At 43.1% G+C, this 144,179-nt stretch overlaps 3 protein-coding genes and 1 pseudogene across 4 annotated transcripts; 3 read left to right on the forward strand and 1 right to left on the reverse strand.

The window, feature by feature from the left end:
• The first annotated feature begins 18,422 nt into the window (after positions 1 to 18,422).
• On the forward strand, positions 18,423 to 44,891 carry LOC133442142 (zinc finger protein OZF-like). Of its 2 annotated transcripts, XM_061720096.1 has the most exons (5): positions 18,423 to 18,515; positions 30,014 to 30,067; positions 31,753 to 31,798; positions 41,390 to 41,462; positions 43,011 to 44,891. In XM_061720096.1, exons 1-5 carry the CDS (start codon positions 18,460 to 18,462, stop codon positions 43,118 to 43,120), a joined length of 339 nt encoding a protein of 112 aa, XP_061576080.1. In that variant the 5' UTR covers positions 18,423 to 18,459; the 3' UTR covers positions 43,121 to 44,891. The 2 variants fall into 2 exon arrangements, with proteins under 2 accessions (XP_061576080.1, XP_061576079.1); XM_061720095.1 differs by having other exon boundaries at positions 41,390 to 44,891.
• Positions 44,892 to 55,590: 10,699 nt separating this feature from the next.
• LOC133442682 (U2 spliceosomal RNA) lies at positions 55,591 to 55,708 on the forward strand (annotated as a pseudogene).
• Positions 55,709 to 60,103: 4,395 nt separating this feature from the next.
• On the reverse strand, positions 60,104 to 74,796 carry LOC133442139 (gastrula zinc finger protein XlCGF26.1-like). The gene is made up of 3 exons (XM_061720091.1): positions 74,653 to 74,796; positions 72,389 to 72,434; positions 60,104 to 62,038 (listed from the first exon to the last, which is right to left on the reverse strand). The coding sequence occupies exons 1-3, from the start codon at positions 74,706 to 74,708 to the stop codon at positions 60,824 to 60,826; spliced, it is 1,317 nt and encodes a 438-aa protein (XP_061576075.1). The 5' UTR covers positions 74,709 to 74,796; the 3' UTR covers positions 60,104 to 60,823.
• Positions 74,797 to 77,829: 3,033 nt separating this feature from the next.
• On the forward strand, positions 77,830 to 90,779 carry LOC133442157 (zinc finger protein 239-like). The gene is made up of 2 exons (XM_061720112.1): positions 77,830 to 77,896; positions 90,036 to 90,779. Exons 1-2 carry the CDS (start codon positions 77,837 to 77,839, stop codon positions 90,738 to 90,740), a joined length of 765 nt encoding a protein of 254 aa, XP_061576096.1. The 5' UTR covers positions 77,830 to 77,836; the 3' UTR covers positions 90,741 to 90,779.
• The last annotated feature ends 53,400 nt before the right edge of the window (positions 90,780 to 144,179 follow it).

Consider the following 144,179-nt stretch of genomic DNA (forward strand, 5'->3'; position numbering starts at 1 on the left):
TTCACTTCATGGTAAAAGCACCAAATCTGGTACAAATGATGTCGAGGACATACCTTCTAATAAAAGTACGTTGCCCAGCTGAAAATTCAAGAGGGCCGCCAGTTTTCAAGATGGCCGCCTCGTCAAACGCCAAAAAAAGGTTTTCGAGGTAGAACTTGAATTAACAGAAGAATGTTAATGATCCAAGCATCAAAATGAATGTATTATGACTGGAATAACTCGATGGTATCAATTGAATTCCAATATGGCCACCAATTTTCAAGATAATGGCTATTTTTTCTTCAGTTTTCTGCAATGATCTCAAGTGAAAATCTGCAGAATTCTGAGGGATGTTTTTTTGTGTGAATCATTTGTGAAAATGTGTCCAAACTTTTGACTGTCACTCACCACACACACACACACACACACACACACACACACACACACACACACACACACACACACACACACACACACACACACACACACACACACAGTTAGTTAGTTGTAGTATTGTAGTTAGATAGCCGCACCTGAATTGACAGGATGTGCCAGCGCGGGATAGCCGAGCCAAGGGTAACGGGGCTTTAGTTACCTGGATGGTGTACAGATCGCACGGGATTTATGGCACTGGATGAACGATCGGCTTAAGTCTCTCCCTGGGAGAGACTTAAGCAGTTTGGGACAGACCTACCTGATGTGAATGCGACCCGACTGAAAGAAAGGCTTTTGGCAGAGATACCTGGACTTGTAGCCTACAAGAAAGGGCGAGATATACTTCTGGCATTGAAAAAGATGTAGTTCCAAAGATCCAGGCATACTCATTAAAGTATGAGCGAACAGACATAATTTTTGATGTCTACTGTCAAACAGAGGTAAGGGAGGTCGACGTAGAGTGACCGACAAAACCAAACTACCGCCCAACTGGAAAAGCTTCTTGCGAGACAATGAAAACAAGACTGAACTCTTTGGGTTCCTTGCAGAGAAGATAGTGACCTTGTGTCCTGACAATATCGTAGTTGTGACCAAAGGAGAGCAGGCTCTTTCAAACAAACCCATCAACCTTGAAGGTTTAAGTCCTTGCAACCACGAAGAAGCTGACTCCAGAATCTTCACACATGCTCTTTATGCAGCCAAGCAACAGATAAAGTCTGTGTTGATTAAGGCATGCGACACAGATATTCTTGTGGTTGCAGTCAATGTTTTTGCGACTCTTCAGGATGCAGGCTTGGAAAAGATCTGGATAGAATTTGGCCAGGGTCAGTCCATTAGGTGGTTGCCAATTCATGATATGGTGGTGCATCTTGGCCCAGAGAAATCCAGTGGCATGCTGTTCTTCCATGCCTTCACTGGCTGCAATGTTGTGTCAGCTTTCCGTGGTAAAAGCAAGAAAAGTGCATGGCAAGCATGGGAGGTTTGCCCTGAAGTTAGTCCTGTCTTCAAAAAGCTCAGACAATACCCACCTATCATAGAAGATGCAGACCTCAACATCCTTGAGAAGTTTGTCATCACCATGTATGACAAGCAAAGTACTACATGCAAGGTTGATGAGGCAAGACTGGACTTGTTTGCTCGGAAGCAAAGGTCTTATGATGCCATTCCACCAACAAGCGCATCCCTCGTTCAGCATGTGAAACGGTCTGCTTTCCAAGCTGCCTGCATATGGGGCCAAGCAACAGTGTGAAAAATGCAAACTGAAAGTCCTGCCAACTGGGGCTGGCAAAAAGATGGTCAGATCTGGCAAGTTCTCTGGACAACCCTTCCACCCATTGCTCAGACTTGTGAGCAGTTGACAAAATGTGGCTGCAAGACTGAATGCCAAGGACGATGCAAATGCTATCGCTTCGGCCTGAAGTGCACACAGTTGTGTGCCTGTGCATGTGAGGGCTAAGAAAATAGAACAACCAAGTTTAAGTTGAATGTTTGAGTTGGATATTTGTATTATTATTTTTTAAGTTATGTTGATTCAAGTTCTGGATCGTAAAACATGCAGCCTATGCTTTGACACCTTTTCTGTGTTTTTATACCGTTATCTATCCATCCATCCATTATCTATACCCGCTTTATCCCTTGCGGGGTCACGGGGGTCTGCTGGAGCCTATCCCAGCTCATTTCAGGTGAGAGGCAGGGGTTACACCCTGGACAGGTCACCAGTCCATCACAGGGCCACATATAAACACACAAACCATGCTCACAACCACACTCACGCTCACACCTACGGGCAATTTTAGAATCATCAATTAACCTAATGTTGCATGTTTTTGGGCTGTTTTTTTTTTTTTTTTTTTTTTTTTTACCGTTATCTAAAAATTTAAAAAAAAATTGCCTATACAAAAAAAAAAAAAGAAAAAAAAGGGGAGACAAAGACAGCCTACATGGCCTCCCCTACAAGTAGCTTACAGGTCCAAAAGCTTTAAGTGAAACTAATGTCTTTGTGAGTGTTTTTTTCATTTAATTCGCATTGTAGCATCATAATATTCAATAATTTTGATTTTCTAAATGCAGAGTTGTATTTCTCATGTGCAAAAACACATATTTCAATGTATAAACCATCAGAATAGGACTATTCAATCAAAATATAGTTCAAACGCTGTTTCAAACAACTTCGAATGGCGGCCATCTTGAAAAATGGTGGCCACTTTGTTTGTTCAAGTGGGCAACGTACTTTTATGAGATAGTACATGTAGGTCCAAAAGCACTTGTGTACCAAATTTGGCACTTGTACCACAAAGTGAACGATTTTTCATTAATGTGCTCCACTATAATCATAGGATAAAAGTTTGAACTCAGATTTTTGAGAAGTATTTTCACGATCGTTATTTTAATAGCGGGACTATTTCCAGCGGCGCCGGTGTCGAGGAGCGCTTCGGGACGCGTCACGTGATCGCGCTGGACCAATAGCAGCGGCCCCTGATGTAAACAAACCTGACGTCATACAATGTGGACGCAACCTCGGCTTCCCAAATATGTAGAAAAATACAATATAATGAGCCGAAAAGTGCACAAAAATGACTAAAAACAGTGTTATATGAGGCCACAATGAAGATGAATTATAAACTAAAGTGAAATAATAAAAATTGCCCATAATGTGATTTTGTTTTTATCATTGTGTTTTATCATCATCTTTATCACTAGACATGTCTATGCAACACTATCCCATTAATGTCATGACCATGATAATATACCTAACCTCAAGTTAATATAAAACCATTATGTTTAACACATGCAAAGTATATTTATTTGGGGCTATTTCAGCATATCTTGATTTAATTTAAATGAATAACAATCATGGCCCTGTCAGTGAAATGGATTTGATCTACTTAACTACACCTACAGGACTGTGTCAGAAAATTAGAATATTGTGATAAAGTTCTTTATTTTCTCTAATGCAATTACAAAAACTAAAAAACATCCATTCTGGATTCAATACAAATCAACTGAAATATCGCAAGCCTTTTATTATTTTAATATTGCTGATCATGGCTTACAGTTTAAGAAAACTCAAATATCCTATCGCAAAAAATTAGAATATTCTGGGAATCTTAATCTTAAACTGTAAGCCTTGATCAGCAATATTAAAATAATAAAAGGCTTCAACATGGACCAGTCTACTTTTGCAGTTCTTTGCAGATATGTGTGCCACCTGTATGACCAGTCAGCAACAGCAAATGTGGATGAGGCAGGATACAGAGCATTTTCTATGGCATCTTCAGCCTTGCCAGAAATGAGCATCCCCGCCCACAACAGATGCTCTCTATCAACACAGCCAAAGGGCTAATTACCAGGCAGCAATTATGAAGTCTTCCCTCAAAGCCCAGATGTGTGCTCCTTCACCTGCTGGTAAGGGATGGCACCTTGAGATTGGAGACTTAACAGTGACCTGGATGACCAGGAATCCTGCTCCTGAGAGTACTGCAGGTAATCCACTGCAGTTGCAAGAAAAAACAAATGTGTAACAGAAAGATGTTCCTGTAAATCTGCACGGCTTTCTTGTACAGATTTATGTCGATGCCAAAACTGTGAGAATGTTTACAAAGAAAGAGAGGAAACAATAACATGTGATGACAGCTTTACAGATAGTGATATTGATAACTAAAATACATGTGTAGTCCAAGTCTGGAAAGCTGTCATTATGTGTTATGGTGAACAATAAAATGTTACCATTGTGCTTTTGATTAAAGTATACTGTATGTTATATCTTTATATGTTGCATCCATAAAAATAAAACATCTAAAAAACATCACCCAGGGTCTTCCGGTTGAGTGAACGCTGGCACGTCTGGCTGCCGCTGCTCTCCGGTTGTTTTTAAAAGTTTTATGATTCCACGCATCGTCTACAGCAGACCATCTACTTCAACCGGAACCTGGTACTGTTGTTGCATTCCACGGGACTATCACAGAAACATACTGTATCACCAGTTTTGTATTCTCCCGGGCAAGCTCGTAGCGTGCTGGGGTTCCCTACCTTGAATACCCGGCTACTGCTGCTGCTGCTCGGCTCACCATCCCGTGGACCATGGCGCTGATCCACAAGCTCGCTGTGAGTCTTGTGCTCCTGTGGACAGTTTTGTCCCTTTTAATTCATCCGGCGTCTACATTGATCCAGTACATGAGCGCGGAGCTCCTCCAACTCCGGTTCCTCCGCCCCAGCCTAGCCAGGTCGGCTAGCGTTAGCTTCACCAACCAACACTCCGACGTCAACTTTGGTCTCCTCAACACCCGCTCTCTTACCGGCAAAGGACAGCTACTCCAGGACCTCCTCACCGACCGTAAGCTCGACTGTCTCTGTGAGACTTGGCAAACCCCTGACGACTATTCACAACTCAACGAATGCATTCCATCTGGCTTTGTTTACACCAGCAAACCACGTCTCTCCGGAAGAGGAGGCGGTCTCGCGATCTTGCATCGCGAGACTTGGAAAGCTACTGTCGTTGCCATGCCAACTGAGTCACAATCCTTTGAGGCCGTGGCTCTGCAACTGAATGGACCCACTCCTACCATTTTAGTTAATATTTACCGTCCCCCCCAAACCAAACAAGGATTTTATTAATGATTTCACCACACTTCTCACGTCACATCTGTGCACTTTCACCCAATATAATTCTGCTTGGCGACATAAATATTCACTTGGACAATAATAATCTTGCTCTCACCAAGGACTTCATTTCATGCCTGGACAGTTTTGGACTCAAACAATTTATCAATTTCCCCACACACTGTAAAGGACACTCATTGGACACCGTTTGCTGCTCTGGTCTCACTCCCCTCAACTTCTCTGCTGCTGACCTCCCCTTCTCCGACCACAAACTCATCTCATTTAACCTCAGTCTAACCCTGTCCAAAACCAAGCAATCCCGTGTCATAACCCTCCGTAACACCAAAAACATAAACCCAGATGACCTCACAACAGGTCTTGAAAATCTCTCCATCATTACCCCCCCATACACCGCAGACCAGCTAGTAAGTCATTACAATGATGGCCTCCATTCCCTGCTCAACTCACTTGCCCCCCTCAAAAACCCGGAACATCACATTTTGCCACTCTGCCCCCTGGTTCTCCCCCCCACCTGCGCCAGCTGAAGGCCAAAGGCCGTCAGCTGGAGCGGCTTCACCATAAAACTGGTCTCACCATCCACCAACAAATGTATCATGCCCACATCCTACAGTATAAAAAACGCCATCTCCTCAGCCAAAAACATATACTTTGCAGCCAAAATCAATGCCGGTGCCGGAACACCCAAGCTTTGTTTTCTGTCATTAATAACTCCCTCCGCCCCCCTGACTCCCTCCCCCCACACTTCTACTCCACAGACTACTGCAACTCCATTATGTCATTTTTCAACGCTAAAATATCCACCATTCACCAGCAACTAGCCCCCCCCTCACACCCGGTTGTCCTCCTCCCTATGTTCCAAACCCCCCCAGTCTCTGTACCTCTCTCCTGTTTCCAACTCCCCCTCTTCCACAGACCCTCTCCAAACTCATCCGGACTTCCAAACCAACAACATGTCAACTCGACCCCCCTGCCATCCCCCCCTTGTCATAGCTTCCCTTCCCTCTATACTTCCCCCTGATAACAGCCATTATTCACTCATCTCTCACATCTGGTTCTGTCCCACCCCCACTCAAAAATTCCTCTATCACACCGTTACTAAAGAAACCCTGGTTCAGGACCCCCAACAATTTCAATAATCTCCGCCCCATCTCCAATCTACCATTCCTCTCAAAAATCCTGGAAAAAGTTGTCGCCTCTCAATTACAGGCCCACCTCTCCACCAACAACCTCTACGAACAGTTTCAATCCGGTTTCCGCCCCCGCCACAGCACAGAAACAGCACTCATTAAAATCACAAACGACCTCCTGTTGGTATCTGACTCTGGACATTTATCCATCCTCATACTCCTCGACATGACCGCAGCATTTGACACCATCTCACACTCCATCCTCCTCGACCCGCCCTAGCATCCCATTGGCGTATCTGACACACCCCCTACACTGGTTCCACTCCTACCTCACCAACCGCACCCAGTTTATACAGTTAAAATAATTCTCATCCCATTCCTCTCCCCTCTCCTCTGGTGTTCCCCAGGGCTCTGTCCTCGGCCCCATTCTATTCATCATCATACCTCCTCCCACTTGGCTCAATATTCCGTAAACATAACATCAACTTTCATTGCTACGCGGACGACACCCAGCTCTATATCTCCTCCAAACCCACCCCCCACCCTCCCACCTCCCTCCCCTCTGTGACTGTCTCCATGACATCAAAGACTGGTTCACCTCATCCCTCCTCAAATTAAACTGCAATAAAACCGAGTTAGCCCTCATTGGCACCAAAACTACACTCACCAAACAGCCCAGCCTCACACTCACCATAGACAACTCCTCGGTTTCCCCCTCCCCTCAGGTCAAGAGCCTGGGTGTCGTCCTCGACAGTACCCTCTCATTCCACACACAAATCAATAACACCATCCGGTCCGCCTACTTCCACCTCCGCAACATAAACCGCCTCCGCCCCTCACTCACCCCCAACAGCACTGCCATCCTGGTTCACTCTCTGGTCACCTCCCGTCTCGATTACCGTAACTCCCTCCTATTCGGTCTCCCCCACAAACTCCTCCATAAAATCCAGCTGGTCCAGAATGCTTCAGCCCGCATCGTTACCAAAACCCCTGCCATCTCCCACATCACCCCCGTTCTCCACCAACTCCACTGGCTTCCCATCAAATACCGCATAGATTACAAAATCCTCATCAACACTTTCAATGCCATCCATAATCTTGCCCCCCCTTACCTGTCAGACCTCATCCATATCAACAATCCCACCCGGTCACTCAGGTCTGCCTCCTCCACCAACCTCACTGTTCCCCCAGCCCGCCTGTCCACCATGGGGGGTAGAGCTTTCAGCCGCTCTGCCCCTCGCCTCTGGAACAGCCCCCCCCCCCCCCCCCCCCCCCCGACATCAGGAACATAGACACTCTTCCCACCTTTAAATCTCACCTCAAGACCCATCTATTTAGGCAGGCTTATGATTAGGATTAGACTCTGCTGTCGACAATGTGTTAATTTTTTTTATACTTGTTTTTTACTGTTGTAATTTTTATTTCTATTGTTGTATTTCTTGCTCTGTCAGGCGACCTTGAGTGTCTTGAAAGGCGCCATACAAATAAAATGTATTATTATCTTGTGATATTGATTCATTGTCTATTGATTATTGTAAATGACACATTACCAACATTTACTCATTGCTTTTAAGTTCTTGTGATAAAATAAAGCTACAGTTCTCATACTGCCATGTATAGTGATCTAATGCATGCCATGTAATGATGGTGAATTAATGCATAGTGAAAGGGAAGTTACCTGATGTCATTCTGGCTGCAATCCCAGTGACCCTGTCATGACTATTACCTGTAGTAATAGTCTTTCTCTGTTTAACATTGTTCCAACTGCCTGAACACAAACAGGACTGTCTCAAACAATTAGAATATTGTGATTATCTGTAATGCAATTACAAAAACAAAAATGTCATACATTATGGATTCATTACAAATCAACTGAAATATTGCAAGCCTTTTATTATTTTAATATTGCTGATTATGGCTTACAGTTTAAGATTAAGATTCCCAGAATATTCAAATTTTTTGAGATAGGATATTTTAGTTTTCTTAAGCTGTAAACCATGATCAGCAATATTAAAATAATAAAAAGGCTTGCAATATTTCAGTTGATTTGTAATGAATCCAGAATGTATGACATTTTTTTTTTTTTTTTTTTTTGTTTTTTTTAAATTGCATTACAGAAAATAAAGAACTTTATCACAATATTCTAATTTTCTGACACAGTCCTGTAGGTGTAGTTAAGTAGATCAAATCCATTTCACTGACAGAGCCATGATTGTTATTAATTTAAATTCAATCAAGATATGCTGAAATAGCCCCAAATAAATAAACTTTGTATGTGTTATACATAATGGTTTTATATTAACTGGAGGTTAGGTATATTATCATGGTCGTGACATTAATGGGATAGTGTTGCATAGACATGTCTAGTGATAAAGATGATGATAAAACACGATGATAAAAACGAAATCACATTATGGGAAATGTTTATTATTTCACTTTAGTTTATAATTCATCTTCATTGTGGCCTCATATAACACTGTTTTTAGTCATGTTTGTGCACTTTTCGGCTCATTATATTGTATTTTTCTACATATTTGGGAAGCCGAGGTTGCGTCCACATTGTATGACGTCAGGTGTGTTTACATCAGGGGCCGCTGCTATTGGTCCAGCGCGATCACGTGACGCGTCCGAAGCGCTCCTCGACACCGGCGCCGCTGGAAATAGTCCCGCTATTAAAATAACGATCGTGAAAATACTTCTCAAAAATCTGAGTTCAAACTTTTATCCTATGCTTAACATAAATAGTTCTTTTTTTTAAAGTGAAAAGAATTTACACCGAGGAGGTGGGAGCGAGATCCTCTTTCTGAAGACATTTACGTGGTTGACCTGGCGGACTAATTCAGACGGAAACACGTTTAAAACACATTTAAAACACGTTTAAAACACGTTTGTGACCTGCAGAACCTGCAGAACCTGGACCTGAACACTGACCTGCAGACCAGAGGAAGATCCCGCTCTGGTCCTGATGCTGGACTCCTGGTCCCGGTCCATCTCCGAGTCCTAGTCCTGGTTCTGATCCTGCAGATCTTCAATCGTCTGCAAAACCTCCACTGTGAGGACGGAACCGGAACCACGTGACCTCTTTTTAAAAAAAATAAAAACTTTATTATCCAAACTTGCTGAACAAACAGCAACCAGGTTTAAATAGATGGAACAGAAATACAATGATGGAGTAAATGATACAAATATCTCTGAATCAAATGTAAAGTGATTCCATGTGATGAAACTATGAAGTGATTCCTCTGTTTCCGGTCTGGGCTCCGCCGGCAGCTGCAGGAGAGCCGGCACAGCGACATCAAGTGGAGGAAAGAGACATTACACCAACAACTACAAACTCTTCCTTTTTATTTACCTTTAAGACAGAAGAGAATCAAAGCAGAACAATCATTTCTCCAGCAACGCTATCACTCACATGAACTTAATGTAAATACCGAGGCTTAAGCAGAACTAAAGAACCCAGAGCGGTGATTCGGGGAAATATCGCCATCTGCTGGACGAATACATGAACTGCAACACCAAACGGAGGAGGAAGGAGGAAAACTCATTCTAGAATTCTTTAGAAAACCAGAATGAGGTTTATACCTTAATATGGTTGATATTAAATGTCTTTCTCTTTCAGATACGTGGACCTGGAGAACAACTAGACGACGTACCTGCCAAGAGTCTGTTCTGGAAACTTAAAGCAGCTCCACCTTCCACTGATCATTCTGCTCATTTGGTTTTGTCGTCTTCGAATTTTGAAAGAAACCAGAAAAAAATGAAAAAACGTGAAAAAACTTGAAAAAATCTGAAAAAACCTGGAAAAAAATGGAAAAAAACTGAAAAAACTTGAAAAAACTTGAAAAAAAACCTGAAAAAGATGGGAAAAAATGAAAAAACCTGAAAAAACTTGAAAAAATCTGAAAAAACCTGAAAAAACCTGAAAAAAACCTGAAAAAAAATGAAAAAACCTGAAAAAACTTGAAAAAATCTGAAAAAACCTGAAAAAAACCTGAAAAAACTTGAAGAAACTTGAATAAAACCTGAAAAAAACTTGAAAAAACTTGAAAAAGACCTGAAAAAATTTGAAAAAACCTGAAAAAAAACTGAAAAAACTTGAAAAAACCTGAAATAAAATGAAAAACCCTGAAAAAACTTTTAAAAAAACTGAAAAAAACTTGAAAAAAAATATAAAAATAATTGATATTATATAAATGTCTTTCTCTTTCAGATACGTGGACCTGGAGAACAACTAGACGACGTACCTGCCAAGAGTCTGTTCTGGAAACTTAAAGCAGCTCCACCTTCCACTGATCATTCTGCTCATGTGGTTTTGTCTCTTCCTAACCTTTGTGTTTTAGCTACTTACTCCAGTTATTGTTGCTATTTATTTATAATTAAAGGTTTTCCCTGAGGGTTTTTTCAATGTGATCTTATCTGTTCCAGTCATATAATTAACAATCATTTCAAGTGGATAATCAAACTAAACATGTATAATTGAACAAGGAACGAGACAAAGCTTCAAGGCTGAAAGAGAAATAAGCCACATTTATTAATACAAAAAGAACAATACACACATGATAAACATCTGATAAATAAATTTGTTTCTGAATTTTATGGAAAACTCTATAACTCTAACTTCAATGTAAAGATTGTGCAGACTTTCTTGAGAAAATCCAACCTAATATTCCCTCAATTGATGAAAATGTTAAATCCACTTGTGACTCTGACTTCTCTATTATTGAAATCAAAAATAACTTGTTTTTAATGAAGAAGGAAAATCACCAGGTATCGACGGATTATCTGTTTAATTTCATACTCACTTTTGGGAACTTGTTCAAAATCCTTTAATGTGTTTGTATAAAGATGCATCAGTCAAGGGGAGATGAAACCACAATGAAACCGGATTATTTCTCTTATTCCCAAACCTGACAAAGACCCACACAATAGAAAATATGAGCCCTATAACTCTCTTAACAATTGATTACAAATATTGGCATTAGTCAATGCTAACAGATTAAAAGATTGGCTAGATACCATCATTGTGGAAACTCAAACAGGCTTTATGAAAAATGGACATATTAGCTGTAACATTAGATCCTTTTAGATTTACTGGATTCTGCACCGAAGTACACGCTGAAGCTTTATCTTGTTCTTACACTTTTATAAAGCCTTTCTTTCTTTTACAATCTCTTAATGCATTAATGCATGCTCTTAATGCATCTCTAAATGCATTTGGTTTTAGTCACAACTTTATTAAAGTTTATTAAGTTTATTAAAGTTATTAACATGTTTTATAGAGATATCAACAGCTCTGTAATGATTAACAGGAACACCTCTAAAAGATTCCAAAGTAACAGAGTTACGTCAAGGTTGCCCTTTACCACCTTTTTGTTTCTGTCACTGAACTGTTGTCAATTCATACAATATAATATAATATAATATAATATATATATATATATATATATATATATATAATATAATATAATATAATACAGTAAACCGTCAAAATCTGGAAGGTATATCTATTCCTGGTAGAGAATTAAACATTTCCCAGCTAGCAGATGACACAAAACTCCTCTTAAAAGATAAACTCACATTATCTCATTCTATTAACTTGATTAATCAATTCTCTAATGCTTCAGGATTAAGACTAAATATGAATAAATGTGAAAGTTTATCCTTGCACAAAAATAAAAACTTATCCAGATCCAGGTCTTTAACTGATCCAGATCCAGGTCTTTAACTGATCCAGATCCAGGTCTTTAACTGATCCAGATCCAGGTCTTTAACTGATCCAGATCCAGGTCTTTAAGGCTACGTTCACACTGCAGTTCCCAAGTGACCCAAATCTGATTTTTTGCTCATATGTGACTCAGATCCGATTTGTTTATGACAGTGTGAACAGCACAAGTCACATGGAATATGATCTTTTCAAATCAGATTCAGGTCGCTTCCATATGTGGTTCTAAATCGGATACAGGTCTGATGTTTTGCAATGCGACCTCAGTGTGAACAGCCAGGTCGGAATTAATGCGACTTTGACGTCACACGCAGAGCCCCGAGCCGCGGGGGAGACACGGGAGACGGCGGGGGGGAGACACGGGAGACGGCGGGGGAGAGACACGGGAGACGGCGGGGGTCGCTCCGGGCCGCCTCCGCCTCTCCTCCTCCCCTCCTCCTCTCCTCCTCTCCTCCGCCTCTCCTCCTCTCCTCCTCCTCTCCTCCGCCTCTCCTCCTCTCCTCCTCCTCTCCTCCGCCTCTCCTCCGCGCTCACCTTTTTCACCTGACCTCAGATCAGACGAGACAACCCGCTGAATTTAAGCATTACTAAATAAAGAAGCTAAGGATTCAAATCAGGAAGCGGTCGTGGTCGCATAACCTGCCCGTTTTACAGCGAGCTGGACCGTGTGTTAGGTGATAAACCCAGCTGAACGCCGGAGAGCAGAGCTGACACTCCGGGGAGCGGAGCTAGAGCCCTGCTATAGCGGGACTGTTTTCTTCATCCCGCTCCCGCTGCATTTGCGCCCGCAGTGTTTACATCCACTCCCGCCCGCTCCCGCAAAACTCTGAGAATTCATGCCCGCACAATGATAAAGATGCAAGAGAAACGTCCTTGACAAATCTATCTGATTTAATGTTAACATGATAATTGTGGAGCTTGATGGATAATTGGTAGTTCACAGGCACCTGTTCATTGTCATCATCACACGCCTCTGCGCATGCGGGTCAGTTCAAGGCCGCGATGCGTTCACACTCGAGTCGGATATAGGACACATTTTAAAAGATAATGTGAACAGCCACACAAAAAAATCGGATATGGGAAAAAATCGGAATTGAGCATTAAGGACTGCAGTGTGAACGTAGCCTAACTGATCCAGATCCAGGTCTTTAACTGATCCAGATCCAGGTCTTTAACTGATCCAGATCCAGGTCTTTAACTGATCCAGATCCAGGTTTTCTTGCTTGTAACCGGAAGTTCTTCGTCGGGACCGGAAGCGGGAGTTTATCCCCGTCTAAAAAGAGATAATTGTTCCGTGTTTTCTGCAGGGAACCGAACCACGTGGTCCGGATAGGAGAGGCGGCTGCTAGGTTGCAGACACGTTGGTCGGACTTGATACACTTGAGTACCAGAGTTTTCGGAATTATTAGAACACGATATTTAATTTAGCTTTGCAACCGCGGGCTAGCCGAGGGGGTAGGTGGGAGCGACCGGCCGACGGCCTGTATAGGTCCGGTATACGGTTCGCTTTCGTATACTCTCTTTGCTGGCTATGGCGGGGGCTCAGGGGGAAAGTAGTTGGAGTATGGAGGAGTTTGAGGAAGAGGAGGAAGGGAGTGGTAGTTGGGAGGTAAGGACAGTGAACAGGGGAACTAAGAGGCTTAGAGGAGTAGAGGCAGAGCAGGCGATGGAGGAAAAATGGAAAGTTGTGGTGAGGTTTGATGGGGAGGGGGTGAAGAATATAGATCCAATAAAACTAACGAAGGTTATTAAAAATCAGGTAGGGGATGTGAAGTTTGCTAGAGTCTTTAGTGATGGTAATTTATTAATAGGATGTGTGTCGGAAGAACAGGTTGCAAGGGCTCAAAAGCTGCAAAGTATGGGAAAAGTGGTGGTGACGAAGGTGGTGAGAGTGGGGGAGCAGGGAAGTAGGGGAGTCATCTATGGGATTCCCTTGTCTGTTGATATGAAGGAGCTGGTGAAAAACTTAAAGGAGAAGTGTGATGAAGTTCAGAGTGCAAAGCGGTTGACTAAGGGAGTGGAGAAAAAGGAATCTGAGTCTGTTTTGGTACAATTTAGTGTTAAGGACCCGCCTAGTGAGCTGTATTTTGGATTCATGAGATATAGGGTAAGAGAGTTTGTGCCAAAACCTATGAGATGTTTCAAATGCCAGAAATTTGGCCATGTGGCAAAGTTCTGTAGAGGGGACAAACGGTGTGCAAAATGTGGAGGAAACCATGATTATGGGGAGTGTGGAGAGGGAGTAAGGCCAAGATGCTGTAATTGTGGGGGAGCCCATAGTGCAGCGTATTGGGGCTGTGAAGTAATGAGGAAGGAGGCTGAGGTGCAGAATATTAAAGTGAAGGAGAAAGTCTCACATGCAGAAGCAGTTAAAAGGATGGAAGTAACAGTGATGGATAAAGGAGGAAATGGCCGTGGGGAAGTAGTGTCTGGAAATGTGTGGAATCAGAGACAAAAAACATTCAGAGAGAAGGAGGAGAAGGCATGGAGAAAGAAGAGGGATCTCGTAATCTTTATTGCAGGGGTAATCAATGCTACAACAGAGGTTAAGTCTAAGACGGAAAGGATCCAAATTATTGCAAAAGCAGCAATCCAGCACTTGGATATGGTGGGATTAAAGTGGGAGATGATACGGGATGGGTTAAGTGCAGGGGCACTACCCAGCCAGGAAGGATGTAGTGCAGGATGTTCCTCCTGATCATGCTGTTACTACAGTGGAATGCAAGAAGCCTGTTAGTGAATGGCCAAGATTTTAAACAGTTTATTGATAGCAGAAGGGTGAAACCTGATGTAATTTGTATCCAGGAAACATGGCTAAAACCTCATTTGGATTTTGTTTTGTTAAACTACATTTGTGTTAGACGAGATAGAGATCAGGGGAATGGAGGGGGGTGTGCTACTTTTGTAAAGAGGGGAGTGCCATATAGAGTGGTGGGTACAGGGGAGGGACAAGAGTATATAGTAGTGGAAATATGGGCAGACAGAAAGAAGGTGGTGGTAATAAATTATTATAATCCGTGTAAAGAGCTGAGATTAGATGACCTGGAGAAAGTAGAAGGCCAAGATGCAGACAATGTTATATGGTGCGGGGATTTTAATGCACACAGCACATTATGGGGAGGAGAGAAGACAGATAATAATGGGCAGGTAATGGAAGAGATGCTGAATGATAGGAATTTAGTGTGTGTGAATGATGGGAGAAAGACGAGGATAGATGTAAGAACTGGAAAAGAGTCGGTGTTAGATCTTACATTGGTGTCCAGTAGATTGGCGCCAAGGTGTGAATGGGAGGTATATGGAAGAGGGACTATAGGGAGTGATCACTATCCTGTTATGTGTAAAATGGGTATTGAGGTGGTTTTGCAAATGGAGAATGGTTGTGGAGGATGGATTTTTAAGAAAGCAAATTGGGAAATATTTAGGAGACTGAGTGATGAGCATCTCAGGGAAATCCAAGAAGGAAATGGTATTGATGAATATGAAGTGAAAGTACGACAGAGTATATGCATGGCTGCAGAGGTTGCAATACCTAAAAGTTCAGGAAAAAATAAGAGGAAGGCGGTTCCATGGTGGAATGACAAATGTAAAAAGGCAGTCAAAAACAGAAATAGAGCCTTTAGGATACTAAAGAGGACCCATAACTTTCAACAATTGGTTGAGTACAAGAAGCTGCAAGCAGTAGCTAGAAGAACTATAAGGCAAGCAAAAAGAACATACTGGAGGGACTACTGCAGCTCCATAGGGAATACAACCACTATAACTGAAGTATGGGGAATGATAAGGAAAATGGAAGGAAATAGAAGAGAATGGAGTTACCCAATCCTGTCAGATGGGGAACAGGTGGCCATATCAAATGAGGAGAAGGCAGAAATGATGGTGAACACGCTGAGTAGAATACACAGTTTCGATAATTTATCAGAAGAGGAGAAAAGAAGTAGAGAAGAAACCAAAAGGGCACATGCAGAAGCAATCCAGAAGAAAGGAAGGATAAATGATAAATATAATGTATCATTTACAATGAGGGAGCTAAAGAGTGCACTGGCTAATTGTAGGAATTCAGCCCCAGGGAAAGACAGTGTCTGCTATGTTATGTTGAGACACTTAAGTGACGAAGGATTGGAGAAACTTTTGAGGCTGTATAATAAAGTCTGGGAAGAAGGAGTAATTCCCTTAGGGTGGAAGGAGGCAGTTATTATTCCCATTAGGAAACCGGGGAAGGATGCAAGCAAGCCAGGAAACTACAGACCAATAGCTCTAACATCGCATATGGGAAAACTAATGGAAAGGTTGGTTAATGGAAGGTTGATGCATTTTATAGAAGAGAGAGGACTGATGGTTAATTGTCAGAGTGGTTTTAGGAAAGGGAGAAGTACGACGGACTCAATAATATGCTTAGAGGATGAAATAAGGAAAGCTCAAATGGGAAAGGAAACGGTGGTGGCAGTTTTTCTGGATGTGGAAAAAGCGTATGATATGTTATGGGTGGAGGGTCTCTTAATTAAACTACACATGCTAGGAGTGGGAGGAAGTATGTTTAACTGGATAATGAACTTTCTGAACAATAGAAGTATCCAAGTTAAAATAGGCCGGGACATATCTAGAAGATGTGTGGTGGAGAATGGGACCCCCCAGGGGAGCGTGATAAGCCCGCTGCTATTTAACATAATGATAAATGACGTTTTTCTGAATGTCCAGCAGGGGATTGGCAGGTCGTTATTTGCCGACGATGGGAGTTTATGGAAGAGGGGAAAGAATGTGACATTTATAGTGAGGAAAATGCAGGAAGCTGTGGCACAAGTGGAGGAGTGGGGAAGGAAGTGGGGCTTCAGATTCTCTGTGGAGAAAACAAAAGCTATGTTCTTCACTAGAAAGAAAATTGATGAGAATGTGAAGCTGTTGCTGTATGGTAATAGCTTGGAGAGGGTTAAGAGCTTTAAATTTCTGGGTGTGTTTTTTGACACGAGGCTCACATGGAGGGACCATACACGCAAAGTCATAGACAAGTGCAAAAAAGTGCTGAATATGATGAGGTGCTTAGCTGGATTAGAGTGGGGAGCAGATAAAGCATCACTAAGACAGATCTATGTGTACCTGATAAGATCAAGGATGGAGTATGGAAGCTTGGTGTATGGGTCTGCCTCCAAGTCTGTGCTGGCTGGGCTGGATGTAATCCAAGCTAAAGCGCTGAGGATATGCACAGGAGCAATAAAATCATCTCCGGTGTGCTCCTTGCAAGTTGAGATGGGGGAAATGCCTTTGTACCTGCGGAGAAAACAACTTCAGGCTAATTACTGGGTGAACCTGATGGGTCAAAGGGAAGATCATCCGGTCAGAGTGGCTATGCAGGCAACATGGGAGAGAGGAATGAGGGGGGGGTCTAGTTTTGGATGGACGGGGGAGAGGGTGGCTCGGGAAGTTTTAATTCATGATAAAGAGTTCTGTCCTGTGGTGTTGTGGCCTGTGGTACCTGTATGGGAGCTTCAGGTCCCAATGACTGACCTGAGACTACTGGAAATGAGAGAACAGAATAAGGGAGCAGAATTGGTCAGTGAGTTTCACTGTCATGTAGCCGAGAGGTACAATAGTCATGTATTGGTTTTCACAGATGGGTCTAAAAACCAAGAGACAGGTACTACGGGTGCAGCCTTTACCGTGCTCAGGCAGAATGTTGACTCTTATGTGAGAACTTCTGATTTTTTAAATGTACATACTGTTGAGTTGTATGCAATTTTAATGGCAGTGAGATGGGCAGAACAGCTGATGAACTGTGGAGTGCTGATTTGTTGTGACTCCGTGTCTGCGGTGAAGAGTGTTGGGATGGGGATGTCCAAGGGGCGGAACGACCTGGTATATGAGATACTGATGGCAAACCAGATGGTGAGAAGGAGGGGTGTTGAAGTGGTGCTGATGTGGGTTCCAGCACACTCAGGCATTCGGGGCAATGAAGAAGCAGACGTGTTGGCTAAGAGAGCAGTGGAAAAGGAGAGGGTGGATGCCAACTTAAGCCTGTCTAAGGGTGAAGGGAAGAGCATAGTGTGGAAACAAATCATCGTGGAGTGGCAGAAGGAGTGGGAGGAAGGAAATAAAGGAAGGCATTTGTTTTCAGTAATGGGGAAAGTGACAGATTCAGTGAACACCGGAGGAAGAGGGAGGAGAAAGGAAGAGGTCATTTTCTCCAGGTTAAGGATTGGGCATACTGCTCTTAATAGCACGCTGCACGTCATGGGAAAACATCAAAATGGACTATGCTCCGAGTGTCAAGCACCTGAGACAGTACAACATGTGCTTATTTGCTGCAGGAGATACCACAGGGAAAGAGCTGAGCTAGTGGCAGAGCTGCAAGAAGTGGGTGTGAAAGAAGTTACAGTTAGAAGTATTTTGGAAGGGGGATCAAGTGGAAGAGGGAGGCGGAGTTTGTTTAAATTTTTAAATAATACTGGTCTGATGAGGAGAATATGAGTTCCTGAAAGATCCAGAAGATGGCAGCAATGCAACTAACTGGATGCAAGCTGCCGTTAAACCCCAAAGAAGAAGTGTTTTCTGCAGATTAATCGGAAGGTTCGAGGGTTTTCCAGGATGTCCAGCCCGGCGAGGAGCGGGGACATCACCCACCTGAACGTGGGGGGGAAGAGGTGAGGCCCCGGTTAGCCCCGGTTAGCAGCGGCTAGCAGCGGCTAGCAGCGGCTAGCAGCGGCTAGCAGCGGCTAGCAGCGGCTAGCAGCGGCTAGCAGCGGCTAGCAGCGGCTAGCAGCGGCTAGCAGCGGCTAGCAGCGGCTAGCAGCGGCTAGCAGCGGCTAGCAGCGGCTAGCAGCGGCTAGCAGCGGCTAGCAGCGGCTAGCAGCGGCTAGCAGCGGCTAGCAGCGGCTAGCAGCGGCTAGCAGCGGCTAGCAGCGGCTAACGCGCATGCGCCGATTATCGGACACTTCGAATCATCTTTTCTCCTTTAACTGGGTTTCTCACCTCTTTGTGTCTAAACTTCATTCCCCACAAACCAACAAATTGTTATTTTTGATTATTATTCAACTAGAATGTGGTGTAAAAGTTAATTTATTTCAATAATTCAACTAGAATATGGTGTAAAAGTTAATTTATTTCAATAATTCAACTAGAATATGGTGTAAAAGTTAATTTATTTCAATAATTCAACTAGAATATGGTGTAAAAGTTAATTTATTTCAATAATTCTACTAGAATATGGTGTAAAAGTTAATTTATTTCAATAATTCAACTAGAATATGGTGTAAAAGTTAATTTATTTCAATAATTCAACTAGAATATGGTGTAAAAGTAAACTTATTTCAATAATTCAACTTAAAAGGTGAAACTAATATATTACACAGTCTCATTACATGCAAAGCAAGATATGTTAAACCTTTATTTGTTATTATTTTGATGATTGAATTGTTTATTGATTTCATAGAGATTTTTTAATTTGGGGTTTTCATAAACTGAGCCATAATCACCAAAATTATAACAAATAAAGGCTTGAAATATCTCACTTTCAATGTAGTGGGAAAATAATATATTTGTTTCACCTTTAGTTGAATTTACTACCAATTAAGTTTTGCAATATATTCAAATTTTCTGACCTTCACCTGTTTATTATGACATAAATAAATAAGAGCATAATATTTGTCTGTATTTGGTTCAATACGGAACGCAACTTTTAATTCCCAATTACGGAACAATTCCGTATTTCAAGGGACGGATGGCAAGCCCACCTTTAACTGGGTTTCTCACCTCTTTGTGTCTAAACTTCATTCCCCACAAACCAACAAATTGGTATTTTTGAACTAAAACTCCAGAAATATGAAAGAAAGTTACATATTTGTACCAGAATTTAAAAGAAAAAGGGAAAAAAAAGCAAAGTTATGGGCGGTGTTTGCCTCATGTCCAACAATGGAATCAAGTTTATTTGTTCAATAATTCAACACAAGGTAATTCAAAGTGCTTTACATCAACATTAAAAGAGGCAAGAGATAATTAAACAGTAAATAACAAATACAATGAAATAAAATTATGAGAAAAGAAGGTAAAATAATAAAAAGCACAAGTTGCTGAAAACTAAGGAAATCAGGAAAACTGAGTTCAATATTAACGCTGCTACTTAAAACAAGCTGTAATAAACAGTCCGCGCGGCTAAATAGTGTATGTTTATACATGTTTTAATACATTTAATTAAAGGTTTATTTAATCTTAAATATGTTTCCATTTACGTGAGCGCCCGGTCAAGACTCCAAGCCAAGACTCGCTTTTTTTTTTATTATTAACCTTTATTTTACCAGGAAAATCCCTTGAGACTGAATCTCTTTTGCGAGGGAGACCTGGCCAAGAGGCTTTCTTAGCTTAGTTTAGTTTATTGTTTTGCACAGTTTTAAAGGTATACAAGAAAATATCAAAGATAAATACTATACGGTGCAGGAAGAGGCAAAAAACCCAATGGGCTTATTTGAAGCCACTGAAGTTATTAAAATTTCATGTGTTATAAAGAACACAAGATTAACATACAAAAACAAAAAGTATAACTACAAAAGTGATGGCAAACTAATAATGCAATATATAAATAATAAAGAATAAAGACAAAAAAATAAGTGTGTGAGTGTGCATTCATGGGATATTGCTTTTACAACTTATATTACTTATATTGACTCCTGAGCAAATAAGACTAACGGTAGAAATGATCATGTCTCTATGAGTGAAACACAAAAAACAAAAACAAAAAGAACATGGAAACATGAACAACAATACGTTAGGAAAACAGTTACAAAACAGCAGTCAAGTTCCTTCAAACATCTTTATTAACATTTCAAAGAGGAAGAGTCTTTGCCAGGTGGGAAAAATCATTCCACAATTTAGTCCCTAAATCTCACCGAACATTGACGTCTGAAGTGATAAATTTAGGAGGATGAAGATCTGATGAAGATTTAATTTAAAGTAAGTCTGGAACTATCCAGGAATATTCCCTTCACTTCAGTTTATCTTATAAATAAAAATGCATATCTGAAAAATCTTGCTATCATAAATAGTAAGAATGTGGAGTTTGTGAAATAAAGGAGTAGATGAAGCGAGTGACTCTGATCCAGTTGAAATCCTAACAAAACGTTTCTGTAGGACCAGAATTCAGACCATCTTCTCAATTTCCTTCGTTTTTCTCAAAAACACCTGATATAAAGTTGTTTTTTTATTTTAATTTTTTATTAACACACGGTATAAACAACAACAAAAGACGACATGGAGTTACAATGATGTGTGTGTGAGTGATTATAATATAAAGTAATATATGTAATACTATAATAGCATATACTAATATCCTAATATAACAATCATTTTTATAATATTATAACAAAATTATATCACCATACTATAATATACAACAATATAATAATACTATAGTTTAACATCCCATGAGATCTCATAATATAATAATACATTATTAAATAGTATATCATGATAATGCCAAGAATAATTATTAGAATTAGAATTGGTCATATATACCAGTGTTTCCCCTAGAATTTTTTTCAGGCCCGGTGGTACCACCGAAAAAACCCTAAACAGACGAGGCGCGTGGGGCGGCATATTGGACATGTGACATGCAGCAATATAACAAAGTTTTACATTAAAAATCATTGTGGGCCTATATTGCTGAATGATATCACTTCAATGAAATCATTAGGTAAACCCTCCAGAAAAACGCGGGCAAAAATCCTTGATTCTGCGGGCTAAAATCCTTGATTCTGCGGGCTAAAATCCTTGATTCTGCGGGCTAAAATCCTTGATTCTGCGGGCTAAAATCCTTGATTCTGCGGGCTAAAATCCTTGATTCTACGGGCTAAAATCCTTGATTCTGCGGGCTAAAATCCTTGATTCTGCGGGCTAAAATCCTTGATTCTACGGGCTAAAATCATTGATTCTGCGGGCTAAAATCATTGATTATGCGATTAAATGTGTTTTTATGTGCTTTTATGCGGTGAAATTGCGGAATATGCTGGAAGTTGCGGGAAGTCGTGGAATATGCGGAAAGTTGCAAAATATGCGAAATATGCAGGAAGTTGCGGATTCGGCGCTGAGCTCCAATTCCCTCTTAAATTCAGCGGGCTGTCTCGTCTGATCTGAGGTCGTAGGAGAAAAAAAAAGGAGAGCGCGGGTGGAGAGGAGAGGGGCGGTGGCAGCCCGGAGGCCGGCCGTCTCTCTCCCTCCAGCCCGCGGCTCAGTGCTCGGGTGATTGCCGGGCGCACCCGGCGCGGCGAGGGGGACGAGACAGAGCTCCGTCACCCCATACGTCCGCCGCCAAGATCCCCCAGTGGATGGGAGCTCCGCCTCCGCCGGCCCTCGCAGGCGCAGTGGTGCGCGCTCAGCGCGGATCCTGAGTCCACCGGCAGCCGCGCCCACCGCGCAAGCGGGGGGCTGGACGGAGACGGCACTCCCTTTTTCCTCTCACCCCGCGGGTGAGAGCTGCTGTTTGGGGGGTGGCGGTTTCTGCGAGGGGTGCGGAGGTCCCCGGACGGGTCCCGCACGTCGCGACCGGGCGTCCCGACATGTCACTCACAACACTCCCCCCTTTTTCCAAACTTTATGCGAAAATGTGCGGCGATGATGCGGTGAAATCAAGCGAGCCCCGCATAATTCTAGGGCTGAAACGATTCCTCGAATGATTCGAGTAATTCGATTACAAAAAATGATAGGGGAATTTTCTCTGCCCCGAGGAATCGTTTAATTTATTTATTTATTATTTTTTTTCGTTCAATTTCACCAGCTCAAAGCCTCGTATTACGCCCGGACCACATTTAATGCGACACAACGCGCTGACGCTGCGCCATACATCCATGCGCTGCGCACGTTAAAGGGGGGAGAAAGAGGCGGCGGATATGTTTGTTTAGTAACATGCCGTGTTCAGGCAGTCTGCAATGGCCCAGACGGGAGACACATGTAGTTCAGTGCTTAACTTTTATTTTTAATCCACGCTATATTCTTCTGGTCCGTTCCCCTATGTTCCCCCTCTAAAGCCAAAATTATTGTTCCGCGTTAAACCATAAATCAGCCGGTATATAAACCTCTGTTCCCGCTACAGTTTTAACTAAAAGAAAAGGCAGAAAATGTCAGAAAAATAAAAAGGTAATAAAGCTAACTGGGTAGTTTTCATTTCATTTTATCTCTGTAGTCATTCATGGATAAAACAAGCAGCACTGGTGCCTAATGTGCTCCAATACAGCAGGAATCATAATTTTATTTTGAACACTGCCAAAACTCTAACTTAAAACTTAACTACAACTTAAAATTTGCTTGACACAAATGAAAGTTCAATTGAAACACGTGGGAAAAACACTATATGTCTGATATCAGGTGTATTGGCATTTTTAGGTTAGAAATAAGAACATTTCTTGGTAAAATCCTTAGTTTTTTGAGTGAAGGCAGTGAATTTGGTCAACTGGTGTAAGTTCAGGGTTTTTAAATGCACAGCCATGAACCTACTGTATTATATAATTTAGTCTTGATGTCAATTAACTATGGAGGATTTTTTGTGCCAAAATTAAATAAATAAATACATCATTAATTAATTAAATTGGGAATGAAATATATCATTAATTAATTAAATGTGTCATTAATTAATTAAAATTAGAATGAAATATGTCATTAATTAATTAAAATACAATTCATTTTAAGTAAAAATATATATTTATTGTTTCAGCATTTAATTAATTAATGACACATTTAATTAATGATTTCGTGTTGCGTGTGAATCATGAAATGTAAAACTGCATTTAATTAATTAATGACACATTTAATTAATTAATGACACATTTAATTAATGATTTCGTGTTGCTGAATCATGAAATGTAAATGTAAAACTGTCAGTTTCACTCGTCAAACTCAGTGGGCGGATTCCAAACACCTGATTGGTTCCCCTGCACATCAAGTCAAGGCAAATCAAATCCACATAATGGATTGTTGCAGGGCTCCGGGACACATTCCGATAAACTAGGGCCGCGTTCAGACTGCAGGCAAATCTGATTCATATCTGATTCCTTCTCATATCCGATTTTCAGGGCTGACTGTCCACACTGTTTTTAGCAATTGGCTCTGTTCAGACTGGGCCATATCATTGACTGATCTGACGGGTTGCCGTAGCAACGACGTCGGAGCGGAGGCGTCACCCAGCGCGTGTATTGTGTGAAGTCATGTATTTCTTTTATAAAAAAATCCCAAAATATCTGTACCGTTTCTGATTGGGTCGGCACTGCGCATCATTTTTAGACATAACAATGAACGCATACCGCCGTGTCTCGGCGGAGGAACCGACGTCCCAGCAAAATGAGAAACAGAGAAAAGTGTTCAGAACAAAACCACAGGCAAACTAACAAACCAACCAACAAAGCTCAGAGTTAACAAAACGAACCAGAAATATTACAACTATAATAATATATAATAATTATATAATATATATATATATATATATATATATATATATATATATATATATAATTATAATACAACTCTATTAAAATAGAAAACATGTTATTATTGCAGGTTTAACATAGGTTTTGAGCATATGGGTATTATATTTCCATCATTAGGCAGAACCCCTATGACAGAATCATCACTGTCTTGTTCTATCTAATGACAGAATTATCACTGTTTCAGCAGGTCTCTTAGGTTTATAATTCAGATTAATTTTCGTTTACATATAACATTGTTTGTAGTCATTTTAGTGCAATTTAAAGCTTATTTCTACAAATAAAATCAGCACTGTAGGCAGCGATCTTGGACCAGCGGCCACTCTGATTGGTCCAGCACGCTCACGTGACAATGTCGAAGCACTTTGTGTCAACTCCGCCTCTGGAAATAGTTCCACTTTTAAAACGTCGTTTGTGAAGCCAGTTTCCCGAGATCGGACTTCGACGACTAGATAAATGCTTGGCATCAATAGCTGTATATGTTGAAGTGAATGGCATGAGATAATATGTCGTGCGCACGAGATACAGTAAGTCGCATGCGCGAGATAAAAAGTCGTGCGCACGAGATAACAATAATAATTTCCAAGTCACCTCCAGGGCTCCGTACAGACTAGAGCAGGGGTTCCCAACCTTTTTTGAGCCAAGGACCAGCAGAAGTATAAACAAAAAGCTCAGGGACCGGTTGACAATTTATGTCAATTTTAATAAACATTTTAGAAAAAAACTATGCATTTTAAAATGCAGGCTATCATCAGCGACGTTAGCTGATGTTGTGGCCTTTAAAACTTGCTTCTGCAAATGTAACTCACGTTTTTTCCTTTCGAAAAAATCCACTGGTTTGTCTTTGAGAGAAGGATGTTTTGTATTTAAGTGTCTTTGAAGCTTGGATGGCTTCATTGCTTCATTGGCGAGCGTTTCTCCACATAAAATACATAGTGGGTTTGGCGCCTCCAAATCGCCCGTTGCAACAAATCCGTATTTTATATACATAATGTCGTACTTGCGATTAAAGCTTTTGCTTTTCTTTTTGGTAGGATTTTCTACTTGTTCATCACCATTTCTTTTACTGGAACAACCAGTAAAGAAACGGCTCATGGAGGTTTGCTGAGGTCCGCTCATCTCTGCAGCTGACTGAACCTAACCTGCATACAGCACCTGTGCATTGCGCTGTTCAGTCCGGTCTGGTACCAGAACTTATTGTCCGCCAAGCCATGACAGGGCTGCCACTCAAAGAAACACATTTCGATTTATACAAGTTTTGGATGAAATTATATGACAAAAAAATGCAAAAATTGTTTTCTTAAATTTAGTATGAGGTTGCTTTAATTATGTTGTAAATTATAATAAACACGAGAAAGATGGGTACTTCAATGAAAAATAGATATTTTATTCAACTTTGCTGCTGTTCATACAAAAAGTAAATAAAAAACAACAATTTTTTTTCAAAGATTTTCACTTGAAATAAGTAGAAAAATCTGAGATTTTTTTGCTTGTAATGAGAAGATAAATCTTGTTCCACTGGCAGATTTTCCTACTTATTTCAAGTGAAAATTGACTTGAAACAGGTGAAAATTGTCAAATGAGTTATTTTTCTGGTGTTATTTTTCTGGTGATGACTCCAAATGTTGAAATAGCAGTAAAACCACATTCATTGATGAAATGACATAAGGGATGGAAAGGAGGGATGGCAGTTTTACAGGGGGGATGATTTGGACCATTTTTATTTCAGGGGGGGGGATGATTCTGACCGTTTTTATTTCAGGGGGGGATGATTTGGACCGTTTTTATTTCAGGGGGGATGATTTGGACCGTTTTTATTTCAGGGGGGATGATTTGGACCGTTTTTATTTCGGGGGGGGGGGGATGATTTGGACCGTTTTTATTTCAGGGGGGGATGATTCTGACCGTTTTTATTTCAGGGGGGGATGATTTGGACCGTTTTTATTTCAGGGGGGGATGATTTGGACCGTTTTTATTTCAGGGGGGGATGATTCTGACCGTTTTTATTTCAGGGGGGGATGATTCTGACCGTTTTTATTTCAGGGGGGGATGATTTGGACCGTTTTTATTTCAGGGGGGGATGATTTGGACCGTTTTTATTTCAGGGGGGGATGATTCTGACCGTTTTTATTTCAAGGGGGGATGATTTGGACCGTTTTTATTTCAGGGGGGGATGATTTGGACCGTTTTTATTTCGGGGGGGGGGATGATTTGGACCGTTTGTATTTCAGGGGGATGCTGGCTTTAGTTCTTCTGAGGAGGAGACGAGCAGCAGCAGCAAGGAGGGTCCATGAAATCCTCATGAGAAGACTTGAGAAGATTTGGGGGAATCCAGGCTCGTTGGAGCTACAGCTCCATGATGACCAGGTCTACTTCAGATTGAACAGGGAGCAGTTTGACAGCCTGTTGGGGAGTGGGTCCTCAGCAGGATGACAACCATCTTCTCTCCTATTGGTCGCACCGGGATGCCCTCACAGCGCGGTGAAATTAAAACATGTTCAATTCAGGCGCAGGCAGGTGAAACGCCCGTGTCAGGTGGCCTCTCGCGCGCGCCGAGCTCGCCAGCAGAGCGGTCCACCTTGCGCTGCGGCAGCACATGCACAATGAATGGGAAAGCCGGCGGCGGTCCCGCTTTGCGCCCTCTATGTGAAAGGGGCTTAATACTGTTGGCCCCTGAAGGTTACATTTGGCCCCATAATGGCCCCTGTTTCAGAAAAATCCTAGAACCCCCAGTGCCAAGTTTTGTTACCCGCAACTGCGCTGACACGCAAAAAAAAGAAAAGCTGCTGAGACCCTGTCGTGCAGCGCTGCTCTCGGCAGAGATTGTATGAGGTGAAGTGAAGTGAGATGCCTCACTTCATTGGGAAAAAAACGTCTGGTGACAATTTTGATTATCGCTTTTTTGTCGACAACGTCGGCGAATCATTGCAGCCCTAATTATGATCGGAACACAAGCCATTCCACGGCCCGGTAGTAACGGCTCTACGGACCGGTACCGGTCCGGGGACCGGGGGTTGGGAATCACGGGACTAGAGTACTAGAGTAGTACTCTAGTACAGACCAAAGCAGTGGATTCCACTAGATTTGCGTTAGCTCCGCCCACTGAGTTTGACGAGTGAAACTGACAGTTTTACATTTACATTTCATGATTCAGCAACACGAAATCATCATTAATTAAATGTGTCATTAATTAATTAAATGTGTCATTAATTAATTAAATGCAGTTTTACATTTCATGATTCACACGCAACACGAAATCATTAATTAAATGTGTCATTAATTAATTAAATGCTGAAACAATAAATATATATTTTTACTTAAAATGAATTGTATTTTAATTAATTAATGACATATTTCATTCTAATTTTAATTAATTAATGACACATTTAATTAATTAATGATATATTTAATTCCCAATTTAATTAATTAATGATGTATTTATTTATTTAATTTTGGCACAAAAAATCCTCCATAATTAACATCTAACATCTTATATATATTTATAATTGCTCTTTAACTAAACAAATATATGTTTTATCCGATTACTCGATTAATCAATGGAATTTTCAGTAGAATACTCGATTACTAAAATATTCGATAGCTGCAGCCCTACATAATTCGCATATTCAGCGCGGACATATGCAATATTAACCCCAGTAAAAGTGATTTTTCTGCACCAGACATTGAAATCCACGGAAGGTCTGCAGTGTTTCCTCTAGGAATTTTTTCAGCAGTGGGGGCATGCTTCCCGGGGGGGCGGCGGCGGTGTAAATGTACGGCGTACACAAATAACCACTTGACAGCAAATGTAACTTTCAAAACCTATTTATTGGCTTTTATCCCTGAACTTTTGAAGAACAATCCCTGAACAAAAAATAAATGTTACTTCAACTTCAACTCTAACCAGTTGAAAATGTAAAAAATAAATATATAAATATATAAAATCCTTGGCTTTTTAAAGAATAGCTCTAAGGCTCTGTTGTAGGGAAATTCTCCCAGAGGTGGCCCATTGATGCTTAGCAGGTAGAGAGATGTGGCGATGGTGCATTTGCAAAAAAAAAAAAAAAAAAATTTTTTTTTTTTTTTTTTTTTTTTAATAGAATAAAATTTTCAGGCGTGGCGGCTATGATTTAGCAGTGGCGGGCCGCCACTGCTGAATGAATGTAGAGGAAACACTGGTCTGTAAATCCACGGACAGCCGTGAAATCCGCAAAAAATTCCGCGATCACGGAATCGCGGATTCCTGGAGGGTCTAATTAGGCTTAATCTAACCTTTTAACCAAAGTGTCATGGGCCTGAAAGGCTGCAGTGTGCTGGTCTGACCCCATATGAGCATTGATCTTTTCTAGATATTTCAGAGGGATCTCTATGAAAACCCTCTGGTCATCTTTTAACGGCTGCTTGTGCTGACGGCATATGCCACAAAACATCCCTATTCACAATTGAGATTATATCAGTTATAAATAATTTAAACATTGTAGAAGTTTTTTTTCCCGTTTTTGTTATAACAGAGTTGCATGCATTTGACTGGGGAAAAAATAAACCTTTAGTGGTTCTAGTGGAAAGACAATCTATTGTCTGTGTTATTTTCATCATTATTGCTTACCAAAAAAAGAAGCTCAATCAGAACAAAAATGTAAGCTAAACAACAAATTGGAAATTTACCATAGGGAGTGTGGTACAACCAAGGGCTGTATTTATGGTTATTAAGCAATTCAGGATCCCAGCCAGATGTTTAAATGCGTTGTTTTTTACTGGGTCACCAGTCGGACCGGTGTCAGCGACGGTAAAGGCTGATTTATGGTGCGCGTCACACCAACGCAGAGCCTACGCCGTAGTGTAAGCGGCGACGCACGCCGTACGGTTCGCGTCGCCGTCGATTTAACACGGAACCATAATTCAGGCTACGCTGCAGTCTGTCTGCGCTGATACTGACACACCGGGTCGGAGCGGATTTGGTCATGATGTTTAAACTGTATTTTGTGATTAATAAGCACGGTTTTTAATTATTTTGCGTTGGATCAATGTACTCTCCCTTCATTTATTTTCCGTGGCTCCGGAGTCTGGCAGAAACATTTCTTGTTGTCTGTCGCCCGCGATATTTTTTCTTTTTTTGACGGCGCCATAGTTAGATAGCTACAAACTTTATACATCCCATAATATGCCCGCGCTCTCAGGAGCGGTACTCGCATTGTTACGAGGCAACGAAGCAGGTTCACGTTGCAGAACAGTGCTGCGCAGAGGCGCTCCTAAACGTCAATGATGATTGATTTATGAATGAATGGATATGCCGCTTATTTTTGGCATATTACTTTTTTTTTAGGCCTGGCGGGGCGTCTCGTTGGCCTGGCGGCCCCGCCAGGCCTATACAATGGTAGGGGAAACACTGTATATATTGGTGTCAAAAACACCTGATGTAAAGTTGTTAAAAGTTAGAGAATGTTTCCACCTAAATGACAAAATCCCCAGAGAAATGGTTAAATCATGACTGATCCGTTCTGGATGGAAACCAAGTAAAAGTTAGACGGAAACTGCTGGTTTTTCAGAATGTGGGGTTAATTCTGACCCGGCTGGGTTTATATTGAGTTATACGATTGGTTGACGGTTCTGGGGGGGACTGGACCGGACCGGGGTCAGACCGGGACCAGATCAACCTCACCCTGTCCCGTGTATTTCAGGTTCAGCACGTCCCGCCAGACGCTCACCTGGGTTCCAGACTCCTTCTTCTCCAGGTGAGTCCAGTCTCTGCAGCTACTGAGCATGCTCACAGGGAAAGGGGCGTGGCTTGAGTCCAGCTGAGTCTCTGCAGCTACTGAGCATGCTCACAGGGAAAGGGGCGTGGCTTGAGTCCAGCTGAGTCTCTGCAGCTACTGAGCATGCTCACAGGGAAAGGGGCGTGGCTTTCTACCCAGAATAACACGGGTGTTCCTCACGTCCACCCAGAGGAAGGAAATGGTTAGGGAGGGTTAAGAAGCTCGTCTGGGGGGCGACCCGGGTGCTCCTGGTCCAGAGATACGGGGCGCTAACATCCTGGCCGGTGGGGAAGACCCGGACACTCCCAACCGGTGAGGAAGACCCGGACACTCCCAACCGGTGAGGAAGACCCGGACACTCCCAACCGGTGAGGAAGACCCGGACACTCCCAACCGGTGAGGAAGACCCGGACACTCCCAACCGGTGAGGAAGACCCGGACACTCCCAACCGGTGAGGAAGACCCGGACACTCCCAACTGGTGAGGAAGACCCGGACACTTCTAACCGGTGAGGAAGACCCGGACACTTCTAACCGGTGAGGAAGACCCGGACACTTCTAACCGGTGAGGAAGACCCGGATACTTCCAACTGGTGAGGAAGACCCGGACACTTGTAACCGGTGAGGAAGACCCGGACACTCCCAACCGGTGAGGAAGACCCGGACACTTGTAACCGGTGAGGAAGACCCGGACACTCCCAACCGGTGAGGAAGACCCGGACACTTCTAACCGGTGAGGAAGACCCGGACACTCCCAACCGGTGAGGAAGACCCGGACACTTCTAACCGGTGAGGAAGACCCGGACACTCCCAACCGGTGAGGAAGACCCGGACACTCCCAACCGGTGAGGAAGACCCGGACACTTCCAACCGGTGAGGAAGACCCGGACACTCCCAACTGGTGAGGAAGACCCGGATACTTCTAACCGGTGAGGAAGACCCGGACACTCCCAACCGGTGAGGAAGACCCGGACACTTCTAACCGGTGAGGAAGACCCGGACACTTCTAACCGGTGAGGAAGACCCGGACACTCCCAACCGGTGAGGAAGACCCGGACACTTCTAACCGGTGAGGAAGACCCGGACACTCCCAACCGGTGAGGAAGACCCGGACACTCCCAACCGGTGAGGAAGACCCGGACACTTCCAACCGGTGAGGAAGACCCGGACACTCCCAACTGGTGAGGAAGACCCGGATACTTCCAACCGGTGAGGAAGACCCGGACACTCCCAACCGGTGAGGAAGACCCGGACACTTCTAACCGGTGAGGAAGACCCGGACACTCCCAACCGGTGAGGAAGACCCGGACACTTCTAACCGGTGAGGAAGACCCGGACACTTCAGTTCCGCAGTGTGGCGGCGGTTCATCGTCCACATAAATTGATGCTTTTTATTTTTATTTTGCACATTGGCTCTTTTTGCACGTCGTTGTTTCTGTCCCCGATCTCTGAAAGTCGTATCTTCTGCTGCTGTAGTGGATTATTAAAACATTTAATCTTCTGCTGTAGTGGATTATTAAAACATTTAATCTTCCTGCTGTAGTGGATTATTAAAACATTTAATCTTCTGCTGCTGTAGTGGATTATTAAAACATTATATCTTGGGTGTATTTGTTACTAACTGGATCAGAACTGTCTAACTCCTCCTTGTCCGTTTGTCTTCAGCCTCCTGAGCGGCCGCATCTCCACCCTGAAGGACGAGACCGGAGCGGTGAGTCCACCCCGTGTTCAGGTCTGGGCCGCCCCCCCTCGGTGGGACGACCCGTGTTCAGGTCTGGGCCGCCCCACCTCGGTGGGACGACCCTTGTTCAGGTCTGGGACGACCCTTGTTCAGGTCTGGGCCGCCCCCCCTCGGTGGGACGACCCGTGTTCAGGTCTGGGCCGCCCCCCCTCGGTGGGGACGACCCGTGTTCAGGTCTGGGCCGCCCCCCCTCGGTGGGACGACCCGTGTTCAGGTCTGGGCCCCCCCCTCGGTGGGGACGACCCGTGTTCAGGTCTGGGCCGCCCCCCCTTGGTGGGACGACCCGTGTTCAGGTCTGGGCCCCCCCCTCGGTGGGGACGATTTATCGTTTTCTGATCGAAATTGCGATTTCAGACAACGCGATCATGTGATCGCCAAAGCTGCGGTTTTTTGTAGTGCTCCATGCCGTCTCCCTACCATCCTGGTTCCGCGTTAAATCGACGCAGAGCCTACGGCGTATCGTACGGAGCGACGCGTACCCTACGCCGTAGGCTCTGCGTTGGTGTAACGCAGAACCATAAATCAGCGTTCAGAAGCGGCATGCTGCACGTGGACAGGTCACGCTAATCAATCAGTATCCGATCCTGCTCCACCCGCTCCTTGATTTCTGAAATGGCTTCAGCTGGAGCAGAAGCGGAGTTAGGGGATTTAATCCCCAAGAAAAACAGCACCTCGGTCATTTGGGAGTATTTGGGGTTTGAGGCTGCAGACGTGCTCCAGAAACAGGTACTGCCCCAAACCTGCCGCGCTAAAGTTGCAACATCCAGCGTGACCAACTTATACCGGCACTTGAAAAATCACCACAAATTTTTGCATGACAAAAAAAGTCAGGTGAAAAGTCTGGCGAAGATAATACCCAGGCCCATAGTAGCAAACAGACTACAATTACCGTATTTTCGCGACCATAAGGCGCACATTTTTTTTTTTTTTTTTTTTTTTTAAATGTGCCGGGCGCCTTAAGAAACGGTGCGCCGTGTCTATTACCTGAATTACGGTAATGTGAGGCCGGCCACCATGAGAACGGTAAAGGGAGAAGGGGGCGGGTGAAGCCCCCGTGAGTTGCGACGTGAATGAGACCATCCACTGAGCTGATTAATGCGTAAACAGATGATAAAGACTTTTAAGGATTTGCTTGATGTGTAAAGTGAAATAAAATACAATCAAACTAAGTTTTGCTCCGCTCTATTTAAATAAGCACACGTTAAAGGTTAAAGCCTCGTGATGCGCGCTGCTGCAGCCGACTTCCTGGTTCCCAAAGCGGTCCGATGACCTGGTTCCCGGCAGCTTTGCGAGCAGAGATTTCTGGGGTCTGTCTCAGGTCAGATCAGCTTCACTCTCCGAGATTTGCAGCCAAATCTGTCGGTTACAAACCGACATGCGCGGGTGTGTATTCGCGGCGCGACACACACAGATTCTCATGTATGTGGTGCTGGACTGGCGCAGCTGATGGACAGAAACCTATGGGGATTTTTAAAAGAAAAACTTTGCATAAGACGTTTCCAGCCGGAGTCATTATAAGGACGAATGAAAAGGGGGGGCTGGATGAAGGGATGATGATCAAGAAGCTGAGACAGGTCTGGAAATTCGGACTGGCGCAGCTGAATCAGCGGAGCTCGTGTCGGATACAACCCGGTACCGGCTCCCCGACAGCGCGTGTGTGAGCGGGTCCAGCGCGGCGGAGCGGAGGAGGACCAGCGCGGCGGTCCCGGGACGCGGGACCCGGGACCGCCGCGGGACCAGCGCGGGGTGGGGGGGGCGGACCGGGACCGGGACCCGGTCCAGCGCGAGGGAGCAGACGAGGAGCAGACCCGGTCCAGCGCGGGGGGGGGGGGGACGGAGCGGAGCGGGACCGGGGACCCGGGACCGCCGCGGTCGGGATCCGCAGCACAACGGGGTATGAAAAGTTTATTTAGTCTTGTGCTTGCCTGCCACGCTGATGGACAGAAACTGCCGGCTATGGTGATTTTTAAAAGAAAGGCGTTGCCTAAACAGACTTTTCCAGCCAGAGTGAAATGAAAAGGGCTGGATGGATGAGGAGATGATCGGGTGGCTGAGACAGGTTTATGTGCAGCGCCCCGGTGGTTTTTTTTTTAATTCTTTAATGCAGAAACAGAATATGAACCTTTTGAAGGGTTTGATTGATGTGAAAAGTGAAATAAAATATCAAACTAAGTTTTGCTTCCGCTCTGTTTTTAGCGCGTGTGTGCAGCTCCGTCTACAGAGACGGCGCCTTTTGGGTCGGTGCGCCGTATGTGTGTTTTAAAACCAAAAATGACACACAAAACTGAGGGTGCGCCTTTCCACACAGTGCGCCATATGGTCGCGAAAATACGGTACAACATGTTTTGCCAGTGTAACGCCGTATGAGAAGAGCAGCCGAAGACTGTTAACACGGTCACCAAAGACGGATTTAAAAACCTCCTCCGCCATCAAAGCTATGGAACTTAATCAATGGACCAGACTTCAATGTTTTGGACACAGGCTGCATCTTGCAATTGGTAAGTGTAAGAGTGTGTGTGTGTTTGGTAATCTATTCATTCATACGGATTTAATATGATGATGTCTGTGTGCGTATTACTTTCAGTATAGTTTTTCTCTTAATGTTTTTCTTTGAAGCTCTTACAAATACCTAGTTTGAATAATTAATATTATAATAACAGATTTATCATCAATAGTAGATGATGAATACTGTTATGTGCTTTTTTTCATTGATTTCCTTACTGTCTATAATAAGAATTTCTTGGATTTACTTTGTTCTCTTGCTAGAAAATCTGCCTTGCAAAGTTTACCATTATTATCCTTACATTTTCAGGCTGTAATTCTCATTTGTTGTTTATGTTCTTTTTTTTTGTCCAGAAAATGCTGTTAAAGATGATGCAAGAGTTAAACGGCCAACAGGACTTTGCAAACAGGTGGTTGGTGTCTTCTCTCATAGCTGGAAAAAGAAGATGGCACTGAAAAAGGCACAGCAATAATTACATTTACCAGAGCACTCGCTGATAACAGAGTGTCCGACAAGATGGGGCTCAAGGCAAAAAATGATGGGGAGGGTGTTGGAGCAGCAGAGCCGCCTGGGAGATTTGCGAGGCCCTGTGCGAAATGGCGGGGGGGACCTCGCGCGTGAGCGCGCAAAATTTTTGGGTTTTTCGGGTTGGATCGGGTGTCTATATGCGCAATTTTCAAAATTATCAAAATACTGGATACCTTCCCCTGCCTCATCATCATCTCTTGCCTCGACGAGTTTGTTCCAACTCCACCGTCTGGATCAGAGCAGCTTGTGTCTGCGCTTGGTCTGATCAGTTGTATTGAACAACAGACACGCACATCATTGCACATATATTTATTGATATGCACAGACTAGTACACATTTAGGTCTGTAATGGAACGTGTCTGTTGATATTTATAAGGGGAAAAACAAAAACGAAAAAAAAAAAAAAAAAACGCCCCATAGCGCGAGGCCCCGTGCGGTCGCACGGTTCGCACACCCCTTGCGGCGGCCCTGGAGCAGAGCAAGGCGTTGTCTCAGGTTCTGTCTGAAGACAAGAAGACGCGTCACTTGGTCCCCACTTGGCAGGACACAGATGTCCTTGAATGGATAAACAATGCCCTTGCTCCTCTTCAGGAGTTTACAGATGCCCTGTCCGGTGAAGCCTATGTAAGTGTGTCATACCTGAAGCCAGTTCTCCATCTCCTGAGAACTGAGAACTTTCCTGGATCCTAGATTCCAGACTGACTACATAAGTGCAGAGAATGTCCCAGACATCAAAGAAAGAGTGAAGATTGAAATGGAACAGGTGGCACGAAAGGTAGCTTGTCCTGTTTCTTTGTGTCGTTTAGTAATACAAAATGCCATATCAATAAAAGTGATATTTACATATTACATTTTTAGTGTTTACATAGCATTCCCAATTGCTCTAAATCACATCAGACTGCAGAACTTTGACAGCTCTTATCTCTGTGTTTTGCAGGAAAAGAGGGCTGGTGTCAGCACCACAGATCCCCCAGGGTGCAGCAGAGGCAGCGCCATCCACCACAGGGAAGGGAAAGCTTCTTCAAGAGCAAGGCTGTCCCTCCTTCCACTATGCAGATGGAGGATGCTATTAAAGCTGAACTGGACAACTACCTGATGACTCCTACTATTGATGGAGAGGAAGATCCACTGGCCTGGTGGAGAGTGCACAATGTTAACTTTCCATGGCTGAGCAAACTGGCTGGTAAATTCCTGTGCATACCAGCTACCAGTTCCCATCAGAGAGACTGGTTAGTGCTAGTGGCAATGTTGTCACATGTCAGCGCTCATGTCTGAAAAAACCACCAAAAGTTGACATGCTGGTTTTCTGGACAAAAAATCTGTAAAGAGTGATGTAGAGATGTCAGGGAAGCAAGTATTATTGTTGATGTATTACTTTTTGAGATTTTGTTTGTTCTGCACTTCACCCTGACTTGTGGTGCCCTTTTTAAAAAAGATATTAGCTATTTTTGCTATATTGTTTACAGAATAGATGTGCAGTATTTGGGTGCTGCTGAGCCATAAATGAATAACCCACCTTTTGTGATGTCTGACATATGTTTCAGAAGGGAAGAGGTAGGGTCATTTTATTTTAGTAAGAGTTTTATAACCATTACTTTTCAATTTCACTTACTGTAAAAAGACAGTCCAGGTTTCTTAATGTAAGTACTTTAACTGCTGCTATAGATGTTGATAAGCTAGCTCCCTTGAGCCATTAAAGACTGACCTTGACCCAAACCTACTTGAATGTAAGGCTGTTGGGCAGGATCATTTGGGAATTGTTGAATTTTGTTTTTCTTATTACTTATTTAACATTGTCTTTTTTTTTTTACTTGTTTTGTATTTTATTTAACTTAAAACAATTAAGGATTTTTTTCACTAAGTTAAGACTTTATAGAATGTACATGCATGTTTCTTGTAAATAAATACATTTGAAATAAATTCTTAACTTTAGTTTTCATTCTTGCATTAGACTAATGGCATTTAATGTTTTGAAGGTACGATGTAAATTTTGTCATGTTTGTAAATTTACTGTACATGGTGAATATTGCACTGAAGCTTGATTTGAAGAAAATCGTGAATGAAATCGAAATCGCAATATCTGCCAGAAAAATCGCAATATGAACTTTTACTAAAATCGTTCAGCCCTAGCCCTGTCTGTCTTCCATTTAAAGTGGCGTGGCATGATGGTTTCTGGTCTAAAATTCAAAATGTCACATCATTTCGGTGATAAAATGTAAGAATGCAATGTACATATTACAGTAACATAATACTTTAATAATAATAATAAGTGGGTGAAGTTGAGCCACTGACTGGCTCAACATCCCCCAGGCCTTTTGGCTAAAATTACCCCACCCCTGCCATTTTAACAAACTTGTATCATCCAGCAGTTTAGAGCTAACATCATGCTAAAAGTATAGCCTCATATTATAACTTCCTAATCCACTAACACATATGTGAGATTTGTTCAAACTTGTCTTTAATTGTTCAGACGCAAGAATCACGACTCCTTGAACATGAAAAATTCACTTTGAACGGCAAAAAACTGTTTTTTGAACTTAAATATGCTTACCACTTACTCGATCAGCCTCTCTCCATCACAGGGTGAGTACAATGGATGACTCTTTTCTGCTATCAGGCACCATTACTTTGGAACCAACTTCCAATCTGGGTTAAGGAGGCTGACACCACCTCCACCTTTAAAACTAAACTTAAAACCTTTCTGTTTAGTAAAGCTTATAGTTAGTGTTAAGTAAACCTCTAGCTGGTGTTGGTAAATCTCTAGGTAGTGTAAACTCTAGTGTGATAGAGTCAGTAGTCATAGTCGCAGCTATAGAACAAAACTATAATAGTTAGTCTCAAATATAGCTTCGCGGTAGATATGCTGCTATAGGCTTATGCTGCAGGGGGCACCGACATGATCCGCTGGGCGGTGCCTCTCACCCTTCTTCTCCTCTCCTTTTCCCTGCCTCTCTTCTCCATTACCATTTTTATTTATTATAAATATCTCATAGCTATCATTTTTGTCCATTGTTCCTGTAGTTTCTTGTGCCGGCCCCCCTTTTTTCTCTTTTGTGTATGTTTGCAGGCCGGAGCCTCAGGAGCTGCGTTCTGGCCTGTGTTCCCGGCCCTCCCCCCCCTCTGGTCATCCCATTGCTTCTTCCACCTGCCTACGTGGATGTCTGCTGTTGCTGCTTCCGCCTGCCTGCACCCCCCCCCCCCCTCTGGTCATCCCGCTGCTGCTTCCACATGACTGTTGTGTGCTGCTGACGCCCCCCCCCCCTCTGGTCATCCCGCTGCTGCTTCCACATGACTGTTGTGTGCTGCTGACGCCCCCCCCCCCCCCACCTCTGGTCATCCCGCTGCTGCTTCCACCTGCCTGCTGTGTGCTGTCGACGTCCCTGACCCCCCAGTCTGGCCTTCGGCAGGAGGGTCCCCCCTTATGAGCCTGGTCCTGCTCAAGGTTTCTTCCCTCCTAAAGGGGAGTTTTTCCTTGCCACTGTTTGGCTTAAGGCTTTTCTCCCACTAAGGGAGTTTTTACCTGCCATTGTTTATATAATAATTGCTCGGGGGTTTATGTTTATGTTTATGTTTATGTTCATGTTCTGGATCTCTGGAAAGCGTCTAGAGACAACATCTGTTGTATTAGACGCTATATAAATAAAATTGAATTGAATTGAATTGAAACTCTTCAAACACACGTGGTCACGTGACCAAATTTGTCTATGGTTGTTCATAAACAAGGGGTGGCTCAACTTCCCCACATGCTCAAATCACCCCGATCTCCCCTACCCGGCCTTCTTGGAGTCCCTGGAAGGGGTACTGGATAGTGCTCCAACTGGGGACTCCATGGTTCTACTGGGAGGAGTACTGGATAGTGCTCCAACTGGAGACTCCATGGTTCTACTGGGAGGAGTACTGGATAGTGCTCCAACTGGGGACTCCATTGTTCTACTGGGAGGAGTACTGGATAGTGCCCCAACTGGGGACTCCATTGTTCTACTGGGAGGAGTACTGGATAGTGCTCCAACTGGGGACTCCATTGTTCTACTGGGAGGAGTACTGGATAGTGCTCCAACTGGGGACTCCATGGTTCTACTGGGAGGAGTACTGGATAGTGCTCCAACTGGAGACTCCATGGTTCTACTGGGAGGGGTACTGGATAGTGCTCCAACTGGAGACTCCATGGTTCTACTGGGAGGAGTACTGGATAGTGCTCCAACTGGGGACTCCATTGTTCTACTGGGGGACTTCAACGTTCACGTGGGCAATGAAAGTGATAGCTGGAGAGGCGTGATTGGGAGGAACGGCCTCCCCGATCTGAACCCGAGCTGTGTTTTGTTGTTGGACTTCTGTGCTAGTCACAGTTTGTCCATAACGAACACCATGTTCAGGCATAAGGGTGTCCATCAGTGCGCGTGGCACCAGGACACCCTAGGCCGGAGGTCAATGATCGACTTTGTTGTCGTTTCATCTGACCTTCGGTCGCATGTCTTGGACAATCGGGTGAAGAGAGGGGCTAAGCTGTCAACTGATCACCACCTGGTGGTGAGTTGGATGCGCTGGCGGAGGAGGAGGTTGGACAGACCGGGCAGACCCAAACGGATTGTGAGGGTCTGTTAGGAATGTCTGGCTGAGCCCTCTGTCAGGGACAGCTTCTCTCGGATCCCGGGGGAGGCGGGGGACATCGAGTCCGAGTGGACCATGTTCTCTGCCTCCATTGTCGCCGCGGCGGCTCGAAGTTGTGGACGCAAGGTCTCTGGTGCCTGTCGTGGCGGCAATCCTAGAACCCGGCGGTGGACACCGGAAGTACAGGATGCCGTCAGACTGAAGGAGTCCTATCGGGCTATGTTGGCCGGTGGGACTCCTGACGCAGTAGATGGGTACCGGCAGGCCAAGTGAGCCGCGGCTCGGGCAGTCCTGGAGGCAAAAACCCGGGTCTGGGAGGAGTTCGGGGAGGCCATGGAGGAAGACTTTCGGTCGGCCTCGAGAAAATTCTAGCGGACCGTTTCGGCGCCTCAGAAGGGGGAAGCAGTACTCTGCCAACGTTTATGGTGTGGGTGGGGAGATGTTGACCTTGACTGGGGACATCGTCCGACGGTGGAAGGAATACTTCGAGGATCTCCTCAACCCGACTGACATGCCATTCTGTGGGGGGTGCTCAGTGAGTATGGAGTCCGGGACCCTCTATTAAGGGCTGTAATGTACTGTCCGGTCTCTTCATTGCCTGGAACACCTCCCTAGGGAGGCGTCCAGGAGAATCAGAATCAGAAAGCCTTTATTGTCACAGTACCCCAAGTGAGCACCGCAGCCGTTTCAGCGTGGCTCTCAAACCTGTTGACTGTGTTGGGGGGGCTGACAAGAGGAGGGGCCGAGGAAGGCGTTGACTTTGGAGGGAGGTGTGGTTATCAGCAAGTGTGTGTGAGCGGTAAGTCTGTGAAACTTCGCCCCAGAGCTGCTCTCAGCCAATGTCCTTGATGTTATCAGACGGCCCGGTACAGTTCTGATCCAGGTCCACAGATCCGGTACAGTTCTGATCCAGGTCCACAGACCCGGTACATTTCTGATCAAGGTCCACAGTCCCGGTACAGTTCTGATCCAGGTCCACAGACCCGGTACAGTTCTGATCCAGGTCCACAGATGTTCCTGGGAGAGGGGAGGGTTAGTGGGGGCAGAGTCCCTTGTTTTCATTCCACCAGGGAGATTGTGACTGGAGCAGCGGGCCAAGCTGCCCTGTCAAGGTCAGATTATAGAATCAACAATTATATTGAAAAGAAACAGGCAGACTCCAGTAAATAAATTTGCCTTGCCTTTTCCGTCTGCCTTAAGTCTCTGGTTCCTCAATGGCGATTCCAAACAGACGAATTGTGATCAATTCCCGCCAAGCCGAGCTTCCAACTTCTCCAAGATCCATCTTGCCAAAGAGCTCAAAGACCGCCGCTAGCCTGCGATTCTGTTCAAGAATCACATCCAGCTTGCGGTCTTACTGCTTCCCCCTTCTGAGGCACCAAACGGTCCTCCAGAATTTCCTCGAGGCCGACCGAAAGTCTTCCTCCATGCTCTCACCGAACTCCTCCCAGACCCGGGTTTTTGCCTCCAGGACCGCCCAAACTTGGTCCACTGGGACTCGATGTCCCCTGCCTCCCCTGGGATCTGAGAGAAGCTCGATGAATCCAGAATGTATGACATTTTTAGGGCCCAAGCACTTACAGTGCGAAGGCCCTATAGTATCTGTAGGATTTTTTTCTTTCTTTACTCTTTATTCCCAAATGAGAATTTATAAGGGAATTGATAAAAACCGAATCGTTAAGCACAATGAAAAATGGTTGGAAGATCTTATCAATACCCATCCCTATTAATGAACTATTTTGATGGTTTTCGTGTTAGTAGCTTTAACCATTTACACTTTTGATTTGACGTACCGAGATGTTTCATCAGAAGGTTTCTGGATGTCAATAACAGCACTGAGACAGACAGCACTTTATAGAAACTGAAAAGCTTTTGTGAGTCGGTCAACAAGATTATTTAATTTGTCTTCTCTGTCCTTACAGAAACTTAAAGGCAAAGAGAGACCCACAAGTTTTTGTTGTGATCACTGCAAGAAAGTCTTCACCACTTCATCAGGTCTGAGAAAACATAAGATGATTCACACTGGAGATAAACCGTTCACTTGTGATCAGTGTGGAGCAGCTTTTACCCAACGAGGTCATCTAAGGACTCACCAACATATTCACACGGGAGAAAAACCATTTAGGTGTGATCAATGTGGAGCAGCTTTTACCACATCAAGTTATCTAAGGACTCACCAACGTATTCACACTGGAGAAAAACTGTTTAGGTGTGATCAGTGTGGAGCAGCTTTTACTGAGTCAGGAAAGCTAAAGATTCACCAACGTATTCACACTGGAGATAAACCGTTTAGGTGTGATCAGTGTGGAGCAGCTTTTACCACATCAAGTGATCTAAGGATTCACCAACGTGTTCACACTGGAGATAAACCATTCAGATGTGATCGGTGTGGAGCAGCTTTTACCACATCAGGTAATCTAAGGACTCACCAACGTATTCACACTGGAGATAAACCGTTTAGGTGTGATCAGTGTGGAGCAGCTTTTACCACATCAGGTAATCTAAGGACTCACCAACGTATTCACACTGGAGAAAAACCGTTTAGGTGTGATCAGTGTGGAGCAGCTTTTACCCAACGAGGTCATCTAAGGACTCACCAACATACTCACACTGGAGATAAACCGTTTCGGTGTGATCAATGTGGAGCAGCTTTTACCACATCAAGTTATCTAAGGATTCACCAACGTTTTCACACTGGAGAAAAACCGTTTAGGTGTGATCAGTGTGGAGCAGCTTTTACCACATCAAGTGATCTAAGGACTCACCAACGTATTCACACTGGAGAAAAACCGTTTAGGTGTGAACAGTGTGGAGCAGCTTTTACTGAGTCAGGAAAGCTAAAGATTCACCAACGTATTCACACTGGAGACAAACCATTCAGATGTGATCAGTGTGGAGCAGCTTTTACCAGACAAAGTGATCTAAGGACTCACCAACGTGTTCACACTGGAGATAAACCGTTCAGATGTGAACAGTGTGAGGCAGCCTTTACCACATCAAGTCAGCTAAAGAAGCACCAACGTACTCACACGAGTGATAAACTCTAAAGATGTGATCAGTATGAAGTGTGGAATTGCAAAAAACATCTCAGCACAGCAAAAAAAGCAAAATAATCAGACAACGGCATACCTAAAACTTGAAAGACCGACATATGATGCCCCCTGGACACCTCCTGGGAAGGTGTTCCTGGCATGTCCCACCAGGAGAAGATCCAGGACACACCGGAGGGAATGTCTTTTGGCTGACCTGGGAACGTCTCTGGATCCCTCCAGAAGAGCTGGAGGAAATGTGTGGGGTGAGGGAAGTCTGGACATCTCTGCTCAGACTGCTGCCCCCGCTAACCAGTCCCACATCAAGTGGATGAAGATGGATGGATGGACAAAATCCATATATCTGCAAAAAGCACAAATTTATTGTAACATCATTCTGAGATACAGAATGTAATCTAACTATAGCATTAACTATTTCACAAATACTGCATTAGCACATCTCTAACATCTCTTCCTCCTCTCCACCCCGAGCCACTGCCACCACTGGCTGAAGTTTTGCTGCTGCAGGTTCATCCTATGATGTTTCTGTCGAGACACATTGTCACGGGAAGCTCCAGCTTCCTACCTCCTGCAGGGCTTCGAACTGGACTCAACACCTTTTGAAGTAGCTTCAACTTCCTACCCAGCTTCCTACCCCCCTGCAGTGACGACACCTGGGAAGTTGCTTCAAACAGACTTGAATCACGAGAACACCCTATGGGTAATTTATAAGTTAGTGACAGTCAGGCCAAATGCCCAATGGGGACATTTGGCCACAGATCACATCCAACTGTGAATTGCTTTTCGTCTGTCACTTGGCTTGTGTATTCCCTGCCTTTTTGCGCTTTGAATTTACTGTATAAAAGTCTTGACGTCGAGCCACTCTGAGTCAGCACACCAATTCAGACCTGATCTGTGCTGGTCATGCCCACCGCCGGCTACTGAATAAAACTCACTACACCACAAGCGGACTTCTGAACTGGTTTTTGATAAATTCCTCAACATTTCATACGTTTTTCCATGAATTTCACACAGATTATTTAGTGGACAGGAAGTCATCACCATTCATTTCACCAGTTGGACATCACAGAAGGAAACCTGCTGAATTAATCTTCCACAACCATTCGTGCTCGGTTGACTTTGTGCTTAAAGACTGACTGCTGTCAGTCGTCCAGGGTCATGAAATGGTTTCAAGAGCCAGTCCTGCAAAGGATAAGTAGAGTCTCCAAGAAGGAAATACCCAGCAGTCACTGTGTATTCCTGATGTGAGCTAGGAAGTTGTTCCTCCCACTGGCTAACTCCTGTGTATGTATTATATATGTAATCAACCATTTGTCCTTGAGAGCTGAACTTTCAGGATCGATTCCTTGAATGCTTTGCTAAATTTGCCCCTTTTAACATTTCTTTATATTTTGATGTTAAATCTACTGTTTTTGGCAATTTATGTACATTTAATTAATTTCAGTACCCTTTTACCTGAAGTCTCCATTAACACCAAACTTGACACAATGAATTTCTTTGGATTGTACTTGTCAAGCCTAACACGTTTGAGGACAATTTGTCAAAAAACGTAATCGTACAGGAATATATCATTTTTATATCATATTTATTAAAAAGATCATAACCGTGTTACCAGTCTGTATGGATATTTAGTAAAAAAAAACGTCAGATGTTCAAAAAGTTATTTGAACGTAGAAAGTTTTGGTCCTTCACTCACACATTAAGGCTGGTGGACGCACTTTTCTGAGGTTTGGTCCGTTGGCGACACTCACTGGTGATGCAGTGGAGTGCAGAATATGAGGAAACGTGACGTCATCAATAAGTTCACGACCACGTGAAGGACACGACAGACCTGGACCAGGACCAGGACCAGGACCTGGACGCAGGCCAGAACGCAGCTCCCGAGGCTCCGGCCTGCAAACATGCACAAAAGAAAAAAAAGGGGGGGCGGCACAAGAAACTACAGGAACGATGGACAAAAACGATAGCTATGAGATATTTATAATAAATAAAAATGGTAATGGAGAAGAAAGGAAGGGAAAAGTAGAGGAGAAGAAGGGTGAGAGGCACCGCCCAGCGGATCATGTCGGTGCCCCCTGCAGCATAGGCCTATAGCAGCTGTAGGGCGTCGCCAATATGCCCATATTAAAAAACGCAGCCATCTTTATGCAGCCACAATATTTTAAACCGTACATGTTCGTGATATCATTTTTATTATTGCTTTGATTTCTTTTTTTTATTCCATGCATTTAACTTTCATTTCATTTTTATTGATTGTTGTTTTTCTAGTTAATTAATTGTTTTATAATAAGTAGTATGCCATCAGAATTATTTGGGGTGTTCCGTTTACCATCTTTTGACACCTATATGTAAATAAATTCTGATTGATTTTTAATGAGTGGTTGTCGTTATTTTATGCAGATTTTGGTCACAATTGATTTGTTTGACAGAGCCTAGTGTTCGGATCTCACTCCTTCAATTATATTATAGGCTACTATACTTAAACCATAATCATATGAGACTGATTTTCTGCTGTTAAAAGTTATCATTTCCCTGAATTAAGGCCCAGGGTGGTGCCCCGAGGATTTTATTTATCATATTGGTCATTCAATTTGATAAATAGTCGACTTTATTAATTATTAATAATTATTAATAATATTTATTAATAACCCTTCGATAACTGAACAGCCAAGCTACCTGAGTTGCACAACATAAATGGTCCGCCCGTGTGGGGCTCTAATAACCACATTGTGACTGAATTCGTATGAAATAACAGAACATTAAATTTGATCGGGAAAGAAAATATTTTTATTTTTCTTCCCCTCTCATTATCTGATTCCTACGGTTATTTTAAAAACCTGTTAATGGCAACCTCGCTTCACTAAGGGTTGGTCGCTTTAAGTTTATTAACTTTTATTTTTATCACTACTTTTATTAATCTGTTTGATTAATTTTCCTCTGCAACCATGCTTCACTGAAGTTAATGGTTGGTTTTGTTTCAAGTTCTTTAAATTCTATTAATAGAACTTTGTCGGGATTACCCCATGTGAGTTATTCTTTCGGATTAATTTCTATCGTGTTTTTTAAATTGAATCTTTAATTTGGGTGGCATTTCAATTTTAATCCACCTCAATTCTGTTTATGATAACCAAGAACCCAACTGCCTTCAGGCACAGATCAGAGTTGGCTCAGTCTCTCATGCTTCATTTATTGTCTCATTCCTCCTAATCTGGGTGATAACGTGAATCTACTTCATTACTGAGTGTTAATCTCTTGGCAGAGTCGCAAGCGAAACACTGGTGTCCGGTTTGTGAACTGCGTGTGGTGCACAGGGCAGGAAACTCATCGCATTTGGACGCAGAGCCAGCAGAGGTGACCAGAGGTTGACTAGAAGGACCGTCAGGCAAGTTCCGTTTGAATAGGAAGCTTTTCGCCAGGTTCCCTTCCTTCCCGGGCCCCTGGCCAGACGCGCGATGACTAGCCCAGGTAACCATGAAGGGGGGGCCGAGGCCTCCCCCAGCGTCACTTTTACCGACACTCAAGAAGTAATTGCACGTATTATGGAAATACCCAGAGATGAGCTGAGCATAATAAATAACTATGACCTCCAGACCTGCGAAGGGAGGATAGCAGAGCTCACTAGCTTCGCCAAGAAACCGTATAAAAAAGCCCGTGTAGCCAACGTTCCGGGTAAACTGGCGTTGCTATGGCAACGTAAGGCAGAACTCCATGCTGGGGAAAACAAACACAGGTGGCGACAAAAATACGAGGGGGAGTGTTGGCACACTGCGATGCGCAGGAAGAGATTGAACGCTTGAAAAGCCTGTTAAGAGAGGCTCAAGCACGAATCCAAGAAACTAGTCGATGCGCCTCAGAGGAGGTGAATAACGTCCATAATTATGAACGTAACGCTGGTGATAGGACACAGGAGTTGATCTCTTTAATTAAGAGTTCTTCCAGAGAAGCATTCTTCTCCGATGTGCTTAGTTAGAGGCTAAGTGCTTACTCCGTGAGCAAGCACTTAGCCTCCGGGAGAAGGCAGTAAGCCTCCATGAGCAGTCGCTTAGTCTCCGCCAGCAGTCGCTGGACTTTCGTCAGCAGTCACTGGACTCCTGTAACGGGTCCACTCGAAGCTCCGAGAAAATGGAGCCGCACTGGGTTGAAAACAAGCATGCGAACCGCGAGCCACGGCTCGAATCAGAAATTAAAGTAGATCAACTCTCCAGTGTCCCGATCATTAACAAGTTGCAGCAGTGTGATGAAAGGCGTGACCAATCTCACACTGACCCACGGCCAGCAGGGGGCCAGAGAAAGGATCCAGCAGTTAACCTGCTTATCCCGTCTGAGCCCAGGGGGACAGCCAGTAGCCCAAACGTTACTGACACCGTTCCAGACCTTATCACCTGGGATGAAATGAAAGTGCAGCCACCGAGGTGCAAAATGAGGAAAGGGGGGTCAGACTTAAAGCGTGCCCCCCCGTTCACCCTCAGGCCCACTGCTCCGCGTGTTCAAGATGAGGTGCTGAGCCCGAAATGCGGCCAGCCTCATAATCTGAAGGCCGTAAATCCAAATTTCCGGGAACCTTTCCCTGATGGACAAAAAGGGGTGTCAGGTGGTTTAAACCCCCACTCCGACCTACCTGTTCCACACCAGACAAGAACTAATTATTCTTCTCGGCACAGGGACCGGTTGTATCAGGAATGTTCTGGTGGACCAGACGACCCTGGCCCGCCACATAGACAAGGCTTGCGTCTCCGTGACCTTGAGTCCCTGGCCAATGACATAGAACACTTTGACCCGGATGATCCAGGGTCAAATATTGAGAATTATCTCGATGAGGTCCAGGATTGCCTCCGAGATTTACCTCATGCATCCTCTAGCGAGAAGGTAAAGCTTCTTTGGAAAACCACAGCCAGGAGCGTTCGTGTTTTCATAAGATCCCTTCCAGCTAAAACCAGAGACTGCTATGAAGCACTCCGTCAGGCTTTGCTAGAGGAGTATTTTTCTGAAACCGACTGGGCTTCAGCTACTCTGGCTGCTTCTTCAATTAAGCACCAGGAGTCAGAAACCCCCAAAGATTATTACTGGCGTCTGAGAGCTGCGTTTTTCCAGGGACGCAACACTCCAGGTTTGGATGAGGACAGTCATTTCAAGTCTCTCTTTCTCCACAACCTCCACGAAACCGTGCGATGTAAGGTAACTCTTTACTGCAGCAGGAGGCGAGATCTCAAAATGCGAGAAATCCGCGGGTACGCTGAGCTGGCGTGGGAAACACAGAGACGTCCCACTGTAGATTCTGAGAACGGTCCACAGAGTGACCGAGAGGTGCTCCACCCCGGTGCTGACGCCCAAGGGGTACAGCCAAGGGTACCGCCCAAGAGACGGCGCAGACGTCGTAGATCAGCAGGCCGGGGGGCGCCATATATACCCTGTTGGCCAGAGCACTGAACGAGCTGCATGAATCGTCTGCAGCTGACTGACAACTTCTGACCCAGAAGTGCAAATCCCCCCACCCCTAAAAAAAGGGGGGGCAGGGATCTTGGAGTGTTAGGAGTGGAGTGTCTGTTTTTGTTTTTCCGGGTTTAGCAATTAATCGCAGAATGATTAAATTGTTAGGGAATAAGACTTTCTTCTTCCGTTACCCGAGGTCGGTTCTGTTACAGGACGGACCCCCTCCGATCCGTTTCCTTCCTCAGCACCGCTCTGCCAAGGGATTAACACGTAGGGAACACCCTCTGAGCCTGGTCTGCTTTTGGCAGTTACGTATCGAGGGTCCGTGATCTAACGAACCTCCCCTTTTCTTTCCAGTTTGTCTTTTATTTTATCTTTTATCTACCTCACCTTAAGAAGTGATGTCACTGTATTATGCGATTGAACCATTTTTATTACTTGAATGTGTTTTGTTTATTTTCATACTCTTACACAGTTGCATAGGTGATACTGACCCGCCCAGGCCGGCTCACGCCTTCAATCGGATTTCATGACCACATGGACTGACCGTTTTCGAGCTGCGACAACGGACCCTTTCATTCCCTCGCTCGCAGCTAGAGGGGGGATGTAGGGCGTCGCCCATGCCCATGTGAACTCTGAACTTATAAATGTTTATGAACATTTTATGAATGTATATTCAAACTTTGAAACCCTGGTCAACCCCTCCCAGCCTGAAACGCACTTTAATGCGCCTCCTAAAATGGCCGCCGTGCCATGAACTACAATCCCAGCATGCCTTGCGGGATGGGGCGGCGCCTGAGAGCGACACGCACCCAATCCCGAGCGAGGCACTGATGACGTCACCGCAGCGCGCGGAAATACAAAACTCCGTGCTGCACCGAGACTTTCTCTCTTCTCTTCTCTTCAGCCAACGATCCGGGACGCGCGTTGCTGTCCAGCAGCTTTTAAGAGCTGTGGGGGGGGGGGGGGTTCAAGGAGCCCTCGAGGCCCGCACTGACCGGGCGCAAGGTCCGATCCCAGAGCACTGCGCTCTGGACTCTGTCTCCCTGCCTTAACTCCTTTCTTTTTCTCCGAGCCCTGTCTTCCATTTAGGACGACCGCTCCGGGAGCCAAAACCCGCCAGGAGCTCCAGCCTTTGGACCGCGAGGCCCTCGCGCAGCCCGGCGACACAACACGGGACGAGCCGACGTTCTGAAGGGAGGAACCGGCCCCCCGTGCGCAGCGAGGCGGTGTGCTGAGGACGCGGTCAGGAGCAGAGAGCCGGTGTGAGGTTTCTCCAGCCACTGTTCACTTTTTCTGTGGAGTTAGGAGAGGAGAGAGACCGAGCGGCTGCAGAAACTGAGGATCCCCGCCAGGAACCCCCCGGCAGGACTCCGCCCGCAGGCGACGGAGCCTGCAGCTTCAGGTCCGGACTCCCGAGGACGCGTGAGCTGCGGTCTGGGCGATCAGTCACTGGTGTAGACCTGAATTTATGTTTAATGAAATTACTGTGTGCATATTACGGTTATTTGTTCATTTGGTGGCGCCATTTCGCCAGTAGTCACGTTTAAAACACCGGGAGTAACATCCGGTCTAATTGCACGTGGCGTGGTTACAGTCCCGCCATCTTTAAAAAACGCAGCCATCTTTATGCAGCCACAATATTTTAAACCGTACATGTTCGTGATATCATTTTTATTATTGCTTCGATTTCTTTTTTTTATTCCATGCATTTAACTTTCATTTCATTTTTATTGATTGTTGTTTTTCTAGTTAATTAATTGTTTTATAATAAGTAGTATGCCATCAGAATTATTTGGGGTGTTCCGTTTACCATCTTTTGACACCTATATGTAAATAAATTCTGATTGATTTTTAATGAGTGGTTGTCGTTATTTCATGCAGATTTTGGTCACAATTGATTTGTTTGACAGCCTAGTGTTCGGATCTCACTCCTTCAATTATATTATAGGCTACTATACTTAAACCATAATCATATGAGACTGATTTTCTGCTGTTAAAAGTTATCATTTCCCTGAATTAAGGCCCAGGGTGGTGCCCCGAGGATTTTATTTATCATATTGGTCATTCAATTTGATAAATAGTCGACTTTATTAATTATTAATAATTATTAATAATATTTATTAATAACCCTTCGATAACTGAACAGCCAAGCTACCTGAGTTGCACAACACAGCATATCTACCACCAAGCTATATTTGAGACTAACTATTATAGTCTTGTTCTATAGCTGCAACTATGGGCCCGATTTACTAAGATCCTAAATAAAGAGTACTAAATTGCGTGTGCACTGAAAAAGTTTGCGCGTGGTTTGCGGGTGATCAACTAAGATTGCGTGCGCAATTGATAACAGGTGCAAACAGCAGTATTTAAATGAGCTGTTGCGTGTCTTACGGTTTGCGAGCGCAATCTCTGCGCCATGGAGTCTGGATGGAAAGCACAGTCACAAGCGCAAAATGAAATTTGACGAGTTGGAGTTAGAGATATTAGTGGAAGAGGCAAATAAACACATTCATGAACTACAGCAAAGACATTTAAACATTACCAAAAGAAACGCAATATCGGAGAAAACCTGCGATAGAATAAATGCAGTTGGTAACACAAAAAACGGAAAAACGTCTGGTTTTTCATATTTCAATTTTAGGCACAGATCAAAAATACGAAATAGAAAAACGGGCCACAGGACCGAATTTGATTTTAATATTGAATTGGTCGGGTTTGCGTGACCCCGCGGTGCTCGGCATGATCTGAGGAGAAAAAGACATCAGACACAGAGCTGGAGAGCGCTTTGATTCAATCTATTTATGAGTTAAGTTTTTATTCAGATGTCCACAGTATATTACAAATATTATATATTATATAGCAAACACTGACAGTAAATGTGTGACAGACGGGACCATCATATGGCCGAAAGAAGAGAAGTGTTCAGAACAGCGCACAGAGCGCACACTAAAGGCTGATTTATGGTTCCGCGTCACACCAACGCAGAACCGACGGCGTAGTAGGGTACGCGGCGACGCACACCGCACCGCGACCCTACGCGGCGGCTACGCCGTCGATTTAACGCAGAACCATAATTCAGGCGAAGCTGCAGTCTGTCTGCGCTGATCCTGACACAGCGGGTCGGAGCGGATTTGGTCATGATGTTTAACCTGTGTTTTGTGATTAATAAGCACGGGTTTTAATTAAATGTAATTTACGAAGGATGATTTCACGTTCAATAAGATAAGTAATCAATAAAATACAAAGTTTTGGCACAAAGGCTTGGCCTGCTTGTGGGCGAGTGGAGGGGGGCACAATAAGAGAAGGTGGCAAGATATAAGGCGAAGAACTAAAGAAAAAGTGGCCTTTAATAAAACTTGTGCAACCATTTTTAAAATAGCATGCAGCAGAATAAAGACTCTCTCTCTGCGTATTCTTTGATTTTGGATGTCGCCTCCTTGCCACAATAACAGCAGCAGCAGATTAGCACCTTCCTTTCAAACGTATTAAATACAGACGCAATCTCAATACGCGCAACTACTTTCAGGCTTGGTAAATATCATTGCGTGTGGTAAATGAACCTATTTGCATTTCCCCCTCCCAGTATTGAGGCTTTCTGGCGGGTACGCCCCATATTGATTATTCATCAGGGCAAAAGTACTAAATGAACAGCGTGTGCAATTTTGCGCATTTCAGAGACGCAGTCCTCTTTGCACGCTGTTAGTAGATCAGCTCGCACATTGGTTTGCGGGTGCGGTCAAGTTTGCACACGTTTTAACACACGCAAACCTTTAGTAAATCGGGCCCTTACTCAAGTACTGGGGTCGAGTACTCTGTCCACCTCTGTACGGTACTACAGTACTATAGTACTACAGTACTACAACGGGAGGTGGAGGTGTTCCAGTGTGGAGAGAGGGCAGCCGATGATCTTCTGGGCGGTGGTGATGACCCTGAGGTCTTTCCTCTGAGCTGCTGTACAGCTGCTGGACCAGATGCAGATGCAGCTGCTGGACCAGATGCAGATGCAGCTGCTGGACCAGATGCAGATGCAGCTGCTGGACCAGATGCAGATGCAGCTGCTGGACCAGATGCAGATGCAGCTGCTGGACCAGATGCAGATGCAGCTGCTGTACCAGATGCAGATGCAGCTGCTGGACCAGATGCAGATACAGCTGCTGGACCAGATGCAGATGCAGCTGCTGGACCAGATGCAGATGCAGCTGCTGGACCAGATGCAGATGCAGCTGCTGTACCAGATGCAGATGCAGCTGCTGGACCAGATGCAGATACAGTAGGTCAGAATACTCTCGATGGAGGCTCGGTAGAAGGAACCAGCAGCCTCTGTGTGATGTTCTCCCTCCTGAGGATCCTGAGGAAGTACAATCTCTGCTGGGCCTTTTTCAGCAGCTCAGAGGTTTTCACACTCCAGGTCAGGTTCCCCTACATGTGGACTCCCAGGTACCGGAAGTTGGCTACCCTCTCTACACAATCCCCGCTGATGATGAGCGGAGGAATCTCTATCTTTTTCCTCCTAAAGTCTATTACCAGCTCTTTGGTCTCGGAGCTGTTCAGGAGGAGGTTATTGTTCAGGAGGAGGTTATTTTTCAGGAGGAGGTTATTGTCTCTGCACCACCACGACAGCCGCACCCCCTGGTCTCTGTATGCAGACTCATCCCCCCCTCCCGAGATGAGCCCCACCACTGTAGTGTCGTCAGCAAACTTCACTATAGTGTTGTTATGATGGACGGGGGTGCAGTCATGCGTGTAGAGAGAGTAGAGCAGGGGACTCAGCACGCAACCCTGGGGGAGCCGGTACTGAGGCTTAGGGCCGTGGATGTGTGATGGCCCACCCTGACTCTCTGATACCTCTCTTCAGGTTGGCTCGAGCTGTGCTGTAAAGTTCACTGTCACCAGACCTGAAGGCGGTGTTTCTCTGCTGCAGCAGCTGCTGCACCTCCCGGTTCATCCAGGGTTTCTGGTTAGGGTAGATGCGGATCTGTTTGTCTACAGTGATAGTGTCTATGCAGTTTTTAATGTAACATAGTATGATATCTGTGAACAGCTCCAGGTCCTGATGTTCAAAGACTTCCCAGTTGGTCTTGTCAAAACAGTCCTGCAGCTCTGGGAGGCTCCTCCGGCCATGTGGCAACAGTCTTAGACAGGATGGGAGCAGTTTCCCTGATGGGGGGGCGTTAGAGAGGAAAAGACTGGGAAGCGGTGGTTTGAATGGCTTCTTCCGTAGCCTTACTAGCGCTCCGGCTCTGCCACCCCGCTTCTGCTTCCTCTCCCTCCGCCGCCTGCGCCCCCTCCCCGCCGGGATGATAATCCACGGAGAGCCGAGCCTCGCTACGTCCACCGGGATCGTGTGTGAGCTGAGAAACTCACGTGTTACTTTCCCTTCGGAAAATAATCCGATCCTCAGGATATCATGCCGGCTGAAAGTGATATCCGCTCGGCAAAATGTGCACAAAACAAACACATGTACACAAAACAACATCCAAAAAACGCTCCGACTGGTGGACCGCTGAGCTGCTGCAACTGTGTGCGCAGCCATCTTCCGCCATGTACAGTATAATTATGTATGTACAGGATAAAAACAAGACAGATAAAGAAATCAAATGTTGTGTTCAACAGGTTTTTTCACAGCCCCGGTGCGAGCAGTCTACCACTTTGAGTTCCGCATTCATGGACCTGGACATCCTTCAGATGCTACTGCTGCTGCGCTGGTTAAGAATGGAACTCATGTTTTTGCGGCGCATGGAAATCAGACTTCAGGGTCTGTTAATACTGCTAATGGTGTCACATTGTTATTAGAGGTTGGAGATGTTGTGTTTTTGCAACAGTGTCAAAACACAAGGATTTCTGGCGGTTATCATCACTGTACTACCTTTAGTGGCCGCCTTCTTTTCACTCTGTGAGAGTTCTTCAGTTCTCTGATACTCACGCAGTTGATTATCAGAATGTATTTTTGTATTTCAGTTTTCTAATTGATGTAAACACAGTCTCGCTATTAAAGTTTTATTTTCAGCTGCATCTGTTTCTGGATTTGCATGAATGTGGTAACTACAGGGACCTAGTTCAAGCCGACGTACCAGCTTTATGCTCACTCATCACCGGTGGATGGTTTATTCCAGTTACTCCATCTGCTTATAGGACTTGCTGCTGCTTTTAAATCTCTACCGCCTCCCCAGCTCTTCCTGTAGGCTATAATTCTAGGAAAGGAAAATCATTTTAATCACCCCCAATATAAGTATGTCTTCCTTAAAATAGTGGATTTATTTAGATCGGATTCTCTAATCTAAAGTGTTTTAGCAGTAGGAAAACTGTTGAACTCTTCATCACATGACTTGTCTGATTGAACTATACACTGTAACAGGGAGTAATGGATTTTTTTATTTTTTAATGAAAGCTGAACGTGATTGATCACATGTTTGTTCTTTTCAATTAATTGTGGTGGTGTATAAAGATAAAATCATAAATAATAAATACAATAAAACAAAACTCAGTTGTTGTCATTTTAAAATAAAATTTCATACAGCTGACTCTTCCCTTTTCCCAGAAACAGCTGCCTGCTGAGGGACAGCTGGTCCCCACTATTGGTGCTGAAGTGTATTAAAACTAATCAGGAAAAGTAAAAACACACACACACTAAACAAGCATGAAAGTGTAGCAGCATCAGCGGGTACTGACTGTCTAAAGTCTGTGTGACTGTCGAGCTACTTGCGTTTTTGCAGTTAATTCTTCCACCTCGTGGAAACAAGTTTCAGACTTACAGTTTTAGTCCAGTGTAGTACTGCCTAGTGGTCGCTAGATGACAGCAGACGACATCAGATAACAGAGTCGTTGGGTCGTTTTTCCTTGACCACTTTAAAGTTTGGCTACATGTTTGCTGTGCTGCTAATAAGAATGATCATAAACACAGGATATGAAATTACTGACATCTATGAAAAGAAGAACTTGTTTAGTTTAGACAGCCAACGAGCTTTAATGGCAGTAAACCCTGATCACTGTAAGTCATTACTTACATTAATTCATTGATTAATTTTTTTTTCAAATCCATTTTGATGTATTTAAATAAAAAAAAAATTAAAGCGAAAAGCAGTGATGAACGTCCCTCCACCCTGGTGCACGTTCAGGCTGCAGTGGAAGTTTGTATGACTTCATGTAGATTCTTCAGGCCTGGACATTTAGCGGATGAAACCACCCACGACTCTCTATATCAAACCATTCAAAAGTTATGGTAGAAAGTAGGAACTATCAGATATCGACCAATCAGAAGAAGGGGCGGGGCTAATTTGCACCAATTTTGTTCAAGGACTCAAAACCGAGTCCGATGACACCACCCACGACTCTTTATACCAAACCATTCAAAAGTTATAGCAGAAAGTAGGAACTATCAGATATGGACCATCAGATGAAGGGTGGGCGCTTTTTGGCCTCTATCGTCACCACGGTAACGCTTTTGACTGAGAAAAGTAATGCGTGGTGTCGGAGGATGGAGACGCACATTTTGGGTGCACATTACGGTTCGGGCCCTATTAACGGCCGAAGGAATGGCATAAATTTTGCCAAAATTATGCGATTAATTCAGAATGTTCAAAATGGCCGACTTCCTGTTACAGATATTTAATGATATTAAATACCCGGGGACCAGATATTAAATACCCGGGGAACAAATATTAAATAGATTTTTGGAACAGGGAGATGGAATAGGAGCTTGCTCCGTCCACTCCAGCATCGACCGGGTGTTGCAGTTTCTCCAGGAACGGTGTTAAATATAAACTTAAGGAACGGTGTTAAATATAAACTTAAGGAACGGTGTTAAATATAAACTTAAGGAACGGTGCATCCTCCTTAAAGGTTAAATATAAACTTAAGGAACGGTGCATCCTCCTTAAAGGTTAAATATAAACTTAAGGAACGGTGCATCCTCCTTAAAGGTTAAATATAAACTTAAAGGAACGGTGCATCCTCCTTAAAGGTTAAATATAAACTTAAGGAACGGTGCATCCTCCTTAAAGGTTAAATATAAACTTAAGGAACGGTGCATCCTCCTTAAAGGTTAAATATAAACTTAAGGAACGGTGCATCCTCCTTAAAGGTTAAATATAAACTTAAGGAACGGTGCATCCTCCTCTCATGTTAAATATAAACTTAATTCTGATTATAAACCATGAGTTTCTTATTTATCATCCGGGTGATATTAGGATTTATCTAGTTAGCTGCGGTTGATCTGAAACTGGTAGAAAACGAGTGGATGGAAGTTTATTCCATGTTGGTTGTTCTGCAGTTCACTCTTTTGTCCACTAGAGGCCGACAGAGCGCTAAGTGGTTTTAAAGCCTGGTAAACAGCAGACATGAATCTTCTTTACGTGTAAGAACATAAATTCAGTAAGCAGATTAATAGGTACATCTTATTTTAGCTTTGACCTGTATTAAAACCTATTAAAATTCCATTATAAATCAACCATATAAAATAAATAATCCCCAAATATAAAAGTGGAGACAAACATCAGTTCACTAACTACAGACCCATTTCCTGCTCTCACAGTTTTCTAAGACATTAGAAAAATGATATGTAACAAGGTTAGACTGCTTCATAGAAAAAAATCAGCTACTCAGTAAACATCAGTATGACTTAAGTTATTTTCCATCTAACTTCTCCAATTTTACATTTCTTTCTTAAAATTCCAAATCGCTGAAATTCCACATTTACTGTTCAAATATTGAAAAGAGGCTGCAGCCAGATGAGCCTCTAACGGCTAACTGTGCTGGCAGTGAGACGTATTGTAACTATTAAAGTCTTCAGACACTTCTGCCGTATGAACTGTTTCTACAAAGTGTATTTAATTTACATCTTTTCTCAACTGTACGTGTTTATTGTGCTGAGCAGTGGGAAAGCAGCTTTTCTAGGAAGTACTGGTTTGCTTCGCAGCATTATTTTCCATGCCAACTAGAAGTTGAGTTTGATGTGAACAGGGATAGAGGGGGGTCAGGGCTGCCAGAGTCCTGACTCCTCCCCAGATAGGTGGTCCTCCCACTTCTTGACCTTTGCATCCTGGCAGGTCGGAGGTTTGACCTCATGATCCTCTAGGGTCAGTTATCTATGTCCCTCAGATCCCCCGGATCCCCCCTCCCATCACCTTAGATTAGAAGGGGCAAAACCTGTTAAATTCTGTCTCCTATCTGAGTCAAGGACCACAGAACTCTCCTATTTCAAAATTTTCTTATTTCAACCCAAGTGGGTTATGGTTTTATTAAAGTAACAACACACGAGTTAATAACATAACGGTCCAGTAACAAAACGGATAGTCACATAACGGTCCTGGCCGTTCATGCTCGGATGTCTCACACACAAAACTGTCGGTGCAGCAACTCTCCTGCAACATAAAACAGTAGTCCTCAGTGAACTTTTATAATGTATATAAACAATAAGTCATAGTTACAAAAAGTCGGACCGAAGGGAGCATTCCATCAAATAATGCCTTATCAACTGCTGTTAAGCTCTATTGTCCTCAAAATAAAATGAAATGCCAGAATGATGCCAGAAAATTGTCTCCAGATGAATCATATAGTCTCCAGGAGATTCTTAATCTTTTTGTTTGCTGCAAAGCAAGTGTATGCTCGTCCACGGAGACAAAATAATGTGATTATTTAATTTTAACTCCAAATCTACCAAGCCAATTGCGAACTGGTCGGTATCCTGAAATGGATCTGCAAGACCATCAGCAGCTTTCACCATTTTATTTATTTATTTATTTATTTTATTTTTTTTTACCCTTCTTTTTCCATCTTCCTGTTTACTCCTCTTCCTCATTCAAAGTAATCAGAATGTATTTATAAAAGTCTTAAGAAAAACTGTAGGATAAATACCGATCCGTAAACTACACATAAAAAAAAACTCACTAAACATTAAACACAAACTTCAGATCATCTATATGTGGGTTTGTGTCAGTGCATTTGTGTAAATTATTTCTCCTCAAACTACACTAACCAAACCCAATTGGTGCATTTCAAATGAACTCCCAACCTAAATGATGGCAGCACTGATCACAAATGTACTGTACACATTTTCAGTGTGAATAGGCTAGTATGCACTCAGAGTTCTTCTTTTCTAAAAAGATTGTTCAACGGGTTTGTTTCTTCTCCATACAACCCTTTCTGTGTAAAATGTCACTGACATGCAATTGACAGTAGGCTCATGAACACGCCCTTCTACTGTATCTAAAAATACAGCGGCGCTCATTTTACGGGACGAAACCCAACCTGATGAAGCTGTCAATCATCAGTACGTAATTTTACAACAGACAAAATAAAGAAATATGATTGACATGTTTCATGCTTGTATAAAAGTAAAATCCAACCTTGCACATATCAAAACATACAGAGACCCGGTCAAATACAGTATTGCAAAGAAATCTGCAACCATTTGAAATGGTGAATTAACCCCATTTGAAAATTCTACGATTCTATGCCTCCATTCAGGGCTTAGAATGATAGGAAAAATGACTATATTTTTCCATTTCTGTTTTTTTTCCCAAGAGGAGAACTTCTCACTTCACCTCTGAAACCCCCATTTTTCCGCAGACAAAAAAGTCTCTCTCAGACACAGAGCCTGCAGCCGCTCGTAAAACGCTGCACCCAGGCTGGAGCCTTACACACACACACACAGCTGCAGCCGTCACACACAGACACAGAGCTGCAGCTGTCATGACCTTTGGCCTGCTGCAGCCCCGCAGCAGCCTTCTTCCCTCTCCAGTCTCTCATCAAATCACCTCTCTCCATTCCATTTTTACAGGTTCGCAACTTTCTGGTTTTTTCTTCTAGTCTTAAATTAGTTGATTTTCTAATCATTTAAGTTTCATTTATTATCTCGCAACATTTTGTCTCCATTTTTCTTCATCTAAAGTTTAGGGACGTCTCCCCATCAGCTCTATTTTAGCCAGTTATTTTTGCTTTCTTAAGTTTCTCTTTTTTTGACAGTTTGGTTTTAGCCTGATCTTTTAGTGAACAATTTAAATTTTGCTTCACAATTGTGGTAACCCCCAACATTGAACATAGACAGTTTCCTGTCATAAACATCAGACAAGAACATTAGACAAGACATTAAACAAGACGAACATTAAACAAACACCATTAAAAATCATTCCCAAGAAACCTCTCGTCACCTGGACTCCCGGAACAGCGCAGGATCAACTTGGCCCCGTCCCTGAAGTCGGAGCGGCTGTCGACGGGTTTAGATGGACTGTTGGATCCTACGCCGCTCCAATCGTCACAGCTTGAGATCCCGGATTTCGGCACCAAATGTTAAGGTCCTCAAAAATTAATAACTTAGGAAAGACACAAAAGACTGTTGGAATGATCTTTAAGGCCTTCTGCGCAGAAGGGAAGCAAAGTCGGAGCCCTGCAGAGCAACATGGCTCTCTTAGGCTCTCGACGAAATGCTTGCTGGCTCCTCCTTTGCATCACGCTTTTATTGAGAAACTGTGACAGGAACTTTACCATATTAGGATAGTCAGCAGTTCAATAGACAGACAATGAACAGACGTTGGGGTTACAAAGACACACATGTGACTTGGCAACAGGCATCCTTAAAAAACAAAGGTCAAGGGGTCAAATGGCTTCCTGACTAAAAACAGGAACTCTGAACAGATGCGCCAAAAGACAATGGGACAGTTGTGGGACAGCCGACCCCCCTGAAAGAACTTAGGAAGTGGCTGCCTGTGTAACTTATCTGGTGATGTGGGGACTATCGTGTCCTTCACGTGGTCGTGAACTTATTGTTGACGTCGTTTCCTCATATTCTGCACTTCACTGCATCACCAGTGAGTGTCGCCAACGGACAAAACCTCAGAAAAGTGCGTCCACCAGCCTTAATGTGTGAATGAAAGACCGCAACTTTCTACGTTTAAATAACTTTTTGAACATCTGACGGGGGTTTTTTTTGCTATTGATGAATTTTACTAAATATCCATACAGACTGTTAACACTGTTATGATCTTTTTAATAAATATGATATGAAAAATGATATATTCCTGTACGATTAAGTCTTTTGACAAATCGTCCTCAAACCTGTTAGGCTTGACAAGTACAATCCAAACAATTCATTGTGCCAAGTTTGGTGTTAATGGAGACTTCAGGTAAAAGGGTACTGAAATTTATTAAATGTACAGAAATTGCCAAAAACAGTGGATTTAACATCAAAATATAAAGAAATATTAAAAGGGGCAAATTTAGAAAAGCATTCAAGGAATCGATCCTGAAAGTTCAGCTCTCAAGGACAAATGGTTGATTACATATATAATACATACACAGGAGTTAGCCAGTGGGAGGAACATCTTCCTAGCTCACATCAGGAATATAGTGACTGCTGGGTATTTCCTTCTTGGAGACTCTACTTATCCTTTGCAGGACTGGCTCTTGAAACCATTCCATTAAACAGTCTTTAAGCACAAAGTCAACCGAGTACGAATGGTTGTGGAAGATGAATTCAGCAGGTTTCCTTCTGTGATGTCCGACTGGTGAAATGAATGGTGATGACTTCCTGTCCACTACATAATCTGTGTGAAAGTCATGGAAAGACGTATGAAATGTTGAGGAATTTATCAAAAACCAGTTCAGAAGTCCGCTTGTGGTGTAGTGAGTTGTATTCAGTAGCCGGCGGTGGGCATGACCAGCACAGATCAGGTCTGAATTGGTGTGCCGACTCAGAGTGGCTCGACGTCAAGACTTTTATACAGTAAATTCAAAGCGCAAAAAGGCAGGGAATACACAAGCCAAGTGACAGACGAAAAGCAATTCACAGTTGGATGTGATCTGTGGCCAAATGTCCCCATCGGGCATTTGGCCTGACTGTCACTAACTTCTAAATTACCCATAGGGTGTTCTCGTGATTCAAGTCTGTTTGAAGCAACTTCCCAGGTGTCGTTGGTGCTTCTTTAGCTGACTTGATGTGGTAAAAGCTGCCTCACACTGTTCACATCTGAACGGTTTATCTCCAGTGTGAATACGTTGGTGAGTCATTAGATTACCTGATGTGGTAAAAGCTGCTCCACACTGTTCACATCTGAATGGTTTATCTCCAGTGTGAATACGTTGGTGAGTCCTTAGATGGATTTGTTGGGTAAAAGCTGCTCCACACTGATCACAAGTGAACGGTTTATCTCCAGTGTGAATACGTTGGTGAGTCCTTAGATGGATTTGTTGGGTAAAAGCTGCTCCACACTGATCACATCTAAACGGTTCATCTCCAGTGTGAATACGTTGGTGAGTAATTAGATTACCTGATGTGGTAAAAGCTGCTCCACACTGATCACACCTAAACGGTTTATCTCTAGTGTGAACACGTTGGTGAGTCATTAGACTACCTCGTTGGGTAAAAGCTGCTCCACACTGATCACACCTAAACGGTTTTTCTCCAGTGTGAACACGTTGGTGAGTCCTTAGACTACCTCGTTGGGTAAAAGCTGCTCCACACTGATCACAAGTGAATGGTTTTTCTCCAGTGTGAATACGTTGGTGAATCTTTAGCGTTCCTGACTCAGTAAAAGCTGCTCCACACTGATCACACCTAAACGGTTTTTCTCCAGTGTGAACACGTTGGTGAGTCCTTAGACTACCTCGTTGGGTAAAAGCTGCTCCACACTGATCACAAGTGAATGGTTTTTCTCCAGTGTGAATACGTTGGTGAGTCCTTAGATCACTTGAAGTGGTAAAAGCTGCTCCACACTGATCACAAGTGAACGGTTTATCTCCAGTGTGAATACGTTTGTGAATCTTTAGCGTTCCTGACTCAGTAAAAGCTGCTCCACACTGATCACAACTGAACGGTTTTTCTCCAGTGTGAACACGTTGGTGAGTTCTTAGACTATCTTGTCTGGTAAAAGCTGCTCCACACTGATCACAAGTGAACGGTTTATCTCCAGTGTGAATACGTTGGTGAATCTTTAGATAACTTGATGTGGTAAAAGCTGCTCCACACTGATCACAGGTGAACGGTTTATCTCCAGTGTGAATCATCTTATGTTTTCTCAGACCTGATGAAGTGGTGAGGACTTTCTTGCAGTGATCACAACGAAAACTTGTGGGTCTCTCTTTGCCTTTATGTTTCTGTAAGGACAGAGAAGAAGAATTAAATCATCTTGTTGGCCGACTCTCAAAAGCTTTTCAGTTTCTATAAAGTGCTGTCCGTCTAAAGTGCCGTTATTGACAGCCAGAAACCTTCAGATGAAACATCTCAGTACGTCAAATCAAAAGTGTAAATGGTTAAAGCTTCTAACATGAAAACCATCAAAATAGTTCATTAATAGGGATGGGTATTGATAAGATCTTCCAACCATTTTTCATTCTGCTTAACGATTCGGTTTTTATCAATTCCCTTATCAATTCTCATTTGGGAATAAAGAGTAAAGAAAGAAAAAATTCCTACAGATACAATAGGGCCTTCGCACTGTAATTTTCAATATAATTTAAATATAATTGTTGATTCTATAATCTGACCTTGACAGGGCAGCTTGGCAGGCCGCTCCAGTCACAATCTCCCTGGTGGAATGAAAACAAGGGACTCTGCCCCCACTAACCCTCCCCTCTCCCAGGAACATCTGTGGACCCGTTTCAGAACTGTACCAGGTCTGTGGACCTGGATCAGAACTGTACCGGGTCTGTGGACCTGGATCAGAACTGTACCGGGTCTGTGGACCTGGATCAGAACTGTACCGGGTCTGTGGACCTGGATCAGAACTGTACCGGGTCTGTGGACCTGGATCAGAACTGTACCGGGTCTGTGGACCTGGATCAGAACTGTACCAGGCCGTCTGATATCATCAAGGACATTGGCTGAGAGCAGCTCTGGGGCGAAGTTTCACAGACTTACCGCTCACACACACTTGCTGATAACCACACCTCCCTCCAAAGTCAACGCCTTCCTCGGCTCCCCCTCTTATCAGTCCTGGTCAATTCAGCACACCTGATTCTAGTTAAACTACTACAAACTCATTAGCTTGTCTGATTAACATCTAAAACATGCTGGATAGGGGCTCTCAAGGACCAGGATTCGGCACCCCTGATATATATCAACTTTTAACCTTTTATAGGACGTGATTAGTTCATGAGTTTTAGGATGCGCCACCATCTGTCATGCCGCACTCCTGAAGCAACCTCTCTCGGAAGAGCCACTGCCTTTAATAGGCACAATGTGGGGGAGTTCTTCGATGTTGTGCTCGCCCATGTGAACTCTGAACTTATAAAATGTATGAACACTTTGTGAATGTGTATATTCAACTTTGAAACGGCTCAGCTGAAAATCGGCTGTAATGTGCCTCCAAAAATGGCCGACCTGGCCGCGTGTCCGGCCCGGACCGGGTGGCCGGGGATTGCCTGGGTCGCGGTCCGCCGCCGCGGGATCCCTGGCTGCTTCTTTCCGCGCCGTGGGGGCCCCGCCCGCGGGCCCCCTCGGCCGCCGGGTGGGGGGGGGGGGCCTCGCAGGCGGTGGGTTGCCTCCCTCCTACTTCTCCCCTCTGTGGGGTTGCCGGTGGCCTGGGTTCCGGGCTCTTCCTTGTCGGCCTCTGGTCTCGCAGGTGGCGGGGTTGCTCCCCCCCCTCCCCCACTATAGATACACTTCAGGTGGAGCCTTGTTTGGTTTATTACACACACACAGTCATTTAGTCACACACACACACACACACACACACACACACACACACACACACACACACACACACACACACACACACACACACACACACACACACACACACACACACACACACACACACACACACACACACACACACACACACCTGCATGCTGGCTCTCTAGTTTTTGGGTTTAGGTAGCGGTAGCGATAGCTTAGCTCAGACTGCGATCAGATCTCAAGATTTAGGTCGATTGCTGTTCGTGTTTTGGTTGGCTCCGTGCCGGTTTCGTGCCTTGTTTGTGGTTTTTTGTTGCAGATTTCCAGTGCTTGACGTGTGTCTCCGTGTGTTCCTGCTTCCTGGATTGGCAGTGGATGTCGTCACCCCCCCCCCAAAAAAAAAAAAAAAAAAAAAAAAAAAAACACTGGGTTTGTATGTGTATATTTATGTATGTGTACGCATATGTGTGCGTATATATATGTATATATTAAATATAGTAATAATGCACATATATACACTTTTGGTTTCTACCGTCATGGTATCAATCAATAATATGTGTGCAGACAAGGTAAAAAAAAAAAAAAAAAAAAAAAATGGCCGACCTGAACTACAACCCCCAGCATGCCTTGCGTGGGGCGGGTGGCGCCTACAAGCGGCGCGCATCCAATCGCAATGAGGCACCGATGACGTCACCGCAGCGCGCGTAGGATCAAAACGCAGCGCTGCGCGTTCTTCTCTCTCTTTTTTTCCTTCATCAACCAGTGGGGGTCAGTTCTTCCACCTTTGGCTCCGGGCCAAAGGGACCACGCCCCCCCAAAGGGGGGGATCTGCGGCGTGGTCTGGCCGGAGGATCAGCGAGGACCCGCGGCGCAGACAGCGCCGGCTGCATCTCTCTCTCTCTTTTTACTCTCTCGCTTCTCCGCTTCATCTCATCCGAGCTGGATCGTTTGGCTCTGGGCCAAGATCTCATCTTCCTTTCTCCCCCCGGCTGGGGGGAGGTGTAAGGCCCCCATCGGGCTGCTCCGTTGGACCTGCAGCCCGTTGAAGCCCGGGTGCGCGGAGCCGCCCCCATCAGCTCTCGGTCTCAACTTTTCATCCAGAGTCCTGCTTCACGTATCCCCGGTCCCTGGGAGCTGGAAAGGGGGGGGAAGCCGCTTCGAAGCTCGGCCCCGGCCCAGGGTGAGACCCGTTCCTCTGTTCTAACCTCTCTCTCTGCTCTTAAACTTCACCTGAAAGGACCTGTGGACAGCCTGCTCCGCGCAGAACCGAGACGCATCCCGCCGCCCCGTCCGGGGCCACGCGCTCAGGCCGACGGACACCCGCACTGGAAGAAGTGGACAGGCCCCGCGCGCCCCCGAGACGACGTGATAGCCTCCGGACCGGGGGCTGGAGCGCCGGCTGCTTCAGCTGTACCCCCGTCCTCTCGTGATTCCAGAGTCAGGAGGAGGAGCGGGAGAGGCGGGAGGACTCTCTTGGATCGGACTCCGACCAAAGACCCGGCAGGAACCCCTGATCGGCACCCGGAGACCCGAGGAGGCGTGAGGTTTTGAGACCTGGGTGTATGAGTTTAACTGGGAGTGTTACAGAGCTAAATCTGTGTTCAGAGCTGAGATTACATCAGCATCATTATCAGGACTGTTGTCATTAATTTGTAGTCACTACTTTCTGCTAGTCATTCATGTTTTAAAGCGCCGTTTCGCCAGTTGATCACGGTTTAAACACCGGGATCGCCATCCGTTCTAATTGCACGTGGCGTGGTTACAGTTCCGCCATCTTTAAAAGACACAGCCATCTTTATGCAGCCACAATATTTTAAACCGTACATGTTCGTGATATCATTTTTATTATTGCTTTGATTTCTTTTTTTTTTTTCATTCCATGCATTTAACTTTCAGGTCATATTTTTCTATTGATGTTTTTCTAGTTAATTAATTGTTTTATAATACTTAAGTTCTGCCATCAGGTTTATTGGGGGTGTTGCGTTTATCATCTTTTGACACCTGTATGTAAATAAATCCTGATTGATTTTTAATGAGTGGTTGTTGTTATTTCATGCAAGATTTGGTCACAAATTGATTTGTTTAAGCAGAGCCTAGTGTTCGGATATCACGCCTTCATTGTTATTCTGTAAGATATAGTAAGATTTGCTGTTCTGCAGGATAATTCAAATCATATTGAGACTGATTTTCTGCTGTTTAGTTATCCAATTTCCCCCGAAGTAAGGCATCGGGGGTGGTGCCCCTACGAGAATTATCATTTTGATAATACAATTTGATAAATAGTCAACTTTATTAATTATTAATAATTATTAATAATATTCATTAATAGCCTTCGATAACTGGACAGCCAAGCTACCCGAGTTGCACAACATCGATAACCTCACTTCAGTGATGGACAGGTAACATTATGATTGATAGACAAGGCCTACCACATAAACGGACTAAATCTGCAACCTCAAACTGCTTTAAGCTTCTTTGATTAACAGCACTAATTTTGAATGTTATTTCAGGTACAGTTTCCCTCCACACATGATCTATAACATGGATGAAACTGGTGTTACAACAGTGCAGACACCGAAGCAAATTGTAACAGAAATGGGGAAGAAGCCAGTGGGTTCTGTAACATCTGCTGAAAGAGGGGAGCTTGTCACTGTGGCCTGTGCAGTAAATGTCACTGGAAATGCAGCCCCACCCATGTTCATCTTTCCCCGTGTCCGTTTCAAGGACCACTTCATCAGGGGATCACCAGCAGGATCCATAGGTCAGGCAACAAAATCTGGATGGATGAATGAAGAAGCCTTTGTCATCTTTCTGGAGCACTTCATACGTCACACAAACTGCTCTATTGATCACCCAGTTCTGCTGATTCTTGATAATCATGAATCTCACATTTCACTGAAGGCTGTGAAAATTGTGTGTAGAAACCTTGGTGTTGTTTTCGATCAGGATTTGTCGTTTAAACCATATGTCAATCAGGTTTGTAAAATAGCATTTTTCCATCTCCGTAATATTACAAAGATTAGGAAAATCCTCTTGCAGAGTGATGCAGAAAAACTAGTTCATGCGTTTGTATCTTCTAGACTAGATTACTGTTGTGTGTTATTAGCAGGATGTCCAAGTAATTTGCTGAATAGGCTCCAGCTGATCCAGAATGCAGCAGCACGAGTACTGACAGGAATTAGCAGGAGAGACCACGTCTCTCCAGTGTTAGCGTCGCTCCATTGGTTACCCGTAAAATTCAGAATCCAATTTAAAATTTTATTACTTGCGTATAAATCCCAAAACGGCTTAGCTCCGCATTATTTGCAAGACCTGATAGTGCCTTATGTTCCTGGCAGAGCTCTCCGTTCTCAGGGTGCATGTTTACTCGTAGTTCCTAGAGTATCTAAATGTAGATTTGGAGGGCGGGCGTTCTGCTATCAGGCACCATTACTATGGAACCAACTTCCAATCTGGGTTAAGGAGGCTGACACCACCTCCACCTTTAAAACTAAACTTAAAACATTTCTGTTTAGTAAAGCCTATAGTTAGTGTTTAGTAAACCTCTAGCGGGTGTTGGTAAATCTCTAGGTAGTGTAAACTCTAGTGTGTTAGAGTCGCTCCTGTAGTTTCTTGTGCTGCCCCCCCCCCTTTCTCTTCTCTTTTTTCTTGGTCCAGCATCCTCTGCGGGTGGCGAAGAGCATCTCTGAATGCAAAACACCGGATCCTGCAGCGTGGGAGTGAGGGGGGCAGGGTAACGGCCCCTTTTGGGAGGGGGGGAAAGTTCGTCCCTCAAGATTCCTCTCCCTTGCCCTGCCCCTTTTCAACCTTTCCCTGACCCTGCACCCCAACATGGGACTTGCTGATTGGGCCGGAGCTTCGGGAGCTGCGTGCTGGCCTGCGGTCCCCACCCCTGGTCATCCCGTTGCTGCTTCCACCTGCCTGCTGTGCTGTTGCCGTTCCTGACCCACCAGTCTGGCCCTCGGCAGGAGGGTCCCCCCTTATGATCCAGGTCCTGCTCAAGGTTTCTTCCCTCCTAAAGGGGAGTTTTTCTTGCCACTGTTTGGCTTAAGGTTTTTCTCCCACTAGGGGAGTTTTTACCTGCTATTGTTTATGTAATAACTGCTTGGGGGTCATGTTCTGGGTATGGGTCTCTGGAAAGCGTCTAGAGACAACTTTTGTTGTATTAGACGCTATATAAATAAAATTGAATTGAATTGAAAACTGCAAAGGAAAATGGTGTTGTCATGCTCACTCTGCCACCTCACACCTCCCATCGCTTGCAACCCTTAGACAAAACAGTCTATGGACCACTGAAGACCTACTACAATAGAGCCATGGATGGTTGGATGCGTACAAACCCTGGTAAAACCGCAACAATATATGACATTCCAGGACTTGTGAAGGAAGCAGTCATGTCAGCAATGACACCGAGTAACATCATCTCAGGATTTAAAACAACAGGCATATTCCCTTTTAACAGGGATACCTTTCCAGATGAAGATTATGCCCCATCCATGGTCACAGACAGGCCAAATCCCGAGGAGCCAGCAAACAGAGCTGACCTGCCTGTAAAATCAACTCATGCCATGAGTCCTGATTGCTCAGCAGTTCCAGACCTAGAGATGCCACCTGCTACTTTATCTGAACCATTGAACAGAATCATCAGTCCTGAACACTCATCCACAAGTGATGCTACTGGTTCTCCTGACCATTTGGGGTATGTGTCCCCAGAAGACATACTTCCCTTCCCTAAAGGCACACCAACTAAACCTAGAATAAAAAGGAAGAAAGTGAAAACTAAAATCTTGACCGACACTCCAGAAACCCTGGAGCTGGAGAAGGCACACAATGACAGAGAAAATAAAAAGACTAAAAAGCAGAAGAAAAAGACTCTGAAACGGTCGAAACAAATCAGAACCAAGAAAAAAACTGTTGTCTACAGTCGCTCAGATGATGATAGTGACAAGAATCTGTCTGCTGGGGACTTCGTCATTGTGAACTTTGCAGGTTAAAAATAATCCTATTATTACATTGGAATGGTGGAGAACGTTGAGGGCACTGACATCAGTGCAAAGTTTCTGAGGCGAATTCAATTTGTATAATAGTACAACATACAGTACATGTTTTGTATTACTCTTATTTCTCTTTTCTTTTTTTTTTGACTGCTATATTATGCTGAAGAGGCTCTGAGGCGTGAGCAATATTTTTGTTTTCCTCGTGAGATTATTTTTTTCCTCTGCAGCTACAAATAGAGTTAATATCTTTTCCTCAACAAACTATGTTTTAGTGCTGGGCGGTATGACCAAAAATTTATATTACGGTATTTTTCAAAATTATATCGGTTTCACGGTATATAACGTTTTTTTTTTTTTTCATGCACAACTGGGTGTTAACCACATTTTCTAATGATTTGGAAAGGAATTGCTGCAGTAAATTGGCTCAGAATGGCCTATTTTACTGTCATGAGGAGGAAATATTGTAGAAAAACATTAATGTCCACACTAGTATAAATACAGGTTTGCATGGCCTCAATGATGCCGTTTACAATGAGGTGACAGCACTTACGATTTAACGCAGAACCATAAATCAGGCTTCACAGCGCGACTCACTGTGAGCCCGGCTCGTACTCCTCGCCGTGCGCAGCTCCTCGCCAACTCAGCGCTCATATATTTAATAAATTTATAAAGCCCATATATTTATAAAGCCTGACTTGGCCGAGCCCTAACGCTGAGGCCATGGTAGATTTAGGTTACACGCAGACACGCGGCACTGTTGACTTTTCCCTGCCGGCTCTGCTCACTGCTCGCTCGCTAAACAGTCCCCTGTAACGCCCGCCAATGTAATAATGCCCGCAAACGTAATAAAAATATGCAGCTTTTAATGTAATAATCCTGCAAATGTAATACATTTCCCAAAAACGTAATAGTCGCTGCCTACTACAAACGTAACACGCAATTTCCCACAAATGTAATAACTATTACGTTTGTAGAGATTTATTACGTTTGTGGGGAAGTGAAAATCTTCAACTTTCAATGTTGTAATAACTTCCCACAAATGTAATAATGCAATGAATAATGGTTGTTGGTATGTATATATATGTTACGGTTAATGTAGAAAAACGGCTATTTTGCAAACTAGCCGGTGAATGTGTAAATTATAATAAAACCCATCAATCACTCTCGCAGCCTGCCCTGCATAATTAATGCTGTGGATGTGTCAGACCCGACACTTTTTTGGGGAGTGTAACGTTAGGCCAACTGAACTGTAGGCTATTCTGTAGTAACTGGACTATATCTACCAAATGAATTAAGTTTGCTTAGTTTGTTTTGGTTTAATCAATTTGTGCAAATGGAGGAGGAGGAGAGACCTCATCTCATCATGCGCTTCGGGTTTGCGCGATTCGGGTTTAGGAGCGCACCTTCATGAGAGAGACGCAACAACTGTTTGTCTGTTTTGGAGGTGGCAAAGAGAAGAATAGATATTTCCTCACAAAGACTGTTACACTGGATATTTGTGAGTACATTACCCAGACCTATGGTGTGCCCAAATTCAGAGCGCACAGAGCGCACAGAGCAGAGAGCGCTTTGCCAACTCGGTGGCAAAGCTGTATTCTGGGGTGCCAATGACGTGATCTGTAGTTTGCATTATTCGTTTTGGAATACTCAATTTAGATATATACTGCATGGGATTTGGACTCAGAATAATGGCTATAATTGCCACGGCATGCCACGGTCAGCTCGAGACAATTGTCTCGAGCTGACCGGAGCATCAAGACTGGAGAGATGATTAAAAATGATGTCCGAGCTGTCATGTTAGTCTATGTCCAAAATAACACTGAAAAGCTTGTCTGATTACGCTTTTAGTTCATCCATCCATTCAATACACGTAACTGACATTGATGTATTCACAGTGATTCATTATCAGCTGTAAATACTTGTGTACAGCCATTATTCTGAGTCCAAATCCCATGCAGTATATATCTAAATTGAGTATTCCAAAACGAATAATGCAAACTACAGATCACGTCATTGGCACCCCAGAATACAGCTTTGCCACCGAGTTGGCAAAGCGCTCTCTGCTCTGTGCACTCTGTGCGCTCTGAATTTGGGCACACCATAGGTCTGGGTAATGTACTCGCAAATATCCAGTGTAACAGTCTTTGTGAGGAAATATCTATTCTACTCTTTGCCACCTCCAAAACAGACAAACAGTTGTTGCGTCTCTCTCATGAAGGTGCGCTCCTAAACCCGAATCGCGCAAACCCGAAGCGCATGATGAGATGAGGTCTCTCCTCCTCCTCCATTTGCACAAATTGATTAAACCAAAACAAACTAAGCAAACGTAATTCATTTGGTAGATATAGTCCAGTTACTACAGAATAGCCTACAGTTCAGTTGGCCTAACGTTACACTCCCCAAAAAAGTGTCGGGTCTGACACATCCACAGCATTAATTATGCAGGGCAGGCTGCGAGAGTGCGGATGGGTTTTATTATAATTTACACATTCACCGGCTAGTTTGCAAAATAGCCGTTTTTCTACATTAACTGTAACATATATATATACATACCAACAACCATTATTCATTGCATCATTACATTTGTGGGAAGTTATTACAACATTGGCAGTTGAAGATTTTCACTTCCCCACAAACGTAAAAAATCTCTACAAACGTAATAGTTATTACATTTGTGGGAAATCGCGTGTTACGTTTGTAGTAGGCAGCGACTATTACGTTTTTGGGAAATGTATTACATTTGCAGGATTATTACATTAAAAGCTGCATATTTTTATTACGTTTGTGGTTTATTACGTTTGCGGGCATTACATCCCCTCACAAACAGTGTCCAGCGGCGCTACGTTCTGCCGCGCGGCGTTCCCAACGTTGTGTACGCTACTCACCGGTATTACGGTATATGAAAAATTCATATCATAAGAAAAATAAACACCGGTATTCGGTATGAACCGGTATACCGCCCAGCACTAGCCCAGACCTGAACACGGGTCGTCCCCACCGAGGAGGGGCGGCCCAGACCTGAACACGGGTCGTCCCCCGAGGGGGGGCGGCCCAGACCTGAACACGGGTCGTCCCACCGAGGGGGGGCGGCCCAGACCTGAACACGGGTCGTCCCAGACCTGAACATGGGTCGTCCCAGACCTGAACATGGGTCGTCCCAGACCTGAACACGGGTCGTCCCCACCGAGGGGGGCGGCCCAGACCTGAACACGGGTCGTCCCACCGAGGGGGGGCGGCCCAGACCTGAACACGGGTCGTCCCAGACCTGAACATGGGTCGTCCCAGACCTGAACACGGGTCGTCCCCACCGAGGGGGGCGGCCCAGACCTGAACACGGGTCGTCCCCACCGAGGGGGGAGGCCCAGACCTGAACACGGGTCGTCCCAGACCTGAACACGGGTCGTCCCCACCGAGGGGGGCGGCCCAGACCTGAACACGGGTCGTCCCAGACCTGAACACGGGTCGTCCCAGACCTGAACATGGGTCGTCCCCCGAGGGGGGGCGGCCCAGACCTGAACACGGGTCGTCCCCACCGAGGGGGGCGGCCCAGACCTGAACACGGGTCGTCCCAGACCTGAACATGGGTCGTCCCCCGAGGGGGGCGGCCCAGACCTGAACACGGGTCGTCCCCACCGAGGGGGGCGGCCCAGACCTGAACACGGGTCGTCCCCACCGAGGGGGGGGCCCAGACCTGAACACGGGTCGTCCCACCGAGGTGGGGCGGCCCAGACCTGAACACGGGTCGTCCCCCGAGGGGGGGCGGCCCAGACCTGAACACGGGTCGTCCCACCGAGGGGGGCGGCCCAGACCTGAACACGGGGGTGGACTCACCGCTCCGGTCTCGTCCTTCAGGGTGGAGATGCGGCCGCTCAGGAGGCTGAAGACAAACGGACAAGGAGGAGTTAGACAGTTCTGATCCAGTTAGTAACAAACACACCCAAGATTAAATGTTTTAATAATCCACTACAGCAGAAGATTAAATGTTTTAATAATCCACTACAGCAGCAGAAGATTAAATGTTTTAATAATCCACTACAGCAGCAGAAGATTAAATGTTTTAATAATCCACTACAGCAGCAGAAGATTAAATGTTTTAATAATCCACTACAGCAGGAGATTCAATGTTTTAATAATCCACTACAGCAGGAGATTAAATGTTTTAGTAATCCACTACAGCAGGAGATTAAATGTTTTAATAATCCACTACAGCAGGAAGATTAAATGTTTTAATAATCCACTACAGCAGGAGATTAAATGTTTTAATAATCCACTACAGCAGGAAGATTAAATGTTTTAATAATCCTCTACAGCAGGAAGATTAAATGTTTTAATAATCCACTACAGCAGAAGAAGATACGACTTTGACAGATCGGGGACAGAAACCACGACGTGCAAAAAGTGCAAAATAAAAAAAATAAAAAAAATTGTTATATATTATAGTATGGTGATATCATTTTCTTATACGTTATAATATTATAAAAATGATTATGTTATATTAGGATATTAGTATATGCTATTATAGTATTACATATATTACTTTATATTATAATCACTCACACACACATCATTGTAACTCCATGTCGTCTTTTGTTGTTGTTTATACCGTATGTTAATAAAAAAATAAAATAAAAAAACAACTTTATATCAGGTGTTTTTGAGAAAAACGAAGGAAATTGAGAAGATGGTCTCAATTCTGGTCCTACAGAAACGTTTTGTTAGGATTTCAACTGGATCAGAGTCACTCGCTTCATCTACTCCTTTATTTCACAAACTCCACATTCTTACTATTTATGATAGCAACATTTTTCAGATATGCATTTTTATTTATAAGATAAACTGAAGTGAAGGGAATATTCCTGGATAGTTCCAGACTTACTTTAAATTAAATCTTCATCAGATCTTCATCCTCCTAAATTTATCACTTCAGACGTCAATGTTCGGTGAGATTTAGGGACTAAATTGTGGAATGATTTTTCCCACCTGGCAAAGACTCTTCCTCTTTGAAATGTTAATAAAGACGTTTGAAGGAACTTGACTGCTGTTTTGTAACTGTTTTCCCAACGTATTGTTGTTCATGTTTCCATGTTCTTTTTGTTTTTGTATGTTAATCTTGTGTTCTTTATAAAACATGACATTTTAATAACTTCAGTGGCTTCAAATGAGCCCATTGGGTTTTTTGCCTCTTCCTGCACCGTATAGTGTTTATCTTTGATATTTTCTTGTATACCTTTAAAACTGTGCAAAACTGTGTCGGACATGAGGCAAAAACCGCCCATAACTTTGCTTTTTTTTCCCTTTTTCTTTTAAATTCTGGTACAAATATGTAACTTTCTTTCATATTTCTGGAGTTTTAGTTCAAAAATACCAATTTGTTGGTTTGTGGGGAATGAAGTTTAGACACAAAGAGGTGAGAAACCCAGTTAAAGGTGGGCTCTCCATCCGTCCCTTGAAATACGGAATTGTTCCGTAATTGGGAATTAAAAGTTGCGTTCCGTATTGAACCAATACAGACACATATTATGCTCTTATTTATTTATGTCATAATAAACAGGTGAAGGTCGGAAAATTTGAATATACTGCAAAACTTAATTGGTAGTAAATTCAACTAAAGGTGAAACAAATATATTATTTTCCCACTACATTGAAAGTGAGATATTTCAAGCCTTTATTTGTTATAATTTTGGTGATTATGGCTCAGTTTATGAAAACCCCAAATTAAAAAATCTCTATATTATGAAATCAATAAACAATTCAATCATCAAAATAATAACAAATAAAGGTTTAACATATCTTGCTTTGCGTGTAATGAGACTGTGTAATATATTAGTTTCACCTTTTAAGTTGAATTATTGAAATAAATGAACTTTTACACCATATTCTAGTTGAATTATTGAAATAAATTAACTTTTACACCATATTCTAGTTGAATAATAATCAAAAAATAACAATTTGTTGGTTTGTGGGGAATGAAGTTTAGACATAAAGAGGTGAGAAACCCAGTTAAAGGAGAAAAGAGGATTCGAACTGTCCGATAATCGGCGCATGCGCGTTAGCCGCCGCTAGCCGCTGCTAGCCGCTGCTAACCGGGGCCTCACCTCTTCCCCCCCACGTTCAGGTGGATGATGTCCCCGCTCCTCGCCGGGCTGGACATCCTGGAAAACCCTCGAACCTTCCGATTAATCTGCAGAAAACACGGAACAATTATCTCATTTTAGACGGGGATAAACTCCCGCTTCCGGTCCCGATGAAGAACTTCCGGTTACAAGCGAGAAAACCTGGATCTGGATCAGTTAAAAACCTGGATCTGGATCAGTTAAAGACCTGGATCTGGATCCGTTAAAGACCTGGATCTGGATCAGTTAAAGACCTGGATCTGGATCAGTTTTTATTTTTGTGCAAGGATAAATGTCACATTTATTCATATTTAGTCTTAATCCTGAAGCATTAGAGAATTGATTAATCAAGTTAATAGAATTAGATCATTGGAGTTTATCTTTTAAGAGGAGTTTTGTGTCATCTGCTAGCTGGGAAATGTTTAATTCTCTACCAGGAATAGACATACCTTCCAGATTTTGATGGTTTACTGTATTATATTATATTATATATATATATATATATATATATATTATATTATATTATATTATATTGTATGAATTGACAACAGTTCAGTGACATAAACTAAAAGGTGATAAAGGGCAACTTTGACGTAACTCTGTTACTTTGGAATCTTTTAGAGGTGTTCATGTTAATCATTACAGAGCTGTTGATATCTCTATAAAACATGTTAATAACTTTAATAAAGTTGTGACTAAAACCAAATGCATTAAGAGATTGTAAAAGAAAGTTCTGCTCAATGGTGTCAAAGGCTTTATAAAAGTGTAAGAACAAGATAAAGCTTCAGCGTGTACTTCGGTTGCAGAATCCAGTAAATCTAAGGGTGCTTTCACACCTGTACCGTTTCAAGCAGTTGTTCCGATACAGGGAACGTTTCCCCCTAAAGATCGGATCGTTTGGTATATGTGAACACAGCAATCGCGCTCTGAAACGGTACAAAACAAGCGTTCCGAGATCGCCTAGGAGAGGTGGTCTCGGCCCGATTCCAATCGAGACCTGAAACGGTTCATTTTTTTTATTTGGAGTGAGAACATAATCCACACAGCAACCGATACAACTCCATTCATTGTGTATGTGCGACCGCGGCGCAAGGAGAGTCGGTGCAGCCTCCACCACCTTCTCTCCTATTGGACGTGCGAGATGTCTTCCCAGCACGGCACAAATTAAACTTTGTTTGAAATTAAACAATGTTCAATTCGGGCCGGGTTTGCGCAGCGCAAACCCGGCTGCAGCAGGCGGCCTCTCGTCCGCTGCCGGGCTCCGCTCTGCGCCGAGCGCACATAAATGAAAAAAAGCCTGATTTATGGTTCCGCGTTAAATCGACGCAGAGCCTACGCCGTACTCTATGCCGTAGGCTCTGCGTTGGTGTAACGCGGAACCATAAATCAGCCAAAGCCGCGGCTGCGGTCTGCGCTGCGCTGAACGGGGCGTGTGGTTTTTCCCGGGGTGCCGAAGAGGAAACTTCTTCCCCGTTCATTTGACTAATCAGAGAGCAGCTGGTTAGCGCATGGAATTTGTTAACAGCTTTGAAACGGTACAGACGTTTGCCTTGTGAACACAAACCCCACGAACGAGAAACGGAACAACTGTATCGGTTCAGCCCCTGAATCGGAACAAAACAAACGGGCCACAGGTGTGAAAGCACCCTAAAAGGATCTAATGTTACAGCTAATATGTCCATTTTTCATAAAGCCTGTTTGAGTTTCCACAATGATGGTATCTAGCCAATCTTTTAATCTGTTAGCATTGACTAATGCCAATATTTGTAATCAATTGTTAAGAGAGTTATAGGGCGTCAGTTTTCTATTGGATGGGTCTTTGTCAGGTTTGGGAATAAAAGAAATAATCCGGTTTCATTGTGGTTTCATCTCCCCTTGACTGATGCATCTTTATACAAACACATTCAAGGATTTTGAACAATTTCCCAAAAGTGAGTATGAAATGAAACAGATAATCCGTCGATACCTGGTGATTTTCTTTTCTTCATTAAGAACAAGTTATTTTTGATTTCAATAACAGAGAGGTCAGAGTCACAAGTGGATTTAACATTTTCATCAATTGAGGGAATATTAGGTTGGATTTTCTCAAGAAAGTCTGCACAATCTTTACATTGAAGTTAGAGTTATAGAGTTTTCCATAAAATTCAGAAACAAATTTATTTATCAGATGTTTATCATGTGTGTATTGTTTTTCTTTTTGTATTAATAAATGTGGCTTATTTCTCTTTCAGCTTTGAAGCTTTGTCTCGTTCCTTGTTCAATTATACATGTTTAGTTTGATTATCCACTTGAAATGATTGTTAATTACATTACTGGAACAGATAAGATCCCATTGAAAAAACCCTCAGGGAAAACCTTTAATTATAAATAAATAGCATCAATAACTGGAGTAAGTAGCTAAAACACAAAGGTTAGGAAGACGACAAAACCAAATGAGCAGAATGATCAGTGGAAGGTGGAGCTGCTTTAAGTTTCCAGAACAGACTCTTGGCAGGTACGTCGTCTAGTTGTTCTCCAGGTCCACGTGTCTGAAAGAGAAACACATTTAATATCAACCATATTAAAGTATAAACCACATTCTGGTTTTCTAAAGAATTCTAGAATGAGTTTTCCTCCTTCCTCCTCCGTTTGGTGTTGCAGTTCATTTATTCGTCCAGCAGATGGCGACATTTCCCCGAATCACCGCTCTGGGTTCTTTAGTTCTGCTTAAGCCTCGGTATTTACATTAAGTTCATGTGAGTGAAAGCGTTGCTGGAGAAATGTTTGTTCTGCTTTGATTCTCTTCTGTCTTAAAGGTAAATAAAAAGGAAGAGTTTGTAGTTGTTGGTGTAATGTCTCTTTCCTCCACTTGATGTCGCTGTGCCGGCTCTCCTGCAGCTGCCGGCGGAGCCCAGACCGGAAACAGAGGAATCACTTCATAGTTTCATCACATGGAATCACTTTACATTTGATTCAGAGATATTTGTATCATTTACTCCATCATTGTATTTCTGTTCCATCTATTTAAACCTGGTTGCTGTTTGTTCAGCAAGTTTGGATAATAAAGTTTTTATTTTTTTTAAAAAAGAGGTCACGTGGTTCCGGTTCCGTCCTCACAGTGGAGGTTTTGCAGACGAACTTTTAGATTGAAGATCTGCAGGATCAGAACCAGGACTAGGACTCGGAGATGGACCGGGACCAGGAGTCCAGCATCAGGACCAGAGCGGGATCTTCCTCTGGTCTGCAGGTCAGTGTTCAGGTCCAGGTTCTGCAGGTTCTGCAGGTCACAAACGTGTTTTAAACGTGTTTCCGTCTGAATGTGTGAATGTGGAGGAAACACGGACCAGCAGTTAAGGCTGATTTATGGTTCCGCGTCACACCAACGCGGAGCCTACGGCGTAGGGTACGCGGCGACGCACAACCTATGGTGTGCGTCGCTACGCCGTCGATTTAACGCAGAACCATAATTCAGCCTTTAGTGTTTTATTGTGATGTTGAAACGCATAATCTAAAGTTAAAACACACAATCTAAAGTTAAAACACACAATCTAAAGTTAAAACACATAATCTAAAGTTAAAACACACAATCTAAAGTTAAAACACACAATCTAAAGTTAAAACACACAATCTAAAGTTAAAACACACAATCTAAAGTTAAAACACACAATCTAAAGTTAAAACACATAATCTAAAGTTAAAACACACAATCTAAAGTTAAAACACACAATCTAAAGTTAAAACATACAATCTTTGTTCGTTCGTTTTTATTTATTTCGAACATGTATATATAAAAAAACAAGAAAAAAGATAAGAGAAACAAATACAGGTGGGCATTCCACCACATAAAGAAAAAAAAACACATCAAAAAACATATTTCAGTTACATGTCTGTGGAGATTCATTTATCCAGGTATGTTTTAAGTCCAGTGTTTTTAAAATAAAATCCTTTTTAGAAGAATATTTCAGTTACATGTTGGAAAAGGAGTGGGAGGATGGATATCATGTGACGTCACACAGTACTCGCAGCGCCATCTTTAGGACCGACTTTCAGCATGCCGTAGGGCTGGGCGATATGGCAAAAAAAGTGATCACGATTTTTTTTCCCATATTGAACGATCTCGATTTTTAATCACGATTTTTTTAAATCACAAGATCCCCCCTCCCTTCTGGAATAAAATAGAAAGAAACCAGAGATTAGTTTTTTTTTTTATTAACAAATAAAGCAAATAGCATGTTTTAACAAGAATCCAGAATGCTACCAGTGGTTCCACCGAAAAAACTAGGGATGCACCAAAATGAAAATTTAAGGCCGAAACTGAAGCGGAATAAAATTTAAAGACTTGGCTGAATACTGAGTACTGAATAGCCTACGGAATGCGGTTGTTCACAGTTTTTCATTTATTTTGCCATTTTTTTCCACAATTGCATAGATAAAATTGCAATGACATTATTAAAAACAAAAACAGTAAACTAATATGATTTGAGCCACTGTCAAGCAGCTGGCGATGCTGTTGCTTAAATTGACCAACAGGTGGCTCTCTAACATCACACTTTGTTTACTGTGTGTGACTCTGACGCTGGTTGGTAATTAAGGAGTTAAAACTCACTCGCCACTTACAGGACTCAGTAGCCAGCAGAAACGGCAGTTTTATTACATTTATTAACTGTAGTACCGCTATTATGAGAGGTTATTTCTCACAGTATTAGCCTAAAGGGACTTAAGGCTGATTTATGGTCCCGCGTTACACCAACGCAGAGCCTACGGCGTCATCTGGTGAGCTCTGCTTGTTGCCTCCGCGCTCCGACACATTCACTCCGCTGAGCGCGCACACACACACGCACACACACACGCACGCACGCACACACGCACACACCCACCCATGTCGGGGCCGCAGAGTTTCTGAAGCCGGCGGTGATCAGAGTAATTTGTGGTACAAGCAGAGCGAATCACAACTTTAATGAGTGCGGTTCGAATACACAATACATCCATCACGAAGGGCATTTTGTGAATCCATCACACCCTCCTCTTGTACGCTCGGAAGAAGTTGTCCGGCGAAATAAATAAATAAATAACCGCTAACCGTGAGTCCCGGTCGGCTCGAAGCTAAGCTAACGCTAGCCTGCGGTTCGTTGTCTTGTAGTTTTATTCTCTCTGGTCACGCTTGCTCCCACAGGTGCAGGGGAGGCAGATGTGACTAGTTTACTGCCTATGGTCATGCAACTTGCCGCGGCATGTCATGCGCATGATCAATTAATGCAGACAGCGCGGTGCCAGGAAAGCGGGTAGTGATTGGTTGTCGTGCATGTTTTGCACGTGATCGAGAAAGTAGACCCACAGCTGATCACCGTGATCGAGCTTAATTTGATCGCGATCACAAATCGAGATCGTTTAATCGCCCAGCCCTAGCATGCCGTCTATCTGTTGTGCCGTGGGATGCGACAATAATAAGTCTAAAAAAACGGGATTGACCTTTTATCAGTGCTTTAAGTGGGCCGTGGGATATTGTGATGTTTAAATGTTCTTTTATTTTCTTCCTTTCACTCGTGTTGAAAGCCGGTTGAAAGCGCTGTAGGAAACAGTCATGATGAGGAACGGCTGATCCAGTTAGTTGAAATGAGAAGTTATCTAAGATTCCTCCTCATTTCACCACAAAAACCACAATAAAGTGGCAGAAATAAATAATATCCTATTATTATATAGGTCCTGGAACATCGGACGGGAGGGAGAGAAAAGGCCCTGTAAGTGGGTGAAAAAAAAACAATTAATAACTGCGTGTGGTGACGCAATCAAACAGCGAACAGCGTGGAATGAGCGGCGTGTTCGTGGTGTTAAATGCAGCCAGCATGTCAGATCATTACTGAGATGTGGGGAAAAAGCAGAGGACACGAGAAATGATCCAGGCTGAGTTGGATTTGGGAAACCGCTTGGTGATGGAGACGTCACGGGACGCACCGCGCAGGAGATCGGGAGCGCAAGATGAACATTTGCATTAATAATATAATAAATCATATTTTATATTTTATGTTTTAATAAAGTTTTATGGTGACATGATGATATGCTTTTACTTTCTAGAGTAGTAACGTTACTGAAAAAGTGAACTGCCTTCTTACTTTTCATTACATAAACGTATCCTGTGCAGGCAATTCAATGCTATTCATCAACAGACTGTCACTTACCTTTCCTGTTACCACCAACATTTTTTTGGCCTCCACATGATGAAGTTTGGCATCTTTAACCCATCCTGATGTGAAGTAGCAGTAAGCTTTGGTACTTTGGTACGGTGTATGGAGAAGGATTGTGGACCAGGTAGATATATATGTCCGCAAACGACAAATCTGGCAGGTTTTTGGCAGACTGGAGTGGAGTCAGTAATTGATTAGATATTAGATACGGATCGAAACCTAAAGTGTCAGTTTTCTGTAGATACCGTTGCTGTTCTTCGGGAGTTAAGTGAGTTATTAGGTGAGACGTCATATTGGCTGCGCGACGGAAAGGTCCTCGGTCGGTCCTCAAGATGGCGCTGACAACAAAAAATGTCACGTGACTGAAACCCATGAATAAATTTATTTAATCCCACCTCCTTTCCACAACTAAACATAAATGATATGGCTGTATTTACGCTTTATACTCTACACTCATTTGTATAAATAAATAAATGTATATCATTTTTACAAAAGTTTAATACGTAATGTAAGCTCTATCATAAATATAATATAACTATGATATAAATATAATATGTATATCTATACAAACATACAAAGACAGCATGACTAAATAGCAAAACACACACAATCTAAAGTTAAAACACATAATCTAAAGTTAAAACACATAATCTAAAGTTAAAACACACAATCTAAAGTTAAAACACACAATCTAAAGTTAAAACACACAATCTAAAGTTAAAACACATAATCTAAAGTTAAAACACACAATCTAAAGTTAAAACACACAATCTAAAGTTAAAACATAATCTAAAGTTAAATCAGAACTATTATGTAACGTTTCCAGCTGAATCTAATATTTCATCATCATCATTGTGATGGAACATCAACTTCCAGCAGTTTAATGAACCTCTGTCCTGGTCTGAGGGGTCTGTAACTTTACATAGTTACTATGTTACAGTTACTTTAGTTACTATGTAACTTTACATACAGTTACTATGTTAGTTACTTTAGTTACTATGTAACTTTGAGGAGCATGGTAGGAACCCTGCCACACTAAAAAACTACACATTTTTACGGCTTTGACTGCTTTACGGCATACGTCACTTCCCCCTCCTTCCCCATTCGTAGTGGAGACCAAAGCTGGGCGGGTGGGGAGCAGAGCTCAGTGTGGGTTATTCTGTAACCATGGTAACCATGGTAACCCGTTACTGTGTTGTGGTTATTCTGTAACCATGGTAACCATGGTAACCCGTTACTGTGTTGTGGTTATTCTGTAACCATGGTAACCATGGTAACCCGTTGCTGTGTTGTGGTTATTCTGTAACCATTAGAGCTGGGTATCATCACTGACCCCGATACGATTCCGATACTCGAGGTCCCAAGACGATGCGTTCTCCGATACGATTCGATATCAATATTCTGGTTGCAATAAGGGAATAACATGATCCTTCCACGCGCCACGTCCGGCCAGAGAAACCCCACCCTGCCTGGTGAAAAGAAGCGGCCTGCTCACTCCTCAAGTAAGGAGGAGACCTGAGCTCAGTGTAGGGCCTCCCGGGGTTGGTAGAGGGAGCAATGCCCAGGACTGACTTAGGTAGGAGCACTGGGGGATACAATGGGGGAAAAAATCCGGATTAAAAAAAATATATATATATATATTTTTTTTTTAAATCGATACTTGGATTTATGTATCGATAATCGTTCCTACACATGCATATCGATAAAATATTGATATATCGATATTTTTAACCCACCCCTAGTAACCATGGTAACCCGTTGCTGTGTTGTGGGTTATTCTGTAACCATGGTAACCCGTTACTGTGTTGTGGTTATTCTGTAACCATGGTAACCGTTGCTGTGTTGTGGGTTATTCTGTAACCATGGTAACCCGTTGCTGTGTTGTGGGTTATTCTGTAACCATGGTAACCGTTGCTGTGTTGTGGGTTATTCTGTAACCATGGTAACCCGTTACTGTGTTGTGGTTATTCTGTAACCATGGTAACCATGGTAACCGTTGCTGTTGTAGCTGCAGCAGCTCCACATAACAGACGTGGGGAAAAGATCAATAATGGTTTAACTTTTCACCACTTTCCTGCTCGGAGGCAGAACCACGGAGGCCGAGTATCTGAGATAACAAAGAGTCGTCGGCTCGGTTGTATCGCGGCTGTAACGACCAAACATAACCTTCCACCACACAGTAAACCACAAACACTCACACAGACCGGGGTCGGATCAAAACACGGGTTTTATTCCCCACTTCTCCAGCTAAACGCAGTTGCTGGCCAGCTCTCTGCGGTGATTAACCCCAATCTGCTGATAAAACTAGTTTGTTGAGGAAAAGATATTAACTCTATTTGTAGCTGCAGAGGAAAAAAAATAATCTCACGAGGAAAACAAAAATATTGCTCACGCCTCGGAGCTTCTTCAGCATAATATAGCAGTCAAAAATACAAAAGAAAAGAGAAATAAGAGTAATACAAAACATGTATTGTATGTTGTACTATTATACTAATTTATTGAAACACATGGCGAGTCAAACATTTACCAAAGCAGCTGCCAAACACTCCTAAACAAGGTAGCCGAAGACGACGGTTGTGCAGAACTGCGGCAGTAAATCCTCATCGGAGCTCCACTCTTTGATAGGGATTTCATATGAACCCAAACCGTTAATAATCATTATTTTCTCCATATAGGGGAGAGCGGGGTGAATTGAGGCAGTTTTTACTTAAGGCATCTTTAAAGTGAGGGCATGACAGTAATGTGATGTGGTGCATCCATGGGAATAATCACCTTTGATCTAAAATTAACTGTTTTCAAAATATGACTTTTCAAAAAAAAGTGGTCTCTTGGCTCAACTTTCCCACGGTGAGGGGTAAGTTGAGCCTAGGGAGAGGATAAGTTAAGCCACAGAGGGGTAGATTGTGCCACTGATTATGTTGAAGTAAAACTTAACATTTTCACCTCATTCAATGCCATATCAAAGCAAGACAAATTCAACACCAAATCACTCCTTAAATGTTTATTGTTAACAATGAAGAAAAAAATGAGCTTCAAGGCTACTACTCAACATCCCACTTGTCAATGCTGCACGGGAATACGAACGTCTTCTCCCTTCTGGCTGTTCCCCCAAGCTTTTGCGGTTTTGGGAGTTTCATTATGGAGCTAGAACAGTCTCATAATTGACAAATGCACAGGACAAGTTTTACAAATGCACAGACCGATTTGCAAATACACACACCGTTTCACAAATGCACAGAACAATTCACACGTGCGTAGGACAAGATATACAAATGTATTTTTGATGCACACACAAATATAACCTGATTTACAAATGTTTTTTTGTCTGTGAGTTGCGCTGGATTTGTGTGTGAGTTTTGAGACTCTCCTGACGTGACTCGATCCACAAATAGGTTTTTTTTAACACGGAAGGATCTGCAACCAATCAGATTAAAGGGGCGGATACACCTGCTGTTTGAACTGCGTTAGCGCCGTTCGCTTAGAAAAGTGATTAATATTTCGAGTTGGTGGAGTAAAGATAAATAAAGAGCAACAGGAGATAAAAGATAAATAAACAGGATGGAGAGGAGATCACTGCTCTGCTTTTCTTGTGATCAAAGAAAACAGCGCGATCAGAGATGGTTTGTCGGGCTGTTCAACCAGAGCCGTCGGGACTGGAGAGCTCTTAGTCCTGCCGATGCAGCAACTGATGATGAGAAACAGCGGAGATATTTATGTATTTGCTCCGTTTGGTTTGACTACGTGTTACATGGGATTGTCCCGCTGATTCAGAACAAGACAGATCAGCAGAGAGCTGCTGCGCTGCCTGGCGGGGACGAGCTGCAGCGCCAGGTGGAGCAGCATGCGCATGTCAGGAGATTAATTTACCAAAATATCTGGAGTAAAGTCGGTATCAGTCGACTGATAACCGAAGAACCTTTGCATCCAGCTCAGATGTTTGATGATCGGTGGACTAAACCCCGAACGGCATCATCACGGCTGCATCTTCCCATGAGCATGACTCTGCACCGGGAATGTGTTGATCTGCCATCGCTGTTTTGACACATATTTGTCTCTGTGTGGTGACAATGTCACATCATAAATGTGAGGATAACAGCTGCTTGTTTCTGACCTCCACGTCTGGTCACTGTGGTCAGCTGGTGTCTGACCGGGACCAGCGCCACTCGCGGCCAGAGCCAGAACTCGACCTGCAGCAATATTCACCCCGTCAACAGACTCGTTCTCCTGAAAGACACCTGTAGTTCAAATACATAAATATCTCTGCTGTTTCTCATCTTCAGTTGCTGCATCGGCAGGACTAACCCTGCGTTCACACTGAAAGCGTCAAGGGCGTCGTAGGCGTCTGGCTGCCATTCATTGTCAATGAAAAACGGGCGTCGAGAGGCGGCGGGACTGGCGGGAGCGGCAGGAGCGTCGGGCGGCGGACGACAAACCATATCAGATCGCGTTTTCTTTACCGAGATCACAAGACAATTAGAACAGTGATTTCCTCTCCATCCTGTTTATTTATCTTTTATCTCCTGTTGCTGTTTATTTATCTTTACTCCACCAACTCGAAATATTAATCACTTTTCTAAGCGAATGGCACTAACGCAGTTGAAACAGCAGGTGTATCCGTCCCTTTAATCTGATTGGTTTAGAGTAAATCGTCCCCCACGTGGGGTGCGCTCTTATGATTGGCTGGAACAAAGTAAGACATCTGATTGGTTGCAGATCCTCCTGTGTTAAAAAAAACCTATTTGTGGATCGAGTCACGTCAGGGGAGTCTCAAAAGTCACACACAAATGCAGCACAGCTCACAGACAATATTATTAATATATTAATATATTTGTGTATGCATCAAAAATACATGTCTTGTCCTACGCACGTGTGAATTGTTCTGTGCATTTGTGAAACGGTGTGTGTATTTGCAAATCAGTCTGTGCATTTGTAAAACTTATCCTGTGCATTTGTCAATTATGAGACTGTTCTAGCTCCATATTTCATGAGCACATCACCTCTAGGGATGAGTCCTTCATCATTCTCTTTGAATGTGAAGTTGGACTTTTCATTCACAGAACCATCACAACTTCGCCTCAGAAACTTTGCACTGATGTCAGTGCCCTCAACGTTCTCCACCATTCCAATGTAATTATAGGATTTTTTTTTACCTGCAAAGTTCACAATGACGAAGTCACCAGCAGACAGATTCTTGTCACTATCATCATCTGAGCGACTGTAGACAACAGTTTTTTTCTTGGTTCTGATTTGTTTCGACCCTTTCAGAGTCTTTTTCTTCTGCTTTTCAGTCTTTTTATTTGCTCTGTCATTGTGTGCCTTCTCCAGCTCCAGGGTTTCTGGAGTGTCGGTCAAGATTTTTGTTTTCACTTTCTTCCTTTTTATTCTAGGTTTAGTTGGTGTGCCTTTAGGGAAGGGAAGTATGTCTTCTGGGGACACATACCCCAAATGGGCAGGAGAACCAGTAGCATCACTTGTGGACGAGTGTTCAGGACTGATGATTCGGTTCAATGGTTCAGATAAAGTAGCAGGTGCATCTCTAGGTCTGGAACTGCTGAGCAATCAGGACTCATGGCATGAGTTGATTTTACAGGCAGGTCAGCTCTTTTTGCTGGCTCCTCGGGATTTGGCCTGTCTGTGACCATGGATGGGGCATAATCTTCATCTGGAAAGGTATCCCTGTTAAAAGGGAATATGCCTGTTGTTTTAAATCCTGAGATGATGTTCCTCGGTGTCATTGCTGACATGAATGCTTCCTTCACAAGTCCTGGATTGTCATACATTGTTGCGGTTTTACCAGGGTTTGTACGCATCCAACCATCCATGGCTCTATTGTCGTAGGTCTTCAGTGGTCCATAAACTGTTTTGTCTATGGGTTGCAAGCGATGGGAGGTGTGAGGTGGCAGAGTGAGCATGACAACACCATTTTCCTTTGCAGTTTTCAATTCAATTCAATTTTATTTATATAGCGTCTAATACAATAAAAGTTGTCTCTAGACGCTTTCCAGAGACCCATACCCAGAACATGACCCCCGAGCAGTTATTACATAAACAATAGCAGGTAAAAACTCCCCTAGTGGGAGAAAAACCTTAAGCCAAACAGTGGCAAGAAAAACTCCCCTTTTAGGAGGAAGAAACCTGGACCAGGCTCATAAGGGGGGACCCTCCTGCCGAGGGCCAGACTGGTGGGTCAGGAACGGCAACAGCACAGCAGGCAGTTGGAAGCAGCAACGGGATGACCAGGGGTGGGGACCGCAGGCCAGCACGCAGCTCCCGAAGCTCCGGCCCAATCATCAAGTCCCAGGTTGGGGTGCAGGGTCGGGGAAAGGTTGAAAAGGGGCAGGGCCAGGGAGAGGAGTCTTGAGGGACGAACCTTCTCCCCCGCCCAAAAGGGGCCGTTACCCTGCCCCCCTCACTCCCACACTGCAGGATCCGGTGTTTTGCATTCAGAGATGCTCTTCGCCACCGGCAGAGGATGCTGGACCAAGAAAAAAGAGAAGAGAAAGTGGGGGGGGGGGCAGCACAAGAAACTACAGGAGCGCCTCTAACACACTAGAGTTTACACTACCTAGAGATTTACCAACACCAGCTAGAGGTTTACTAAACACTAACTATAGGCTTTACTAAACAGAAAGGTTTTAAGTTTAGTTTTAAAGGTGGAGGTGGTGTCAGCCTCCTTAACCCAGATTGGAAGTTGGTTCCAAAGTAATGGTGCCTGATAGCAGAACGCCCGCCCTCCAAATCTACATTTAGATACTCTAGGAACTACGAGTAAACCTGCACCCTGGGAGCGGAGAGCTCTGCCAGGAACATAAGGCACTATCAGGTCTTGCAAATAATGCGGAGCTAAGCTTGATTTATACGCAAGTAATACAATTTTAAATTGGATTCTGAATTTTACGGGTAACCAATGGAGCGACGCTCACACTGGAGAGACGTGGTCCCTCCTGCTGATTCCTGTCAGCACTCGTACTGCTGCATTTTGGATCAGCTGGAGCCTATTCAGCAAATTACTTGGACATCCTGCTAACAACACATTACAGTAATCTAGTCTAGAAGATACAAACCCATGAACTAGTTTTTCTGCATCACTCTGCAAGAGGATTTTCCTAATCTTTGCAATATTACGGAGATGGAAAAATGCTATTTTACAAACCTGATTGACATATGGTTTAAACGACAAATACTGATCGAAAACAACACCAAGGTTTCTACACACAATTTTCACAGCCTTCAGTGAAATGTGAGATTCATGATTATCAAGAATCAGCAGAACTGGGTGATCAATAGAGCAGTTTGTGTGACGTATGAAGTGCTCCAGAAAGATGACAAAGGCTTCTTCATTCATCCATCCAGATTTTGTTGCCTGACCTATGGATCCTGCTGGTGATCCCCTGATGAAGTGGTCCTTGAAACGGACACGGGGAAAGATGAACATGGGTGGGGCTTCATTTCCAGTGACATTTACTGCACAGGCCACAGTGACAAGCTCCGCTCTTTCAGCAGATGTTACAGAACCCACTGGCTTCTTCCCCATTTCTGTTGCTTCGGTGTCTGCACTGTTGTAACAGCAGTTTCATCCATGTTATAGATCATGTGTGGAGGGAAACTGTACCTGAAATAACATTCAAAATTAGTGCTGTTAATCAAAGAAGCTTAAAGCAGTTTGAGGTTGCAGATTTAGTCCGTTTATGTGGTAGGCCTTGTCTATCAATCACAATGTTACCCGTCCATCACTGAAGTGAGGTTATCGAAGAACTCCCCCACATTGTGCCTATTAAAGGCAGTGGCTCTTCCGAGAGAGGTTGCTTCAGGAGTGCGGCATGACAGATGGTGGCGCATCCTAAAACTCATGAACTAATCACGTCCTATAAAAGGTTAAAAGTTGATATATATCAGGGGTGCCGAATCCTGGTCCTTGAGAGCCCCTATCCAGCATGTTTTAGATGTTAATCAGACAAGCTAATGAGTTTGTAGTAGTTTAACTAGAATCAGGTGTGCTGAATTGACCAGGACTGATAAGAGGGGGAGCCGAGGAAGGCGTTGACTTTGGAGGGAGGTGTGGTTATCATCAAGTGTGTGTGAGCGGTAAGTCTGTGAAACTTCGCCCCAGAGCTGCTCTCAGCCAATGTCCTTGATGTTATCAGACGGCCTGGTACAGTTCTGATCCAGGTCCACAGACCTGGTACAGTTCTGATCCAGGTCCACAGACCCGGTACAGTTCTGATCCAGGTCCACAGACCCGGTACAGTTCTGATCCAGGTCCACAGACCCGGTACAGTTCTGAAACAGGTCCACAGACCCGGTACAGTTCTGATCCAGGTCCACAGATGTTCCTGGGAGAGGGGAGGGCTAGTGGGGGCAGAGTCCCTTGTTTTCATTCCACCAGGGAGATTGTGACTGGAGCGGCGTGCCAAGCTGCCCTGTCAAGGCCAGATTATAGAATCAACAATTATATTGAAAAGAAACAGGCAGACTCCAGTAAATTAATGTGCCTTTTCCTTCTGCCTTAAGTCTCTGGTTCCTCAATGGCGACTCCAAGCCGAGCTTCCAACTTCTCCAAGATCCATCTTGCCAGAGAGCTCAAAGACCGCCGCTAACCTGCGATTCTGTTCAAGAATCACATCCAGCTTGCGGTCTTACTGCTTCCCCCTTTTGAGGCGCCGAACGGTCCTCCAGAATTTCCTCGAGGCCGACCGAAAGTCTTTCTCCATGCTCTCACCGAACTCCTCCCAGACCCGGGTTTTTGCCTCCAGGACCGCCCGAACTTGGTCCACTCAGACTCGATGTCCCCCGCCTCCCCCGGGATCTGAGAGAAGCTCGATGAATCCAGAATGTATGACATTTTTAGGGCCCGAGCACTTACAGTGTGAAGGCCCTATTGTATCTGTAGGAATTTTTTCTTTCTTTACTCTTTTTTCCCAAATGAGAATTGATAAGGGAATTGATAAAAACCGAATCGTTAAGCAGAATGAAAAATGGTTGGAAGATCTTATCAATACCCATTCCTATTAATGAACTATTTTGATGGTTTTCGTGTTAGTAGCTTTAACCATTTACACTTTTGATTTGACGTACTGAGATGTTTCATCAGAAGGTTTCTGGCTGTCAATAACAGCACTGAGACAGACAGCACTTTATAGAAACTGAAAAGCTTTTGTGAGTCGGCCAACAAGATGATTTAATTCTTCTTCTCTGTCCTTACAGAAACATAAAGGCAAAGAGAGACCCACAAGTTATCGTTGTGATCACTGCAAGAAAGTCTTCACCACTTCATCACGTCTGAGAAAACATAAGATGATTCACACTGGAGATAAACCGTTCAGGTGTGATCAGTGTGGAGCAGCTTTTACCCAACAAAGTCATCTGAAGATTCACCAACGTATTCACACTGGAGATAAACCGTTCACTTGTGATCAGTGTGGAGCAGCTTTTACCAGACAAGATTGTCTAAAGATTCACCAACGTGTTCACACTGGAGATAAACCGTTCACTTGTGATCAGTGTGGAGCAGCTTTTACCCAACAAAGTCATCTAAGGACTCACCAACGTATTCACACTGGAGATAAACCGTTTAGGTGTGATCAGTGTGGAGCATCTTTTACCCAACAAATTCATCTAAGGACTCACCAACGTATTCACACTGGAGATAAACCGTTCAGATGTGATCAGTGTGGAGCAGCTTTTACTGAGTCAGGAACGCTAAAGATTCACCAACGCATTCACACTGGAGAAAAACCATTCAGATGTGATCAGTGTGGAGCATCTTTTACCCAACAAAGTCATCTAAGGACTCACCAACGTATTCACACTGGAGATAAACCGTTTAGGTGTGATCAGTGTGGAGCATCTTTTACCCAACAAAGTCATCTAAAGAAGCACCAAAGTACTCACACGAGTGATCAACTCTAAAGATTTGATCAGTATGAAGTGTGGAATTGCAAAAAACACCTCAGCACAGCAAAAAAAGCAAAATAATCAGACAACGTCATACCTAAAACTTGAAAGACTAACATATGATGCCCCCTGGACACCTCCTGGGAAGCTAGCGTTCATGCGTAGTTTTCCAGCATTCCTGATTCTGTCTGTTTCTGCCTGCCTGCCTGTGACTTTGCCTGATTCGCGGTTTTTGGATTTTTGCCTGCCCCTTTGGATTTGTCTGCCTGATCTGCCTGTCTTCCCGGTTTTTGACTCCTGCCTACCTCTGACCTGATTAAAGCCTCTTGGACTCTGATACTCTGTTTGATGTTGTTCATTTGGGTTCTCTGTCTTTTGAGCCGTGACAGTACAATCTGGCCAAAAGTATGAACCCAGCCAGCATGGACCCACCAGGAAAGAACGTGGATCTGTGGGAGCTCTTAACGGTGACCAAGTGGCGTCCTACCACCGTATGTTGAAGGGGACAGGGACATGCCGCCAGTCCCAGCCTGTTGCTGTTCCCGAGGTGGTCCTGGACCCACCCTAGTCTCTTCCCCCTTTCTGGGGAACACACCTGGCTCGAAATGGGCCCAGGAGTCTCCAGCTTCAGGAAAAAAGACGGCGGCGGCAGTCCCAGCCTGTTCCTGTTCCGGCGGTGGTCCTGGACGCATCGCCCCCTGTTCCTGCTCCGGCGGTGGTCCTGGACGCATCACCCCCTGTTCCTGCTCCAGCGGTGGTCCTGGACGCATCGCCCCCTGTTCCTGCTCTAGCGGTGGTCCTGGACGCATCGCCCCCTGTTCCTGCTCCAGCGGTGGTCCTCGACGCATCGCCCTCTGTTCCTGCTCCAGCGGTGGTGCTGGACGCATCGCCACCTGTTCCGGCTCCAGCGATGGTCCTGGACGCATCGCCCCCTGTTCCTGCTCCGGCGGTGGTCCTGGACGCATCGCCCCCTGTTCCTGCTCCGGTGGTGGTCCTGGACGCATCGCTCCCTGTTCCTGTTCCAGCGGTGGTCCTGGACGCATCGCCCCCTGTTCTGGCTCTAGCGGTGGTCCCAGAACCCCTCAGCCAGCACCGAGGACCCGGCTACGCCCCCAGACCTCCTGACCCGCCTGCTACGCCCTGAGACCTCCTGACCCGCCTGCTACGCCCCCAGACCTCCTGACCCGCCTGCTACGCCCCCAGACCTCCTGACCCGCCTGCTACGCCCCCAGACCGACCTCCTGACCCGCCTGCTACGCCCCCAGACCGACCTCCTGACCCGCCTGCTACGCCCCCAGACCTCCTGACCCGCCTGCTACGTCCCCAGACCTCCTGACCCGCCTGCTACTCCCCGAGACCTCCTGACCCGCCTGCTACGCCCCCAGACCGACCTCCTGACCCGCCTGCTACGTCCCCAGACCTCCTGACCCGCCTGCTATGCCCCCAGACCTCCTGACCCGCCTGCTACGTCCCCAGACCTCCTGACCCGCCTGCTACGCCCCCAGACCTCCTGACCTGCCTGCTACGTCCCCAGACCTCCTGACCCGCTTGCTACGCCCCCTGGCCTCCTGACCCGCCTGCCACGTCCCGAGACCTCCTGACCCGCCTGCTACACCCCCAGACCTCGTGACCCGCCTGCTACGCCCCCAGACCGACCTCCTGACCCGCCTGCTACGCCCCCAGACCGACCTCCTGACCCGCCTGCTACGCCCCCAGACCTCCTGACCCGCCTGCTACGCCCCGAGACCTCCTGACCCGCCTGCTACGCCCCCAGACCTCCTGACCCGCCTGCTACGCCCCCAGATCTCCTGACCCGCCTGCGCTGCCAGCGGCCTCCGGAACTGTCTCGGCGGTCGGCCCGGCCCCGAGGACAGCCCCCTGAACTTTGGCCGTGTGTTGGCCTGGGACTCTGATACTCCATTTGATGTTGTGCATTTGGGTTTTCTGTCTTTTGAGCCGTGACACGACCACTGGTGCTCGGTTGACTTTGTGCTTAAAGACTGTTCTGCTGTCAGTCGTCCAGGGTCATGGAATGGTTTCAAGGGCCAGTCCTGCAAAGGATAAGTAGAGTCTCCATGAAGAAAATACCCAGCAGTCACTGTATATTCCTGATGTGAGCTAGGAAGTTGTTCCTCCCACTGGCTAACTCCTGTGTATGTATTATATATGTAATCAACCATTTGTCCTTGAGAGCTGAACTTTCAGGATCGATTCCTTGAATGCTTTGCTAAATTTGCCCCTTTTAACATTTCTTGATGTTTTGATGTTACATTCACTGTTTTTGGCAATTTCTGTACATTTAATAAATTTCAGTACCCTTTTACCTGAAGTCTCCATTAACACCAAACTTGGCACAATTAATTTTTTGGATTGTACTTGTCAAGCCTAACAGGTTTGAGGACGATTTGTCAAAAAACTTAATCGTACAGGAATATATCATTTTTATATCATATTCATTAAAAAGATAATAACAGTGTTAACAGTCTGTATGGATATTTAGTAAAATTCATCAATAGCAAAAAAAACCCGTCATATGTTAAAAAAGTTATTTGAATGTAGAAAGTTTTGGTCCTTCACATTAGGGCTGAACGATATACCGTTATCGTATCTATATCGAGATATGAACATTCAAGACATTAATAACGGGAAAGCAACGATATAAACGATATATTTCCGCTCGCCCTGCTTGTACAGCGCGAGCAGTCTCCATAAACATTACTTTAAAGATTGCCCTTGAACGCACCACTACGGCCAGCCAACCACAAAGCTTATTTCATGCTTGCTGTTGATCGACAGCTGAAGCCAACCAATGACAAACATAGGAGGGAGGGAGGGAGACTGAGACCGAGACGCACACAGCCACACACACACGGAGCGGAGAAGAGCGGAGAAATCCAAACGGAAGAAAAGAGACATGAGTGCGGAGGATAATGCGGCCGGTGGCGGTGCTGAATCTAATTTTGTGCCAAAACATAAATCATCCTCCATTATTTGGAGGTATTTTGGATTTAGAAAGGATGATGTCGACCAGAGCGAGGTGTTGTGCAAGTCGTGCTTGGTGAAAATTGCGACGTGTATTTCGCAGCCGATCCGTTTTTAGTTTTGAAATTACAAAATAAAAATAGAGAAATAAACCAAAATAATCCGTTCCCCATCTTTTGTTTTGATAATAAAAAATTCATTGATGTGTTGGAAAATCGAAATTGGGAATTAAAACAGCGAGTGGAAAACTTTTCTCTATTTCGTTTACTGAAAACAAGGATTGGACAAATGGGGGGATTGCACATGCGCAGTAATACATTAAGAAAGTTGTTTCTGGTTCTTTTGTTCATCAGATTGAAAGTTAACATTTTTAGATATTTAATTGTTGAAACAGAAAATAAATCAAATATGAAACATGGGAGTGAAACATGAGTTTAATCTGTAATCTGTCTTCACTCCGTCATGAAACTGCAGTGATGTTGTGACAGTCCGTTCAGCTGCAGCGTCCAATCAATAACATGTACTGAACTCTAACTCTAACTGCATTGGTTATTTATCGTTAAAGCGGAGCTACAGTAAAATATTTTGATTATTATTTATTATTGAGTGACTTTATGTTAATGTTGATGACTGGCAGTGAGTTCTAATCAATAAAACTGCACTCTTTTGATTTCTGATGTTTTTATTTTTCTGAAAAATGCTTGGTTTTCACCGAACCGAAGTCATATCGTATCGATATCGAGATATCTGGCATGAATATCGAGATATGAAATTTTATCCATATCGTTCAGCCCTACTTCACATCATGTCTGGCGTATGCACATTTCTGAGGTTTTGTCCGTTGGCGACACTGAACTCTGAAGTCCCGGATGTGCTGATGGAGGGATATCTGCTAACACTCCTTTATCTGCTCTCTTCTTTCTTCTTCCTCTACAGCTGATGGAGGGATCTCTGCTAACACTCCTTTATCTGCTCTCTTCTTTCTTCTTCCCTCTACAGCTGATGGAGGGATCTCTGCTAACACTCCTTCATCTGCTCTCTTCTTTCTTCTTCCCTCTACAGCTGATGGAGGGATCTCTGCAAACACTCCTTTATCTGCTCTCTTCTTTCTTCTTCCTCTACAGCCTATGGAGGGATCTCTACAAACACTCCTTTCAAGTTTATTTGAGATACATCATTGCATAACAATATGAATAATGATGTTTCTTACACTTTGACACAAGAGGACCGCTCTTATTGAGAAAAAAATAAAAAATAAATATCAACTGTAAGACAATGCTAAAAGAGTTAATTTTACTTCTGATAAAGCTTGTACGCTCTCGGGAGGAACGACATCTGGTGCCTTTCTGTGTGACTCATAGGTTGTGTGAGTGTCCTTCCATTGCGTAGTGTGTAGCGACTTGTATTTGCAGACAGGCTCTGGATCATTGGGCTGGTCCCTTCTTTCAGTAGCCGATGGAATTCCCTTAAGGTGGCCTCCTCTCTCCTCACCTCCAGAGTGGGGAAGGAGTTAGTCGGTATCCCTATGATGCGGCAGCACCTTCTCTGCAGACATTCCAGATCCTGGATCAAGTGCTTTGGGAGGCCGGCCCAGACAGGTGAGGCATATTCCAGCACTGGTCTGATGAAGGTCGTATATACCTGGGTCAACACATCTGGGGGCAGCTGTGCTCATTTGGCCACACTCAGATAATGAACCCTAGGCTGAGCCTTCTTCAACATGAACTGGACTTGTGCATCCCATTTCAGGTCAGAGGAGAGCTGTATTCCAAGGAGCTTGAATGTGTCCACCCTCTCTATAGCCTGGTTGTTCAAAACGATAGGAGGGGGTACCGGACGGTTATGACGCTCCCTGAGGCTAATAACCATGTCCTTAGTCTTCACAGCATTGGCCGCAAGACAGTAGGTCTGACCCCAGGCTGTAACTGCATCAACCGCTGCTTGCATCTGTCCTGGCAGGGAGCCCATGAGGTGTTCACTGAGAGTCAAATCATCTGCATATTTTATTGGCTCGACACTAGTTGGTAACAAACGATCAAGAGAGTTCATGCAGAAAACAAACAGGAGAGGGGATAAAACCCCCCCTTGTGGGACACCAGCTAAAACTGCCTGCGGCTTAGAAAGATGGTTCCCCCATTTGACTGTCTGCTTTCTATCCTCCAGATAGCTGCTCACTGTTAGCCAGATCTTCTTTGATACTCCAAGTATTTTCAGTGAGTGAAGGAGATGATCGTGGTTGATTGTGTTAAAAGCACGAGTGAAGTCAATGTATGTGACATGCACGTCAAATTTCGGTTTTGCATCGACAGCATCATGCCAGCTTTGCAAAATGTGCAATAAGGCTGCTCTCTTCTTTCTTCTTCCTCTACAGCTGATGGAGGGATCTCTGCAAACATTCCTTTATCTGCTCTCTTCTTTCTTCTTCCTCTACAGCTGATGGAGGGATCTCTGCTAACACTCCTTTATCTGCTCTCTTCTTTCTTCTTCCTCTACAGATGATGGAGGGATCTCTGCAAACACTCCTTTATCTGCTCTCTTCTTCTTCCCTCTACAGCTGATGGAGGGATCTCTGCTAACACTCCTTTATCTGCTCTCTTTCTTCTTCCTCTACAGCTGATGGAGGGATCTGTGCAGTCATTTATCTGCTCTCTTCTTTCTTCTTCCCTCTACAGCTGATTGAGGGATCTCTCCAAACACTCCTTTATCTGCTCTCTTTCTTCTTCCTCTACAGCTGATGGAGGGATCTCTGCTAACACTCCTTTATCTGCTCTCTTCTTTCTTCTTCCTCTACAGCTGATGAAGGGATCTCTGCAAACACTCCTTTATCTGTTCTCTACTTTCTTCTTCCCTCTACAGCTGATGGAGGGATCTCTGCAAACAGTCATTTATCTGCTCTCTTCTTTCCTTTTCCCTCTACAGCTGATGGAGGGATCTCTGCAAACAGTCCTTTATCTGCTCTCTTCTTTCTTCTTCCCTGTACAGCTGATGGAGGGATCTCTGCAAACTCTCCTTTATCTGCTCTCTTCTTTCTTCTTCCCTCTACAGCTGATGGAGGGATCTCTGCAAACACTCCTTTATCTGCTCTCTTCTTTCTTCTTCCTCTACAGCTGATGGAGGGATCTCTGCAAACACTCCTTTATCTGCTCTCTTCTTTCTTCCTCTACAGCTGATGGAGGGATCTCTGCTAACACTCCTTTATCTGCTTTTTCTTTCTTCTTCCTCTACAGCTGATGGAGGGATCTCTGCAAACACTTCTTTATCTGCTCTCTTCTTTCTTCTTCCCTCTACAGCTGATGGAGGGATCTTTGCAAACACTCCTTTATCTGCTCTCTTCTTTCCTCTACAGCTGATGGAGGGATCTTTGCAAACACTCCTTTATCTCCTCTCTTCTTTCTTCTTCCCTCTACAGGTGGAAATGGTTTGCATGACCAGGACGGATGAGTCGAGTTGAAGAAGAACCAGTTTGTGTGGACAGACTCTGACCGTGATGATGATTAAGATGATGAAGATTTCTTTCTTTCTTTCTTTCTTTCTTTCTTTCTTTCTTTCTTTCTTTCTTTCTTTCTTTCTTTCTTTCTTTCTTTCTTTCTTTCTTTCTTTCTTTCTTTCTTTCTTTCTTTCTTTCTTTCTTTCTTTCTTTCTTTCTTTCTTTCTTTCTTTCTTTCTTTCTTTCTTTCTTTCTTTCTTTCTTTCTTTCTTTCTTGTTTAGTTTTAGTTTATTTATTTAGCAATATAAGACATATATGAACAAAAAAATGAAAAACAATGAAATAACATGCAAGGAAAGGAAGAAGCCTGGTGGCTTATATAGAATCCTTTCCATATATGAATAAAACACAAAACAAAGCTACACAAGGGAGAGTAAAAAAAACACAAAAAAATGTAACTCAGATCAAATAATGAACATTACAAAGATGAAACAATAAGAAAGTTCTTTAAATGTTTTTTGAATATTGGCAAGGATGGTGATGATTTAAGAGATTTATTGAGTGAATTCCACAAGTGGGGGCCTCTGAAAGTGATGAAAGATTGATGTTTACCAGTTCTACAAAACAGTAAATTAAAATCATCTTTGTGCCTTGTGGCATAAGAATGAATATCGGAATTAACATAAAAGAAATTATGAAAAGAAGAAGGAAGATCTTGTATATAATTTTTAAATTTGAACATAAATAAACATGTTTTGAAAATGTTAATTTTATTGACTGATAATAATTAATATTTAATGAAAAGGGGAGCAGATGGCTCATATCTGTTTGCATGTGATATAATTCTGAGAAACCTTTTTTGAATAATCAATAATTTATTAATATATGTTGAATGTGTCGAAGCCCAAACAATGTTGCAGTAATTAAGATGAGGGAAGATTAAACTATAATAGAGAGTTAAATGAGAGGAAGGAAGAACAAAAGGACAAACTTTTCTCAAAATACCAAGCATCTTCATGGATTTCATGCATACCGTATCAATATGTTGTTTCCAATTTAAACAATCATCGATAATGACACCCAAGAATTTGGTATGAGTAACCTGGCAAATTTCAGAGCCATTGATTATAATTCTAGGTTTTTCTTTGGGGAATGTTTTGTTTTTGTTACTAAAAATCATGAAATTGCATTTTTTTATATTAAGAGTAAGCTTGTTCAGTTGAAACCATTTGAAGACATCCAATAATTCATTGTTAACATAATTGACAAGGGTATTTAAATCCCTGTGTGAGGCAACGAGATTAGTATCATCAGCAAATAAAATCGGAAGAAATGTATTACAGTTCATGGTTAAATCATTAATATAAATCAAAAACAATAAAGGACCAAGTATCGAGCCCTGTGGAACCCCAACTGATATTTTTAACTTTATGGAATAGCAACCATTGATGCAAACATATTGTTCTCTGTCTTGTAGATAGTTTGAAAACCACTTGAGAGCAACATCCTGTAGGCCATATCTTTTAAGTTTAGAGACAAGAATCTCATGATTTACTGTATCGAAAGCTTTTGTTAAATCTAAGAAAACACCAAGAACATATTTCTCATCTTCTAGAGCAGAAGAGATATTGTTGACAAGCTGTAGCAGGGCGTGTTCTGTTGAGTATTTCTTGCGGAAACCATATTGGTGGCAATAGAGGATGTTGTTCTGAAGAAGGTGATCCGAAATTCTGGAATAAATAAGTTTTTCGAGAATTTTAGAAAAACAGGGAAGTATTGATATAGGACGATAATTGCTAAAGTGATTAGAATCTCCCGATTTGTGTAACGGCAAAACTTTTGCTGTTTTAAAATCACGTGGAACCAAACCAGATTGTAAAGATAAACCAAAAATATGAGTTAAAGGTTGAATAATAAAATCAATAATTTCTTTAATGAAACTACTTTTAAACCCATCATGACCTTCAGCAGAGTTTTTTAAATTTAAGACAATACCCCTCACTTCAGCAATGGTCGGGGGCTCAAAACTGCAGAGTGGAGAAAACTGACCCTTAATCAAACTAGATGGTTTTGCATGAGAATCATTTATGTTCGCTGCCAGCGAAAGGCCAATATTTACAAAGAAGTCATTTAAGCCATTTGCAATTTCTCTCTCATTGAGAGGAGCACCTTCATTTCCTAGCACCTCAACTGGGACTGTCAATTGTCGTGTTTTACGTTGTAATAATTGATTAATGACACTCCAGGTGGACTTGATGTCACTAGATGCTTGGTTAAATTTGTCTGAAAAATATTTCTTTTTTGCATACCTTAGAGATTGAGTAAATTTATTTTTACATTCCTTGTAAGTTTGCACATTAAATGGTGTAGGACTTAGAATAGATTTTTTATATAGTTTCCTTTTTAGCAGAGAATGTTTTCTTAAATCTGATGTAAACCAAGGATTTGCTTTAGGATTTCTTTTCTCTTTTTTAGTGGTAATCATTGGGAAGCATTTCTCCACTTCTTGCAGCCGTAAAACAACATCCCATGACACATCCTTTATGGAAGATATGAAAAGTTCCACATTCCTTTTGGAATATTTGCGATATCTTATTTCCTCTTGTACCAAGTTGTTACTAATCGTTTTATCATTAAGATGAATTATTTGAAAAACTGGGAGATGATCTGAAATATCATTTAACAACAGACCAGAAGTAATTTCAAGATTCAAAAAATTGATTAGGATATTATCAATGAGTGTGGCTGATGAAGAAGCTATTCTGGAAGGTCTGTGGATTGAAGGATAAAAATAAGTAGAGTAAAGAGCATTAAGAAAATCTACAGTAGTTGACTGCTTGCTATTGAGAAGTTAACATTGAAGTCACCTAGTAATACACACTTTTTCTGCTCCTTGCAAATCATTTCAAGCGTGTGATAAAGTGCATCATTAAAAATGGCCAGATCTGACTCAGGTGGTCTGTAAATGCACCCAATTATGACGTTTCCGCCATCAAGGGCTAAGAAAGAAGGAATTTCTACAAACACAGCTTCCACAGAAGTATTTTCAAAATATTGACTTAACTCTTTTCTTTCCTTGAAGTTAAAATGATCTAAAATGTAAAGAGAAACGCCACCACCTCATGTGGTCATTCTACAAGAATGAATAGCTCTATAGTTTTCCAAGGGATAGAGACAAGTAATATTATCGTGAAGCCATGTTTCTGAAAAAGCTATTACTGAAAATGAGAAATTTAATATGGATAGATAATCTGTTAGTTGATCATAATGTTGAGGTATACTACGAATATTAAGGTGGAAAAAAGAAAAAGAATTTGGGTCTTGTACTTTTGCAGATTTTTTAAATTGATCTTCCGTGTAATATTCACAGGAAATTTGCACATTTTGCAGGTCAACATGATTAGAATCAGGATTAAAGAACTCATCATAGATGCCATCCTTATCGATACATAAATCAAAGGGATTGAAAGCTGGTAAACCAGATATGGGTTGTGGAGACACATACATATAGTCAGTCATAATGGAAGGAGAAAAAACGAAAAAACTGTTAAAAGACAAAAAATTAAAACCTTGGAGCGAATAACATAGATCTAAGTTTGGCGAGGAGGGTGAACAACCAATTTATCAAACTTCAAGTAGGCGATGTTTCCTTTCTGACGTTCAGCCTTCATTCGAGGCAACAGATCCTTACGCTTCTGCCTGATGCTTTCAGAGAAGTCTTCAATGATGAAAATGTTTGAGCCCTGCAGTTTCTTGGTACGTTTGAAAATTTCTTCCTTGTCCTTGAATCTGAGGAGCTTTGCCACAATTGATCTCAGGCGTCCTGTAGGCTCATATTTACCAACACGGTGAGCTCTCTCAATTTCAATGAGTTTAGGGTCAATTTCAAGATGATTGGCGAACACTTTTTTGACTTTGGTTTCGGCGTCAGACCTTTCTTTCTTTCTTTCTTTCTTTCTTTCTTTCTTTCTTTCTTTCTTTCTTTCTTTCTTTCTTTCTTTCTTTCTTTCTTTCTTTCTTTCTTTCTTTCTTTCTTTCTTTCTTTCTTGCTTTCTTTCTGGCTTTCTTGCTTTCTTGCTTTCTTTCTTTCTTTTTTCTTTGAAAGGAGGGCCTTTTTCCCCCCTAAACGTGCCCCAAATGTTGCGCCAGGCCTGGCAAAACATTTGATATTTAATGGCATTAATGGGCGTGGCCTAACGGCTCAACAGCGCCCCCTAGAAAACTTTGTGCCTCAAGTCCCACAAAATGTTTTGATGTAGATGCACGAAAATCGGTACGCACCTGTATCATGTCGCCACTTAAAGAAAAGTCTCCTGGCACCATGGCCCAAACCCAACAGGAAGTCAGTAATTTTGGCAAGATTTATGCCATTACTTCGGCCGTTAATGCGGCCCGAATTTTATGGTGTTTTATACAACAAAATGTGCGTCTCGATGCTGTGACAATGCGCATTACTTTTCTCAGTCAAGAGCGTTACCGTGGCGACAATTATCTTCATCTGATTGGTCCATATTTGATAGTTTCACCAAAAGTCACCAACTTTTGCATGCAAGCCAGGCCTGGCGATAAATTTGATATTTCATGGTTTGCATTAATGGGCGTGGCCTAACGGCTCAACAGCACCTCCTAGAATACTTTTCTTTACCATAACTTTTGAATGGGTGATAAAGACATGTGGGTTGTGTCATCGGACTCGGTATTGAGTCCTTGACTTTCATTGGCCTGAATTAGCCCCGCCCCTTCTTCTGATTGGTTGTCCCTGTTTTCTGTTATAACTTTTGAATGGTTTGACGTAAAGACTCGTGGGTGGTGTCATCAGACTCTGTATTGAGTCCTTCACCTTCATTGGCCTGAATTAGTCCCGCCCCTTCTTCTGATTGGTTCTTCCTATTTTCTGCTATAACTTTTGGATGGTTTGACATAGGAAGTCGTGGGTGGTGTCATTTCTGATATGCTTTTGGGGGACGGTTGCCGTGACGGCGAGGGCCCGTTCATCGCTGTTTGCAGCTTTAATTTCAACTTGAGTTTCGTTCCACATTGTTCCTCAAGCGCTTCGTCTAAAGTAGTACGGAGGAGGTTTCTACTACTAATGTACTGACGGATAAATGTCTGCGCTGCCGCGGCGGAGCTGCTCAGCAAAGCAGCCGTCTCCTCCACCGAGTCACATGACTCCCCCGCTGTTTTCTTTTTAATTACATGTTTCCATTTTCCTTTTGTTGTTGTCGTGTTTTCAGCTTCGTCAGGTTTTTAAAGTTTCTCTCGGCGTCACTGATGAAGAGAGAGAGTGAAGAGATCCGTGGAAATAACAACGTTTTGTTTGAACTTGACTTGGTCAATGAATGTTCCTCAGAGTTTGTTCCAGTAAATATTGTAAATGTTTTCTGGATATTACGATGATTGTTAACACTTCAAAGAAATTCTTCAGTAAAACTTGGATCTTTTCTCTTGTTCAGTTTACTGTGGTTAATAAGTGTTTGTCTGTGATTAATCTCAGTACCAGGAGCAGCACCGACCATCACAAGGCACTTTTTATTCTCTTGTTCACCATCAGCACAAATCTGACTTTTATTTAATAAGAGAGATCATTTCACTCTCTTTCTTTTATTTATTGTAATACTGACATAGATTACAATCTCATTTTACCACAAATTGCACAAAATACTTGAATATGCGTCAGATATGAAGAAAGATTCCAAAAAGTTTAAGCCAACATTGATGAACTGAATTGAATTAAAACACATCAGAATCAGAATCACCTTTATTGGCCAAGTTTGAACTTTGCCCAACAAGGAATTTGACTCCAGTTATTTCACTCACTTTACCCAGATTTAAAAATAGCAAACAGTAAATAAACAAATGTGGCACTTATTAACATATATACAATTAAAAAAAACTGAAAGGTGCAGCAGTATGAGGTAGATATTATTATTGGAAGGTGCATTGGTAATGGGCGTGGCCTAACGGCTAGACAGCGCCCCCTAGAAAACTTTGTTCCTCAAGCCCCACAATACGCTTTGACGTACATGCACGAAAATCGGTACACACCTGTATCATGTCACAACTTGACAAAAAAAACCAACAAAAAAGTCTCTTGGCGCCATGGCCGAAACCGAACAGGAAGTCGGCCATTTTGAATTAATCATGTCATTTTGGCGCAATTTATGCCATCACTTCGGCCGTTAATGCGGCCCGAACCGTAACGTGCACCCAGGTGTGTTATACATCAAAATATACGTATCCATCCTGCGATGATGCACATTACTTTTCTCAGTCAAGAGCGTTACCGTGGCGACGATTATCTTCATCTGATTGGTTGATATTTGATATTCCTTATTTTCTGCCATAACTTTTTTTAATGGTTTGACTTAGAGAGTCATGGTGGTGTCATCGGACTCGGTTTTGAGTCCTTGACCTTCATTGGTGATAATTGCACATGCGAGGGCCCGTTCATCGCTGCTTGCAGCTTTAATTTCATTTGTTTCAGGACTGTACTTGTCTGACCTCTTTCTTTGAAAGGTTAAAACACACTCTGATCAAACACTGGGGACGTCATTACATTCACCGATTTAATTGGGAGCAAATGTTCTGGTTCGGTACAGGCATTAGAAATAAAAAGATCAACACCAACCTGCTTGACTTTGTATTAAGCCATGCCAGATTAGTGGTCAAACTCAGGAGAAACTCTGCTCATTTTGAAGGGAGGATGGTGGATGTGTGGCTAAAATTTTAAATCTGTTTTGGAAAAGGATTTATATCTGATTTTGAAACATGACCTGAAATTAAATGAAAAAATTTGTTAATTGATATGTTTATTGAAGGGAATACTTTAGTTGAAGTAACGGCAGGAGACAGGCTGATGCTCCAATATCTAATTTTGCTTCGGGATCTGCTAATGGTATTAGAATTTGCCTTTTTTCACTTTGGAAGTATTTTATAGTTTCTGCTTTGAACATGACTGTGTGCAGATGGAAATTTACTTGGAGATTTGAAAGTTATATAGCTTGTTTTTTTTTTTTACATTACTTTGAAAAGTAATGTCTTGATTTTGACGGAGATCGAAGAATGGAAAGTTTTGTTTAAAAAGCAATAATGCAAGAAAAGTTTTTAATGTAAAGTATATTTTTCATAATAAAAGATGAAAATAAAAAAGCGGCCGATCTCGTCTGATCTCGGAAGCTAAGCAGGGTCGGGCCTGACAAAAACATTGTGTAAATTAACTCTGAAATATAGTGAGTAGATTTCAAACAATCTCCCGTTGGTCCTGGACTATATTTGCAGAGCCAGCCCAAGATCATATAGTTTGAAACGTCATTAAAAATCCCAATAATTGAATCAGAGGGTCTGCGATAATCCAGACGTGTTGTTGTCAACGTTCTAATGTTTTTCCACGTGTAATTTGAATATCTAGGACTTAACTGGGTTTCTGCAGTAACTGCAATCAGAAGTGATCTGATTTTCATCACACGACACAATAATAGACAAAGAATGTAATAAATCTGACAACACAAATATGCAGACTGGATGTTTGGATCTTCACGTGACTTTCAGCAGGTGGTTAGCATGTAAGGCAAGGCAAGTTTATTTGTACAGCACAATTCAACACAAGGTCATTCAAAGTGCTTTACATCAACATTAAAAGCGGCAAGACACAATTAAAGCAGCACAATGTAACTTTCAGCTTTTGTTGAGTTTGGACAAAAGCGGTAGTGCTTTACCAGTAGTGTGGAAGGGTTCCTACCATCCACCCAGGGCAGTTGCTAGGAATTCTGGGCCCCCTTAAAGAATATTGCTGTGGGCCCTTTTTTTTATTGCTGTAACAACAACAAATCTAACAAAACTTTTTTTGTTGTTTTTGGCTACTCAAATGTCGCACTAACAGATCTTTACAAGACCACATTGAACACATCATGATAACGTAACAGACGTTCGTTTGTTGCTCATAATTACAGATTAGGCTAAAAAAATAATTACTGATAGGCTTGAATGCGTCATATTACAATCCACTGCAGACAATGACAGTCACTGTAGTAGCAACGTTATTAGTAACGTTCAGTTAGCGACTTTTTTTTATTCATGACTGGTCCAGTCCTGAGTGTAGCCCAGCCGGATGAGCTAGTAGCTGCAGCTGCGGCTCATCAGGGTAAGATAATAGTTTCAACCAGGGCCGGTTCTAGAACATGATGACTAGGCTGCATCTCAGATCAGAGGGGGGGCACATGCCTGGCACCTTATTCAACACTAAATTATGCATTTTCCCATAATTTCAAGCGGAATGATATTAGCAAAACAAAAATATTTAAAGTGTATTTCAAATGCTTTATTGCAGCAATATCGCTGCAGAACAAAGAAAATGCTACATTTAGTCTGGGCTACCTCACCCATCAGACAATCTAGCAACAGATGTTTCTTACCCTGAAAATAAAACATAGAAATTCAAACTAATTTTATCTATACAGCTCAAAACCATCACTAAACATGACCGTCATCTCAAGTGGAATGATACCAGTCAAACAATAATATTTAAAGTGTCTTTCAAGTGCATTTTTGCAGCAATATCGCTGCAGAACAAAGAAAATGCTACATTTAGTCTGGGCTACCTCGCCCATCAGACAATCTAGCAACAGAAAATAAAACATGGCAACAAAAATAAATATAACCATAAATATACAGGACTGTCTCAGAAAATTTGAATATTGTGATAAAGTCCTTTATTTTCTGTAATGCAAAAATGTCATACATTCTGGATTCATTACAAATCAACTGAAATATTGCAAGCCTTTTATTATTGTAATATTGCTGATCATGGCTTACAGCTTAAGAAAACTCATATCCTATCTCAAAAAATTAGAATATTCTGGGAATCTTAATCTTAAACTGTAAACCATAATCAGAAATATTAAAATAATAAAAGGCTTGCAATATTTCAGTTGTTTTGTAATGAATCCAGAATGTATGACATTTTTGTTTTAATTGCATTACAGAAAATAAAGGACTTTATCACAATATTCTAATTTTCTGAGAGAGTCCTGTAAACTTGCTGGCGTGGTTGTGCTTGAACCACTTCCGAATATCCATCGTTACTTTATGTTAACGGAGCAGCAGAGAGCAGAATATCCATGTTACTTTGTGTTAACGGAGCAGCAGAGAGCAGCGTCTTGCTGCTGCAGGAAACTGCTGGACGCAGAGTGACGGACACTGGCTGATTTATGGTTCCGCGTTGCACCAACGCAGAGCTTACGGGGTAGGATACGCGGGGACGCGAACATACGGTGCGCGTCGCCGCGTACCCTACGCCGTGGATTTGACGCGGAACCATAAATCAGGCTTAACGCGCGCACATTTGTCAGTTTTCTTTTCGTCTTTTCAACTGAGCAAACACATAAACTGAGGGTGCAATGCCGATGCACCCTGGTAGAACCGGGCCTGGTTTCATCTGCATTGCAGTGCATTTTAAGAAGGGAAGGGGCAAAGGGAATTATCGAAGTGATTTTAATTAGAGAATATTGTGTGACTGGTGGCTCTGTTTGAATTGGGATTTATTAGTATAAGTATATATTGTGTATTATGTATGCATATTCATTTTTTCATAGGTTACTGGGGGGCCATGTGTGGGCCCTTGTGGGCCCTTATAATTGTCACCACCTTTCCCCCCTATACGACGGCGCTGCATCCACCTCAAAGTTACATAGTGCCAGTGAAGGCGATACAGACCCCTCAGACCATGACAGAGGTTCATTAAACCTGTTGGAAGTTGATGTACCATCACAATGATGATGATGAAATATTATATTAAGGTGGAAAAGTTACATTGTGCTGCTTTAAACAGTAAATAACAAATAAAATGAAATAAAATGATTAGAAAAGAGGTAAAATAATAAAAAGCACAGGTTATTAAAAAGTAAGGGCAGTAGATCCAGCAGGTTCATCTCATTCTTGTAAAAATCTATGTATGACTTCCTCATGCAGTATTCTATGTGACGTCATGAACGACATCACGTGTCTTTGACGACGTTCCGAGGCTGCAGGAAAGAGGATTGGAACTTGTCTGTGCGTCTGATGCTGGAACTGATTTGCTGAAAACGATGATGACACTTATTGTAAGTTAAGTGTACTGTAGCGTTTGTGTTTTCTTCATCTCAACCAAACAACACAAACACCTGCATGCTGTCGTTTGACGAGTGAGTCTCTCCTTAAAGTTTACCAAAACCTGTGAGAAAGAGTTCTGACTTCTGTGAATGATTGTAAAATGATTATGCAAGTAATTCTGGCTGTAGTTTTGACAATCACATTCAATAGATGGATCCTGTTCATCCTGCGTCCTGTTTTTCAAGAGGAAATTAAATAAAGATAAGATATTAAGATAAGATATTCCTTTATTAGTCCCACAGCGGGGAAATTCGCAACAGCGGGGAAATTCGCTTGAAGGCTGTTCTTGGCTCAAATAAATTACTTATTAAACTTTATTAAACTATTTATTAAACGACACAGAGACACGCTGGAATGCAGGAGGCTGGCAGGACGGAGTCTGTACCGGGAATGGTGGTGTGGTTCGTGGGTGTGTGCTGCTGCCTGTTAGTCCCCCGATCTAAGCCCCGTTCAGCTCGGCTCTCCTCCCCGCCAGCCTCCGGTCCTCCGGTTCCGGGCTCTCTCGTTCCGGTTCTGGGTCCGTCTGCCTCCGGGGACGACCCCCGCGGTCTCAGCGCCACTTTGCAGCGGATCTAAGCCCCGCGATGCTCAGCAGGCCATCCCGCGAGCCTCCGGTCCAGCTGGTCCGGGGTCTCTCGGAACCTCTTGGCCTCCTCCTCCATCGGGGAACGCTCACCGACCCGATGCTCACCGTCCCAAAGACCCCCTGGACCCCATGCTCAAACACCCAGCTCACCGGCTGAACCCGGGGGTCTTCGCCGGATTTGTATCCGGGAATGGTGCGCCGTCCTCGGCCACGCTGGCTGACCGGTGCCCCCTCGTCCCTGGAGGAAAAAAGTCAAAGATACTCCGATTTACACCAAACCTTATACACTTATAGGCACCTATAGGATTAATTTAAATCTGGGGTATAGGCTTCCAGGACCTCGCGGTTCCCCAGATATAGCCAATAACATTTCTTTTACACTTTACTACAAACCTATTTCATTGTGTTCCAAATGCTCTGAAACGTGCTCCGAAGCACTTTCTGGAAGAACTTTTTCGGACGTGGCACTTTATACTTTTCTCCGGTCGCGGTCCGCCAGACTCCATGTTTGTTCTTAAGGTCCCGCGTGGCCCTCGCTCACGGTTCATAATACGAGTCCGAGACCACCAGGAGAGAGTTTAGAATATTCTGGAGGGTAGAACGGCGTAGTTCGGCCCGAGTTTTGAACGCTAAATCGCTCGGGTCGGGACTTCCAGCCGAGGACCGGTGATCGACGAACAAGTGTCCGATAACGGTGCGCCTTTCTCGGACTCGGTTGGCTGGAAGTCCCGGTCCTCGGCCCGGTTGTCATGAATTTTAGAGGACATCCAGCGGGGTCTCTGGGACCCCAAAGACGCTCATTCATGGTTGTTTCACCTCTCCAGCAAATTCCAGGGCTGAGAAACCAGCCATCAGCCTGTGTGTGCAGGACCTCACAAACTGTTCAAAAACACCTTATTATGAACAATTGACCACTGTGTTTTATTGTCCTGACACGTCTTTTGAACCAGTAACTGCTTAAACAGCCGAGGATGACATCATGTCTTTGTTTTCTTTCTATCAGAAGCTCAGAGCATGGTATGGCTCTCTCGGTCGGTTCTGGGTCCGTCTGCCTCCAAGGACGACCCCCACGGTCTCAGCGCCACTTGGCTGCCGATGTAAGCCCCGTTCAGCTCGGCTATCCTCCCCGCCAGCCTCCGGTCCTCCCTTTCCGGTCTCTCGGTCCGGTTCTGGATCCGTCTGCCTCCGGGGCCGACCCGCGCGGTCTCAGCGCCACTTGGCAGCGGATCTAAGCCCCGTGATGTTCGTCGGGCCTCCCCGCGAGCCTCTGGTCCAGCTGGTCTGGGGTCTCTCGGTCTCCTCCTCTGTCGGGGAACGCTCACCGACCTGATGCTCACCGTCCCAAAGAACCCCTGGACCCCATTCTCAAACACCCAGCTCACCGGCTGAACCCGGGGGTCTTCGGCGGATTTGTGTCCGGGAATGGTGCGCCGTCCTCGGCCACGCTGGCTGACAGATGCCTCCTCGTCCCTGGAGGAAAAAAGTCAAAGATACTCCGATTTACACCAAACTTTAGACACTAATAGGCACATATAGGATGATGTTAAATCTGGGGTATAGGCTTCCAGGACCTCGCGGTTCCCCAGATAGAGCCAACAACATCTCTTTTACACTTTACTACAAACCCATTTAATTGTGTTCCAAATGCTCTGAAACGTGCTCTAAACCACTTTCTGGAAGAACTTCTTCATACGTGGCACTTTATACTTTTCTCCAGTCACGCTCCGCCCGACTGCATGTTTGTTCTGAAGGTCCCATGTGGCGCTCTCATGGTTCATAATATGAGTCCGAGACCACCAGGAGAGAGTTTAAAATATTCTGGAGGTTAGAACGGCGTCGTTCCGGGGTCTCTCTGAACCTCTTGGCCTCCTCCTCCATCGAGGAACGCTCACCCACCCGATGCTCACCGTCCCAAAGACCCCTGGACCCCATCCTCAAACACCCAGCTCATCGACCGAACCCGGGGGTCTTCGCCGGATTTGTGTCCGGGAATGGTGCGCCGTCCTCGGCCACGCTGGCTGACCGGTGCCCCCTCGTCCCTGGAGGAAAAAGTCAAAGATACTCCGATTTACACCAAACTTTATACACTTATAGGCACCTATAGGATGATATTAAATCTGGGGTATAGGCTTCCAGGACCAGGCGGTTCCCCAGATATAGCCAACATCTCTTTTACACTTTACTACAAACCAATTTAATTGTGTTCCAAATGCTCTGAAACGTGCTCTAAACCACTTTCTGGAAGAACTTTTTCGGACGTGGCACTTTATACTTTTCTCCGGTTGCGGTCCGCCGTACTCCATGTTTGTTCTGAAGGTCCCACGTGGCGCTCTCTCACGGTTCATAATAAGCATCAGAGACCACAAGTAGAGAGTTTCGAATATTCTGGAGGGTAGAACGGCGTCGTTCGGCCCGAGTTTTGACTGCTAAATCGCTCGGGTCCAGCCGAGGACCGGTGAACGACGAACAAGTTTACAATAACGGTGCGCCTTTCTCAGACTTGGTCGGCTGGAAGTCCCGGTCCTCGGCCAGGTTGTGATGAATTTTAGAGGACGCTCAAAGACGCTCATCCACAGTTGTTTCACCTCTCCAGCACCTTCCAAGGCTGAGAAACCAGCCATGAGCCTGTGTGTGCAGGACCTCACAAACCAACCTGATCTCACAAAAATCCGTGAAATGCCCACGACTTCTCACCACTATTTTCCGTGGTATATACACGGAAAATGGTATAATTCCGTGTGAGCACCACGGATTTGGTACCATGCAAAGTCAATGGGATCCGTGGTACACGGATTATGACATAATTATTATTTATATATTATTCTTTGTTATAGTGGCTAAATTATGAGTTTTTGTCGCGCAAGGTACTGTTTGTTACTGTCAGTTTGTAAAAGCATGTTTTTAACGCTGTTTTAGCAGTGTTTTATTGAGGTTTTAATGGGAGCACCACGGATATTGTACAATGCGAATCAATGGATACCGTTATCGTGATATATACACAGATTATTTTATTTTATTTTTTCTTAAATATTTTATCCCGGTTTTTTCCCCCATTTTATCACCCAGTGGTCCTACCTAGACAGTCCTGGGCATTGCCATCCTCAACCAACCCCAGGAGGGCCCTGCACTGAGCTCAGGTCTCCTTCTTAACCTGAAGAGTGAGCAGGCAGCATCTTTTCACCAGGCAGGGTGGAGCTTTTCTGGCCGGACGTAGCGCGTGGAAGGATCACGTTATTCCGGCCGGATCCTCCCCACCCCATCTGGCGCCCCAGCTGGCCAGAGGGGCCATGTATAGCCCAGGACTGTTGCATGTTTTTTTGAGGGTAGCTCACGGATACACGGATTATGACATTATTATTATTTATATATTATTCTTTATCATAGTGGCTAAATTATGAGTTTTTGTCGCGCAAGGTACTACTCCTGATACAGAGTATAGAATTTCAGCCTCCTAGCTCAAAGCGTTAGTGAACTATGCAAAAAAAGACACGAAATAGGCTTCGCAGGCCCGAAAAGCAACACACGCGGTGACCTTTGACACTTCCCAAGGTCACACAGATATGAAACTCGGCACAGTGGATGAGAGTCACCTCCTGATACAGAGTCTAAAATATCAGCCTCCTAGCTCAAACCGTTAGTGAACTGTGCAAAAATAGACACGAAATAGGCCTTATAGGCAAACCTATAGACAAGTTTACGAGCCGTTTCCGCTCTACTTCGTAAACTCCTCCCCTCTAAGCAGTCCACTTCCGTTTTGGCAGATTCCCATTGATTAGAATCGCAACATTGCTCTGACAAAGAGGGACAAAATTGATATTTCTAAGAAAAAAAGTGGTTCGGGAACGACATGTCTCGGCAGTTGGATTTAAGAACTCGAGGGAGCACCTGAAGGAATGGTTGGATAGAGACTGCTGCGACCAGAAAACCAGCTGCAAAGACACATGTCCATGCGCTGCTTTGTTTACTTTTTTCCGCTGCCTCCCCCGGAGAAACAACACGGACCTGAGGTAAGTTCAGCAACTTTAGCTGTGAAGCTGACAGTACTGTTAATTATGAAGAAGTTGTCATACACTAACATTGCTACTGGTATTTTTATAAGGCAGTTGATGGTTTTGAGATGGGACGTGTGTGTATGTGTGTGTGTGTGTGTGCCTGCGTGTGAAAAAATCTGCCAGTGGAACAAGATTTTTTTGCTTGTAATGAGAAGATAAATCTTGTCCCACTGGCAGATTTTTCTACTTATTTCAAGTGAAAATGTACTTGAAACAGGTGAAAATTGTCAAATAACAAGTTATTTTTTTGGTAAATACTCTTGTTTTAAGTGTAGTAAGATTTTTTGACTAAAAATTAGACATTTTAACTATAAATAAGACAAATATTCCTGGTAAGATTTTGAGTTTTTGCAGTGCAACATAAATATAATGCAATTTGGCAAGCTGTTGTGATGATTGTGTGTGTGTGAGTACAATGTACAACACAAACACAAATGGTACATGGTTAATTTTGCTCCATCCATGTTTTATCTCCCCCTTTTTAGATGGTCCGGAAACCTGTCAGCCTGCCTGAGGCCGAGCCTGCTACACAAGTGATGTTGTTCATTAAATAAAGATGAACAGCAAATATTGTGTGCATTGTATTTTTTAATATTATATATGAATAGTTTTTATAGTGATGTAATTGTGTGGGATGCTTTTGTATTTTACTATGGAGGTAAGGGAACTGTTAATTTAATTTGTGCACATAAATCAAATGTGTGCATATTCTACAGTTGTGCATAAATAAATAGAAATGTAAACATTTAAGTCAAATCATACATATAATATGTAGTGTATTTTCTCTGTGATTAGAAGATTATGAACACGGATTACAGAGAAAATACACACTATATGTATGATTTGACAAATATTTAAATTTTTTATTTATGCATAACTGTAGAATAATATGCACACATTTGATTTATGTGCACAAATTCGATTGACAGTTCCCTTACCCCATATTTTACTTTTTTATTCCTGTTAAGATTAAACATATGAATTTTCTTGTTGAAGCCATTTGGGTAACACTTTACAATAAGGGTCCCTTAATTAACGTTAGTTAATGCATTATTAAGCATTAATTAACAGTTTAATAATAGTTAAATAACCATTATTATGTATTACTTAACATTAATTAGCATATTAGTTAATGCATTAATAAACAGTTAGTTAATGCATTATTAAGCATCAATTAACAGTGTAATAATAGTTAAATAACCATTATTATGTATTACTTAACATTAATTAGCATATTAGTTAATGCATTAATAAACAGTTAATTAATGCCTACTGCTCAGAGTTAATTAATACATTAGTAAGCATTAATAAACGTTACATGATGTAATTATTTATCCTTATGTATGCATTACTTAGTATAAAGTAATACATTAGTTAATACATAAGTAAAACGTTAATAATGTCCCTAGTAATCATTTACTAATGGGGTTTATTTGGAGTGAATATGCATTAAGTAACAGCTACCTAATACATCTACTAATCATTCACTAATGGTGTACATGTTTACTGGATGGGCATTATTAAACAACTATTTAGAGTCTTAAGTAATCATTTCCTAATGGTGCTGTGTATGTTATCAGGTAGCTTACCTGACCTTATGAACGGTAACCTGACATAAACCTTAATAAATGTATAGGAGTGGCTCATAACAATTACTTAAACATTAGTGAATGCTTTCTGGACCCTTATTGTAAAGTGTAACACATTTATCCCTTAGGTAACACATTATTAATGCTTAACTGCCTCATAAGCATTACTTAACCATAATTAACCATTAGTTAAGGCTTGCTGGACCCTTATTGTAAAGTGTAACACATTTATCCCTTAGGTAACACATTATTAATGCTTAACTGCCTCATAAGCATTACTTAACCATAATTAACTAGTATGTTAGTTTGAATGAATCAACTCCGCCCGGCTACTTTAATCATCACATTCCTAGAAGCACGGGCCGAGGCGGAGGAGTCGCAGCAATTTATAACTCCGGTCTCCAAACAAAAATTGAACCCAAGTGCAACTATAATACATTTGAAAGCCTCATGCTTGGTCTGAAATTTCCGAGCCGGAAATCAGAGAAGCCAGTTGTGTTAGTGGTAGTGTACCGGCCCCCTGCTGGTGCGTATCTGGAGTTTTTGTCTGAATTTTCAGATTTCCTTTCTGGATTATTGATCAGCACAGATAAATTCATCATAGTGGGTGATTTTAACATTCATATGGATGTTGAAAGCGATAATCTTAAATTAGCCTTCGATTCTCTTCTAGAATCAATGGGTATCTCACAAAAAGTGGATAAACCGACGCACTGTTTTAATCATACTCTCGATCTCGTTCTCACCTACGGTGTTGAAACTGATGGTCTGTTGGTGTCACCTGTAAACTCCCTTTTATCCGACCATTACTTAATAACGTTTGAATTTAATTTTGTTGATGTTGAAGTGCAAAATAGGAGGTATTATTTTAGCAGATGTTTGTCTGATGAAGTTATTGTTAAATTTAGGGAGGCCATTGCTTATCTTACGACAGTGCGAAATAGTGATGTAGTCGAGGCCAGTGACCTGGGTTCTACCTCTGCAGATGTTGATTTCCTTGCTAGTAACACCGCTGATTTGTTGCATTCAGCTTTAGATGAAGTTGCTCCTTTGAAAAGGAGGGTTTCTAGCCACAGGAGCTTAACTCCCTGGTACAATTCAGATATCCGCATGTTGAAACAAAACGTGCGTAAAATGGAAAGGAAGTGGTATTCTTGTAGGTCTGTAGACTCTCATCGTGAATGGAAAGATATTCTAATAGTATATAAAAAAGCCATTCGCAAAGCCAGAACAGCTTATTATTCAACGTTGATAGAGGATAACAAAAGTAACCCACGTTTTCTGTTCAGCACTGTAGCCAGGCTGACAAAGAGTCACAACTCTGTTGAGCCGTGCATTCCTGCAGCTCTCAGTAGTGAGGACTTTATGGGCTTCTTCAACAGTAAAATCGCGAGAATTAGAGAAGAAATCAACCAGCCGGTTGTAGGTGTTTCTTCAGCTTTAGCGACTTCCCTAGGCTCTGACTTGTCTCTAGACTGTTTTGATCCTATAGACCTCCCTGAGCTGACTTCACTCGTTAATAGAGCTAAGTCAACCACATGTATGTTAGACCCCATCCCGACTCGTCTATTCAAACATGTTTTTTCTCTTATTAGTACGACAATACTGGACCAAATTAACCTATCCCTAAGTTTAGGATATGTACCACAGGTTTTCAAAGTCGCAGTAATTAAACCTTTACTTAAAAAACCTTCTCTTGACCCAGACACCTTAGCTAATTATAGACCAATTTCCAACCTTCCATTTGTGTCTAAAATTCTGGAAAAGGCAGTTTCAAGCCAGTTATGTGACTATTTGTATAGAAATGATCTGTTTGAAGTCTTTCAGTCAGGGTTCAGAATGCATCATAGCACAGAGACAGCACTTGTTCGAGTCACGAATGACCTCCTTATGGCCTCAGATAAGGGATTAGTGTCCATACTGGTTCTACTGGACCTCAGTGCTGCTTTTGACACTATAGATCATGGCATTTTACTGCACAGGTTAGAGCATGTTGTTGGGATTAAAGGGACAGCTCTATGTTGGTTTAAATCATATCTATCTGACAGGTTCCAGTTTGTTCATGTACATGAGGTTTCTTCAGAACAGTCAAGGGTCTGTTATGGTGTTCCGCAGGGTTCAGTGCTAGGGCCAATCTTGTTCAGTTTATACATGCAGCCGTTGGGAAGTATAATCCAGAATCACGGCATACACTTTCATTGTTATGCTGATGATACGCAGCTCTATTTGTCTATGAAGCCGGATGAAACAGAACCGTTAGTTAAACTTCAGGCATGTCTTAGGGACATCAAGGACTGGATGTCCAGAAATTTCCTGCTTCTAAATTCAGATAAAACAGAGGTTATCATTCTTGGTCCAGAGCATCTTAGGAAGGGATTAGATGGTGTTGCGATGGCTTCCAGTGCAACTGTGAGAAATCTTGGTGTTATTTTCGATCAGGATTTGTCGTTTAAACCATATGTCAATCAGGTTTGTAAAATAGCCTTTTTCCATCTCCGTAATATTGCAAAGATTAGGAAAATCCTCTCACAGAGTGATGCAGAAAAACTAGTCCATGCGTTTGTATCTTCTAGACTAGATTACTGTAATGTGTTGTTAGCAGGATGTCCAAGTAATTTGCTGAATAGGCTCCAGCTGATCCAAAATGCAGCAGCACGAGTACTGACAGGAATTAGCAGGAGAGACCACGTCTCTCCAGTGTTAGCGTCGCTCCATTGGTTACCCGTAAAATTCAGAATCCAATTTAAAATTTTATTACTTGCGTATAAAGCCCAAAACGGCTTAGCTCCGCATTATTTGCAAGACCTGATAGTGCCTTATGTTCCTGTCAGAGCTCTCCGTTCTCAGAGTGCAGGTTTACTCGTAGTTCCTAGAGTATCTAAATGTAGATTTGGAGGGCGGGCGTTCTGCTATCAGGCACCATTACTTTGGAACCAACTTCCAATCTGGGTTAAGGAGGCTGACTCCACCTCCACCTTTAAAACTAAACTTAAAACCTTTCTGTTTAGTAAAGCCTATAGTTAGTGTTTAGTAAACCTCTAGCTGGTGTTGGTAAATCTCTAGGTAGTGTAAACTTTAGTGTGTCAGAGTCGCTCCTGTAGTTTCTTGTGCTGGCCCCCCCTTCTCCTCCCTTTTCTCTCTTTTGTCCATGTTGCAGCATCCTTTGCCGGACACCGGAACCTGCAGGTGGTCGTGGGTGGCTTGTAGCTTGCATTACGGAGCACAAGTCTTTCCCTGACCCTGCACCCCAACCTGGGACTTGCTGATTGGGCCGGAGCTTCGGGAGCTGTGTGCTGGCCTGCGGTCCCCACCCCTGGTCATCCCGTTGCTGCCCCCCCCTTCTCCTCCCTTTTCTCTCTTTTGTCCTGCAGGTGGCCATGGGTGGCTTGTAGCTTGCATTACGGAGCACAAGTCTTTTCCTGACCCTGCACCCCAACCTGGGACTTGCTGATTGGGCCGGAGCTTCGGGAGCTGTGTGCTGGCCTGCGGTCCCCACCCCCGGTCATCCCGTTGCTGCTTCCACCTGCCTGCTGTGCTGTTGCCGTCCCTGACCCACCAGTCTGGCCCTCGGCAGGAGGGTCCCCCCTGATGAGCCTGGTCCTGCTCAAGGTTTCTTCCCTCCTAAAGGGGAGTTTTTCCTTGCCACTGTTTGGCTTAAGGTTTTTCTCCCACTAGGGGAGTTTTTTACCTGCCATTGTTTATGTAATATCTGCTCGGGGGTCATGTTCTGGGTATGGGTCTCTGTAAAGCGTCTAGAGACAACTCTGTTGTATTAGACGCTATATAAATAAAATTGAATTGAATTGAATTGAATTAACCATTAGTAAATACTATTCTGGACCCTTATTGTAAAATGTAACACATTTATCCCTTAGGTAACACATTATTAATGCTTAACTGCCTCATAAGCATTACTTAACCATGATTAACCATTAGTAAAGGCTTGCTGGACCCTTATTGTAAAGTGTAACACATTTATCCCTTAGGTAACACATTATTAAAGCTTAACTGCCTCATAAGCATTACTTAACCATAATTAACCATTAGTAAATACTATTCTGGACCCTTATTGTAAAGTGTAACACATTTATCCCTTAGGTAACACATTATTAATGCTTAACAGCCTCATAAGCATTACTTAACCATAATTAACCATTAGTAAATACTATTCTGGACCCTTATTGTAAAGTGTAACACATGTATCCCTTAGGTAACACATTATTAATGCTTAACTGCCTCATAAGCATTACTTGACCATAGTTAACCATTAGTAAATTAAGCAATCACATATAAAGTTTACACTTTTTATTTAAAACAAAATAAAACAGATTTTAACAGATAACATTTGTTATATGTATACAACATATATATATATATATATATATATATATATATATATATATATATATATATATATATATATATATATATATATGTATATATATATACACACACACACACACATCTGTGATAACAGATACGTAACAATAATTCGCACAGAGGAGATCTTTGAACAAACATTATTTATTAACATAATACAATAACACAGTATGATAGGCTACCCTCTGTTTATCCTCCCTGGAAATGTCTGCTCCCTTTTGACATGATGAGCTATGAGTGGCACCAGTTCTCTCCTCCCCCTCTTCTCCACCAAGCGAAGCACCGGCTTCCCTGGATGTCTTCGCCCTGGCCGCCTCCGCGTGCTTTGCACCCCCAGCATCCCGAACACCCACTTCCTCCGCTTCCAGCCCCCAGCCATCCTGCCCCTTCCATACTGTGTTTTGGGGAAAATGACAGAACAAGAAACAAGATTATTAACCTTGTGTCAGATAAATTTATAATGTTAGCAGGAATAAAGTTGAAAAATCTGATTAGACAAAGTAAAATGCAAGATTTCCATGGAATGGATGATTACTATAGCCAAATTTAAGAGTTTCTATAGGAATGATTCTGTCCCATTCTGTTTTTCATCACTATAAGCATGAACATTATAAATGATGGGCTGCTGTTTCAACTTGGCTTCTGTCGATCGGCAATCCAATCGTTTCACTGCGATTGAGAAGACAATCAACAATGTTTTTTTTTCTTGCCGATGTTATAAAACATACACATATGCTGCTACAGCTGTGTAGTGCCCCACCCATTGTGCTCTGGCTCAGCTGATCGACGCTCAGACAGCAGTTAGATCTTGCAGTTTTTAACTCTTTTTATACACACAAAGTACAGCCAAATACCAGGCTAAAAAATACAGTATAGATCTCCACATTAGGATGGTGGACCAGAGCATGTGAGGGAAACAGAGCAGGTGAGAATTTTTTCTGCTCCTTGCTCACAGACCTGTCCAAAAAAGCAGCGTTGTACACTTAAACCCAAACCTGGCATCGTCAGATTCCAGTATGAGTTCTGTTTCAGATCTCTTCCCTCCCACAGTTTGAATAATAATTTAATCAATTACATACTTTTCGATAACAAACAGATTCAGCTAGAAAACAAGCTGGTTGTAGGTCAGGTATGGGTGGCCCTGGAGCTAAATTGGAGCGGGATGGAGCAGGAGCGCTGGTACAACTTTTAAAATAAAAATCCGCACCCTGCTCCCTGTTGGAGGCCGCATATGTGCACTTCGCCACCAACTTTTACTGTTGCGCTTGTATATGGTGCCTTTTGCATCTTCAATTGGTAAATGTCTTTGACATAACATTTAAACTCTTCTTTCTAAACATATTTCTGATAATTGCACATGATTTTGTAATGTTTTACCTCAAAATTCTGATCAAAATGTACATATTGAATCTTTGAATATACTAATTAATTTTTCCACATTGGTGATGTGGTTATAACTAGTCTCGTTTCCAAACTCTAATATTTCAAAATGATTGTCTGGGGAAGTTCCACCTCAATTTTGTAAAAATAAGCGGGTGTCTGGGTGGAAACGTTTTGTGAGTTTAAAAAAAAAACAGTGTTGCAAAACCAACCAACAGTCTTTTAGGGTGGGCCTTTCGTTGCTAACATTGCTGACGTTTCTGGTAAGGTGTGTGCAAAGCAGAGCTAACCAATCATTGGTTGAGGATGAAAGACTAACACAGATTTTCATTTAATTTCATTTACTTGTTCTTCCCATGGAAACATTCAAATTGTACCAAAGGAAATAGCAAACAGTTGCATCTTTATCCGTGTTCAGAAAGGAGCAGGAAAAAGAAAACTTTTATTTAACCTGCCTATTTTACCTATTTACCTTTTCAAGGAAGCTGGTTGCAACCAGCGGTAGCACTATTACAAAATCCTGCACTAACTTCCCCAGACATTCAAGTCTTGTCCAGTCTCGACCTGAACGTTGGGCATCACAAGACTAAGTCATAATTAGCAGCCTAACAATTTGTAGCAGTTAATATAAAAAGTTACCTTTCTTTTATGTCTGAAGTGACTCATCTATCACCACGAAATGCTCCTTCCCCCAATTCTCTGTCCTTCTCTATGATGCAGCCTCTCCATCGCTGTCACGCAGACCTCCCGTTGCTTTGCCATTCTTGAAAGGGTTCTTGAGGATGCAGCAATGTTGTCCATCATGAAATCAAGCTGGCGAATAATAATAATAATAATAATAATAATAATAATAATAATAATAATAATAATAATAATTAAAGCTGCAAGCAGCGATGAACGGGCCCTCGCACTCACGTCCACCGCCCCCCATAAGCATATCAGAAATGACACCACCCACGACTCTCTATGTTAAACCATTCAAATGTTATAGCAGAAAAAAGGAACAACCAATCAGAAGAAGGGGCGGGGCTAATTCAGGCCAATGAAGGTCAAGGACTCCATACAGAGTCTGATGACACCACCCACGACTCTCTATGTCAAACCATTCAAAAGTTATGGCAGAGAAAAGTATTCTAGGGGGCGCTGTTGAGCCGTTAGGCCACGCCCATTAATGCAAACCATGAAATATCAAATTTATCACCAGGCCTGGCTTGCATGCAAAATTTGGTGACTTTTGGAGAACTATCAAATATGGACCAATCAGATGAAGGGGACGCGCGCTTTTTCGCGTCTAGCGTCGCCACGGTAACGCTTTTGAAAGAGAAAAGTAATGTGCGTCGTCGCAGGACAGAGACGCACATTTTGATGTAAAAAAAACACAAAAATTGCTGACAAAAATTTTCGTCATACAGCCAGGCTTGAACTCCCGACCTCTGGCACCAAAGACCGCAATTTCCCGGCTGAGCTAAGTCTCAGCTGTCCCTTTCACTTTGACTTACTGGCTTAAGAGAGACCAACATAGCGATGAAATGTCTGAAACTTTTTTTTCCTAATTTTTTAAATATTTGTAAGGTATAAATCTTAGTAAAACACTTTTATTACTTTTTCTGTAACCATTCTGCCGAGGTTCTAACCGGGCTGAGCACGGGTCTATTTCTGACGTCACCACCCTCCACGCCACTGATTGGTCGGGGGGCGGGGCCGTCATCACCCTACTCGCCACTGATTGGTCGGGGGGCGGGCCGTCATCACCCTACTCGCCACTGATTGGTCGGGGGGCGGGGCCGGCAGACGTTTGAATCAGGAAGCGGGACTCTCTATGTCAAACCATTCCAAAGTTATAGCAGAAAATCGGGACAACCAATCAGAAGAAGGGGCGGGGCTAATTAAGGCCAACGAAGCTTAAGAACTCATTACAGAGTCCCATGACACCACCCACGACTTCCTATGTCAAACCATTCAAAAGTTACAGCAGAAAATCGGGACAACCAATCAGAAGAAGGGGCGGCGCTAATTCAGGCCAATGAAGGTCAAGGACTCAATATCGAGTCCCATGACACCACCCACGACTCTCTATGTCAAACCATTCCAAAGTTATAGCAGAAAATCGGGACAACCAATCAGAAGAAGGGGCGGGGCTAATTAAGGCCAACGAAGCTTAAGAACTCATTACAGAGTCCCATGACACCACCCACAACTCTCTATGTCAAACCATTCAAAAGTTATGGCAGAGAAAAGTATTCTAGGGGGCGCTGTTGAGCCGTTAGGCCACGCCCATTAATGCAAATCATGAAATATCAAATTTATCACCAAGTCTGGCTTGCATGCAAAATTTGGTGACTTTTGGAGAACTATCAAATATGGACCAATCACATGAAGGGGGGGCGCGCCTTTTGGCGTCTAGCGTCGCCACGGTAACACTTTTGAAAGAGAAAAGTAATGCGTGGTGTCGCAGGATATAGACGCACATTTTGATGTATAACACACCTGGGGGCACGTTACGGTTCGGGCTGAATTAACTGCCGAAGGAATGGCATAAATTTCGCCAAAATGACACACTGTATTCAAAATGGCCGACATCCTGTTCGGTTTCGGCCCTGGCTCCAAGAGACTTTTCTTTAAGTTGTGCCATGATACAGGTGTGTAGCGATTTTCGTGCATGTACGTCAAACCGTATTGTGGGGCTTGAGGCACAAAGTTTTCTAGGGGGCGCTGTTGAGCCATTTTGCCACGCCCATTAATGCAAATCATGAAATAGCAAATTTATCGCCAGGCCTGGCTTGCATGCCAAATTTGGTGCCTTTCGGGGAACTATCAAATATGGACCAATCAGATGAAGGGGGGGTGCGCTTGTTGGCGTCTAGCGTCGCCACGGTAACACTTTTGAAAGAGAAAAGTAATGCGTGTAGTCGCAGGATGGAGACGCACATTTTGATGTATAACACATCTGGGTTCACGATACGGTTCGGGCTGAATTAACTCTCGAAGGAATGGCATATATTGCTCCAAAATTACGCAATTAATTCAGAATGTTCAAAATGGCCGACTTCCTGTTCGGTTTCGGCCATGGCGCCAAGAGACTTTTCTTTTAGTTGCGACATGATACAGGTGTGTACCGATTTTCGTTCATGTACGTCAAACCGTATTATGGGGCTTGAGGCACAAAGTTTTTTCTGTCGAACCAATCAGATGAAGGGTGGGCGCGCTTTTTGGCGTTTAGCGCCGCCACGGTAACGCTTTTGAAAGAGAAAAGTAATGCGTGTTGTCGCAGGATGGAGACGCACATTTTGATGTATAACACACTTGGGGGCACGTTACGGTTCGAGCTGAATTAACTTTCGAAGGAATGGCATAAATTTCGCCAAAATGACACGACTAATTCAAAATGGCCGACATCCTGCTCGGTTTCGGGCATGACCCCAAGAGACTTTTGTTTAAGTTGTCCCATGATACAGGTGTGTACCGATTTTCGTGCATGTACGTCAAACCGTATCGTGGGGCTTGAGGCACAAAGTTTTCAAGGGGGCGCTGTTGAGCCATTTTGCCACGCCCATTAATGCAAACCTTTAAATATCAAATTTTTCGCCAGGCCTGACTTGGGTGCAAAATTTGGTGACTTTTTGGGCATGTTAAGGGGGGCAAAAAGGCCTTCACTTTGTCAGGAAAATAATAATAATAAAAATTCCTGCAAATACAATAGGGCCTTCGCTCTGAAGGTGCTCGGGCCCTAATAATAATACTGACCAAAAAAGTTATCCCACAATGTTAGCCAAAGTTACGTACCATTCAAATCGGTCCACAGATCCACAATCTTTTTCTTCAGCTTCATTTTGTGATGACACCGGTTGCACTTGACTTTCCATCTCAGTATTTTTTTCTTTTGGAGCCATTCAATTAGTTTGAGGTGTTTGTGTTTTTTTTTTTTGCCTTCTGTCAGCTCACTCAACTTGTTTGCTAACTTTAACCCACGCATGCCGTGTGCTCCTAAAATGAAACGTGCAGCTTGGTAAATGGCTATCCTGTTAAAATTACTGTCCGTCCTGCCAGAAAATTCTGCTCCTCCTACAAGGCTGTTACACCCAGGTTACACTGCGATAACTCCTGAGTTCTGGTGCGCGCCAATGCTGCGTTCATGACACCTCAGAACTGGGTTTCCCCATTGAAAACTCCCATTTCTGTCTTCAAAGCGTTCCAGACATTGACATTAGACATTGTTGTGTGATGTCAGAAAACTGATTCTCCAAGAAGACTCTGAATTTCCCGATTAGGAGCACCAATATTAGGCCTTAGTTAAAAGCCTTAGTTCCGAATTGGCCTGAACGCCGCACGCCGCACTTTTTTCTTTGCGCGCACTGACCGCGGCCCCAGCTACAGAAGCGTCTCAAGATGGATGAGCTCGGAGTCTCACCTCCTCACAGGACCAGGATAACCACGCACAAGGAAAAAGCGGAAAAGGGAAAGTCATCTGGAAAACATGGTAAGATTAGTATAACTACGTTAAACTGTTAGCTCTTAATGTTAAGTTTATGACACTTTTTTTTGAAAAGTTCACAATTCGAGTTGTCATAACAAATACATAATTCTGACAAAATGTAAACTTTTCAAAAAGATGCTGCATATTTGACTCAGTAACACTTGAATAATGGAGAAGAAGAAGTTTACGTCGGTAAATTTGAAAGACTGACTTCTCAGTCATGTAACTGGGTGTGTGTAGAAGCTAATACACCTCGTGAAGGCTGACACTTTTTTAAACGGAAGACTCCAACTAAACACGGGAGCGGGATGGATGAGACGTCACTGAAACTTGATGTGATGAAACTCTGCTGCCCCTGCTAGTTTTGGGGGGGTCACCAGACATAAAACCTGTTTTCTCTGTATTTTGAAGGTAGAGGCTTAGATTTATTAGGAATTCGTCTGAAAAAAATTATAATAGGTAAGAATTACAGTACATAAAAAATATGTGGTTATAATGGGAGTCAATGGGGCAAATTTGGACATGAAGGTAAAGAGTGTAAGTTTTTTTAAATGAACAATCATTGTTCCAAAAATAATAATGCATCAAAATAAATGTTATCAATTATTGACATAGTCAATGCTGTAATATATTTCACTTTGAACCTAATTTTTGAAAATATTGCATATTTTGTCATTTTTCTATTGAAAAAATCAGGAGTTGTAAAAATAATGTTTAAAGATTATAATTAACTTTATATCTATGGCCAGGTCTGAAGTTGTTGAAAAGATTTTATGTGGTGAAAGTGAAAATAAATATGTATTACATTTTTATTGCACTTTTATGAGATGGTAGTCAATGAGGCAAATTTGGACTATGGGTAAAAAGTGTATATTAATTTTAAGGGATGCTCGAGGGTTAAAGAATGATGGGTGTGTACGCTGTGGGTGCGAAAGTTGTGTCATAGCTGTGTTTGTTGTTGTAGGTGTTTGTATACAATAAGCAATCAAACTGATGTAATCAACTATCAATCCTTGCATCCATAGCTTTGACATGTCTCAAGGAGGCTCAACAGTCCAGAAGAGAAGACAGTGATGATGAAGCGATGAGGGGATCTGAGATGCAGCATGACAGTGAAGACGACAGTGAGGATGACTCTGAATCCAGCTCTGAATCCAGCTCTGACAGGATAAGGAGAAAAAGGCGAAGAAAAGCAAACATCGCTCTCGCCTGCGGGGTATGTGAAACGTATTTCTTGGCTGGCTTGAGCTGTATGTGTCTGTTGTCCCTACAAGTAGATCAATCTCTCATGACAAGCTGACAGGGCTTGAAATTAACTTTTTGACTTACTAGCCAAGTGGCTAGTAGATGAAAAAAGTTATTAGCCAACCAGATTTTTTACTAGCCAAAACCAAAACGTTGCTTTACTTTTGTATTTCGACATCATTTGTATATAGCAGTCATCGTAGTACCATATTACATCAATCCTGTTTTTCTATACGCTACAATTATCATTCAGTAGTGTACTACTATACTATTGGTGGAAAATGAGATTGCATGATGTGTTCTTGTATAATTTAATTTCAGTAGTTGCCTACTTAATTGTAAATCTAACATTTATGGAAGAATATATAGCATTACACCTTCAAAGTAACACTTTGATCCTGTCCTGTCTGTATATTCTATAATGCAGCAGGTGTATTGTATAAATAATGTGTTTATTCTGGGCTGGATAAAAATGTCCAAATGAGAACGAACAAGTGAATTTAAAAACAAGCAGCCTTTTTATTATTAGCTCGAAAGTGTCTTATAGAGACTACAACAACCCACCTAGCCTGTCTTAAGACAACCACAAGACACCAGCTAAACCATTTAAGGAACTATACAGTGTGCCCCCTGCTGGTCAAACTGAGACATTGCATTGGTCCATTTTCTCCAGTTGTTCTTCAGAGTGTTTACTATTCATTCTTCAGAGTCAGACTCAGACGGTTCACCCGGAGTTGACATCAAGAATAAAAAATAAAAAGGTGCAATGGTGCGCACAGTATTGGGAATCTCAATTTGATTTATAAATGGCACAAAAGTTGGGAATCTCGATTTTTCTAACTAGCCAAGTGGCAAGAAAATCTGTCTCGCCACTTGAGGAATTTGGGTCGCAAATGGCAAGTGGCGAGTGCTAAATTCAAGCCCTGCACGCTGATAGAGGGATGTACCAGAAGGACCAGTACGGTCCAAATGAATGTTCATTTCCAAAAATGATTCACCCCAAATGTGTCCATTTTTATTTAGCATTTTCCCCTCTTTTTCTCCCAATTTAGCCTTGATAATTCCCTGTGTGTGTCATGGTGTTTCCATGTACCTTGGTGAAGTTGTGCCAGAAAATCCTTCTACACTGTGTTGAGGTGTCACATATGGGATTAGTGTGTCTCGTGGCACATTGAACATTAACAGTAAAATACAATGATTTGTTTTTTTCTTCTCATCAATCTCATGATTCAAATGATACATTCCTTCTTGTTCTTGTGTGTTTATATTAGTTGGAGGACCAGGTGATGTGGTGAAGCGGTACAAGGAAGTCCTTGCCATTTTCCAGACGGGGAAGAATATGGCCAAATCCTTCGAGAAGTATGGAGTAGACAGACTTACTATTGTGAGGACTGCAGCGATTGCCGAGCTCGCAATAGCTGCTCCAGAAGAATATGATCAGGTGGAGAAGGGGGAGACGGTGGCAGACTTTGCTAAAAGATGCAAGGAGGTTATAAAGGTCACTGAAGTCATTTCTGCTACAATACATAAAATGAAGGATGATGAAATTATGCCAGCCTATCATACTGTGTTATTGTATTATGTTACTAAATAATGTTTGTTCAAAGCTCTCCTCTGTGTGAATTGTTGTTACGTATATGTTATCACAGATGTGTATATATATATATATATATATATATATATATATATATATATATATATATATATATATATATATATGTGTATATGTATGTATGTATATATATATATATATATATATATATATATATATATATATATATATATATATACATATATATATATATATATATATATATATATATATATATATAGATATATATACATATATATATGTATATATATATGTATAAGATGTATACATATAACAAATGTTATCTGTTATCTGTTTTATTTTGTTTTAAATAAAAAGTGTAAACTTCTTTATATGTGATTGCTTAATTTACTAATGGTTAACTATGGTCAAGTAATGCTTATGAGGCAGTTAAGCATTAATAATGTGTTACCTAAGGGATACATGTGTTACACTTTACAATAAGGGTCCAGCAAGCCTTTACTAATGGTTAATTATGGTTAAGTAATGCTTATGAGGCAGTTAAGCATTAATAATGTGTTACCTAAGGGATAAATGTGTTACACTTTACAATAAGGGTCCAGAATAGTATTTACTAATGGTTAATTATGGTTAAGTAATGCTTATGAGGCAGTTAAGCATTAATAATGTGTTACCTAAGGGATAAATGTGTTACACTTTACAATAAGGGTCCAGAATAGTATTTACTAATGGTTAATTATGGTCAAGTAATGCTTATGAGGCAGTTAAGCATTAATAATGTGTTACCTAAGGGATAAATGTGTTACACTTTACAATAAGGGTCCAGAATAGTATTTACTAATGGTTAATTATGGTTAAGTAATGCTTATGAGACAGTTAAGCATTAATAATGTGTTACCTAAGGGATAAATGTGTTACACTTTACAATAAGGGTCCAGCAAGCCTTTACTAATGGTTAAGTAATGGTTATGAGCCACTCCTATACATTTATTAAGGTTTATGTCAGGTTACCGTTCATAAGGTCAGGTAAGCTACCTGATAACATACACAGCACCATTAGGAAATGATTACTTAAGACTCTAAATAGTTGTTTAATAATGCCCATCCAGTAAACATGTACACCATTAGTGAATGATTACTAGATGTATTAGGTAGCTGTTACTTAATGCATATTCACTCCAAATAAACACCATTAGTAAATGATTACTAGGGACATTATTAACGTTTTACTTATGTATTAACTAATGTATTACTTAATACTAAGTAATGCATACATAAGGATAAATAATTACATCATGTAACGTTTATTAATGCTTACTAATGTAATAATTAACTCTGAGCAGTAGGCATTCATTAACTGTTTATTAATGCATTAACTAATATGCTAATTAATGTTAAGTAATACATAATAATGGTTATTTAACTATTATTACACTGTTAATTAATGCTTAATAATGCATTAACTAACTGTTTATTAATGCATTAACTAATATGCTAATTAATGTTAAGTAATACATAATAATGGTTATTTAACTATTATTAAACTGTTAATTAATGCTTAATAATGCATTAACTAACGTTAATTAAGGGACCCTTATTGTAAAGTGTTACCGCCATTTGTTTAGTTTCCTCAAAACTCAAAATTCATCCATTATTAATGTACAGTATGAGCTTACTATGAATGATGAGCTGTTAAAAGACATTGTAACACACTAAGGAAGATAAGGCCTATCATTCATGATCGTAGTTCAGTGCAATAATGAAATGAAATTAAGTTTCATCAAACTTTATTTTCACAGTACAAACATCTGTTGGTTCATAAATAAGGCTGCTCATTTTAGTTTTAAAATGCTGAGATATTTACTGCAGAACTGTAACCTTCCCTCAACAAAATCATCAATTTTTGGGAGTATGTGTGAACGTTGGTTGGGTGATGGCGGGAGGCAGAGCTGCAGGAGAATATTCCCAGGGCTGTTCCTCCACTCTTCATGAGTCCTACAGAGTTTCACCTCCTGTGCCGGTTCTGGAGTGGTAGAAGATGCTGTGAAGTTGGTGACGGCTGCAGATCCTTCCTGTTGTGTGTGTATTGTGATAAAGTTCTTTATTTTCTGTAATGCAATTAAAAAAAACTAAAATGTCATACATTCTGGATTCATTACAAATCAACTGAAATATTGCAAGCCTTTTATTATTTTAATATTGCTGATTATGGCTTACAGTTTAAGATTAAGATTCGCAGAATATTCAAATCTTTTGAGATAGGATATTTGAGTTTTCTTAAGGTGTAAGCCATGATCAGCAATATTAAAATAATAAAAAGCTTGCAATATTTCAGTTGATTTGTAATGAATCCAGAATGTATGACATTTTTGTTTTTATAATTGCATTAGAGAAAATCACAATATTCTAATTTTCTGAGACAGTCCTGCACTTCATCTTCTGACCAGCATTTCTTTCAGACCCAGCTCTTCTGTCAGTCAGTGCAGGCAAGCCCGGTTTTCCCGTCTCACAGCATTTTCTACCTAGAGAAAAAAAAAGCCAAGTAGACTATGATGTAGTTCGGATACCAAAAATGAAGACATATATGTCAAATAATCTTGTTACCTTCCATAAGATCGCAGCTGAATGGAAACACGAACTCCGGTCCAGCAAAACGAACATCCCGCAGGTCTGATTCTCCAGCTTCAGTTACAGCAGCCGAGCTTTAAGCCCTGCATTGTTAAAACACTGGCCAGGGTCGACATTTGCTTTCAAATAAACAAAACGACCATGTTTGTATGACATGACAAAACCGACTTTGTCTCTGTGCAGATATTGATAAACCTCAGAAACTTTCAGTTTGTCCGTTGCGGATTGCAGGAAGTGGGAGCAGATCAGCTGTCAGTTCTGCTGCTGTCATCACGTTATCCTCCCAGTTCTGCACTGAATCCGGGTGGGGAGAGTAACGCCATCTCCAGTCAGAGTAGTAGAACCGTGTTCCCATGACAAAGACATAGTTGTCGACATTAAAAGCTCACGAGCAGCGAGTCTTTGCTTTAGGTTTGTGTCCACGCCGGTGTGTTTACACCAGTAAACGCTGCGCATATCACTCCCACCGGAAATGACAAGCATTGATGCAGACGAATGGCAGCGCCCGTGTTTTGGCACGTAAACTTGTCTATAACAATACATAACAAACCTCCTGTGCCTACTGAGCATTAATAACATGTCATAATCGAAGGAGAACTAATTAAAAACGGATGTCCTTAACATTAACCTATTGCATTATTGAATTATCAAGGACACTTTCGTGTTTTTGTGTTTAGAAATGTTAAAGATATTAAAAGAAAACCATAACACAATGAGGAAAATACTGTGGTGAACAAGTCGTGCCCAGAGCGTGTCTCGAACCACAGTCTCCCAGACCACAGTCAACTGCACTAACCAGTCTCCCAGACCACAGTCAACTGCACTAACCAGTCAGCCAAATGCTGATGTGTTGCCCAGGCGGGCAAGGCCTATCTATCTGTGGTCGTTACACTATGTTCCAAAACGTATTGTTTTTAAAGGACAAGATCCGGCATTTTACGTTGAATTCTATTGTTCAGGTTTTAAAATTCTAGCTAAATACATAAAAAAGGGAGGTGAGGCGTGAGCTTCATAACAAAACTTCTGTGCCTACTGAGCATTAATAACATGGGGTTAGCCATAGAAAAGGGCAATAATGAGGTGTGAGCTCCATAGCAAGCATTAATAACATGGGGTTAGCCATAGAAAGGGGCGACAACAACCTCCTGCACTACTAGTAGGTAGAGTAGGGCCCTACTGGCCCATATCTATGGGCCGATTGTTATCGTTTTGTCCTTCATTCAATGGTATGACAGTGGTCAAATCGGGTGACGGATCCCATTGACTTCGCATAGTACTATATCAGTGGTGTTCCCATTAAAACCTCAATAAAACACTGCTAAAACAGCGTTAAAAACATGCTTTTACAAACTGACAGTAACAAACAGTACTTTGTGTGACAAAAACTCATAATTTAGCCACTATAACAAAGAATAATATATAAATAATAATTATGTCATAATCCGTGTATATATCACGACAACGGATCCCATTGACTTTGCATGGTAGAAAATCCGTGGTGCTCACACGGAATTATACCATTTTCCGTGTATATACCACGAAAAATAGTGGTGAGAAGTCGTGGGCATTTCACGGATTTTTGTGAGATCAGGTTGCACAAACTGTCCAAACTGAAATAAGACATGTGCCAGCAGACATCAACAAATATTGGACATTCAGAGAGGAATTTACTCGTCATTCCAAGTAGCTTGAGAGCAGACATGCTTGAGAGAGTCCAAGAAGCTCATCTTGGAATTGTAAAATGTAAAGAACGGAGCGAGAGACGTCATGTTTTGGCCCAACATGGCTAAAGAGATTGAAGATGTTGTAATATAGAGATCAAACAAATCCATTATTCCTTCAGTTAAAATTGTTGAAATTTCATGAATTAGTAGACTAAAGTATTCTGCAAATTATGTTTAAAGCTCATAAGAAAACGTTACCAATCAACATTGAGAAAAGATTTGAAAAAAAGTGAAAGCAAGTAGGCTATAACTTAAAAGTTTATGGAACAACCTGAACAACGGAAACAAAGAATCAAAATCAAACATTACATTCAAAATAAACAATTAAATCCAGTATGTTGTGAAATACAATGAAATATGTTACTTACGTTTGATTGGCATTCCCATCGTCATGAAAGGTATAAACACTGTTTCTTGTTGTTGAGCGGTATTAATTGAATTGTAACTTGGGAAATAAAAAGGAATGTGACTGTCTGTGTCTGTATTTTATTTTAGTTTTTTGTTTACTTTGTTGTTGTTTTTTAATTCATGTTCTTTGTAAATTGATTTCTTGGGAAAAAGGGGCAGGTTGTTTCTGCTCCCTTTCATTCAGAATTTAGAACAATTCATATTAAATTGTTGTTTTATTTTATCAATGAATGAAATAAAGAATAAAATAAAATAAAAATAAAAAAAATAATGAAGTGTGCTGTCTGTAACACTTTTGGGAGGAGCAACACTAAAGAGCCTCTCATCTGCCACAACGTTCCAGAGAGAGCCTGGGCAAAGGTTGGAGTGGATCTGTTCCATTATGATCCAATTAAAGAAACAAATTAAATAAACAAATGAGCAAGGTGATTATATGCTGTGCGTAGACTACTACTCCAAGTATCCTGAAATCGCTAAACTTACTGGAAGGACCAGCCGACATGTGGTAACAGCCCTCAAATCGATGTTTTCAAGACATGGCATTCCAGACGAGGTCATTAATCTCTTTATTAAATATAATACTCTAGAATTCCATGACATAGTAGAGCAGAAAATTGTTTTATTTGCCTTTAAAGCCCAGCAGAAACTGCTTACTAGCAAAGCTGAACCAGGACTAGTAGACCTGAAACCAGGACTAGTAGACCTGAAACCAGGACTAACTGGAACCAGGACAAGTAGAACTGAAACCAGGACTAGTAGACCTGGAACCAGGACTAGTAGAACTGAAACCAGGACTAGTAGACCTGAAACCAGGACTAGAACTGAAACCAGGACTAGTAACTGAAACCAGGACTAGTAGACCTGAAACCAGGACTAGTAGAACTGGAACCAGGACTAGTAGAACTGAAACCAGGACTAGTAGAGCTGAAACCAGGACTAGTAGAACTGAAACCAGGACTAGTAGAACTGAAACCAGGACTAGTAGAACTGGAACCAGGACTAGTAGACCTGAAACCAGGACTAGAACTGAAACCAGGACTAGTAACTGAAACCAGGACTAGTAGACCTGAAACCAGGACTAGTAGAACTGGAACCAGGACTAGTAGAACTGAAACCAGGACTAGTAGAGCTGAAACCAGGACTAGTAGAACTGAAACCAGGACTAGTAGAACTGGAACCAGGACTAGTAGAACTGAAACCAGGACTAGTAGATCTGAAACCAGGACTAGTAGAGCTGAAACCAGGACTAGTAGAACTGAAACCAGGACTAGTAGACCTGAAACCAGGACTAGTAGAACTGGAACCAGGACTAGTAGAACTGAAACCAGGACTAGTAGAACTGGAACCAGGACTAGTAACTGAAACCAGGACTAACTGAAACCAGGACTAGTAGAACTGAAACCAGGACTAGTAGAACTGGAACCAGGACTAGTAGAACTGAAACCAGGACTAGTAGATCTGAAACCAGGACTAGTAGAACTGAAACCAGGACTAGTAACCGAAACCAGGACTAGTATTACTGAAACCAGGACTAGTAGAACTGAAACCAGGACTAGTTGAACTGAAACCAGGACTAGTAACCGAAACCAGGACTAGTAACCGAAACCAGGACTAGTAGAACTGAAACCAGGACTAGTAGAACTGAAACCAGGACTAGTAACCGAAACCAGGACTAGTATTACTGAAACCAGGACTAGTAGAACTGAAACCAGGACTAGTTGAACTGAAACCAGGACTAGTAACCGAAACCAGGACTAGTAACCGAAACCAGGACTAGTAGAACTGAAACCAGGACTAGTAGAACTGAAACCAGGACTAGTAACTGAAACCAGGACTAGTAGAACTGAAACCAGGACTAGTAGAACTGAAACCAGGACTAGTAGACCTGAAACCAGGACTAGTAGAACTGAAACCAGGACTAGTAGAACTGAAACCAGGACTAGTAGAACTGGAACCAGGACTAGTAGATCTGGAACCAGGACTAGTAGAACTGAAACCAGGACTAGTAACTGAAACCAGGACTAGTAGAGCTGGAACCAGGACTAGTAGAACTGAAACCAGGACTAGTAACTGAAACCAGGACTAGTAGAACTGAAACCAGGACTAGTAGAACTGAACCAGGACTAGTAACTGAAACCAGGACTAGTAGAACTGAAACCAGGACTAGTAGAACTGAACCAGGACTAGTAACTGAAACCAGGACTAGTAGAACTGGAACCAGGACTAGTAGAACTGAAACCAGGACTAGTAGAGCTGAAACCAGGACTAGTAACTGAAACCAGGACTAGTAGAGCTGAAACCAGGACTAGTAGAACTGAAACCAGGACTAGTAGAGCTGAAACCAGGACTAGTAGAACTGAAACCAGGACTAGTAACTGAAACCAGGACTAGTAGAAACCAGGACTAGTAGAACTGAAACCAGGACTAGTAGAACTGAAACCAGGACTAGAACTGAAACCAGGACTAGTAGAACTGAAACCAGGACTAGTAGAACTGAAACCAGGACTAGAACTGAAACCAGGACTAGTAGAACTGAAACCAGGACTAGTAACTGAAACCAGGACTAGTAGAACTGGAACCAGGACTAGTAGAACTGAAACCAGGACTAGTAGAACTGAAACCAGGACTAGCAGAACTGGAACCAGGACTAGTAGAGCTGGAACCAGGACTAGTAGACCTGAAACCAGGACTAGTAGAACTGAAACCAGGACTAGAACTGAAACCAGGACTAGTAGAGATGAAACCAGGACTAGTAGACCTGAAACCAGGACTAGTAGAACTGAAACCAGGACTAGAACTGAAACCAGGACTAGTAACTGAAACCAGGACTAGTAGAACTGAATCCAGGACTAGTAGAACTGAAACCAGGACTAGTAGAGCTGAAACCAGGACTAGTAGACCTGAAACCAGGACTAGTAACTGAAACCAGGACTAGTAGAACTGAAACCAGGACTAGTAGATCTGAAACCAGGACTAGTAGAACTGAAACCAGGACTAGTAGACCTGAAACCAGGACTAGTAGAACTGAAACCAGGACTAGTAGATCTGGAACCAGGACTAGTAGACCTGAAACCAGGACTAGTAGAACTGAAACCAGGACTAGTAGAACTGAAACCAGGACTAGTAGAGCTGGAACCAGGACTAGTAGAACTGGAACCAGGACTAGTAAAGCTGGAACCAGGACTAGTAACTGAAACCAGGACTAGTAGAACTGAAACCAGGACTAGTAGAACTGAAACCAGGACTAGTAGAACTGGAACCAGGACTAGTAAAGCTGGAACCAGGACTAGTAACTGAAACCAGGACTAGTAGAACTGAAACCAGGACTAGTAGAACTGAAACCAGGACTAGTAGACCTGAAACCAGGACTAGTAGAACTGAAACCAGGACTAGTGGAACTGAAACCAGGACTAGTAGAACTGGAACCAGGACTAGTAAAGCTGGAACCAGGACTAGTAACTGAAACCAGGACTAGTAGAACTGAAACCAGGACTAGTAGAACTGAAACCAGGACTAGTAGACCTGAAACCAGGACTAGTAGAACTGAAACCAGGACTAGTAGATCTGAAACCAGTACTAGTAGAACTGAAACCAGGACTAGTAGAGCTGGAACCAGGACTAGTAGAACTGAAACCAGGACTAGAAGAACTGAAACCAGGACTAGTAGAATTGAAACCAGGACTAGTAACTGAAACCAGGACTAGTAGAACTGAAACCAGGACTAGTAGAACTGAAACCAGGACTAGTAGAACTGAAACCAGGACTAGAACTGAAACCAGGACTAGTAGATCTGAAACCAGGACTAGTAGAACTGAAACCAGGACTAGTAGAGCTGGAACCAGGACTAGTAACTGAAACCAGGACTAGTAGAACTGAAACCAGGACTAGTAGAACTGAAACCAGGACTAGTAGAACTGAAACCAGGACTAGTAGAACTGAAACCAGGACTAGAACTGAAACCAGGACTAGTAGATCTGAAACCAGGACTAGTAGAACTGAAACCAGGACTAGTAGAGCTGGAACCAGGACTAGTAACTGAAACCAGGACTAGTAGAACTGAAACCAGGACTAGTAGAACTGAAACCAGGACTAGTAGAACTGAAACCAGGACTAGAACTGAAACCAGGACTAGTAGATCTGAAACCAGGACTAGTAGAGCTGAAACCAGGACTAGTAGAACTGAAACCAGGACTAGAACTGAAACCAGGACTAGTAACTGAAACCAGGACTAGTAGAACTGAAACCAGGACTAGTAACTGAAACCAGGACTAGTAGAACTGAAACCAGGACTAGTAGAACTGAAACCAGGACTAGTAACTGAAACCAGGGCTAGTAGAACTGAAACCAGGACTAGTAGAGCTGAAACCAGGACTAGTAACTGAAACCAGGACTAGTAGAGCTGAAACCAGGACTAGTAGATCTGAAACCAGGACTAGTAGATCTGAAACCAGGACTAGTAGAACTGAAACCAGGACTAGTAACTGAAACCAGGACTAGTAGAACTGAAACCAGGACTAGTAGAACTGAAACCAGGACTAGTAGAACTGAAACCAGGACTAGTAGAGCTGAAACCAGGACTAGTAGAACTGAAACCAGGACTAGTAACTGAAACCAGGACTAGTAACTGAAACCAGGACTAGTATTACTGAAACCAGGACTAGAACTGAAACCAGGACTAGTAGAACTGAAACCAGGACTAGTAGATCTGAAACCAGGACTAGTAGAACTGAAACCAGGACTAGTAGAACTGAAACCAGGACTAGTAGATCTGAAACCAGGACTAGTAGAACTGAAACCAGGACTAGTAGAACTGAAACCAGGACTAGTAGAACTGAAACCAGGACTAGAACTGAAACCAGGACTAGTAGAGCTGAAACCAGGACTAGTAGAACTGAAACCAGGACTAGACCTGAAACCAGGACTAGTAACTGAAACCAGGACTAGTAGAACTGAAACCAGGACTAGTAGAACTGAAACCAGGACTAGTAACTGAAACCAGGACTAGTAGAACTGAAACCAGGACTAGTAGAGCTGAAACCAGGACTAGTAGATCTGAAACCAGGACTAGTAGATCTGAAACCAGGACTAGTAGAACTGAAACCAGGACTAGTAACTGAAACCAGGACTAGTAGACCTGAAACCAGGACTAGTAGAACTGAAACCAGGACTAGTAGAACTGAAACCAGGACTAGTAACTGAAACCAGGACTAGTAGATCTAAAAACCAGGACTAGTAACTGAAACCAGGACTAATAGGAGGTACTTAGCGTTGCCCCCTGTTGTTTTATTCATGGGTGTGTATTTGTACCACAGACTCCAGGATTGTTTGGTACGACGTTGTTCTGAGTGTTTCCTCGTGAAAGTTGCATGAAGCCGTTCGTCTCTGAGGCCCGGGAGGTTTCAGCCGTCCGCTCGCGTTAGATCCTCGTCTCAGAACCTCTCAGAACATCCCAGCACCCTGGACCGGTTCTGGACTAGTCCTGGCTTCAGTTCTACTAGTCCTGGTTTCAGTTCTACTAGTCCTGGTTTCAGTTCTAGTCCTGGTTTCAGTAATACTAGTCCTGGTTTCAGTTCCACTAGTCCTGGTTTCAGCTCTACTAGTCCTGGTTTCAGTTCTAGTCCTGGTTTCAGTAATACTAGTCCTGGTTTCAGTTCCACTAGTCCTGGTTTCAGCTCTACTAGTCCTGGTTTCAGTTACTAGACCTGGTTTCAGTTCTACTAGTCCTGGTTTCAGTTCTAGTCCTGGTTTCAGTAATACTAGTCCTGGTTTCAGTTCCACTAGTCCTGGTTTCAGCTCTACTAGTCCTGGTTTCAGTTCTAGTCCTGGTTTCAGTAATACTAGTCCTGGTTTCAGTTCCACTAGTCCTGGTTTCAGCTCTACTAGTCCTGGTTTCAGTTACTAGTCCTGGTTTCAGTTCTACTAGTCCTGGTTTCAGTTCTACTAGTCCTGGTTTCAGATCTACTAGTCCTGGTTTCAGTTACTAGTCCTGGTTCCAATTCTACTAGTCCTGGTTTCAGTTCTACTAGTCCTGGTTTCAGTTCTAGTCCTGGTTTCAGTTATACTAGTCCTGGTTTCAGTTCTACTAGTCCTGGTTTCAGTAATACTAGTCCTGGTTTCAGTTCTACTAGTCCTGGTTTCAGTTCTAGTCCTGGTTTCAGCTTTACTAGTCCTGGTCTCAGTTCTACTAGTCCTGGTTTCTACTAGTCCTGGTTTCAGATCTACCAGTCCTGGTTTCAGGTCTACTAGTCCTGGTTTCAGTTCTAGTCCTGGTTTCAGTTTTACTAGTCCTGGTTTCAGTTTTACTAGTCCTGGTTTCAGATCTATTAGTCTTGGTTTCAGTTCTACTAGTCCTGGTTCCAGGTCTACTAGTCCTGGTCTGGGTCGTAGTCACTGAAGCAGCAGATCTGACCTGGGACAAGCTTTTCTTCTGCTTGAGGAGAATCTGTTTCTGTCAGAACAAGAACATGATTCTCTGGAACATTTTTACCTCCGGAGACGTTTTATTCTCCAGCTCCGATGAATCTTTCATGATCCTGCTGTAAAAGCTTCTGGAGCCCCGAGTTCCTCTGATGGAGCTTCCAGCTGCTGCAGATGTTGCTGCTGCAGATGTTGCTGCTGCAGATGCTGCAGATGTTGCTGCTGCAGATGTTGTTGCAGATGTTGCAGATGTTGCTGCTGCAGATGTTGTTGCAGATGTTGCTGTTGCTGCAGATGTTGATGCTACAGATGCTGCAAATGTTGATGCTGCAGATGTTACTCCAGATATTCTTGTTGCAGATGCTGCAGATGTTGCAGATGTTGCTGCTGCAGATGTTTCTGCTGCAGATGTTGCAGACGTTGTTGCAGATGTTGCTGCTGCAGATGTTGAGGCTACAGATGCTCCACATCTAGCTGCAGATGTTGCTGCAGATGTTGTTGCAGATGTTGCTGCTGCAGATGCTGCAGATGTTGCTGTTGCAGATTTTGCAGATGTTGCTGCAGATGTTGCTGCTGCAGATGTTGCTGCTGCAGATGTTGCTGCTGCAAATGTTGCTGCTGCAGATGTTGCTGCTGCAGATGCTACAGATGTTGCTGCAGATGTTGCTGCAGATGTTGTTGCAGATGTTGCTGCTGCAGATGCTGCAGATGTTGCTGTTGCAGATTTTGCAGATGTTGCTGCAGATGTTGCTGCTGCAGATGTTGCTGCTGCAGATGTTGCTGCTGCAAATGTTGCTGCTGCAGATGTTGCTGCTGCAGATTTTGCAGATGTTGCTGCTGCAGATGTTCCTGCTGCAAATGTTGCTGCTGCAGATGTTGCTGCTGCAGATGCTACAGATGTTGCTGCTGCAAATGTTGCTGCTGCAGATGTTGCTGCTGCAGATTTTGCAGATGTTGCTGCTGCAGATGTTCCTGCTGCAAATGTTGCTGCTGCAGATGTTGCTGCTGCAGATGCTACAGATGTTGCTGCAGATGTTGCTGCTGCAGATGTTGCTGCTGCAGATGCTACAGATGTTGCTGCAGATGTTTCTGCTGCAGATGTTGATGCTACAGATATTGCTGCTGCAGATGCTGCTGCTGCAGATGTTGATGCTACCGATGTTGCTGCTGCAGATGTTGCTGCTGCAGATGTTGATGCTACCGATGTTGCTGCTACAGATATTGCTGCTGCAGATGCTGCTGCTGCAGATGTTGATGCTACAGATATTGCTGCTGCAGATGCTGCTGCTGCAGATGTTGATGCTGCAGATATTGCTGCTGCAGATGTTGCTGCTGCAGATGTTGATGCTACTGATGTTGCTGCTGCAGATGTTGCTGCTGCAGATGTTGCTCCTGCAGATGTTGATGCTACAGATGTTGCTGCTGCAGATGTTGCTCCTGCCGATGCTGCAGATGTTGTTGTTGCAGATGTTGTTGCAAATGTTGCTGCTGCAGATGTCGTTGTTGCAGATGTTGTTGCAGATGTTGCTGCTGCAGATGTTGCTGCTGCCGTCGTTCCTCTCTAATCTCACGCCACCGTCGCAAATGTGCTTTAAAAATCACATCTTTGTTCCTGAATCCGCAGCAGCCCAGTCCTGGTTTCAGCTCTACTAGTCCTGGTTTCAGTTACTAGTCCTGGTTTCAGTTCTACTAGTCCTGGTTTCAGTTCTACTAGTCCTGGTTTCAGATCTACTAGTCCTGGTTTCAGTTACTAGTCCTGGTTCCAATTCTACTAGTCCTGGTTTCAGTTCTACTAGTCCTGGTTTCAGTTCTAGTCCTGGTTTCAGTTATACTAGTCCTGGTTTCAGTTCTACTAGTCCTGGTTTCAGTAATACTAGTCCTGGTTTCAGTTCTACTAGTCCTGGTTTCAGTTCTAGTCCTGGTTTCAGCTTTACTAGTCCTGGTCTCAGTTCTACTAGTCCTGGTTTCTACTAGTCCTGGTTTCAGATCTACCAGTCCTGGTTTCAGGTCTACTAGTCCTGGTTTCAGTTCTAGTCCTGGTTTCAGTTTTACTAGTCCTGGTTTCAGTTTTACTAGTCCTGGTTTCAGATCTATTAGTCTTGGTTTCAGTTCTACTAGTCCTGGTTCCAGGTCTACTAGTCCTGGTCTGGGTCGTAGTCACTGAAGCAGCAGATCTGACCTGGGACAAGCTTTTCTTCTGCTTGAGGAGAATCTGTTTCTGTCAGAACAAGAACATGATTCTCTGGAACATTTTTACCTCCGGAGACGTTTTATTCTCCAGCTCCGATGAATCTTTCATGATCCTGCTGTAAAAGCTTCTGGAGCCCCGAGTTCCTCTGATGGAGCTTCCAGCTGCTGCAGATGTTGCTGCTGCAGATGTTGCTGCTGCAGATGCTGCAGATGTTGCTGCTGCAGATGTTGTTGCAGATGTTGCAGATGTTGCTGCTGCAGATGTTGTTGCAGATGTTGCTGTTGCTGCAGATGTTGATGCTACAGATGCTGCAAATGTTGATGCTGCAGATGTTACTCCAGATATTCTTGTTGCAGATGCTGCAGATGTTGCAGATGTTGCTGCTGCAGATGTTTCTGCTGCAGATGTTGCAGACGTTGTTGCAGATGTTGCTGCTGCAGATGTTGAGGCTACAGATGCTCCACATCTAGCTGCAGATGTTGCTGCAGATGTTGTTGCAGATGTTGCTGCTGCAGATGCTGCAGATGTTGCTGTTGCAGATTTTGCAGATGTTGCTGCAGATGTTGCTGCTGCAGATGTTGCTGCTGCAGATGTTGCTGCTGCAAATGTTGCTGCTGCAGATGTTGCTGCTGCAGATGCTACAGATGTTGCTGCAGATGTTGCTGCAGATGTTGTTGCAGATGTTGCTGCTGCAGATGCTGCAGATGTTGCTGTTGCAGATTTTGCAGATGTTGCTGCAGATGTTGCTGCTGCAGATGTTGCTGCTGCAGATGTTGCTGCTGCAAATGTTGCTGCTGCAGATGTTGCTGCTGCAGATTTTGCAGATGTTGCTGCTGCAGATGTTCCTGCTGCAAATGTTGCTGCTGCAGATGTTGCTGCTGCAGATGCTACAGATGTTGCTGCTGCAAATGTTGCTGCTGCAGATGTTGCTGCTGCAGATTTTGCAGATGTTGCTGCTGCAGATGTTCCTGCTGCAAATGTTGCTGCTGCAGATGTTGCTGCTGCAGATGCTACAGATGTTGCTGCAGATGTTGCTGCTGCAGATGTTGCTGCTGCAGATGCTACAGATGTTGCTGCAGATGTTTCTGCTGCAGATGTTGATGCTACAGATATTGCTGCTGCAGATGCTGCTGCTGCAGATGTTGATGCTACCGATGTTGCTGCTGCAGATGTTGCTGCTGCAGATGTTGATGCTACCGATGTTGCTGCTACAGATATTGCTGCTGCAGATGCTGCTGCTGCAGATGTTGATGCTACAGATATTGCTGCTGCAGATGCTGCTGCTGCAGATGTTGATGCTGCAGATATTGCTGCTGCAGATGTTGCTGCTGCAGATGTTGATGCTACTGATGTTGCTGCTGCAGATGTTGCTGCTGCAGATGTTGCTCCTGCAGATGTTGATGCTACAGATGTTGCTGCTGCAGATGTTGCTCCTGCCGATGCTGCAGATGTTGTTGCAGATGTTGTTGCAAATGTTGCTGCTGCAGATGTCGTTGTTGCAGATGTTGTTGCAGATGTTGCTGCTGCAGATGTCATTGTTGCAGATGTTGTTGCAGATGTTGCTGCTGCAGATGTTGAGGTTGCTGCTGCAGATGTTGCAGATGTTGCTGCTACAATACTAAACCTGAAACCAGGGTCAAAGCTGCGACTTGTTCACACTGAAGGTTATTTATCGTCTGTTAAAAACAACAAATGTCTTTACAGGAAATCCTTTCCTGCAAGAGAGTAAAGCTAAACTTTAAATATTTACAGTAAAATACGATCAAAATGAAATAAATAATAATATCAGGTTGATATGAACGGGTCCTCCGGTTCTCTGGTCCGCTGGTCTGTTTCTGATTCACCCACAACTGCTTCTATCGATGTTAGCGTGTTAGCTTGTCTTTTGTTCAAGTTTCATCTTTTCTGTATGCCATCGCGACTCGTATGTTGTGCTTTTTTGTTCTTGTTTATTGCTGCCGCTAACATTGCTATGAAACCAGCTGCTGTTTTACCAAAACGCCTCTTTGGTTCGTGTCGACCGGTGTAGCTCGTAGCTAACATAGCTAACACGCTCCGTCAGGTAGCTCCAGGTTTCAGGCTAAATATGTTTACTAGCAACGGCTAACGGACACTAACAGCTAACTGAAGCTAATAGCTAACAAAAGCTAACAGAAGCTAATAGATGCTAACAGCTAACATAAGCTTAAAGATGCTAACAGCTAACATAAGCTAGCAGGTAACAATCTAACAGCTAATAGAAACTAACATATGCTAACAGAAGCTAATAAATGCTAACAGCTAAACCAATTCAACAGCTAAAATATGCTAACAGAAGTTAAAAGATGGTAACAGTTAACAGAAGCTAACAGCTAAGAAAATCTAACAGCTAACAGAAGCTAACAGCTAAGACAATGTAATAGCTAACATACGCTAACAGGTAACATAAACTAAAATATGCTAACAGCTAACACAATCTAACAGCTAACAGAAGCTAACAGCAGCTAAGGTGACTGTACTTGTTAGCCAGATGTTAGCTTGTTTTCAGTTGTTTCAGGTACCAGAGCTAAATGAAGCTAAATGCTACATCACTGCTAACCACGTAGCTCTGCTGAACGAGCGGTTTTAGTGTTTTCTTTGTTTCTGGCCGTCGACCGCTAAACAAACGCGGGTGTAGCACCGCCTGTAGCTAACGCTGCAGCTAACACCCACGGTGATGCGTTCAGGGACCAAACAGGACAAACAGAACGGGGCAGACACGGGTCTCGTTGTATTGTATCTTTTTTATTTTATAATTTTTTATTTTCCAGTACTTTTTCATCCTGCTGCATATCTGCGATGACTGTTTTTCTAATATATGACGATACATGACGGCGTGTCCGAAAAGGTGCAAACATCAGCAAACACAAAAATAAAAGTCAAAAAACACTTTTCAGGCCTCTTTAGTTTCAGCGTCCGTCCGTCCCGACTACCTGCCAGACCCCGAACGCTGCAGGACTTCTAGGCGTCAGCAGACCTGGAAGTGATGGAAACAGCACCCCCCCCCCCCCCCTCGGACCGGCCCGGCGCTGGACTGCTTCCAGCTAAAGTTACAGAGGCTAGCGGCTTTAAAGAGCATTAAAAGCTTCGGAGCATTTTTGCTTCTCTTTCTAAGGAGCAGTTCAGGGACACATTTAATGTCAGTAAAACCAGCTTCTGCCCGTCGTTCCTCTCTAATCTCACGCCACCGTCGCAAATGTGCTTTAAAAATCACATCTTTGTTCCTGAATCCGCAGCAGCCGTTAGCTCCGCCCCCAGCTGCAGGCCTCCAGGGAGTCGGCCAATCAGAAAGCACTTGAGCCAAACTCCGCCCAATTTTAACAGGAACCTTTTCCGCTATAATAATTCCACAACCTTTGTGATGTTGAACGATTTTTGTGATCAAACATTTTTTTAACATCAACATACACACCTGTGTTACAGGGGCCAATGAGATCAGAGCCTCCTTTTACTCCGCCCACTGTGGCCCCGCCCCCTGGAACATAGCGGTTACTTATTAACGATAAATGACGTTCTATTGTATTGTTCTATTGTATCGCAATGGCTTTTCGCCACGAGTGCGACGTCCCGGTGGCTGATGGGAGGCGGCCGGTTCCCGACGATCCGAACAACTTTAAAACGTTTCACTTTAATGAACCAGGAAACGTTTTCACCTAAAACTTAGCTAGCTTTAAAATCCTTCCGGTTCTTTCTGAGAAAATGTCTCGACCTGGACCGCCGTCTCTGACGGGATGAGCGACCGCCAGGAAACCCGGCAGGAAACCCGGCAGGAAACCCAGCAGGAAACCGTTGGGACGAGTTAAAGGTTCGATTCCGGAGAAAAGAAGACGAGTGGCGAGTTCTTCCCGCGTTAGCATCGTCCAGACGGATCAAGGCAAATCCTGCAACTTATTTATTTCAATTTTTTTTTTTAAATCCAAGTTATTACTTTTTTACAATTCCTCAGAACTCTTAAGTTTAATATAAATATATATATGTTTAATAGAATATAAATGTGAACTACTTAACAGGGCAGTTGAAGGAACAATGACGGAGGAGCCAACGGTCACGATCTGGGCCGAGCTGGGTTTACTGGTCCAGATGTGGCCCAGACGTGGTCCAGATGTGGCCCAGATGTGGACCAGATGTGGCCCAGATGTGGCCCAGATGTGGTCCAGATGTGGTCCAGATGTGGTCCAGATGTGGACCAGGTGTGGACCAGATGTTAACGAGCCCCAAAGGAAGTCAGATTTG

This window comes from Cololabis saira, chromosome 4 (genome assembly GCF_033807715.1).
Source record: "Cololabis saira isolate AMF1-May2022 chromosome 4, fColSai1.1, whole genome shotgun sequence".
NCBI lineage: Eukaryota > Metazoa > Chordata > Actinopteri > Beloniformes > Belonidae > Cololabis > Cololabis saira.

Excerpts from the sequence above, each read along its gene's own strand:
- LOC133442142 (XM_061720095.1), top strand. The coding sequence starts at position 18,460 with ATGTCCAGCCCGGCGAGGAGCGGGGACATCACCCACCTGAACGTGGGG. Across the intron at positions 18,516-30,013 it reads CTGAACGTGGGGGGGAAGAG|GTTCAGCACGTCCCGCCAGA; the intron begins GTGAGGCCCCGG and ends CGTGTATTTCAG. Across the intron at positions 31,799-41,389 it reads TGAAGGACGAGACCGGAGCG|AAACTTAAAGGCAAAGAGAG; the intron begins GTGAGTCCACCC and ends CTGTCCTTACAG.
- LOC133442139 (XM_061720091.1), bottom strand. The coding sequence starts at position 74,708 with ATGTCCAGCCCGGCGAGGAGCGGGGACATCATCCACCTGAACGTGGGG. Across the intron at positions 72,435-74,652 it reads CTGAACGTGGGGGGGAAGAG|CCTCCTGAGCGGCCGCATCT; the intron begins GTGAGGCCCCGG and ends GTTTGTCTTCAG. Across the intron at positions 62,039-72,388 it reads TGAAGGACGAGACCGGAGCG|AAACATAAAGGCAAAGAGAG; the intron begins GTGAGTCCACCC and ends CTGTCCTTACAG.
- LOC133442157 (XM_061720112.1), top strand. The coding sequence starts at position 77,837 with ATGGACCGGGACCAGGAGTCCAGCATCAGGACCAGAGCGGGATCTTCC. Across the intron at positions 77,897-90,035 it reads GATCTTCCTCTGGTCTGCAG|AAACATAAAGGCAAAGAGAG; the intron begins GTCAGTGTTCAG and ends CTGTCCTTACAG.